At 38.6% G+C, this 144,179-nt stretch overlaps 1 pseudogene; it reads right to left on the minus strand.

Moving 5' to 3' along the window:
- Positions 1-12,384: 12,384 nt before the first annotated feature.
- Positions 12,385-84,540, minus strand: LOC116558582 (annotated as a pseudogene).
- Positions 84,541-144,179: the final 59,639 nt, after the last annotated feature.

Here is a 144,179-nt window from a genome sequence, read left to right on the forward strand (position 1 = left end):
TTCGGCTCACTGCAACCTCTGCGTCCCGTGTTCAAGCTATTCTCCAGACTCAGACTCCTGAGTAGCTGGGATTATAGGCACTCACCACACCTGGCTAATTATTATTATTATTATTTTTTTTTTTTAATGGAGTCTCGCTCTTGGTGCCCAGGCTGGAGTGCAATGGTGCGATCTCGGCTCACTGCAACCTCCGCCTCTCAGGTTCCAGCCATTTTCCTGTCTCAGCCTCCTGAGTAGCTGGGATTACGGGCACCTGCCACCACACCTGGCTAATTTTTCATATTTTTAGTAGAGATGGGGTTTCACCATGTTGGCCAGGCTGGTCTCAAACTCCTGACCTCAGGTAATTCACCTGCCTCGGTCTCCCAAAGGGCTGAGATTACAGGTGTGAGCCACCGCGCCCAGCCTACATGTCTATACTTTGATTGTCTACCCCTAATAAAGATGAATTTTAAAGCAATGCATGAGGAATTTTTCCTTAGGCAACTGAGTGAGGGACTGAATCCTGGGAGGCTAGGATTAAGCGGCTCTAAATCACTATGATAAGAGAATCCTGGTTTAGTCTTTTGAGTTTTTACACATTGTTTATATTTTCCAGCTTACATCTATCTTCCCTCTTGCCCTTTGTAAAGTCTGTAAACAACAATTCCCCTCCTGCAGATGTGTCTTCTTCCAATTTATTTACCACTTGCTGCTTCTGCAATGTGAAGCACTGGAGGCCTGGCTCCAGGTCCAGCTTCCTTTCTCCCCTGCGCTATGCTGGGGTACAGTGCTGGGGATTTGGTCAAATGTTCAGTTGAATTGTCATTTTTTTGATGTTTTAAGTTCAACAGAATCCAGGGACCCAGGAAAGCAGAAAACAGGGCTCCAGGGAGATGGAATACCTGTCAGAATTAAAAAGATATATATTTAACAACTAAAATGAAGAGGACTCAGAGACAAATTTGCAGCAAAAGTGACATTTGAGAGCTATGAAGGACTTTGGGGGAACAGAAAGTTGTGTTCTAGCTGTACAACTCCTTGGAGGGATTAACACAGAAGGAAGTGTAATGAACATTTTGCCAAAAATGAGGGTGTGGCCTGTCAGAGTGGGCACTTGGAATCTGGAGTTGTCCCACATGGTTATAATAATTAAAAAAGTTAATGGTTTGCATATCCTCCCTGCCTTCAAAATATTAAAATCCCTTCAAGCCTTGCACATCCTCCAGATGACTATTGGAAACTGTGTAGAGCTTAATGATAGTAAAGAAAGACCATTCATCGTGAGTGGCTGGGTTTTCTGTCTTTAAGAATTTATCTGCATAGCAGCAGCCACAGTGGGACCAGGACACGGACTTCAGGGAGCGATTTCGGCAGGTCTTTGATGTGAACTGACAGAAACAAAAGAAACCAATGCATCCCTAATTACCTGACCAGATACCTTAAGCAGCAACACTCCAAGCCCGTGTGAATCATAGGGCCACGGAACGCCAATAATAACCGCCAGGATTTCCAGTACAGGGAGCGATTGCAAATTTGACTTATGTGCTGTCGCCAAAATTGCTATGGCCTAATTACTGCTAAAAAACAGATGATGATAAAAGTTAACATGGCCCCAGTGAGTCATTTTGTCAGGACTCACATTTCAGGAACAGCTATTCTGGGGGGAGAACTGAGGATAAGCTTTCAGAGTGGCCACGAACGATTGCAGAGGACAAGCTGGAAAAGACTGTGTCTGGTTCCCAGGAACTTAGCGCAAGATAGCTATTCCATGGTCATAGTGGCTTTTCGTTAGTCTTTTTTTTTAATAAACACATGCAACTGCCATATGGAAATAAGATCTGCTGCCCCAGTTCCTCCTAAATTAGAACATTCCTAATTGGAGTTATTTAACTTCCTTCAGAAATACTCTTCTTAATTATTTGGGTTAGTCCAGCCCAGGGAAGAAAAAGGAATGGAACAGGCAACGGGGAGGATTTCTCTGAAACTTGCTGCATAGTCTTCCTAGGTAAGTGGTAATGGCCTCCTCATAGATTAAAAAAAAAAAATTGGGAATTAGAGCTAGCCCATCAATCAAGTGTGCCTTTGTGCCTGGAGCTACGTGATCAACCGTGATATCCAATGTGACAAGATCATGCTGGTAAAGAGCAGGAAGCTTGGGTTTGAACCTTCACTCTGCTATTCTTAGCTGTGTGACACTGGGCAAGTTATTGAACCATTCTGGGCCTCAGTTTATAACTTGGGGGTGATAACATCCGCCCCCAAGCAATATTACCAGTTACTTTCTGAGTGAAGTAAGGTCTCAGGAAATAATTCCATTTATAGGAAAGGGCTTGAGGGTGTGCTCTGGCTCCAGATGGGAAGTTTGATCCCGGGTACATGTGATCCGGGAACAGGGGCAGGGAAGTGCTGGGTAGAGAAGGGCGGGTTCTTGGCTAGGGCTCTCCCCACCCCTCCTCTGGGCCTGTGCCCAGGGACCTAGGTGAAGATAGCCATTTCTGTTTTCGTGCCCAAATGTTGAGTTTTGCAAGACCACCCTGGCCCACCACACCCCCATCCTATGCCTATGAAAACCCCGAGACCCCAGCAGGCACAGACATAAGTGCTGGACGTCGAGAGGAAAACACCAGCAGAAGGGCACACGCGTGGCTGGACGTGCAGAAGAACCTAGCCTTAGACACCAGCAGACGCCGGCAGACCCGCAGGCCATCTACAGTGGGACGACGTGGAGGTCCACCGAGGGTGGCTGGAGGAGAGCCCGGCCACTGAGCGGTCTGACTCCAGGGGAAGACCACCGCGCTTCCACTCCCAGCCATCCGCAGAGCTACTGCCACCACTCAGTAAAACCTTGCACTCATTCTCCAAGCTCCTGCGTGATCCAATTTTTCCAGTACACTAAGGCAAGAACCCCGGGATACTGAAAGCCCCCTGTCCTTGCCATAAGGCAGAGGGTCCAACTGAGCCGATTAACACAAACCTCCTACCCATGGCAAAACGAAACAAGCACACTGTAACACGCCCACTGGGGCTTCAGGAGCTGTATTCACCCCTAGACATTGCTGTGAGGTCCGAGCCCCACAACCTGCCTGTCTGCATGCTCCGCCTAAAGGTTTGGGCTGCGGAGCACTGAAGAGGCGAGCCACACCCCATCTCATGTCCTGAGAGGGGGTTGAGGGAATTTTTCCTGTTTCACATGGATCATTTTCTGACTAGCATCAGCTGTGTCTGCTGGTTTATGTGCTCCTTATAGACATTCTCTGGAAAGGGGACAATTTGTGAGAGGCCAATTTTGATGAGCCTTATGCTGAAATCATTGCTGTTTTCAAACTTGCAGTTTTACTTCTTTTAGAAATTGATTTGGCTTCCCTCAATTCTCCTTCCTTTCTTGAGAGAGGAGAATTGTGCTCTCAGAACCACAGAGGTTTAAAAACAAAAATATCTTAAATGCCACATTAAAAACCAAAAAAAAAAAAAAACCTCCCACTCAATTGCTAAAGACATAAGTGAAAGAAAGAAATAAAGATGTAATGTAAGAAATATAACATGATATTTTAAAATAATGTAAAACTGGAGTATATAATAATTTATTTGTAATAGCAAGCAATAGTATCTCACAGCCCAATAATAGGAGATCATTTAAACAGTGGAAACTATGCAGCCATTAAAATGTGGTTGTAGAAGAATATTTAATGCCATGAGAAAATGTTAACAACATGTAACTAAATGAGAAATGTGGATTTTAACTGCAACATCAAAATATTAACAGATTTATACATGAATGATGAATTATGGATTCTTTTTTCCTTTTAATTGAGGTAAAAAAATAATGAAATTTATCATCTTAACAATTTTAAGTGCATAGTTCAGTAGTGTTAAGTACATTCACACTGCTGTGCAACAGAGCTCCAGAACGTTTTCATCTTGCAAAACTGAAACTCTGTAACTGTTAAATAACAACTCCCTATTCCCCCTCCTTCCAGCCCATGGCAACCACTGTTTTATTTTCTGTTCCTATGAGTTTGACTACTTTAGACACCCTGTACAAGTGAAGTCATACAATATTTATCTTTTTGTGAGAGGCTTATTTCACTTAGCCTAATGTCCTCAAGGTTCATCCATGTTGGAGGAAGTGACAAGATTTTCTTCCTTTTTTAGGGCTAAATAATATTCCCTCGTATGTACATTCAATTGTATTTATCTTTTCATCTGTTGATAGACACTTGGGCTTCTTTTACCTCTTGGCCATTCACCTCTTGGCTGCTGTGAGCATGGGTATGAAAATATTTCTTCAATATTTTTCTTTTAATTATTTTCCTATAGTCCTAGAAGGAATTCCTAGAAGGGATTGCTGGATCACATGGTATTCTACTTTTTATTTTTTTTAGGGTCCACTTTTCTATTTTTCATAGCAGTTACACCATTTTACATTCTCGCCAACAGTGCCCAAGGATTTCAGTTTCTCTTCATCTTCACTAACACTTTTTTTTTTAAATAAGAGTAGTTATTTTCTTTTTTGTACTTTGGTATAGTCCCCATTTATTTTTTATTCTGGTTAAGCACTGCTTTGTAATTAGAAAAGCCACAGTAAATTTAGTGTAAAAGACATGGTGGAGGAATAAATATATTCTGCGTCTTATTTGTGAAGACTGAATCAACTCTAGTAACATTTCTGGGATGTCATTCACACAAAGGCCTCACCTGTTCTCTACCTAGCTGATATTAGGTATTATGTCTAACTGGGTGACCTGAGAGAAATATTACTGAATGGTGTTGACACACTCGTTTGCATGTTAGGAAGCAAAAGAGATAATTGAGATGGTTTCCGTACTTCCACAAAGAAACTAGTTCAACTTAGAAAGTAAAAAATATCAGTTGTTTTAATGAGAACAATCAGTTAAAGTATCTTGGAATTTTATAAAACAATGGGCTGATTTACTAAAGTTTGAAGAAAATTTATTGAAGTTTGAAATGTTCTCTGTGGCTTCATATAGTGCAGTCCCTATTCTAACAACAGTTGGTCGGAGTTAGCTTCAGAAATTGGAACCTTCTCATGTATTAGTGACAAATCTTTCAATACCACACTGTACCACCAAAACACTGCCATTTTTGAAAAGTCCTATTAAGAGATACGTGCCTTGTGTGTATTAGCTTGTTTAATCCTGTTTATAAAACAGGTTATTTTCTTTGATAGATGAGAAACTGAGGCCCAGAGACACTAAGCAATTTAGCTTTGTGCAGAAATACTAACGGTTTACTGAACCCATGCCTTTCCATGTAGAAGTGAACTTGGATGTTGGAAAGGACTTCTGATTTGTTGATTTTTAAAAAATGTGTTATTTTAATGATGGCCTTAAGGGAGAAACTACCCTTGATTTCACCTCTGTTTAAGATCTTGATTTTAAGTCTTTGGCATTTTTGAACTTAATTGATTTTTCAGTTTGAATATACTGCTTTTAAAAGGAGCAGCTGGGGGATCATTGATGTAAGGTTGATATATTCCAAAAACTTTGAGACGGCTATTTTAACATATGCATATTTTCTCCTTTTTCCAATATTTCATCATCAGAGAATAAAATCTAACCCACAACACCCTATTTACCCAATGACATTGGATAAATCATTTCAAGTTACTTAAAGGAGAAATCAGGATGGGGAGAATTCTACTATACTGCTTCCCTTCTTCATTCTGAAGGGATGAGTATCCTCCAAATATGAGATTAAGAGATGAAAATCTTGAGCTTTTTTTGCTGCTCTTTTAATAGCAGCTCTTTCATTCTATATATTGGTCAAAAAACCAATCTCTATTGGGTCCTAGAGTGGGTGTATATATTGGTGAGGATTAGTAGAGAAGAATATGCAAGAGAACAGATACATTTTACTTTATTTACAATTATTATTATTTTTAATTGTCACAGAGTTATACATATTTATGAGGTACAGTGTGATATTTCAATTCATGTGTATAATGTGTAATGACAAAATAAGGGTAATTCGCAAATCCATAATTTCAAATATTTCTCATTCTTCATGTTGAAAATGTTCAAAATCCTATGTTCTAGCTAATTAAAAATATCCAAGAAATTGATGTTAGCTATAGTCAACCTGCAATGCTTTAGAATACTAGAACTTATTCCTCCTTTCTAGCTGTAATTGTAATAGGTTGGCTGTAATCAACCTCTCCCTATCCTCTATACCCTCTACCATTTTCAGCCTCTGATAACTACTATTCTACTCTCTACTTCTACAAGATTAAACTTTTCAGTTTTCACATATGCATAAGAATATGTGGTATTTATTTTTCTGTGCCTGGCTTATTTCACCTAACATAGTATCCTCCAGGCTCATTAATGTTACTGTGAATGACAGGATTTCAGTCTTTTTTAATGGCTGAACAGTGTTTCATTGTGTATATATACAGCACATTTTCTTTATCCATTCATCTGTTGATGGATATTTAGGTTGATTCCATATCTACCCTATAGTGAATAATGCTACAATAAATGGAGTACAGGTATTTTTTTTGACATGTAGATTTTCTTTCCTTTGGATGCATACTCAGCAGTGGGATTGCTGGATTGTATGGTGGTTCTATTTTTAGTTTTTTGAGGACCCTCCATACTGTTTTTGATAATGGCTGTATAAACTTGCATTTCTACCAAGAGTGTATAAGAGTTCCTCTTTTTCTGTATTATTCTAACTGGGATGAGATGGTATCTCATTGTGGTTTTGATTTGAATTTCCCTAATGACTAGTGATGTAGAGCATTTTTTCATTTACTTGTTGACCATTTATATGTTCTCTTTTGAGTGATGTCCATTCAGATCATCTACCCCTTTTAAAATTGGATGACGATGATTATTATTTGTTGTTGAGTTGTTTGAGTTTCTTGTATATTCTGGATATTAATCCCTTGTCAGATAAATTGTTTGCAATTTTTTCCCATGCTGCAGGTTGTCTCTTCACTCTGTTCATTGTTCCCTTTGCTGTGCAGAATAGTTTTAGTTTGATAATGTCTTTTTTTTTTTAATCTATTTTCACTTTTGTTGACTGTGTATTTGAGGTCTTATCTATAAAATATTTTCACAGACCAATGACCTGAAATATTTTCCCTGTTTTCTTCTAGTAGTTTCATAGTTTCCAATCTTACACTTAATTTTTTAATCCATTTGAGTTGATTTTTGTAATGGTGAGAGATAGGGGACTAGTTTCATTCTTCTGCATAAGAATATCCAATTTTTCCAGCACAATTTGTTAAAAACTGTCCTTTCTCCAGTGAGCTTTTTTGACATCTTTGTTGAGAATCAGTTGGCTGTAAATATGTGGGTTTATATCTGGGTTATTTACAATGTTACACTGGTCTATGTGTCTGTTTTTAAGCCAGTACCATGCTGTTTTGTTTATTATGCTGTTTTGTAAATATACTGTTTTGTAGCATATTTTAAAATCAGATAGTGTGATGTCTCTAGTTCTGTTTTTTGTTCAGAATTTCTTTGACTATTTGAGGTCATCTGTGGTTCTATACAAATTTTAAGATTTTTTTTTTCTGTGAAGAATGCCATTGATATTTTGATAAAGATTACATTGAATCTGTAGATTGCTTTGGGTAGTATGATCATTTTAACAATATCAATTCTTTCAATCTATGGGCATTAGATGTCTGTCCACTTTTTTGTGCTCTCTTCAAATTTTTCATCAGTATTTAGTAGTTTTCCTTGTAGAGATCTTTCACTTCTCTGGCTAAATTTATTTCTAGGTATTTTATTTTTTTTGTGGCTCTTATAAATGGGATTGCTTCTTGATTTTTTGTCAGCTTGTTTGTTCTTGATGTATATAAACGCTACTGACTTTTGCATGTTGATTTTATATCCTGTAATTTTACTGAATTTGTAAATTTGACTATTTGAGGTCATTTGTGGTTCTATACAAATTTTAGGATTTTTTTTTTTCTGTGGAGAATGCCATTGATATGTTGATAAAGATTACATTGAATCTGTAGATTGTAGATTATTGGTATAGGCTTTCAGCTTTTCTCAATATGAGATCATGTTATCTGCAAACAGGGACAGTTTGACATCCTCTTTCTAACTTGAATGCTCTTTTTTTTTTTTTCACTTGCCTAATTGCTCTAGCTAGGACTTTCTGATAGATCCCACTTGATCCTGGTGCCTAATCTTTTTGATGTGCTGCTAGATTTGGTTTGTTAGTATTTTGTTGAGCATTTTTGTATCTATATTCATCAGGGATGTTGGCCTATAGGTTTCTTTTTTTGTTGTTGTGGTGTCCTTTTCTGGTTTTGGTAGCATGGTAATGCTGGTTTCATGTAATGAATTTGAAAGAATTTACTCCTCTTCAATCTTTTGGAACAGTTTGAGAAAAATTGTTATTCGTTTTGCTTTAAAAGTTTGGTAGAATTCAGCAGTGAAGTCATCTGGTCCTGTGGTTTTCTTTGTTGAAAATTTTTATTATTGATCTTATTACTTGTTAATGGTCTGTTCAGCTTTTATATTTCTTCTTTGTTCAAGCTTGGTACATTGTAAGTATCCAGGAATCAATGCATTTCCTCTAGGTTTTCCAATTTGTTGGCATATAGTTGCTCATGATAGACTTTCATGATCCTTTGGGTTTCTGTGGTATCAGTTGTAATGTCTTCTTTCTTCATTTCTTATTGTATTTGAGTATTTTCTCTTTTTTCATAGTCTAGTTAATGACATCAATTTTATGTTTTCCAAAAAACCAATTTTTAATGTTGTTAATCTTTTGTATTTTTTGGTGTCAATTTCATTGATTTTTGCTCTGATCTTTATTATTTCTTTCCTTCTAATTTTGGATTTCGTTTATTCTTGCTTTTCTAGGTCCTTGAAGTGCACTGTTAGGTTGTTTACTTGAAATCTTTCTGCTTTTCTGATGTAGGCATTTATTGCTATAAACTTCTTGTAGGCAGCATATAGTTGGGTCTTTTTTTTTTTTTTTTTTTTTTTTAAATCTCTTCAGCCAGTCTATGTCTTTTAATTGCAGAATTTAATCTTCTTACATTCAAGGCTATTATTGATAGGTGAGGACTTACTCTTGTCATTTTGTTAATTGCTTTCTGGTTGCTTTGTATATTCTTTGTTCCTTTTTTTCTCTATTATTATCTCTGTGGTTTCGTGGTTTTTCACAGCGATAAGGTTGGATTTCTTCAGATATATTTTTAATCAAATTGAAATAGCAGGACATAGAAATATTAGTTTTACTACTGTAAAGATACAAGCAAGAACAGATCATCACAACAGGCAACATCTGTTGAGGGATGCATTGCTTATGCTGTAATCAGGGAATTGAAATGATTGTTTCTTTATTTTATTCTTACTCTCCCCCTTTATTGGGTACTATTATTATCTCCATTTAACTACTGAAGAAACTCAGGCTGAGAGGTCAAGTGACTCATTCAAGGTCACCCAGCTGAGATGTGCCAGAACTGATGAGCCTATGACTGTAAAAATCCTGAACCTGTGTTTTCAACCAGGACATTTTTCTGTCTTAGATGTGACAGTCTCCTATGAGATGAGCTTATGCAGTTCTAAGATGCTGGTGAGATGAGAAGAGACCTTGAATGTGAGGGTTAAGCTCCAATTAGAAGTTTGTGGACCAGAGACCTTGTGATCTGAATTTACCTCAGTGATAAATTCTCTGTTCTCTCTGTCCTCTCTGTTCTCTCAGTGGGAAGAGAAAAGGGTGTGAAAAAGACAATGGGGATGACTTTAGGTTGTTAGGTGAATGAGCCAGTGCAGCCCCAGGGCAGAGAAAACAGAGTGTAAGAGGGAAGGCTAGTTAAGGCAGTAATACTTTATGGCTTACTAATGAATTACATTTTATAGCCCAACTCCCTTAGGTTGTCTCTTCCTGTGATTAATTCTTGTTCTCCTTGTCCCCTTTAAGCTGACGGTTGTTGATAGGGAGCGTTCAGTGTTGAATGAGTAAAATGTACTAATGCATGTTCTCTTCAACCAGAGATAACCTTGCTCTAAACATGATGAATGTAACTTTTACAAGGGAAGATATCATCAGGAAAGAGGGCTTGCGGCTTATGCATCGGACACTCAGGTATAAGCTCATTGTCTAGCAGCATTTCAATCTCAATCTCCCTCTCTCTTTTTCTCCTGACCACTTTGAATCACTTAATCTTTCTGTGAGTGTCCCTAAAATGAAGTGATTCACTGATGTAAATAAGCCAACTGACTGCTTTGTCCTGGATTTAATCAACAACTTTTTTTTCCCAAAAATATTTCACACGTTTTTCTTCCCAAGTTAGCAATGAAACAAAGAAGCAGGATTTTCGGGAAAACTGTAGTGCTTAAAAGTCATTAAGAGTCATTAAATTACACAGGATTAGAAGTGACCTGTGTAATTTTGGGGGATCAGAGGACTTTGGTTCTCCTTATGTGTGCTTGTGTGCAGACTCGCACAGACTTGGAGAGAGAACAGAGAGGTTTTTCTGGTTAGGATTATACACTTAGTAATTCAACCCAAGTTGTCTCAATACCAGACTTCTTAGTTTTGGCCCACGCCATCAAAATATACAAAATAAAACCACCGGTCACTATGATTGTTATTTATAGGGGTGTGTTCAGTATTGAGAAAGTTCTAGATAAGGTGGGAAGGCTGACACCTTGGCTGGGACTCAGAAGAGAGGCACACACTATGTCCATGCCTATTTGAAAATAGAAGAAAAAAAAAGAAAAGCTATTTTTGCATGAAGAAATTATTTGCACATCTAGGTTCTTCCAGCTCTTACAAAGGATCTCTTCCATGCTGGCAGGAAAAGACTTTAGCTTAAAGAGGAAGAAAAAAAAAATCTCTCCCAGAACTGATAACTAAATAAAATACTGTTATATTTTCTGTCTAATAAGCACAAGAAGTTCCATAACTCCCTTGATTAAGCATATTATCCTTCTTCAGAAAGTCAGCATGATTTATGCAAAAAGTGATTTGGACATACTTTCTCCGGCCATGGAGATTTCATAATTCCTGGTGTATGTCTGGAAAATCTCCCCTCGTCATGAGTCCAAACCAAATTAATGTCTTCCAGAGTGACCTGAGGAATTAATGAGGTTTTTGCTGTCAGTTTTACCCATCCAGGGTCAAGTAAATCATTTGCTGGCTCTTGGGCCGCTGTTTGTCTGCTGCCTCTCTGACTCCACGTTCAATGATAACAACGTTGCAGATGCCTTTGAAATACGGCATCACCGACACTCTCCGTCCATCTGCTGGGACATATTTTAGGCTCTGCTTCTCTTTCTGCTGTAAACTCGGCCTTTAATGGAGTCAGTAATTGCTGATAAATGGGGTATCAATGAAGTCAGTGCACTGGAGGTTTCCCCATTCTTTTCTGCTGATGTTTGCTATTTAAATCTCCTCGGACGTTACTTAAAATTATTGTGTGCCCAGCTCTTTAATTCCCCTACTGGTGTTCCTGGCTGAAGACTTGAGTTATTTTTTCCCTTCTTCTTTTTGGACAAACTAAAGCTGGATGGGAAGAGGCTTTCCCGGGGAACCTTTTGTTTTTCCTACCAGAAGCAGCTCTCAAACCTGTCAGATCACGTGCACAGAACTGGTAGGAGTCTTTTGGCATTTTCTGCCCCTCTCCCACCATCCACATGCCCGGACCAGGTTTTTGGTAAACCTAAACTATGAGATCATTTGAAGGTTTCAAAAGTTTGACTGACCTGGTATTTCTTGACTAAAGGTCTAGAGTTTTAGTGTTTGTAGATAATATCATCACTGTTTTTTTTGGCCTTTGTTTCTTTAGCTGTTTACAAATGAAAATTAAAAGTAAAGGCAAAGATCTCCATCCTGTTCTCCTCATTTTATTTAGTTTTCCATTTTGCCTGAATATATGATTGAGCTGCAGATGCTGATGAGGCAGTCCTGACAAGGGCAGATGATGTCTCATGTGCATCCTTAGCTACGTGTATGGAGGAACCAGATCTTGCTGCTTCCCACTTAATGTTTCAAAATAGGAAAACCTGCAAACATTACCCACCAACGCTGGGTTTCTGCTACCAGCCTGCCACAGGGATGTAAACAGGCTCCACGAGTCATAAAAGGTCGAAGTTTAGTCTGAGTCTCCTTGACCTCCCAGAGCCTCGGTTTACTCAGCTATAAAATGGGGATGACCAGAGGTGCCTTACTTACCACATGGGATTTGGAAATGCTGCTATTCTTGCTGCTGACATTTTTGAACACTTATGTGTTAAGTATGAAGCTAAACATCTTTCCTGTTTTATTTCCTTTAACCTTTACAATAATTCTATAAGGTGAGTACTAAATAATCATATTACCAACAAGAAAATATAGGCAGCCATAAAATAATGAGTTTTTTTTACATTTTATAGCTCTTACCATTTCCAAAACAATTTTTTTTTTCAATTTGAGAGCAGGTACTGTTTATTAACTGACCAGCTTAGAAAAATAATCATGGTAGACACCTTAGTTCAGTCTTCTAATAAGTCTGTTGGTCTAATCTTCCCTGTTGCCAGCATCTCTGCCTTCTACAAAATGGGTGGTCTTTTTCTTCATTCCACCTCGTGGAGAAGATACTTTGAAGGGCCACAGGAAGTTATTTGCTTTTTGAAGTGTTTTCCAACAGTATAGACCTCATGAATCGGATCCTCCATGCAGATGATGCCATATTTACCAAGAGATAGGGCAGTCAAAGCGTTATCTGTCAAAGCAATTCGCTTCTTTTTGATTTTGCCACGTTTGTAGATTAGTTCATTTACTGACTTCAGATTTGGGTACCCACATGCCATGTATGGCTCTACGATCCTCAGCATGTTAACTGAAGCCTTGTTGACCTTCACAAAGGTTCCACTGAAGATTTGACGAAGGTGCAACACCTTTCAGGCCTTTGGACTCACATCACTGATACCTCTGATCCTGATGACAAACTCCAATTTGGGTTCTGCCGGTACACAGAAGTTGCCAGCTTTCCTTGCCATCCTTGCCATTCGAATTTCAGTTGTGTACATCTGCCTATATTCCTTGCGATAGTGCTTTGCTTTTTCATAGATAAGCTTCCTCCTTGCCTTTCAAAGCATCTTTTGGACAAACTTCTTTCTCAGGCACTTGATCTTCAGCTCTGTGAAATTCCTTTGCTTTTTCTTAAGGGTTCTGGCACAGCAGGAACCACATTCGTCTCTTCTACACCCTCCATGTTTCCAGCCAGAAAAAGGGGAAGTATCCAAAACATTTTTGCATATGTTATTTCATCTTTCCCCTTCAAAAACATTGTTAGGTCTTCAGTATTTCCTTCTTTCTCCTTTCCCATCCCCTTTTCCTCCCTCTTCCCCTTCCCCTTCCTTGACAAGGTCTCACTCTGTTGCCCATGCTGGAGTGCAAGTGTCATGATTATGGCTCACTGCAACCTCCTAGGCTCAAGAGATCCTCCCACCTCAGCCTCCTGAGCAGCTGGGGACCACAGGCATGTGCCACCACACCCAGCTAATTAGAAAAAAATTTTGGAGTGCAGTGGCGTGAGCCAGGGTCACTGCAACCTCTGCCTCGTGGCTTTAAGTGATTCTCCTGCCTCTGCCTGTTGAGCAGCTGGGATTACAGGCACGTGCCACCATGCCCAGCTAATTTGTGTATTTTTAGTACAGATGAGGTTTTACCATGTTGGCTAGGCTGGTGTCAAACTCCTGGCCTCAAGTGATCCACCTGCCTTGGCCTTCAAAAGTGCTGCGATTACAGGCGTGAGCCATGGTGTCCAGCCTTATGTTCCTTTAATGGGGCTTTAGAAAGAGACTGAGAAGTTTTCTCGAGATCACAAAAACCAGGAAGGGAAGTGTTGCTACTTGAAAGAGACATAATAGCTATAAATATGCTTTAAAAAATAGCCAGGTTAATAATATATTTAGATGCCTGCTTGTCTTTGGTCTGATATGATTTGTTAAAAGACTACTGGAAAACAGCCTTGCCATCCTCAGATATGAAATTCGACCTGTAAATAAACAGATGGAAAACTATAAACTATTACGAGTAAGCAAGTGATACTTAAGTAAGGAAGGAGAAGATGTGGAAGAAAATAGTGACTTCAGTGAGGAACTTTAGGGAAGTTGGTAAAACTTGGGTCAGAAGTTGAGAGGACACTTTGATGAACAATTTTGATAAAACTGAAAATGTCAGTGAGCTAAATCTCTAATATTTCTCATCTATTTTTGATTTTGTTCAGCTGGGAAATAACCTCAGAAGTTTTTCGTCCGTGGTTTGTTTTACATTTGTGGGAAATGGGTATGTGGTATATGTAGCTATTTCAACTTAAAACAAAAAGTACAAGGAAGATGAGAATTAACTCCAGGACACAAAATTGGATGAGGTTCCCCTTTGAACGGTAAAGATTTGCTTCTTTGTTTTTCTAGGTCTGCTCCTCCGTCTTTACCACCCCCAATGCACACTTAAGTCCTGGGTGCTTGCCCATTGCAAAGGGCTAACTGGAAAATGTGTGTGGGCCTGTGGGTGTGGTGGGGAGAAGGCAGGTGGAGGAAAAGAGAATGAGATTATTTGACCAGGAGCAAGTAGAGTAAGAGTGTACAGTTTAAATAGGAGCCTCAGAAATAACCCTCCCAGCCCCTGGCTATTTTCTTTAGTCTCCATAATTTTGCCTTTGAACCATACAGTATGCAGCCTTTTCAGATTAACTTATTTCATTTAATAATGTGGATATAAGCTTCTTTCATGTCTTTTCATGGCTTGCTAACTCTTTTGTTTAGCACTGAGTAATATTCTATTGCTTCACCTACTGAAGGACAACTTAATTCCTTCCAAGTGTTGTTGATTATGAATAAAGCTGCTATAAACACCTGTGTGCAGGTTTTTGTGTAAACATGACTGTAATATTTTAAGGTCATACCTACAGAAGTATAATTAATATACAGTAATAGTCACTCTTTTTAGTGTAGAATTTGCAAAGTTTTGGCGATTTCATCTAATCATGCAGTCAACACCACAATCAAGACAGAGAAGAGTTCCCTCGCTTCTCTACATTTCCTCCTATTACTTTTTCCTCCATCCCTCTCACCACCCCCAGCCCCTGACAATCACAAGCCGGTTTTCTGTCTGTATACTTTTGCTTTTTCCACATGTTGTATAAATGGAGACATACTGTGTGTGTCTGTGTCTATGTATGTATGTGTATGTATCTCTCTCTCAAAAAAAAAAAAAAAAAAAAAAAAAAAGAAAGCCCGCAGGATCACCACACTTGGTGAGACTAGAATAGCTGCTCAGCCAGACTTCTCCATGGTGAAGTCCTGAGTTTGAAACTCTCTTAACTGTTACCTGCTAGTGCAAAACCGTTGGCAAATCAAAGGTTACTTAAGCCTAAGTTTTCTCATCGGGAATATTGGGGGTGGGGGAGGGTAATACCTAGCTCACAGGACCATGGTGAGTATGAGATGGAATTAAGTATGTGAAAGGGTTTAAAGCATTAGGAGCTGCCAGTATTAATTACTAGCGATCCCCTGTCCAACGTTTCTATATGTGACATCTAAGGGAAAATTAGAATCAAGGACCCCCTTGAAACCAAAAGGAGGCAAGCAAAAGTGTGGAAGACATGGGAAGGACAGACTCATTCTTTATCCTGATGGTGGCCGTGGTAGGGGTGGTGACAGCAGGGGGCACGTGGGTTCTGGCCTGATCCAGTGTGTATTTGGAGTTTGGCAAAGTTTCTTTCCTCACTGGAGTCTTTGTCTTTTCTTTCTACTGGCTGCTTTCCTTCACAAATGCCCCCTACCTGCCCACCCCCAAAGCAAGCAGACAACCCCTGAAAATGTAGGGCAGTGGGTAATTTGTTTCCCCAGAATTCAGAGCCAACGTGTTTTACCTTTCAGATCTTAGTGTTTGTCAGCTGAAAGTAAACTGTAGCTTAGCTTTATCTAATTTCCCAACAAGCACTGCAGTATATCATGAAACAGGAATGAAATTAAGTGCTTGGGAATTTCTCATAACCAACTGCAGGCTGCAGCAGGTGCTCCTCCCCTCCCAGCCCACCTCTGGAGAGTTCCCTTGTGGAGATTGCTATGACTTTCCTGTTTGGCAAGGGTCTGTGGTTTTCAAACCATGCAGATTCTGATGGGTGTGGCAGGCCATTAACCTTGTCCTACCTTCAACAATAATCAGTTTTGCCTCCCAAGGTTGTGACAAAGTGGCTAGGAGCTCCAAGGAATGGGATCTCTCAGCTCACCTCACATCAATTAGGGTTTAGTTTGTGAGGCTGCTGGGCAAGAAGACTTTGCATAGCATGGAAAGGAAGAGGCCATGCACTGTGAGAGTAAACTTCTTAGGCTGGCTGAGAGGTGATGGCCACGTACACCATGCCTGGAGAGCTCATCTTTGGGGGCTGTGAGGTATTTAAACAGTCCTCTTTTGCTGTGTCACTGCCGTTATTACTAGACAGAGGGAGTGGCTACTGTGTTGTGATGTGGCTGTGCTTTAAAGAGCAAAATCCACATCCCTGAATGTAAGCATGACAGTAGCCAGCTCATAAAACAGGGCCTGGATCAGGCTTTAGCGGTGCCTACACATTGAATGAGTGAATAAACACATAAATGAATGTGTGAAGTCATCTATGGTCAGTAACCAGGGAGGAAATATGTTTCTGGATTATAAACAGAACCATTGAAAGGGCCCCAGTGGTGAGAAGAGAACCATGATCACCTTGGTTTTAGGTGAGAAGGGTGATGACATTTTGACTTGAAGGATGCTCCTGATGGAAGAAAGGAGACTACATGAGCTTAGCACAGTGATCTGGGGTAGGAGCCAGCAAAGACAGATAGCAGAGGGCCACAGATGCCAAACTAAGTAGTTTGGGCTCTATCCTGAAGGCAAGGAGAGAAGACAGTAAACAGTTTTAAGCCTAAATGTGACATGAATGCAGATGTCTCATCTATCTATCTATCTATCTATCTATCTACCTATCTATCTATCTATCTACCTATCTATCTATCTATTTATCTATCTATCTAGTCTTTCTATGGACTGAAGTGTGTCCTCCAAAATTAATATATTGAAATCCTAACCCCGAAAAGTGATTGTACTTAGAGGTAGGGCTTATAGGAGATAATTAAGATTAAATGAGACCATAAAGCTAGAGTCCTAATCAGATAGGTTTGTAGTCCTGATCAGATAGATCTGCCTTGTGAGAAGAGGAAGAGAGATGGGGAGAGCCCTCTCTTTCTTGGAATGCACACACTGAGGCAAGGCCATGGGAGGACATGGTGAGAAGGCAGCTACAGTGCCCTTATCAGACACCAACGCTGCTGGTATCTTGATCTTGGACAGCTTTGAGAACTGTGAGAAATAAGTTTCTGTTGTTTAAGCCCATGGCCTTTTGTTACTGTAGCCCAAGCTGACTAAGATGCAGAAACAAAATGGGAGCGGCCAACTCTGCAGGTCCAGCGAGGATCTGGCAAGGATGGTCATCTGGAATTGTGCCGGGAAATTTAACAGGGGTTGGGGGCAGTGGATTATCTCTCAAAGATGAGGCAGACAGAGCACCTCCCCACAGAAAGTGCAGATGGCTTCAAGTCTGAAGCCTTGGCCTCAATATGCTCCTAGGGCTCACTAAATCTTTAGGAGGATACATAAAGAAGAGACTCAAATTGTGTGTTGACATGTGCAGGTTGATCCTAGGATTGAGACTCTCCAGATGGGAGTGCCAAGACCCAGGTCAGCACAGGGCATGAATGGCTGCAGTCACAAGTGTGATGAGCAGAGGTGTGGTCAGCCAGCATGGGGCCTGGTGCAGAGGCTGGGCTGGGACTCACCCTGTGTAGGGAAACCCAATATACAGAGGCTATGAACTTGCATTTTCTCTGTATCCTGTCAGCAACCTGTGCAGTGGCAAATACCTAAGAGGTTTACAAGCTATGTAGGAAATGTTTGACAAGAACAGCGATCTGTTGTGACATTGCTTATGCATGTGTAAATTTTTTCCTAATATGTGTAATTTCATTTTGTGGCTATTTAGCCAGTTAGGGATCACAAAGATAGGACGTAAGTGTTACCAGACAGCTCATGAAATAATTGGTTACTAGCAGGCTTCAATTAAGTGTAAGTTTACACTGTTAAAAGTACAATAACTTGCTGATAGGTGTTGGAAGTATACCCCAACTCTGTCCCATCTGTCCTCATTCAAAGCCCCTTCCTCCCTCTTCCTCCCCCTGTCACAAAGAATGACATAATTTCCTTACCGGTTGTCAGTCCTACACGATCCTCATATGACTGGGCAAATAAACAGTGTCTGCCTCATCATAATGGCTAATAATACCAGGTCTCTTCCAGGAAAGTTTCAAAATAAGAGAACTAGATGAGAAAAGCAATTGCCACATATTTATGGCCTTGAATGTGCTTGTCACCGTGCCATGTCCTCTTACGCATTTCCCCTTTTTTTCCCAATCATCATTGTGTTTTTACTCCATTTATTGAGAGAGTCATTTTGAGGAACAAATGGTTTCATGAAGACACAGGCAGGCCCGGCCTGGTTAACTTTAGCAGGATGGGTCTAACCATAAGAGGCGAGGGTATGAACCAATCCTTGTTCACTGGACTGAGAAGGAGATGATTTCAGGAAATTAAATCCAACAGGCAGAAAAGATGATAAACTGGTAGGTACCAGGCATAGGGAGAGCCAACAGAAGGTGACAGAGAGTCTAGCCAGGCCAGTGGGACAAGGTTATGGGGATTAACAGACAGGAATCACCAATAATAAGCAGCATTTATTGAGGCCCCACTGTGCGCTGGGTACTGTTAGATGGTTTCTTTGCAGCATCTGTGACTCTGACATAAAACTGATGCTCTAGCAAATTTAACATCCTTTAATGCACATATTAATCATTCAAAGTAAAGATTTTGATGAATGTGATTGTACAGAACTGAACAAAGCATTGAGGGGTTAAGTCCCAGGCCCACATGGCTACTAAGTGATAAGGCTGTAAGCGAAGTCCAGAGTCTACTCCAAAGGCTGTGCTCTTCCTCAACACAGGCACACACATGCACACACATACACACATACACTTCGGTCAGACAGAAGTTCACTCGTCCAAGTAGCAGCCCAGTTTCCCTGACTCTGTCACTTAACCTCTGGAGGCCTGGAGGGTGATGGTTAGGCTTTGGGACTATTGGAAGCTCAGGCCTTTCCTTAGTGATGTGGAGCAGGAAAAATCTGGTTCTCCAGATATCTTCTACACAAAAACTGTGGAGTAAATGGTGGGCTGAGAAAGGAATAGAGGACTGTGTGGGGCTCAGAAACATGAAGATAATAATATAGGGGATTAGAGGAGAAAGGAAGTAAATCAGGAAAAGAGAAGGGAAAAGAGTGATAGGGTCACAAAGCTAGTGAACAGAAGGAAGGAGGGTTGGAAGTTACGGAGATAATAGGCTACTTAAGTCAGCCTGCAACTTGGTCACAGATGGGACCAACAGCTTCTTGGACTTATGCACCACAAGAAGGCCCTAGGGTCATGTGAGTGTTGGATACCTATCCATCTGTCTGTCTATCTGTCATCTACCTATCTATCATCTATCCATCCATCCATCCATTTGTCCTATCTATCCATCCATTCATTCATCTATCCATTTATCTATCCATCCATTTATCCTATCTATCTATCTATCTATCTATCTATCTATCTATATCTATCTATCTATCATCTATCTATCTATCATCTATCTATCTATCATCTCTGCTATGAACTGAATTGTGTCCACCAAAAATTGATATATTAAAATCTTAACCCTCAATGTATCAGTGTTTGGAGATAAGACTTCTAGGAGAACATTAAGATTAAAGAAAGTCACTCATGTTCTGAATGGATTATAAATTCAGTCTTCCTGTCTGAAAGGTATGTAGTGGTGTAGGCAGTATGTGTTTAACCAAAAGAAGAAATTGAATTTTCCGCTATTAATGGGAAGTACATAAGAGTTTCTATTTGTGTGTTCATTACCTATGTGGTGTTTCAGATTAGTATTTCTGTTGTAAAAACCTACCACCCTCTTAGGCTTCGTCTTGCTTGAGGACCACTTCCTTCATCTTGAAGCTTCTCTGCTCTCTGTGGTTCACACTGCTTGCTGATTCTCTTGCAGCTCTCCGATTTTCTTTTGCAGTTCTTCTAATTCATTTTCATCAGCTCATCCCTTAAAAATTGAGCTCCAGGCCAGGTGCAGTGGCTCAAACCTGTAATCCCAGCATTTTGGGAGGCCAACGCAGGAAGATCTCTTGAGTCCAGGAGTTGAGACCAGCCTGGGCAAAATAATAAAACCCCATCTCTGCAAAAAATACGAAAATTAGCTGGGCATGGTTGTGCGCATCTGTGGTGCCAGCTACTTGGGAGGCTGAAGTGGGAGGATCACTTCCTGAGCCTGGGGAGGTGGAGGTTGCAGTGAGCCAAGATCATGCCCCTGCACTCCAGCCTAGGCAACAGAATAGGACCCTGACTCAAAAAAAAAAAAAAAAAAAAAAAGGAATTGAGCTCCACCTTTTACTAGGTGGCTATTATGCATAATAAGCAACCCCTAAACTTAGTGGCTTTAGATAATGGCCATTTATTTAGCTAACAGTCAGTAAGTCAGCTGATGTCAGCTGGATACCTCCTCTATCTGTTTCTATCTGTGGTCTGCTACCAAATCAGCTGGAGGCTGGCTGGTTTAGGATAGCTTCAGCTGGCATGGCTTGGCTTGACTTGACCCCACATGGTATCTATCCTCCAGGAGGCTAGCCTGATCTTATTTACACAGTGGCAGCATTCTAAGGGAAAGAAAAGGAGTGAACAATGCCCTTGTGACTTGCCCCCCAAAAATTCCAAGGGGAATTTTGTCTAGGCCTGTATTTTCTGATTCCTGATTTAGAACAGAGGATGAGCACATGATCTCCCTGAGAAGTATGTGTATTTCTTACAAAATAATTAGAGGCTTTTCCTATTTGATCATCTATTCTTCCTTGTGCTTTTTTAACCCCCAGTCTTGACCCTGCAGGACCCTCCCTCTAGGGTGCCCTCTCTTTCAATTTTTTTCCTCTTTTTGTCTCTGATTATCTTCCCACACCTCAGGACTTTTGCCATCACCTTAAATAGACAGAAAATTCCCCTTGTGACAAGGTCCCCTTCCAGGGGTCTAGGATTGGACCTTGTGCAAAGTCACTTCTGTTGCATTGTATGGGAACAAAGCAAGTCACAAGGACAGTCCACATTCAAAGGGTAGGGAAAGACTCTCTTGGTGGGAAGAAAGGGAAAATTACCTTGCACAGAGGTAAAGGTATGGAAAGGCATGAAGAATTGTGGCCATTTTCCCAAAAATCTGCCTTGCTAGGATTCTACCCTTGGTTTTCTAATGTTCTCTTTAGATAAATTTGATTAATGTCATAGTGTTCCCCTTATCCCATGTCCCATGATATCACATATTGCCTTCTATAAAATTTAATTTTCTTCTGTCAAATTTTGAAGACTGCCTGTACTTTTGTCATCACCTTAAATAGAAAAGTCTGCAGCAGGGCATGGTATAATTTGTTAAAAGCATTCTGGATTAGAACTAGTGGGAGAGCTGCTACTTTTCTACCAGAACCAGATGCTTCCCTTCTTTAACAGGAGAACTGGTCAGCATTAGCTGGTTATTAGAGTTGCCATGACTTTAACTCTCAACAGGTCTACTTTTTCCCACTTATTAGAGACTACATTTTCCAGCCTCCCTTGTTACATTAATCAGGCCATGTACCTTATTTCTGGCCAATGGGATGTGAGCAGAATAAAAGCCAGCCAAGGAAGGGGTCTTAGCTGCCCTGCCTCTTCTTTTCCCAGGACTTTTCCCCGGAGAAAGGAACCCCATGAAGAATGGCAGAGTCATCCTGTAAGAGCTGGAGTATCTACTTCTCAATTGTGAAATAGGAGAAAAACTATAATCTTATTTAACCTTTGAACGTGGGGTCTTCAAAAAGTTCATGGAAAATGCATATTATGAAAAATTACACGAGTCTCATTTTTTTTTGCACCTAAATAAACTCGTACTAACTTGTTTGATCAGAATCTAGTTTGAGGCACAGAAGATAAAACATCTGTTTGAAAAGAGCCCCAATCAGAGCAACATAATTTCTGCTAAAATTGAAGCAAGAACAAACAACAAATTTATGATGGAGCTTGTGTGGACAAATGATAAAACCGTTGGTGCTTTACAAAAAGTTTATGGGGCCAGTGTCCCGGAAGAAATTGGGATTTCATAAATGGATAGTTCATTTTAAGAAGGGATGAGATGATATTGAAGATGAAGCACACAGTGGCAGGCCATCCACATCAGTCTGTGAGGAAAAAGTTAATCTTATTCACTCCCTGATTGAAGAGGACTGATGATTAACAGCAGAAACAATAGTCAGCTCCATAGACATCTCAACTGGTTCAGCTTTCACAATTGTGACTAAAAAATTAAAAAGTTGAGCAAACTTTCCACTCAATGGTTGTGAAAACTCTTGTGCGCAGATTAGCTGCAGACCAGAGACAAGCGCTTGACAGAAATTTTAAACAAATGGAGTCAAAATACTGAAGCATTTCTTTGAAGAATTGTAACAGAAGATGAAACACGGCTTGATCAGTATGATCCTGAAGACAAAGCACAATCAAAGCAATGTCCACCAAGAAGTGAAAGTGGTCCAGTCACAGCAGAAGTGGACCAGTTGAGAGTAAAAGTCAGGGCAAAGGTTTTTTTGGATGCTCAAGGCATTTTGTCTGTCGACTTTCCGGAGGGCTAAAGAGCATAATATCTGTTTGTTATGAGGGTGTTCTAAGAAAGTTAGCTACTACTTTAGCAGAAACATTTCTGGGAAAACTTCACTAGAAACCCATTGTCCATGATGGCAATGCTCCTGCTCATTCCTCTCATTAAAATGGGCAATTTTGTAAAAGTTTCAGTGGGAAATTATTAGGTATCCACCTCACAGTTCTGAGTTGGCACCTTTTTTTTGTTTCCTAATCTTTGAAAATCTTTAAAGGGCACCCACTTTTTCCTCAGTTAACAATGTGCAAAAAATGTACCGACATGGTTAAATTCCCAGGACTCTCAGTGTTTGTTTTGTTTTTTGAGACTGGGTCTCACTCTGCTGCTCAGGCTGAAGTATAGCCTTGAACTTCTGGGCTCAAGTGATCCTCCTGCCTCAGCTTCCCAAGTAGCTGGGACTATAGGCCACTGTGCCTGAATCCCTCAGTTCTTTAGGGATAGACTGTATGTCCAGTATCACTTACAAAAGTGTCCTGAGCTTGGTGGAGATTATGTTGAGGAATTGATTATATTTTTATCTTATTTATTTATTTATTATATTTTTATCTTTAAATTCCATTTTTCCATGAGCTTTTCGAAGTCCCCTTTTATTTGTGAGGGCTTGTATTACAGAGCTTAGCTTGTGCCCTAACTAATAGGGTGATGGGAGAGGAGCGTGAATGATGGCAAATGACTAATGCCAGGCTGGGGTCCCAGTGGCTTGTTGGACTTTAAGGTGGGAGGTGGTACCACTCTTTCCATTTTTTTCTTTCATTTTCCACATTATTTAGCATTTCTTTGTTTTTTCTATATCCCCTTCTCCAAGGCATTTCTCTTCTGTTCTCTTTTTCATTTCACAACATTTCTATAGTGGTGTGGTGGGAAATCTCTTATAAGCTTGATCTTAAGAGAGAAAATTAGCAACCACAATGGAGGTTAATCATATTATATTAGACATCAAGGAGTATGCTTTATTTTGCAAAAATAAGAGTTAAAAATAATATTGTGGGCGTTTGTATACCCTTCATCAAGCTTCTCCTAATGTTAACATCTTTCATTTGGTATATTTATTAAAATTAAAAGCTTATCAATGTTATAGTACTATTTGCTAAACTATGCACTTTATTCAGTTTCTCCAATAATGTTCTATTTCTATTCCAGGGTCCAGTCCAGTCTACCATGCTGCATTGAGTTGTCATGTGCCCTTAGTCTCTTCCAATCTGTGATAGCCTCTTGGTTTTTCCTTGTCTTTAATGACCTTGATACTTTTGACACTTTTTGGTTAAGTGTTTTGTTGATTGTTCTTAAATTTACATTTGTCTGATCCTATCTCATGGCTAGGCTGAGATTAGAGATGGTGGAGAAGAATACATCAGAAGTGAAATACCCTGCTCAGTATACCATGCCCAGAGATACACACACACACACATATACATATATAAACTTATGTATATACATATACATATATAAACACATATATATGTGTGTGTATGTATATGTGTGTGTATATGTATATATATGTTGTGCCCTAACTAATATGGTGATGGGAGAGGAGTGTGAATGATGGCAAATGAGATTAATGATGGTGGAAAAGAGTGTATATATAGTGTGTATATGTATCTACACACACATACACACACATATATATGTATACACATATGTATGTATTTAGTGGGAGCATTAGCATTAATCACTTGACACCAGAATTCTTTACTGTACAGTTACTATTTTCACCTTTTCATATTGTATTTGGTAGAAGTAAGTCAGTTAACGCCAGCCCGAATTCAAGGGAAGGGGAATTAAACTCTCGGAAGGAAGAGTGTCAAAGAATTTGTGGATGTAAGTTAAGACCACCACAGTAATTAATAAATATTTCATGGAGATATTTTGAGGCTCTACACTATCCTGTTTCAGCTTAAAGCTTCTGTCACTAATTTTAGCTGCAGCAATTATTACTATGTTCTAGTAGTGATTTTCTATTTTTCACATTCCTTCTATTTATCATTGACAATCTGTCGTCAGATTTATCCTTTTTTCCATTTATTTACTTAATCACTTATTTATACCAGTATGGACTTATAGATACTTATTTTATTATTGAGGTTATAATCCAGTACTAGGATTATTTTGCTCCTCAGATTGTTCCAGCTATGTTCATCAGGTGCCTTAAGATAGGCACCTGTGTCTTTTTAAGATATTTGTTTTTATTTTTTATTATTGTGGGTACATAATAGGTGTATATATTTTGGGGGTACATGTGATGTTTTGATATAGGCATAAAATGTATAATAATCAAATAGGGTAGTGGGGGTATCCAGCACCTTAAGCATTTATCATTTTGTGTGTGTGTGTGTGTGTGTTAGGAACATTCCCATTTCACTCTTTTAGTTGTTTTAAAATATACAATAAATTATTGTTAGCTATAGTCACCCTATTGTGGTATCAGACCCTAGATGGTATTTATTCTATCTAACTGTATTTTTGTATCCATTATCCATCCCTGCTTTTCTCCTCCTCCCTGCTACCCTTCCCAGTCTCTGATAACCATCATTCTACTCTCTATCTTCATGAGATCAATGTTTTTTAGCTCTCACATGAGTGACAACATATATTTTTCTTTTTGTACCTGCCTTATTTCACTTAACCCAATGCCTTCCGGTTCCATCCATGTTGTTGCAAATGACAAGGTTTTATTCTTTTTATTGCTGAATAATAGAATAATACATAATTCCATTGTGTATACATATCACATTTTCTTTATCCATTTATCCATTGATGGACACTAAGGTTGATTCCATAGCCTGGTCATTGTGAATAGTGCTGCAGTAAACATGGGAGTGCAGACAGCTCCTTGATATACTAATTCGAGTATATTCTTTTTGATATATACTTGTGTCCTTTTGATAAGCCCCCATTTTTAAATTTTATTTGTTAGCACGTCTTTACTTTTTGACACTATTAGAGATCATCCTGTGTTTTCTATGCTCCTGCTCTAGGACCAACCATTTCTGTAAGGATTACGGGTTTCTCTTAGTGGAGAATGATGTTTAGAAATCAAGGTCTAGACACTAGGTGTGCTCATTGCTACTGGAGTGTCACTGCTTCTGGCACCTCTGAGCAGACACAGCTCCTAACCCGTGAATACACAGATATTTAGATTTATTTCTGTATCAGTTTATCTCTGAACATATTACACATGAGTTCATTCTGGTATCTTTGATTCTAATCATATCACAGGACTTATTGTAGATTTCCCTTTGTTGTTTATTTGTAACTTCTTTCGCTTACAGTAGAACACCTGGATATTTTAGATTTCCTTATTTGTTCCATCCTAGTATATATGTAAAGTCATTTCAAAATTGTTTACCTGTACCCCTGTGAGAAACAACCAGAGTAGAGTGTTTACGTACAGTTATCCTTGCTTGAAGCTTTACCGTATGCAAACAGTTTTCCAATGTTTCACAGATAAATTTCCTTTCCCTCACCTTTTTCAATAATGCTTTGTCATACATTTATAAATAGTTAAATCTATTTGTCATAATTTACATTATATCTGGGCTCTGCTGAATATCTTGGTTGATTTAAAAAAATTGTACGTAGTGAAGTTCACTCTTTGTGTTATACAGTTTTATGGGTTTTGGCAAGTTCATAGAGTCATTTATCTACCACCACAGGACTATAAAGAACAGTTCTAATATCCTAAAATTTCCTTATATGGTTTCTTCGTAGTCAATACCCCCTCTCTACTCCGGTAATCACCGGTCTGTTTTCCACCCCTACCGTTTTGCCTTTTCCAGAATGTCATAAGATGGAATAATATAATATGCAGCATTTTGGGACTAGCTTCTTTTGATAAAAATGCACTTAAGATTCACTTAAGTTGTTGTGTCACTCAATAGTTTGTTCCTTTTAATTGTTGAGTAGTATCTCATTGTGTGGATATACCACTGTTTATTTTATCCATTCACCTGTTGTAGGACATCTGGTCTGTTTACAGTTTTTTAAATTATGAATAAAGCTGAAATAAATATTCACATTCAGGTTTTCATGTGAATGTTTTCAGTTCACCTGAGTAAATACCTAGAATTGGGATTACTATGGGTTGTGTGGTAAGTGTGCATTTAACTATATAAGAAATTGCCAAACTGCTTTCCAAAGTTGCTTTACCATTTTGTATCCTCAGTTAGTAATAAATGACAGTCCCATTTCTCATTGTCTCCAGCATTTGGAATCCTCATTTAAAAATTTTTATTTTTTGCCATTCTTACAGATGTGTAGTGGTATCTCATTTGGTTTGAATTTGCATTTCCCTAATGATAATTGGGTTGTTTATTTTCTTGTTAGATTTTAAGAGCTTTTCTTTTCTTAAAAAAACATTAAGGATACAAGTCTTTTATCAGATATGTGATCTGCAAATATGTTTTTCAGTCTGTGATTTGTCTTTTCATTTTATTTTATTTTATTTTTTCAGTTTGGGCTTCACTGTGTTGCCCAGGCTGTTCTCAAACTCCTGATCCATTGAGGATCCTCCCATCTCAGCCCACTGAGCAGCTGGGACAATAGGCATGTGTTACCAGACCCAGCAGTCCTTTTATTTTCTTAAAAGTGTTTTTGTAGAACAAGTTTCTTATTTTGGTAAAGTCCAATATATCAAGATTTTTCTTTAGGAATTATGTGTTTAGTATGTTATATTGAACTTTTAGAGTGCCACAAAACACCATTTAAGTCATGGTATATTTAATCTTTTTAATGTGCCATGTCATTATGAACTCCACTATTGTAATATTTACATTCATATTTCTGTTCATACCCTAATTCTTCTTGATATATAAACTAGATGTTGCTATCCATTTGTGTCTCTTTAGAAAGTTTTCCATTAATTCAGTGCTTGCATTAAGAGATGGCAAGTTTGAGTGGGTGTGGGGGAAGAAGGCTGACTAGGCCAGATAGGCGTCAACTCTGCCTCAGCCAACTGTGGCAACAGGAGCAGAGGCTCCTCTCTGAGCCTTACCTTTTTCATCTGTCCTACTTGTACTTCTCATAGCTGTTATGAAGAGAAAATGAAACCAAGTAGATGCTCACATGAAGGTATTTTTTACATGTTTCTGATTTTCTATTTATTTCTGCCCCCAGACTCTGCAATGATACCTGAGAGAGCAGAGACCATAGAGGAAATAGAGACTGACAGGAAATTCTTGGATGTGTGGGAATTAAGAGTACCACTGCAAAAGTTGAAGCTGGTGTCTCTAGCATCCAAGCACTTGTGGATCTTGTGGCCTCTGCCCACACTTTGGAAGAGCCCTGCCCCTTTCCTCCTAGGGACTGTGGTTGTCCCTGATTGGAAGAGCATGTGGTAGACAATTTACCAGTGGCCCAGGGTGGTAATCCTGCCTACTGCCACCAATATCACTTTTGCTTATAAAAGAGCAGAGAATACAGACTGTTAAGTTCATGGTTTTCCTTGAGCTGGTTTCTTGGTTTGGTCCCTTAGAATTATAAAAATCATGGAATGTTATTTCTGGAAGGGACTCTGGAGATACTTTTTTTTTAAAGGCCTATATTTTCTGATTCCAGATTTAGAACAGAGGGTGGGCACATGATCTCCCTGAGGGGTATGTGTGTTTCTTACAAAATAATTAGAGGCTTTTCCCACTTGGTCACCCTTTCTTCCTTGTGCTTTTCTAACCCACAGCCTTTACCCTGGGAGGGCCCTCCCTCTAGGGTGCCTACTCTCAATTTGTTCCTCTTTCTGGATTTGTCTTTCAAGATCCAGCTCAAATGTCTTCTCGCCTGTGTAATTTTCTATCTTTGATTCGCTTCCCACCCTTCCTTGACAAAATGAATCACTCTCTCATTTACTTTGACATAGCACTTTAATGCAGCTGTTTTGACATTGTGTTAAAGGCATACTTCTGTGTATGTCTCCCCTGCTCATGCGTCAGTGGCTAGAAGACAAAAAGGGTGCTTATCCCCATCCCAGAGTGGGAGCACAGAGGCTGGCAGGAATTGTTGTTGCCTTGAATCTGACTCCACTCCTTTACTGTAAAGGCAAGGAAACTGATGGTAAGTAACCTGCATCATTCCTTCCCCAGAATTTCCTTTTCCTAACAATTGATTGACCTATGTCCAATGTATCTGGGAGCCAATGGTTGGTGCTAAATTATTTCTTAAAATTATTTTTAGCATGAAGAACCTACAATTCCTCTCTGTGTAAGTGGGAAGAACAAGTGCTTAGGACTTAAATAAGCAGATTTGATAATAAGCATTTTGCAGTTTTAAGAAATGCACGAATGCTTAGGCTTCTGGTAAGCTTAGTTGACAAAAGTACAAGAGGCCACTAGAGAGATTGTCTGGGATTTTCCTTGTGGAGTGAACACAATTAGATCTGCAGAATATCTGATCCTGGAGAAAAAAGACTGACAGTACGATAAATAGGCTGCTATTACATTTTGATCAGTGTTCCTACAAGCAGACAGACACATTCCCTCATTCACCATGTCCAGAAATCCAAAATTTATAGATCTCTTCCTTTGCAAAAAAAGCTCCTAAACCAATTTTATTTCCACAGACTTGACCTTCGGTGTTTAGACTTTCTCCCTATTGGCAAACCGAGGCTCCATTTTTTCCTGCAGACGGCCATTTTGGCAGTTTCCTTAACAGCCTAAGGAAAGAACCAGAAGTCTACATATGGAGACCTCATCCCGGTTGCCTAATGGATTCAAAAGACATCCTGAATATTCATCATTTCTCCTTTTATGAGCACCTTGGCAATTCTCTCTAAAGGCGAAGGCTGCAGTAAATTCAGAAGTGCCATTTAGTGAATACCAATCTATCCTCAATTCAAGTCTAGGTTTTTTTCCTGCTCCTCAGCACACTATGGTAGCTCCTGAGAACTCAGTGAATGTAGGGCATTGTCTCAGCTCGGGGGAGACAGGATTGTGAAAATCCAAAGCCTGAAGTAGTGGTCTGCTCCCCAGCTGGTTTGCCTGAGCTGCTTGTACTTACCTTGCATTCTCTGCAACTCCTTTCCTGGAAGCTGGAAACCTTTGGAGGAAAGAGTTAAAATCATGCTGAAGTCCTTGGCTTGGTGACAGGGCTTTTAATCAATAGTTGTAAATTGGCAAATATTAATGTTTAGCTCTGTGCTTGTAGTCTTTCCCTTAGGTGTGCTTGAGATCCATCACAACGTTCCCCAAGTATGTATTCCTCAGGATATTGATGTGGGTAGTTGTTCAATGGAGATAGCTACAGACAGAGACAGAAGTCCTCTGATTATTTTTGTTCATTTGAACAGTTCAGGCTGGTTGACCCTCAGTGTGACTACAGAAGGTGCAGGGGGAGATGGCTGTGACAGTCTGCTGTGGAGCCACCCTGTTTCCCCACAGGCTCTATGCTGATGAGACTTTTTCCCTACCCAACTTCCATGTCACCCAAATAACTGCACATTGGGCCGGGCGCGATGGCTCACCCCTGTAATCTCAGCACTTTGGGAGGCTGAAGTGGGTGGATCACGAGGTCAGGAGATTGAGACCACCCTGGCGAACATGGTGAAACACCATCTCTACTAAAAATACAAAATATTAGCTGGGTGTGGTAGTATACACCTGTAGTCCCAGCTACTTGGGAGGCTGAGGCAGGAGAATCCCTTGAACCTGGGAGGTGGAGGTTGCAGTGAGCCAAGATCACGCCACTGCACTCCAACTTGGGCAACAGAGCGAGACTCCGTCTCAAAAACAAAAAACAAAACAAAACAAAACACTGCAACATTGTTCATAGATTTCTCATAGCTTTTCTCTTCTTCCTGAAAAAACTGGGACCTGAAATCTCAATCCTCATTAGCTTTTCTACCTTTTTATTCTAGAACAGAAACACATGTACTTATTATTTATCTGTTTATATTGGTGTGTTCTTGAAATCAGACTTTCAATTTCACCTCTTATTCTAAAGAAATTATTTGTTGGACAAAGTCAAATAATTTTCAACCCATAGGCTTGGGCCAACCCATGCTTGGCTGTTTGCCCAAAGGTGTTTCTTTCCCCAGTGACCTGCATTTCCTCCACATAGACTGTTAAACTTCCATCTGAAGCCAGGAGGCTATGCCATTTCTCTTTCTTTCTTTATGCACCCCAACTGTCTTAGTGAATTTAAATAGCTTTTGATTCTATCATAGAGTTTGCATGCCATGGCTCACAGGCCACTTCTGGCCCGTGGACCTGTTTTCTTTGGCCTTTGCATTGTTTTGAAATGTTTTCAATTAGTTGCCAACATTTACAAATTGGGAAATTTTACATTAAAGTATCCAGACTTTGGGAGCCTCATGAAAAATCTAAAAATCTGAAAACCTTGGACCTGCATTTCTACTCAACAGTTGGCTGGAACTGAACAGATAGGGGAAGTGTTAGGAGCTGTACATGTACTCACTAGTTTGCCACAGTCCACACTGCTGCTAGTATTTTATGCTTCCTCTGTTCACTCACTCACTGATCTGCCTGGCCACTGTAGCCATCTGTGTTTGTGAGGTTTTGTCTAATAGAAAACAGAAAATCTGCCTAGGAAGATTATATTTTCTGTTTCGTTGCCCACCTTCCCCAGTTATTCTTATAGGAAAGAAGGAATCAAAGGGATCCAAGAAGATCTCCGACTTTTACCAATTTAGGAGACCTTATGGATGTTCACTAGTATAGGAAGGAAAGATGGAAGCCTCACATTTTGGTTCATTATTATTATTTTTTCTCATACTCAGAGGCAGCTCTTGAACGTAGAATTATGCAATTTTGCTTCGGGAATTGCAGCAGGTACACAAATTAGGAACAGACTCTAAATGCAGTATTGGGGGATACAGTTGAGAAGCAATCAGCATAACAGAATAGGAAATGGTGTAGGTTTCATCTGAGGCTGGGTGTGAGTGAATTCCACCTGACCAACGCATAGTACCCACCAAGGGGAGAGAAAATAGATAACAGTGGCTTATTACACCACAGATAAGATTAAGGATATTAAACTACCTTCTAAACTCAGGGTGTTTTGCGAAATTAAAGGGGCATTCATCTTGTTCTTTTTATTGAGTAAGAAGCAGGAGAGAAGGTTGTTAAAGAGTTTGCTTTCTTGGTTGAATAGTGAGTAGTAAGGAAAGTTGGAATCTCTTATATATCCTACCAAGGGACAGGCTGGTGCAGTGACATGGCATGACTTTGAGAATGGTGCATAAGAGGAAGAATCATAACTGTTCTCAAACAACTTTCTTCAAAAATTTGACTTACTCTTAAATTGTTCTTCTACTGAAGTGACAGTGCATTTATATACTCTATATATGTATCAATAGGAAAGTGGCAGGGAGTAGCTTTGGAAACTTTCCTCTGGATCTGAGATTCTGGCACCCTGTGAAGTAGAAACTTTGAATCTCCTGCTGCCTGAACTCTATGTGGTCTATTTGTGGATTGGAAGAGTTGGAAGGAATACTTTGTACCTCTGTTGGTATCAGATAAGATGACAATTGAGCAGTCCTTCCAAAATTCACTTTGTTTTTTATTTCATGTTATGCGAAATCAAAATCTGTATGCTGCAGTCATATTTTAAGGTCTACTTGTTGCTTTTTGAATCTGGGAACATTCTGATTATCAGAACCACATCCTCTCCAGGCCAGTTAGACTTGTGACGCTATAGCTCCCAATGTTTGGAAGTGAGTCATAATGTCTGCTTGTACTTCTCATTCAATGTCATGGTTAGGTCCCTCTTGACTTTTGATTTTAAGTGCCCGACTTGTAATCTGCTCAGCTTGAGAGAGAACTTAGAAATCGGAAGTATTTTATGTTCCAGGCTGTAGGCCTTATGAGGTGATGACAGTGTTCTATAGGGATATCTGTTCTGTTTTTCCTATTGAAATCAGTGAAGGAACTGGAGCAGAGAGCTTAACAGGGGCAGAGAGCAAATGAAACTGCCTTGTGATAAAGCTGAGAATGTGACGATGGTGTGTATCAGCACAGCTCAAGGAGGCGACTGGCTAAAAAGCAGGTTGGGGAGAGAGGGAGGAAGTGAAGGTTTCTACACATATTCAAGCAAGAGAGAAAGCCAAAGGTGCCAAGAAAACCATATATATATCATATCAATTACTTATATATTACACAGCAATTATACATATTATCAAATATAATATTTTACATATCTATTATATATTTGTAATATATATAACACATCAACTATATATATCATACATATAATTAATTTGAATACCCCAAAGGTGTACGTTTTCAGTAGGAGTGAGTAGGGGCCATTTAAAAATGGGTCAAGTGCAAAATGGCTGGGGCTGGGAGTCACAGGCTGGGACTTCACTGGACTGAGGGGTTGGGGTGAATTCATGACTCTGGCTATTCTCAGTGTGTCTGATTTCTGTTTAAAAACTTTCTATTTGAAAAAAAGCAAAAGACAAAAGCTTGCTTTATTTTTACCTTTGTAAAAGCAATAGCAAAAAGTATCATGGAATATCTTTAAATATCAGTCCTTCTTTTAAACTTAATTTTTTTTTTGAAGAGCCACTTCAAGTTCTTTTATAGAAAACGTTCCTCAATAAATCTCATGAACATATTTAGTTCCCTTATTCCTCTCTTTTTGTAACTATCTTATGTCGCCAGTCATACAGATAACATGTCATTCTGTTTTGAATTCCCCATTATGCCATTAGAATAAACATCCATCCTGCCCATTAACATGTAGTCTTTTTATCTAAAGCTCTGGTCCCTAGAAATATACCCCCAATGATAATAAACACATTGCATTTTGGCTGAAAATCAACATGCCTGCATGAGCAGTAAGCATTAATTGTTATTGGCTTTGACAACAAATAAAGCTACTTCAAGGTTTTTTTAAACAGGCTTTAAATTCCTTGGAGGATGGTGTCATACTTAGGGCATCACAATAAATATTTGTCTGTTAGAAAACTCATTCATAAAGGAATAAATATGCCTTTTGCCAGGAACCGAGGATGGGCCCTGGAGATACAGCAGGGAATTCCTTGTCTTCTAGGAGCTAACACCTATGATTTTGAGACCATAATTTTATCTTGATTTGTGATAAGAAATAATTATGCATTGCATGTTAGTACTCAGCACAGTGTGAGTACCTTAGAGACATTTCTTAGCACGTGTGCAGTGATTGGTTAACCCACCACAACTCAGACAGGTCTACAAAAGCTGGATTGTTTTCTATTCAGTCTCCATAATCATTAGCCTACAAATTGCCACTGAGCAATTATTTATGTTATATTTCCTCATGGGAGTTCTAGATTGAGATCTCTCTATACTAGCTTTATAGTCTTGGAGTTAATATAGAGAACTGGAAGTTTGTGCTTTGAGCTTTATGTTTCTCCATTTGGAGATTCATTTAGAAACTTGAATTTGGAAATATATAGTCCTGTGTATTTAGCAAACCGTGCAATTTATGTCAATTGATATTTCATAGAAAAAAAAAAAAACCTTGTGTCAAGTAGGTTTGGGAAATGTTGATCTTACCTATTAGGTTGATGCAAAAGTAATTGCGATTTTTGCAATTAAAAGTAATTGTAAAACTAAATAGATTTCTTTAGGGTGAGTGTTCTCAAAGTCTTTATGTGCTAATGTATATTGGCAGTCTTTGGGATTGAGTTATAATATGCAAAATTTTCCAAATATTTTTGGCTGTACAATGTTTATAAGGAGGTTTCTCGAAGCATTTTCTGTGGGTCTAGTGTTTTAAGAAATCTGTGTTAGAAAGAAGTGCAATGGCCACATGCTGCAATCCAGAAGCCTTAGACTCTAAAGAGGCTCAGCGAATTGCTGAGGGTCCTGAAGACAGCCAATAGCTGCTGGGACAAGAACTCACCGTTCAGTCAGCCAGGGTAATGCTCTTTCCACCATGACATGGCATTCTTTTTTATTCCTTTCCTTTTCTAGTTCCTTTTCCCCCCTTGATGGCTTAGGCCTACTGGCAGCTTGTTACGCTTTCCATGACATTTAGATCCTTTTGAAATAGTAAGAGCTGGCTCTCTCAGTTCCTTGTGTTCTGTTTGGATCTTTTCCCTTTAATACCTAAAAGTCAAGCACATCAGCTAGTTCTAGGTATCACCTCCACTCCCTCACCCTTAACCTGTTCTGGAGGAGGCTTTGACCTTAGTTCCTGCTGCTGCTTTATTATAAGCATGGATCCCTTGTTACTCCATCCCATCCATGTCTTGTCTTCCCGCTAAACTCAAGGTCAAGATATACTAATTTGAACTCATCATTAGATTTCCATGTTCTTTTGCATCAAATATGTTTGTGTTCACTCTGAGTTCTATTCTCCTAAGCAGATTTTTTGTTTTGTTTTGTTTCGTTTTTGTTTTTGGAGACAGAGGCCCACCCTGTGGTCCAGGCTGGAGTGCAGTGGCATGATCTCAGCTTACTGCAACCTCTGCTTCCTGGATTCAAGTGATTCTTGTGCCTCAGCCTCCTGAGTAGCTGGGATTACAGGCACATGCCACCTTGCTTGACTAATATTTTTTTTCTATTTTCAGTAGAGATGGGGTTTTACCATGTTGGCCAGGCTGGTCTGAAACTCCTGACCTCAAGTGATCCACCTGCCCCCTCAGCCTCCCAAAGTACTGGGATTACAGGCATGAGCCATCACGCCCGGCCTTTCCAAAGCAAATTTTAAGCCTGCTACACATAGGATCTTCCTCTGATCTTATCACTGTCTTCCAGCCCAATTCCATTAGGATCTGCTTCAGTATTCTGAACTCTTCTGGCTGCTGCAATATGTTATTAAGTTGTGTGATATCTGGCTGTAATACTTACCAGTCTGTGACCATTAATGAGAAAAGAAAGTTGATAGTATACGTTTTGTCAATGCCAAAAAAAGCTTTGTATCACTTATTTACCTAGAGGCTGTCAATTTAATTAGAAATACTATGAGGTGCTGACTGAAACACCAAACAGCTGACTGGACAATAATTTTGGTGATTTCACTTTACTTTGGTTATTTACTTTGATTGATTGTTTTGTGACATTTTATAAAAGGAAATACATATTAAATAAATTTCTATTTATTTGCACAGTTTTGCTGACCTTTTCTTTCCTCCATAGTTATATTCTACCCTTCTCAATTCTAAGTTTTAATAAGGTTAGGGTACAAAAGCTATTATGTAAATAGAACTATGAACTATTTTAATGAAACCATTTGCTTAACAAATAAAACTAAACTTACTTTCAGAGTGAGATGAAATTTCTTTTTCAGTGCTCCTGCTGGAGATATTATCTGATGAAGAAAAATGGTCCTGTCTTTATCAGGAGGTGTTGTCCTTCTAAACCCAAGCAAGATTAAAAACTAGGACTTCTATTCCCACAAAAGGATAAAGAAATAAAAAAAAAAATGATTCCCATACGGCCTGGCTTTTTATGTAATCCTTTACTTCCCTTTGGAGGAAGGTCCTGTTCATTGGACCAACAAGAGACATATTTAATTGTTAATTATTTGTCTTTGCCTTGTTTTAGTGCTATATTTATGATTAGGAAAGCTTGTTTAAAGCATTATGGCTAAAAAAAAAATGTAGTCAAATGTACTGGAGCTCTTAAGGAACTTTAATAGGCTATCAAAAACAGTGAAGATTTATTTAATGTCTCCCTTCCAGGAGGATATATTGTTGGTTCAGCTGCAACTTCTTAACTTCATCATATTTTATATACTTTGGCCATCATGGATTGCCACAAGGCCTGTTGCATAGTGTGATTTAAAATGTGTTCTGATTAAGTATACAGAAGTGGTCCTGTTCCCCAATGGAGGAAAGAGAGGAACATCATAAATATACATTGTTTAAGTGTAAATTCTACTTCTCACTCATAGGTTATATTGTACTTGCATGTTTTATGCTCTGTTGGTACTTAAAAAAATCATTTCATTTAGGGACATTTCCAGGAGTCTAACCAAGAGCCAGGCTACAGGGACCTACTTAGAATTCTTTCCTTAGAATTTGTAATAGGGGGCAAAATAAGGCAACTAGAGGAAGTAAGTATATAGAATAAAGCTCTTCTGTTGAATTACATGTAATGGGCATACATCTCAGCCTACGAGCTCATATGGGTAAAATATTTACTTTTTTATTTCCTCAAAGCAAGGCACCCGACTTACCTGACTGGTAGAAATTTTATCTTGGTCACTTGTTGGACCTATTTCTTTTCTCTGAGGGGGTACCAGAATGTGGGAGGCTATGTGAGGTCAAGGAGGTAGGTAAAAGGCCTGCCATCTCCAGGATTCCATGTTCACATTGACATTGACATTCTTATGGTCAAACCAGTGAGTGTTCTTGATATCTGGTTGCTCTCTGCTTTTATGCCGGGCATGGGGACTCAAGTATTTCTATAAGCCTGGGAGAGTCCAGGGGTCTTTTCCCAAGAAGTTCAGCTAAGCTATGCCCTGGCAAGGCCTTGCCACTTCTTCAAGCACCGCTGCAGAGTGCAAAGTGATCCACATTGGTCCCAGACCTTGCAGACCTCTTTTCTTCCAATGCCTGGCAGGATGACTCTAGGACTCAAAAGATTTTCCATCCCCGAACCACTGTGAGCATGTAGAATGACCTCAGCCTTGAGGACGTTTCTGCTCTTAGTTTTGCTCTTCATTTTACTAAAGTCTTTTCAAAGAAGCCCACACTCACTCCCCTGTCACTGAATGAAGGCAGCCCAAAGGGTATATTCACCTTTTGAAATGGGGGCAAGTAGTTGTGATAAGAGCAGAAATACAGGGAGAACAATAACACATTCACAAAAACTTTGCTTTCGATAAGTAGAGATGTAAGATCAAGAGGAAATGGTAACAAAAGTGGCTTAAAGTGGGAAATTCAGGTAAGACCTATTTCTCCCTGTTGATTGGAGAACTCTGTTGACTGGAGAAGTTTGTGTACCTGGTAGAATAGTTCATGTGACATAAGCAGCAAAATAATCAAGGGCTGAACAATAAATAAAAGAGAGGCCCCAAAACTCTCCAGTGAAGAAAAAAAGATATAGAAAGCAGGAAATGAAGATCTCTTTTCTTTTTTTGTGGGCCATAGAGTCTTAATAAGTGCGATTGTCTGATTTATTGGTCCCGTTACAAGAGAATTCAGAGTTTCTTTGGGCACCTAGGTGATATTCAAGTTATAGCCACAGCCCTGATTCTAAAATCTTAGGTACGATATGCATATAGACTTGTTTTAGTTATTACAAATAAATACAGTGTGTATACCTTACATTATAAAATACCCACTTTGTATTTCTTAAGCAAAATGCATATAGAGTTTGATGAAATGAAATAAATACTATAAGGAATGTCATGTTTTTTCAGATCAGGTTTCACTGTCACATTTATTGAAATCAGGTGAGATTTTATGGTCAAACAGCTACAAAAAACTTTCAGCGTTCAGGTCTTTTGCATGTCGGAATTACAGATCAGAGATTGTAGATCTGAAGTGAGAGTCAGAAGTTGTTCATACCTAGGCAAGAGGAGAGACAACGAGATATTCTCTGTGCATAAGCTGCCTATACCTCTTTGGCTGTGTGGTCGTATAAATATTATTTCTCCTTTTTATGCTGTAGTATTAACTGTAATGGAAGATAAGTATGTTTTGGTATTAGTCAGTTAAATGACATTAGAAAACTTTACAACAAACTGGAAAACTTCAGTCTTTCTCAGTTCATTTATTCAACAATGATCGAGCACCTGCTGGTTGTCACAAACTGATCTAAGGGTTGGGGGTGTAAAGTCCAGGAAGGCAGCTTGTGCCTTCATGGCGTTCCTCATATTGTGGGGGAGTAGGTGGAAGAAAGTGTTAACATAGGGGAAGGTGTAAGATGCTTTGGGAAAATAAAAAGAGCAGCCAACTTAGACAAAGGGGAGTGAGTGTGGGCTTCTTTGAAAAAAGAAGATGGCCCCAAGCAGAGTCTTGAGTGATCCCTAGGCATTACACATGAACTAAAACAAAAAGAAGGGTTAGTAGGTGAAGAAATACTCCAGACAGCTAGAGCCGTATGTGAAAAGACAGCATTAGAGTATGCAAATTTGGAAAAGAGGGGGACCAGGGATAAAGGAAGAGAGAGGCCAGATGCCAGAACATGAAGGATGACTTTGTCTGATAATCGAGACTATCTACATCAGTGGATCCTCAATGAAAAGCTTTCCAGCCCAAACAGGGTGATGGGAGCATCTGTCCAGGAACTACTGCCCAGAGCTCATCTGCTAGCTCTAAAGATCTATGATTCATGCCACAAACAAGAGATTAGGCACTGCTCTCTGTAAGCACTGAGGAGGGTAAAGAACCTTGGAACACTGTGGGAAGTAGTTTGAGGCTCACACTGGAAGAATGAGCTGCTGGCAATAGCCCAACCACTGCCACCAATCTTTTCCCAGGGAAAAGAGAAGGCTTTAGAGACACCATTTCAGACAGAGAGATCTAGTTGGGTAACAGGGTTCTCTCATGGTTGTGGAGGCTTCCTCAGGATTAGGAAGCAGGATATGCTGGAAAGGAATTGGCAGTCAAAGCCATGAAAGCTTAAGGGCACAGACGTGTGGCCGGCTCGTAGAACAGGCACAGGGAACTGGAAGCAGAACAGGCTCTGGGCAATTTCAAACTTTGCAACCCACTTTGCTCTCCTCTCCCTGATTCTCTGCCCTTTTCTTTTGGTTGTTGCTGTGTTACTTCCAGCCCTCAGAGATGATGAATTATGGCTGGTGGTTGTTTCTAGCACAGTGTATTCTTCTTTAATTAGAATAGTTCTTAATATTACAGTGCAGACCTGCTGGCAGGACATTTGGCACCAGGGCAGGTATAAATCCCTCAGCAGACTCCCCCCACACCATTCCTAGGATGTAACACATACTTTGCCACCACCCAGAGATTGTCCTCTGGCTGCAAGAACCACCCCCCTCCCCTCTTCACACAGATGCCCTGAGGACTCAGACGTTTGTGGTGCAATTTTTGCTAGTCTCGGTGACAGTTTTAGAGTCTAGAAGAAAAGTGAAAAATAATTTTGCCTCGGTTTTACCCTAGGATGCCAGGTTGTTGAGAAGAAATATCGTGTCTTTTTATGCATTCAAATATGTTTTCAGAGGTTTCCTAAGACAACAAAGGACCTAGTTAACACTCTAACTGCAATTGTAATCAGGAAAACACAGAAAAAAAACACATGTAGCTTGGGGAATTGAAGGCTGTGGTAGGGGCAATTATTTCTTGTAGCTATTCAGGAATCTCTTGGAGGCAGTGTGGTCTTGGGATAAGAGTATTGATTGAAATAGTTTCTCTCCAACCTCTTTAAGGTTGCTCCTTTCTCTTTGGAAGTCCGACTTTTGATATCCAGGGTGGTTGAGCTGCGGGATGGTTTTCCAGCACTTTTCATGATCTTGGCGCCTATTGTAGTTCTTTACCTTCCTTTTCTATCAAAACAGGCCTATGGTGGAAATAAATCCTATGGAGGATTCTCTAACAAAAAACAGTTTTAAGATTATAATTCAAAGCAGTAAATATTAACAAGGGGTAGCCAGGGGTCATGGCAGATGATTAATCGGAAGCTGACATCCACCAATTGGCACTGCAGAGCGTTCATCTGCACCCACCTGCTTTGCCTTCCTGTCACTCACCGGGTTGTCCTCAACATGACTGCGTCTGCACTGGATCTTGTCCCCTCATGCAACCACAATTCTCCCTCTCTACTGTGTCATATTTTCTTCTCTCTCTGGGTCATCTTCATGAGCTTAGTAACATGTCATTATTTGTCTTATTGAACATGTCTTCCTTTTGACCCCGTACTCTACCCTCCAGCTAGCATCCCATTTCTTTGCTATCTTCAGCAGAAAGTTTCCTCAAACTCTTCTGTCTCCTTCTCTTTCCTTTCTCTCATGCACTTTCAAATCCACTCCAATTACACCTTTGCCTCTCCACTGCACCATACCGACTTCTGTCAATGTCCCTAGTGATGTGCATTTTGCTAAATTCAATGACGACTCAGTACTATTTGACACTAGAGTCATTTCCTTCTCTCTAGATGCCACACTTTCTTGGTGTTGTTTCAGACTCATTGGCTGCTCCTTCTCAGACTGCTTTGTTTCTATTCTTCTTTTTGATTTCTGAACACTGCAGTGCCCGGGCCTCAGTTCTTGAATTCATTCTCTTATCTCTCAACAGCCATTCGCTTGGTGATCTCATTCAGGTTCAATGCTTTTAGTACCTCCTATGCTTATGGCTACCAACTTTATATGTCTGGCTCAGTCCCTTCTCCTGAATCTCCAGCCTCCTAAATTCAAACTGCTTACCTTGCATCTCCGCTTACATATCAATCACGTGTTTTAAACTTACACGTCCAAAGTTGAACACCTGATTTTCTCATCAAACCCTCAAATAGTCTTCCCAATCTTGGTTGGTAACATCTTCATTCTTTCAGTGGCTCCAAATCCACACCTTCGTATTTCATGCCCTCCTATTCAATCCATCAGGAAGTCCAGAAGGCTCTATCTTCAAAATAATATCCAGGCTCCAACTACTCTTCACCACTTCCAATGGTGATCTTTTGGTCCAAGCACTGTCATCTCTCATGTCCAATAGATTCCTAACTGGTCTCTCAGCTTCCCACTTTGTTTTCTCAACACAGTGGAGATGTTGTTGTAAAATACAAAGTTAGCTCACATCAGTGCTCTCTGAAAAAGCCTCCCCGTCATACTCAGATGTGAGCCAAAGTCTTTTTGATGGCAAAGGGTCCTTCATGATCTGTGTCCTTCCTCCTCGATACAGCCGTTCTTCCCCGCTGCTCCTTGCCATCCATGCTGTCCTGGCCTCACTGGCTCCCTTGCTGTTTCTCTCCTATGTCAGACATGTCTCCTTCCACTCTAGGCCTCTGTCCTGTCTCTCTTCTCTGTGCCTGGGAACCCTCTTCTTGAACTATCCACCCGATTAACTTCCTCAGTTTTCTCATATCTTTGCTCAGATGGCACTTTCCTGGCGAGGCCCGCCTTGACCTCCCTATTTCATGTTGTAACCCATCCCGTGGCACTCCCAATTCCTCTTTTCTAGCACTCACCACCTTGTAAACTAACACACAATTTACTTATTTATTGTCTTTATTATAATAATCTGTCTAGCCCTCCCCCAAACAATAAGAGCTCTATGAAGGCAGTTATTATTGCTATTTTTTGTTTACTAGTATATTCCAAGCATTTAAGTCAGCACCTAGAACTGAGTAGGCTCTTAATAAATATTAGTTGAATAAGTGAATGAAAAATAGCACACCGGCATTATAGTTTATAAAGTATGTTCATGTTACTGCCTTAAAAAAATTTTTTTTTAGAGAGAGTCTTGCTCTGTCACCAAGGCTAGCGTGCAGTGGTGCAAACATGGCTCAAAGAAGCCCCAGTTTGCTGGGATCAACTGATCCTCCTGCCTCAGCCTCCTGAGTAACTGTGACCACAGGCATGTGCCACTATGCCCAGCTAATTTTTTGATATTTTTGTAGATACAGGGTCTCAGTTTGTTGCCCTGGTTGGTCTCAAGCGATCCACCCACCTTGGCCTCCCAAAGTGCTGGAATTATAGATGTTAGCTACTGCATCTGGTGACATGTTACCACCTTTGATCCTCACAATAGTACTGTGACGTTGGCATTATCATTATTTCTCTGAGAGGTTAAACAAGTTGTCAAAGATTAAGCAGCCAGTAGGTAGCAGACGTATTGCAGAGCTGGCCTCTAAGAACAAATCTGCCCCAACTTATTGGCAGATGTGCTGTGGATGACTTTCCTATGAAATCAATATGCTTGCCCTCTTATGGTTTTATGAATGTCTGCAGACACTCAGACATGTTGCCTTGGAAGCTTCCGCTTTGGTGACAGGCTTTGAGGTACAAAGCCTCATTAAGGGTTGGCCTGGTTGGTCAAACACACAATTGGGAAATGACCACAGTTTCATTCATTGAGAACGGAAAACGTTTCTTGAAATCATTAGTAAACTTCCCCGTGATGAAATTCCCAAGCATGCTCTTACAGACTTTTAATTTCCTTGAGCACTACACATACTTCCCTGAGAATAAGGCAGTGGGGAGGTTGAGTTTCTCTGGAGGATTTAGCAGGACTGACTTTCTCTATATATTGGTTCTTGGTACTCTGTAGATGAGTCTCTCAGGCATGCCTAGGCTTCCTTTTGAAGCAGGAAATGCTTATTTCTTGGGGTAATAAATCTGCATTTGATATTAAAATTAGCTCCTTTTGGGACTTGGTGGAGGTGCTGAGGCGGGTACACAGTTTAGCTGAGTCCTTGGGTTTCTCTGAGCAGTCTCTGGGATGAGGCGGCTGCAATCGCATCAAAAAACCCTTCCTTGATGGAAAAACGGAGTCCCAGGGGAGCTCATTGTGTTGTGAGTCACTGTTTGGGACTAGGCCAGGGGGAAGCTCATCACCTCATCTCTTGGACCTTGGTTTCAGAAGTCTGCTGGACCAAGGCACAGCCAGAGCTTGGGGAACTGTCATCAGAACCCACAGAGCCCAACTGGAGCTCAGGGACCTAGCACTACCTTTGACTTTTTGGAGAAAAAATAAATGTATTTTTCTCCAAACAATAACTTATTGGGGAAAGTTTAGGAGGCCAATGGGGAAAAAATCATGGAGATAAACTCACATGAAGTGACCAGCTTCAGTAAGCTCAGTATTACAGATTTGCAGAATCTGACCCCGCAGAGAGGAGCAGGGAGTTAAAGGAGGAGGCAGACACCGAGGGCAGCCATGTCTTGGCTGGCTGCTCTTGGCAGAGGCTTGTGGGATATAAAAGCTTCATCTGAAGGAATGATTGGTCCTTGGGACAGAGGAAGAGCTTAAAAAATACCCCAAACCTCTAGAGAAAACGTCTTTACCCTGTTTATTTTCAGGGCATGCTTTCTCGAATTCTATAAATCTCTCCTACAAATTTTTTTTTTGAGACAGAGTCTTGTTCTGTCGCCAGGTGCCAGCCTGGAGTATAGTGGTGCGATCTCGACTCACTGCAACCTCTGCCTCCTGGGTTCAAGCAAGTCTCCTGCCTCAGCTTCCCGAGTAGCTGAGACTACAGATGTGAGCCACCACACCCAGCTACTTTTTTTTTTTTATATATTTTAGTAGAGGCAGGGTTTCATTATGGATGGTCTCGATCACTTGACCTCGTGATCCACCCGCTTCGGCTTCCCAAAGTGCTGGGATTACAGGCGTGAGCCACTGCGCCTGGCCAAATCTCTCCTACAAATTTAAGGATTGTCTTATTTCGGTGGATCTTCAAATGATTTTAGAGGTGGAATTGTCTTAGAGATCATCTAGATGATCCTCTTACTTTCCAAGGGGAAAAAGGGATCCTGTTTATGACCTGCTCACCCAATATTCACAACTGTAGTGGCAGCAGCTGCAGCAACAGGACAATGGCAGCTACTACCATGACCACAGCCTCCAACACCATTCACTCAGCACCTACGGCTAGGAGGGCCGCGCGTGGCCTTGTAATTCCCTGCAGTCATTGCTTCATCCCTTCTGCAAACTAAGCTGGGAAGTGTTCGGTTGGTGCAAAAGCCATTGCGGTTTTTGCCATTGCTTTCAATGACGAAAACTGCAATTACTTTCGCACTAACCTCATAGCACGGTGACATTTTAAAGATGAAGCAGCACCACTGCACTCACGCCTGGGCAGCCAAGTGAGACTCTGTCTCAAAAAAGAAAAAAAAAGGGGGGGGGGAGAAATTAGGGCCTGTAAATAATTTGCCCATGGTTACACAGTTGATGCCCGAGTCAGAATCCGGCTGCCTGGCTGCAAGACCTGTGCTCTTTTGCCTGTGATTAGAAGCCACTCCTCCTTCCACTCTTCCCCACTTCAAAGTTCTCATTAGAACAAAACCTTAGCTGTTATGGTGATCCTCTTCAGAGAGGGATTTACTGAGTAATCAGTATTGGAGGGTGGTGGTCAAAGCTGGCTTAGGGGTGTAGAGTAGGAGGTTGCTTGTGTGTTTTGACATGAGGCAGTGGACAACTCCGACTGGCCTGTCATTGTACGGGACGCAGACTTCTCTAGGTATAACATGCGCTCCTGCAGAAGCGGGTGAGACGCCTGTCAGGCAGTTACTCCTAAGTAGGTAGAGGACATGGCCTGACACGAGATATAAGGTCTAGGTGGGTTTGGATCAGGGGAAGTAAGTGGGAGGAGATAGACCTGGGACCCTAAAGAGCAGGAAGTACGGCGGACTGAGGACTTGGAGGAAGAAGTCAGGTCATAGCACTCCTGATAAACATTTCCAAATGCTCTGTACTGTCCTTAGAACAAATTTCAGACATTCTGTCCTGGCTTATCACGTGCTATGGGACTTGTACCCTTTCTGAATTCCCTTGCCCACTCACCTCCTTTTGGTCAAAGCTCATTGTCTTCTCAGGGGCTTTCTACAGCCTTTCCCGTGAATTAGAATGCTGCCTCCTGAATCCCACACAGCTGCCTCCTTCCAGCAAGTCTCATCTCAGCTTCACAATTAGCTCCTTCCCTGCTTCTCCTATCCTAATATGAAATAGCCACCCATCTCTCACACCTTGTTTTACTTCTCCACATAGCAGTTATCGCCATTCGATATTTCTCTTCTTTATTAAGAAGATCAAGATTTGAAGATTGTTTTCTGCCTCTGCCCACCAGAATGTGGAATAGGGCCCCATTGGATCCCCAGTGCCTAACAGTGCCTGGCAAACAGTGTGTGCCCCCAAATTACTTTTTTGATAAATGAATGAAAGGTGTAGTGGAACAGGTAAAGGCTTTGGGTTCATTCATCCATTTATTCACTCATAAATCCATCCAAGTGTTTGATTCTATCTCAGCCCCAGGTTAGCTTTGATACCTTGGGTTGGTTATCTAGCCAACATAAACCTTGGTTTTCTCCTGTGTTAAAGGAACATAAGAAGTCCTACTTCGCATAGTTGCTAGTTGCCATAAGAAGAGAATGAGATGGCACATCTAAGTTCTGGATGAGAGAATGGTGCTTAGCATTACTGGAACATGCAACACATAATACGTTGTCTTACTACTGTACATCCAACTCCTACTATTAATAGGTGAATGAACTAATGTTCATTTTTTAATTTCTTTTGACCAATACCAATTAATATAAAGTGGTTCATTTGCTCATTTCTGTCTGGTTGCTTTACTCAGTCCAGAGAGAGAACACAAAATTTCCCATGGGAAAAGGAAACATGACAGACAGGAATAGTGATCTGATGTTGGGGGAAATGAAGGCCTGGGAGTGTGGGGAGATTCTGCCTTGTTGCATGTTAGTGAATTGTTGCTAGGGTGTATTAAAGTATTTTAGAGGAGAGAATTGTTGAAGCCCCAATTTTGCTAGCTTGGTGATATGGTTTAGATATTTGTTTCTTCCAAATCTCATGTTGAAATTTGATACCCAGTGCTGGGAGTGGGACCTGGTGGGAGGCGTTTGGATTGTGGGGACAGATCTCTCATGAAGGTCTTGGTGCCATTCTTGAGGACGTGAGTGAGTTCTCACTCTTAGTTCTCACCAGAACTGGTTGTTGAAAAGAGTGTGGCACCTCCTCCTCTCTATCTTACTTCCTGCTTCTTGCCACATGATGCCTGCTCCCCTTTGCCTTCCACCATGAGTGGAAGCTTCCTGAGGCCCTCACTGTGCTTTGTGTACAGCCTGCAGATTCATGATACCAAATAAACCTCTTTTCTTTATGAATTACCTGGCCTTGGGTATTCCTTTACAGCAGCACAAAGAGACTGAGACACCTGGGGAACATATCCTTGGCACTTTATGCTGTGGTGGCAGTATTCTGTTGCCAGAAAGCTCCTGGCCTCGTTGCTGGGAGATGGAGTAGAATGGCTGTAGAGAGCAGGCATTGTTGTGCTAGACTGTCTGGGTTTCAGTCGGGCTCTGTCATTAATACTTGTTAGCTGTGTGAACTTGGACAACATATTAACATCTTTGTGCCTCATTGTTCTCACCTGTAAAATAAAAAAAAAAAGGTCTTGACCTTCATAGGGTTATTATGAAGGTGATACATGTGTCAGATGGAAAGGGCGTAGGACAGTGCCCAGAGCACATGAAATGTTATGCTAGTTGGAATGTATATTAGCCATTACACTAGCAGTGTTCTTTTATCCTGGGTTTCTTGGTCTATAAAATAATGCCAATAATGTATGTTGTATAGGATTCTTGTAGAGAGTAGATAACAACTGCAATATTGGTTAGAAAGTGACTGATCCAAAGTAGGCACTATTGTGTCCATATGTGTTAGTATTCATTCTGGTTTTACTTTCCCTTCTCTCTTCCTGTTATTTTAAGAATTAGTGTAAGAAGTGTTAAAAGGTAGTTAGTGCTTAGGGATGGAAACTACAGTCCTGACTCACATTCAAAACTAAATAGGCTGATTCCTTACTATTTATAGAGAGAGACTCTTCAAAGACACCTCCGTTTGTCTTAGCTCAGCTAAGGAAATCAATGTCTTCCCTCCGCGGTAAGTAGCCCATTAACCTACCTGGAGAGTCAAACAACCTGGACTCCAGTCTAGAGCTTTCCACCGAGATATTCCAACCTCTCTGTGACTCTATATTCGCATCTGCTAAGTGGGAGTGATAATGCAGGTGCTACATACCTCATGGGGTTGTCAGTAAATTCGGATATGCCTATCTTGGACTTGGTTAAAGGGCTCTAAAATCGGATGGTGATACCAGACTATGCAGTAATTTGAGACTATATAGCCAATGTCGCAGTAAGGGTGATATGTTCACTGTTTCCCTTCTGCTAGGAATACCATGCATTTTCTCTTATGACTGCTCCCCAAAGTGTACATGCACACACACTTTCCCAGATTATTGTCATTACCACTAATCATTGCAAATGGTGAACAAGACTATTTGGTGGAAGAAGACAGGTGCTTATTGCAGACTCCCTCTACCTAATCGTGTCCAGTTACTCACCCATCCACTGTGGGTGGAGCAGAGGCAGAGGTCTCCCTTCCTGTGTATGAAGTGTAAAGCTGTGGCGGAATAAGCCAGGTAGCCTTTCACTGTGTATAAATACTGTTTTCAACAGCTTGAAATAAGACACTCTTACTTCTGGATGCATGGAAAAGCTTTGCTTTTCAGTATTTTGTTTTGTTGAACTTTGAAGAAAGGGAAGACTAACTTTGGTCTGCTCTTTATGTTCTCTCTGCAAACTTCAGAAACAATTGAAATTTTCTTGGCAACTTCACAGGACAAAACTGGTCACCATTTGTATAGTGGATTCCATCATGAACAAGGTCTAAAAAGTAATCTTGAGGAGGGTATTTTATTTTTGCTAAAGTTAGTTAAAGGGAAGAAAGATGACAGATTTAAAGAACATGAAAAAAAATGTTGAGTAGGGGCATCTATCCTGTGCCATAAAGCCAGAAGGAAGAGCATGCTTTTGGCTTGGATGTACGACATCTACGCTCCATGAGATAGGCAACCCTCCAAACCCCTAAACCCAGGAATGGCCCATTCTTAAAGGACTATGACTGGGTGTACGGGTGTAGGAATGCCTGGACCCTCTCAGCTCTCTCTCTCCTCCTTTTACACACTGTGTATGTGTTTGTTGGCTTGAGATCAGTTCTCCCACTTAACCTTTCCTTGCCCCACAGCCATGGTAGTTTTTACATGGGAACATGCACCCTCTGCTTCTCTGCAGAATCTTGTATCCTCTCAGGGAAAGTCGTGTGGTGGGCTAGTGGTGAAGTGAGAGGGAGCTATGTACACACAGGGCCCAGCTGAAAATGACTTTAGCACAGAGTTTATTTAATACATCCTCCAAATTGTATTTTGAAGCCTCTGTTAACAAGAAAGCACTCTCTTTTTGAGCAGCAGGAGTGTTTTATAAATGGAATTTGCAGACCGGCAATGCTCCCATTAATTTTCCCTGTCTACAATTACTATCATTACATTCTTAAAGCACTTTTAAAATAAACTACACCATGATGTAATGTGCACACTGAGCTCCTCTGAGCGGGACAACAGGGCAGCAGCATCTGGACTCTGGGCTTCTATCTTCTAGGGAACATCTTGATGGCTATAATTACTGTCGTGTTATGGGAACTTAAAAAAAAAAGGCGCCAGAGTTCCAAATAAAACATAAAATGGCTTTGATATAATAAATGTTACTATCATTGTTTAAAAATGTTGTGACCCGTCTGCTACAGTTTCTGAGAAAGATATTTTCCAGCACTCGATATTTTCTCCTCTCTCTCTCTCTTTCATATTCTATTAATGCAGATAAGGATGAAGAAAATCCTTAGGACAGACTTGTTTTAAATCAATGTAATACAATGCCAGCATTGTCTCTCTTCAAGTTGAACTTTCAAATTAAATTTGGCATGAGCTTTACCAGAACTCCAAACAGCTTTGCTCTAGAGACACTGTATCTACCCTATTAGGGAGAATTAATAATTCAAATGTTATGACTGTGGTTAATTACACTCATTAGGAGAAGGCAAGGACTGAGACATTTTTCTCTAGGACATACTTATATCCACTGCACCCCTGGCTAAGGCATTCAGAACAGTTTGAGCCTTTCCAAAGGAATTGTAGTGACACAAAACGCACACATAGTGTAAATGTTGTCATCCTATGGGATCCAGTTTTGGAAGGGCCTGTAATGAATTTGGACCCAGGTATTGGACCAATTTCTGTATAAAGTTATGAAGAATCACTTACATATGGAAAAAGTCATCCATTGTGGGTACTGACCCTGATTGTATTCACTCACTTTCCTAAGAAAGTTTTATTATATGGAATTCATTCAACCTTGTGAAATCTAAGTTATTGTTTTATAAGGGGTATTGGCAACTTAAGAAAGACAGTGCATCTTATTTTGACAATTGCAGATGTACAGAACCCAAATGGAGTAATCTTTTCTGTTGATCTTTTTTTTTCTGCTACTTTGCTGATAATATATTTCATCTTGAAATATGGATGGACCTTTTGATATAAGAGTTGAGATTTAACCAGGGAAAAATGTATTTGACCTGATCTAGATTTCATAATATTCAGTGAGTTTGTAGAATTACCTTTTTTTTTTTTTTTTTTTTTTTTTTACATGTATCACATCAATTGACTATCTCTCCAAGCTCTCCTGGGTAGTGATTTCTTTTTATTTCATTTGGTATCATGGTTTCCTTTTTCTGTATGTCCTCTCTATGGCTGATGAGCAGTAAGTTAGGCCACAGAGTTTAGGAGAACAATGATTCAGTCTCCAGGCAAGTTTCTTCAGTCTCACTCTACACAGTCAGCACTGGCCAGCTCCCTTGACAAAGTGTATGAGATCATCTCAAGCCAAACCACGGGGTGGAGGACTGTGGTTGACCCTGTTAAGTCATCCCACTTCTGCAAAAACTAGTCCAAGCAGAGGTTGTACTGATAACAAATATGCTACACCTTCTTTGGGTATAGACCAGACTGCATTTTTAATGTCTGTGTTTCTAAGCCTGCTGTCCAGAAGATCTTCTATTCATGAGACACTTTCCAATATCTGTTCTTTCTCAGAAGTTGGATTTAGTTATTGCACTCCACAATAATGGTAGGCTGGAGAAAAATTGTAGATTTGTTTGCAAGGGATGTGGTGTCAATCGATTGAGGGCAATTTGCATGCAACCCTAAAGTTCAAGTCAGGTTTTAATTTTGATTTGGTGATACTTCTTTGAAAATGCTCAATTTTTACTTCATCTGATAAGTATGCTTCTGCCCTTTGAAAAGTAGCTCCATCTTTGTACGACCCATTCCACCCTTTTACTGTTTTCAGGGCGGCTTCTAAGTACTGGATACTCAATAAGAACTTATTGATGGTTGTAACGTTTCAAAGAATATTTGCATAAATGATCTTTAGAGAAAACAAATGAATATTGTTTTCCATTAGAAACAATATTATGCTATATTAGCATCATGTGGTACTTCATAAAAAAAATTCAGTTAACACTGAGTATCCAATCTAGTTTCTGTTTGTTGAAGCGTTTATGGTTCCTACTCGAGACGAGAGAAATAACAAGGAAGGAAATAACTCTGAATACAGAACATTTTATTACACAAATAAAAAAATGAGAGCATATCTGTTAGCTCTTGCCAACTTTTGAAATATGGATTCTATTTGTCTTTATTACAGTGTATTCCCATGGTGACTTTTCCCTATTTATTAATTTTTGAATGTTACTATTAAACAGAGGTATGTGCCTACTGGAAATAGTCAAAGCTATTTCAAGAAACTTCACAAATGAGAAAAATCTACCAATGCATCTTTTAACCATTCTGTTGATAAATTAGGAGATGTGCAATTATGTTATATCTCCTTATAGTCCTTTTTGAAAAAAGTCATATGTATTATCACGATAAAATGTCCTGTTAAAGCTATAATAATTGTGATGACTCATAGATACGTGATTCTTCTTATTAAGAAAAAAAAGACAGGAAATCCAATATAAATGAGCTGTTTTCCTCAGTAGTGTAATAAAACTTGGATACTGGTGTATGAGCTTTTGATTGTATCATCCACTGATAATCTCTGGCTCATTTCCTCCCAGTGAAGAATCAGTCTCCTTCCTCCCTGCACCAGCCCCCTTTGGCCACTGACATTTTAGCAACCCTACTCCCTCAGCTGGGGAGGAGGCCTCCCAGTCGCAGCCACCAAGTATAGTATATTTTAAGGGCTGTAAATTTTCACCGTCAGATTTGAGCCAAGGGTGTTAAGCTCCAGAAGATACACATCTGCTTCCTACTCAGATGGTCTTTGTTGTGCTTCTTGGTGGAGAGAGAGTTGTAATGCCACAAGAATAAATCCCAATTGGGATGTGTGTGTGTAGGGGGGTGGTAAATTATGGTGTTTTCAAAAGAAATGCTCATGACTGCAAATATATCTAGCCTCAATTCTGCTCTTAAATTCTCTGTTTCTTTTCAGAGTTACATGATAATATTTTATTGCTCTTTAATGAACAGAGTGAGTCACTATGAAATTTCAAAAGTGAAAAATTATTTTGTAACCTGAGTCACAATGCCTGAATGTATCTAGTTTCTAAGTTTGGATTTCCAAATGTCAGGTTTTTCTAAATAGGATCACAGGGCCAGAATATAAAAGAAATGTCTAAGCAATTACTTGGGAAGGGTGCCTATAGTCCATGCCAATATATCCAGCCCGTGAGTGTTTATTAAACACCACAAGTTTGATCAAAGATTACTTAGTGTTAGATAAACATAAAAATATATCTTTATGTTCTCTTTATTCTCAGACCTTATTAACCAAGAGGGAAAAGATGATAGGCCAATTTCAAACCTAGCAGAAATGTGAACAGATAAATATAGTAAATCTTCAATTTACAAATGAGTTTTGTTCAAAATTGTTTTTTACTCGTTCATCTGGAGCTGTCATTGCATTTTCCCATAGAAACACAATTATAAATGTTAGTTAGGTCTCCTAGTCAGCCCAGAGAATACACCTAACCCCTTATGCAGCTGAAAGAAAACTAGTATGAGAGAACTTGATCACCAAGTTTCTATGGAAATACGCATTTATTTATTTACTTAAATATGTCTTGAGTGCTCACCTGATTGGAATACAGAGACACCCTAAGCCTCTGATGTTAGGGTATCATGGTTGAATCAGGCTATAATTGCCCATTCCTTAGTGTCTGGGTGGAAGATAGCACAGTGTGTTACTTGAATACACGGGACAGTAAGCTGGAGGTGGAGGGGTCAGGCAGGACTCTCAGAGGATGTCTGAGTTGATTTTGTTTTGCTGGGAGAGAAGGATGGAGTCAAGAATGGGAGTTGCTTTGGGTTTGGAAGGGGCAGGAGCATGAAGGCTTAAAAGATCTTAGCCCATTAAGGGCAAGTGGGGAGGTTGACTATCAGGTAAGTGAGGGCTAGACCAATATGGATTGTCAAATATGGGTTTGTATGTCTCATGTGTAGATGGGATTTCAAGTAGAGGACTGACACAATCATATTTGCACTTCAAAGCTTCACTTGGTCTCTGTATTAATACTGGATGGAGGAAGACACTAGCACTAGATAGAAGAAAGCCTCAGAGCCTGCTTGAGCTATCTGAGAGAAAATTGATGAGGTAGTAGGACAGCATAGATCGGGAAGGAGAAGAGGAGATAGATTAAGGATAGTAAGGTGTTCAATTTGACAATACCTGAAAACAGATTGGATTTTGGTGATGAAGAACACTGGATAAACAGAAAGAGATAGAAATGCACACATGCACACACACCACACACACACACACACACACACACACACACACACACGCACACACACACACAGAGGGAGTGATAGGAGACACAGATCTGGGAGGAGGAGGAGCTCAGTTACTATTGTGTACTTGGTTCATTGCTCTACTCAGAGGGTTGCAGATGAGAGCTGGCACTCAGTAGTGCGTAGAAGGGAGATCCAGCAGGTGTAAAGCAAGACTATAAGAGTGGATAAGAAGGGTCTAAAGGGGCAGTTAGGGATGTTGGACCATAGCCAGAATACAGCAGTAGTACCCAGAAATCGAGATGGTAAGAAATTTCAGAGAAGACAAGAGAGTAAGTGGTGCAGAGATCAAGATTGAGAAATTAACATTGGAGTTAGCAGTTGGAAAGACACTGCTGTCCCAGATTCCAGTTTGGTGGAGAGGTGTAGCCCTGAAAGGAGGCAAGCTTGAAGAAGGTATATGGGTGTGTGTGAGGGGGGGTGGGGGGGTCGGGGGCATGCGTGTATGTGAGAGCACTATTCCAGTGGAGGAGAGACCCAGTGGAAGTGTCCTCATGATTATCTGTGGAAGATGGGCAGGGCTGCAGACAGAGGTTTTCAATAAGCTGATAAGAAACTTAGTCACAGTGTTACTATTTTAACAAAATGTGAGGATAACATCCTCAGCAGAGCACACAAGTTGGATCTCCCTAGCCTCATCTCTTATCAACTTTCCACCATGTCCCTCTATATTAGAATTCTGTCTCCATCCTTCCAAAGACCCTCAACACTGTGTTCTTTCAGTCCTCCATGCCCTGCACACACGATTTCATCTGTCAGGAATGTCCTATGCCTCTATGCCCAGCTGTCTTTCTAAACCACCCAGCCTAAATGCTGCCTCCTCAGGAAAGCCTCTGGGAATGCCCCTGACAAAGTAGTTTCTCCTGTCTCTGCTCCCTCAGTGCTTTGCTCATACCGTTGGTAAATAATAGAATGCAGCTTAAAATTGCATTGCTCTCCCTTCCTAGATGGTGAATTTCAAAAACATGTTGATTCAGCTGTTCTGTGTGCCTAGTCCAGTGCTCAGCCCATGATGAAAGCTCAGGGCTTGTTTAGTAACAAGCATTTGCCAAACCCAAAGTTTAGTTGTAAAAACTATTGGTCAGGAATGATGGACCCAAGCCTAACTGACTTGAAGCTATTGTGAGAATGGTAAAAACCAAAACCTCATCTGCTTTGGGCAGGTATATTAAGGGACGGGGCCAAAATGCTGTCAAAGCTTTTAAGAAGTTGCACAGATTCCTAGAGTTGTGTCTTCAGTGACACTGGGCAGCCGGGATGACTCATGACCCTTGATTTAAGCATCTGGAAGAGTCAGTTTTATTTTGGGAGAAACTCTGTGTCACCTTTAGTAAAAAAAGAAATGTACACGAGGCCTTGGCAAGAAGATCTATTTCATAAATCTGTAAAATAAATGAAGCTCTTTGGGGACATTAACTCTTCTTTAACCTCTCTCAATGAGATTGGAAAGTATTTATTATGAGAGGAGCCAATTCCAAAGTGAAGCTCAGAGAATTTTCTTTCCTGAACTCCTCCTGGAACAGTTATGTTTAGTGATGTTAATCTATGATGATGACTCAGTGGCAGGAAGTGGCATTGGTCATGCCTTGGGCCCATACAATACTTGAGGGGATGGAGGAGGCCATAGGACCAAAATCCTGTGTGTTTTTCTCAGTGTCTTTACCTAGATGATTGTCATCCTTCCTTCTGAGTCTAGTCCAGAAACCGTCAGTGAAATGAAAAATCTGTTAAATATCATTTGGGTTTTTGGTACCAGGAATGTTTGCTTCATTTTGGGGTTATATTAAATACAATTAAAATGTACTAATAATATTATAAAAGTTTTGATTTTAAACAGTGAACTAGGAAATCATGGCGAAAAGAGTGTTATGCATGACTGTAGAAGATGAGGTTTCACTTTTGGATTTTTGACTTTCAGTAAGTGCATTTAACTTCTTCAAGTCTCAAGACCTTACTAATGAAATAGGTAATAATACCACATCTCAGCAGCTTTCATGGAGAGCTTACTATGTGCTTGGCACTGCCTTACATGGGTTAGTTTTCCTCAATCCCTTTGATGCAGGTGTGATTGTTATCCATTGTACAGATGAGGAAATTTAAGTTTGCAGAAAACATATACCATCCTGGGATTCAAATTTAAGACTTTCTGATTCTATTACTAAGTTCCTAACTGCACTTTTATCTTTAAAAAACTTTAGGAGTACATTTGCAGGTTTATTATATAAGTAAACTCATGTCATGGGGGTGTGATATACAGATTATTTCATCACCCAAATACTAAACCTAATATCCATTAGTTACTTTTTCTGCTCCTCTCCCTCCTCCTGCCCTCCACCCTCTGATAGGCCCCAGTGTCTGTTGCTCCCCTCTTTGTGTCCATGTGTTCTCATCATTTAGCTCCCACTTATAAGTGAGAATAGTGGTATTTGATTTTCTGTTCTTGCAGTAGTTTGCTAAAGATAATGGTCTCTAGCTCTATCTATGTTCCTCAGAGGACACGATAGCCTCCTTTTTATAGCTGCATAGTATTCCATGGTATATATGTACCACATTTTTTATCCAATCTTTCATTGATGGGGATTTAGGTTGATTCCATGTCTTTGCTATTGTGAATAATGATGCAATGAAGATACACACACATGTGTTTTTATGATAGACTAATTTATATTCCTTTGGGTAAATACCCAGTAATGGGATATTGAGATTAAATGGTATTTCCATTGTTAGATCCTTGAGGAGTCACCACACCGTCTTCAACAGTGGTTGAACTAATTTAGACTTCTGCCAACAGCATATAAGCCTTTCATTTTCTCTACAACATCATCAGCCTGTTATTTTTTGACTTCTTAATAATAGTAATTCTGATTGATGTGAGATGGTATCTTATTGTGGTTTTGATTTGCATTTCTCTAATGATCAGTGATGTTGAGCTTTTTTTCATGTGTTTGTGGGCTGCATGTATGTCTTCTTTTGAAAAGTATCTGTTCATATTCTTTGCCCAGTTTTTAATTTTTTTTTTCTTGTCAATTTGGTTAAGTGGCTTATAGATGCTGGATATTAGACCTTTGTCAGATGCGGGGTTTGCAAAATTTTTCTCCCACTCTGTCAGTTGTCTGTTTCTCTGTTAATAGTTTCTTTTGCTGTGCAGAAGCTCTTTAGTTTAATTAGATTCCATTTTCCAGTTTTTGTTTTTGTTGCAATTGCTTTTGTTGTCTTTGTCATGAAATCTTTGCCCTTTCCTATGCCCAGAATGTTATTGCATAGGTTGTCTTCCAGAGCTTTTTATAGTTTTGGGCTTTACAGGTCTTTAATCCATTTTGAGTTGATTTTTGTATATGGTGTAAGAAAAAGGTCCAGTTTCAGTCTTCTGCATACGGATAGCCAGTTATCCCAGCACTATTTATTGAATGAGTCTTTTCCTTATTGCTTGTTTTTATCAGCTTTTTTGAGGATCAGATGGTTGCAGGTCTATTTCTGTGTTCTCTATTTTATTCTATTGGTCTCTGTGTTTGTTTTTGTACCAGTACCATGCTGTTTCAGCTACTGTAGTCCTGTAGTATAGTTTGAAGTCGTGTAGCATGATGCTTCCTGCTTTGTTCTTTTTGCTTAGGATTGTCTTGGCTATTTGGGGTCTTTTTTGGTTCCATATGAATTTTAAAATATAATGTTTTTTTTTTCTAGTTCTGTGAAAAATGTCATTGGCAGTTTGATAGCAATAGCACTGAATCTATAAATTGCTTTAGGCAGTATGGCCATTTTAATGATACGAATTCTTCCTATCCATGTATATGGAATGGTTTTTCATTTATTTGTGTCATCTCTATTTCTTTGAACATGTTTTGTAGTTCTCACTGTAGAGATCTTTCACCTTCCTTGTTAGCTGTATTCCTAGATGTTTTCTTCTTTTCATGGCAATCGTTTACGGGATTGTGTTCCTGATTTGGCTCTTGGCTTGGCTGTTGTTGGTGTATAAAAATGCTAGTAATTTTTGTACATTGATTTTGTATCCTGAAACTTTGCTGAAGTTTATTAGTTTGAGGAGCTTTTGGGCTGATACTATTGGATTTTCTAGATATAGAATCATGTTAGCTGCAAACAGGGATGGTTTGATTTCCTCTCTTTCTATTTGGATGACCTTTATTTCTTTCTCTTGCTTGATTGCCTTTGCCAGGACTTCCAGTACTATATTGAATAGGAGTGGTGAGAGAGGGCATCCTTGTCTTGTGCCAATTTTCAAGGGGAATGCTCCCTACTTTTGCCCATTCAGTATGATGTTGGCTGTGGGTGTGTCATAAGATGTCTCTTTTTATTTTGAGGTATGCTCCATCAATACCTAGTTTCTAACTACTGTTTTTAATGTTGCACATAATAAACTAAAAATCTTGATGTAAACCTAAGGCATTATCAAGTACTAAGTTGTTTGTGATTGAAAGTCATTCCCGAGTGTCACTTATCTCAGCCTCCTTCCTTCTCCCACTAAGTCTGGGAAATCTCTCCCTCTCAAATGGGGTGGAAATTGCATGGGCTGCTGCTTCCCCCTCTGCTTTTCCAAGTATCAAAGGGTTGCTGAGACTGACCAGTATATGAAACATGACATCCCCAGGTGGACCTAGAGGAAGGAGATGCAAGGAGAGCATCTCCTTTACCTATATGTATATAAAATAATAGCATCAACTTAGAATGGAAAATTTAGAAAATGGAACAAGCAAAAAAATCAAAATCATTTATGTTACCCCAACTTAAAATAACCCCAGCTAACATTTTGCTAAATATCATTATTTCTTAAACAAAATTGAATCATGAATATAGTTTAGCTGACATATTATTCACATTTGGGGCAGGCATGTCATGTCATGGGAGAACAGTGGAGGGAAGGGACAACACAGTGGGCATGGTTAAACACATTTTGTTTTCTACTGAATTTCAACTTTTTCATTTTTTTTCTTCTTTACATATCATCTTTCCCACTTATCCATTTTCTCCTTCCATCAATCCATGATTTTATCAATATTCTTTTTAAAATAAAAGGAACATAGTTTATTAATAGAGAACAACAAAACAACATGATCCACTAGACAGAAGAAAGTAGACATTAGCTCATTAGTCAATTCATGTGGGCTAAGTGGCAGCCAGTTAAATCCAGTTGTTAGATCTCAGAAGCAGACCTTTCACATGAGTATTTGTAACATTCACACAAAGACAATTGTTTTAGATCCAGCTTGCAGTCCCACAGTTGTATGTCATTGGTCACGGGGAGACCCAGCAAGAGAGTGGGGATGACTCATTGTAATGCACCAGCACTCTTTGCAGATGCTTTCCAAAATGAGCTGGAAGAATGATCATACCATGAGTGATAATAAAGCACATTTCAGCCAGATTCTGGCCAGTGCAAGTCTTACACATCTGTTTGATAACTGAATGATCTAAATAAACTCTTTGTAGACATTAAATAAACCCAATAATTGCCAATTACTTCTTCCTAGCAGTGTTCCCTAGAACTAGAGTTTTATTTTTTAATACAATGTCATATCTAAATAAATGCTTGCCAATGTTTTGATAAGAAATGGTATATAAATTAGCTGGCTTTCTTGTCATCATGTAACATAAGCAGGGCAAACTTCTTGTATCCCTGATGGAACATTGCTCAGGGTGGAAACTTTTCTCATTGTCAGATGCAGTGTCAGTAGCAATTGGTGAATTTAGACTGCATTTCCTATCACTATCTCAGCGAAATAAGACATGTTTCTGAGAGATTAGGAAGAATGGAGCTGTTGCTAATGCTTGAGTGGGTCTAAGACATTTGTGAATAAATAATTTTAATATAGAGAATAAGGGCATGCTGAGAATAGGAAAAAGAGGGTAATCAGTTCCCTTCTGGAATGGATTGCCAGATTTAGCAAATAAAAATATAGAACTCATGCAATATTTAAGACATACTTATACTAAAATGATCACTTACCATTTATCTGAAATATACATTTAACTGGGTGTCCTATATTGTATCTGGTAACTTTATTTCTAGGAGATGAATTGGATCAGCACCCTAGTAGGGACATGAAGTAATTTGCAGTTCTCTGGGGTTTTCAAGTTCAAGTAAGCAAAACTCTTCCCCAGCTTCCTCAGCTGTTCTTTATAAATCAGCATATTTTTTCCTCAAGTGTATACTTCATTTTTCTTTCTGGATTTTTCTGATTTCAGGGCAGAAGGGATGCTGGGGAGCTATATGCTGGAGAAAGTTTTTTCGGAGGAAAAATGAAATCACCACCTAAATCTCCTGAGTGGAGTGATTCTGGAAAGAGGGAGTAAAGGGAACGAGGTAGAGGTTGAGACAGTTCAGGGATGGCCAGAGGCAGTTTTGGATTGGGATTCTGGTGCAAACCACATTTTCTGGACTTAAAAGGTCATATCTGGAAGTCATACTGTTCCTAGGTTTTCAGCAACATTGGAGTTTACTGGAGACTACACACACAATCTGAGCCAAGAAACAAAGGTTACCCAAGAATGCCAGTGGTGATGTTTCCTTCACACTCTTGGCTAGGTGTGGACCTTGTTCAAATTCCAGGGGAGTGTTGAGTGAATGTGATGATCAGGATGTGACCTCTCATGCTATGACATGTTACTGTGCCTCCTGTTACTCAGGGTGAATGAGGCTGGCTAAATCTTGGCTGATGGGAATTTTTCTTCCTAACAAACAAACAGGTCTGTAATAGGGCTTACTTATCCCAGTAGAAGGAAACTACAGCACGGAACTAGGTTTAAACATTTTGTGGTGAATGAGGAAACCTATTTGTTTTCTTTGCAATTGATTTTGCTATCTTTTCCTATATTAATTTTAAAAATTAATAAGTGATTTTTACTTATTTAATGGGTTAAGGCAAAGAGGTAAAACGTTTTATTATTTTTCTGTGCTATTTCCTACTTAGAACCTGTTTTTCTAAAGTCCTAATGTTACCAGCTTCTTAAACAGATGCTCTTTGACTTATAACAGTAGGGCTACAGCTTGATAAACTCACTGTAAACGGAAAATACCCAAGGTCAAAAATGCACTTAATACACCTGACCCGTCAAACATCATTGCTTAGCCTAGCCTACCTTAAATGTGCTCAGAACACCTGTGCTAGCCTCTAGTTGGGCAAAATCATTTAGTACAAAGACTATAATAAAGCATTAAATAGCTCATGTAATTTATCAAATACTGTATGGAAAGTGAAAAACAGATTTTGTACCATCCTAAAGTAAAAAAATTATTGCTGAACTACTGTAAGTTTGAGACTGTCTGTATATCCTTCTCCATTTTTCTCCACACTCATGCAAACATAAAAACATGTATGCATGTTTGTACATGTAAATGTGTATGTTTCTATATGTGCATATATTAATATATACATACAGACACATATATAATATATATGTAAGGTTTTTGGAGAAAGTATACATTTGACAGAAAGTGAAATTATTAATTACATACTACTCTGTAACTTTTTTTCTCACATAATATCATAGATGGTCCTCTAGTCACTGCAGATTCAACTTATTGTTTTTAATATCTTTAAAATATTTCATTATGTGGATATATATAATTTATTCAAATGATCCTCTATTAATAAAACTTTGCATTTTTCCCACTTCTGCTGTTAAAAACTAGGTTGTATTAATATTTTAAAAATTCCATGCATGTGTTTTTTTTAATTCTATAGGAAGGAGTTCAAACAATAAAATTGCTGGGTCAAAGGACATGTGCATTTTAATATTTTTTTTAAATGTAGAGACAGGAGTCTCACCATTTTGCCCAGACTGGTCTTAAACTCCTGACCTCAAATGATCCTCTTACCTTGGCCTTCCAAAGCTAAAGGGCATAAGCCACCATGGCCAGCCTTAAATTTTAACAGAAAACATACAATTGCTCTTCACAAAGTTTGTAGCAATTCATACTTCTCTTCTCCATCCCCTCCCTTAGCAATACACGAGTAAGTCATTTCCTTGCATCCTTATCAGTATTGTTTATTTTTAACTTTGTCAATCTGTTGGACAGAAAAATGGTTCTATCTTAATTTGCACTTTTGAATCATCTTTGAAATCATATGTTTTTGCCGATTTATTGGCCTTAAAATTTATTTTTCTGAATTGCCTGTTCATATTCTTTACCTATTTTTCTGTTGACTTATCTTTTTCTCAATCAATTTTTAGGTTTCCCTTGTGTATTGGGAATTCTATTATTTTGTTGCTGTGTTGAAATTATTCTTCCTTGTAATCTATTGCCTTTTGACTTTATTATATTTTTTGCCATGTGAAATTTTAAATATTTACATAGTCAAACATTTAACCTTATTTCCATTTTTTAATATCTTTATTATAAAATAAATGCATCTCCATGATAAAAAGTCAAATGATTCACAAAGTTATAGAATTAAAAATAAAAGCTCTCCTTCCAATTTTTGGACTTCTTAGGTCAATACCCCAGAAGTAAACATTGGCAATAGTTTCTTGCTTACCAGTTTAGAATTTTCTATGTGTGTGTAAACATTCTCCACTCCCCCTCTCCCCAGTTTGCTAATATTTACTGAGCATCTACTATATGCTAAGAACTGTTTTGGGGCCTAGATAGTCATGAACTTAATGAAGTTTCTACTTTTGAAGTTCATACCTCAATAGTGAAAAAAAGTAGTAAATTAGCCAATGGACAAATAAAATAATTTTGGATAATGTTAAGTTCTCTTAAGAAAATAAAGTAGTTTTATAGTACAGAAAGTAATAGGGAAGGGGATGTTATTTTAGGTAGAGTGGTTTGGGAAGGCTTCTCTAAGGAGATAGAATTTATTGGGTTTGGGCCATAATCTCAAAAGACACAATTCTGAAGGCCATAATCTCAAATGTTGAAGCCCTGAACATCAAAATCCTGAAAATGTAATTGTGAAGAAAATTTAAAAATTATTTAAAAGACATTTATTTACATTTTAGAAGAAGATTTATTTGGGAAACATGACACAACACTATAGGCCACTTTACACAAAATATATATATAAATAATAGCATACATATTTTTGCAAGCATCAGCACTCAGGTATACTAGTTGACAGTTGCACAGGTATAACATTTATAAGCAGATAAACTGTATTCATAAAAAATAGTTTAACTGTGGTCATCTGAAATGCTGTGATAGACAATTAGATCTTTTGACAAGAGCAACCAAAAAATGCTATCGCTCACCTCCTCAGATACAGTTGCCCAAAGGACGAAAATCTTGAGAAATTTTATCTTTCACAAATTGCAGATGTACAAAAAGGACATCTTTTCATTTGTTGAGGAAGTTTCAACATCTTTACATACACTCACAATGCTTATACACAAAGTCAATATGCTGATAGTGCACTTCTATGGAGTCAAATTTGCCAGAAATGTGTAAAATGAGTTAGAGCTCTGTGAAGGTCTTTACACAATTTACCCCTTCAGTATTGGAAAGGATGTGAAGATGAAATGCATAGCATAGTGAATTTTAAAAAATAACCCTGACAACTTAAAATAGTGGGAGAAACCTATACAAAACAAAAAATCCCAAACTCATTTCATCCACTCCCCCCCCAAAAAAAAATCCTGAAAAGAAAATCTCATACATAGAAAAAGTGTATTACAGGAATAGAATATGGCATGGAGGTAGTTCATAAGAGCTGGCTGACTTTCATGATCATTAACTGTATTTTGAAGTCTTGCATCATGATGGTTAGCTGCTTTTCTCTGTTTCTTTTAGGGCATGACTCTCTTCAAGAATACATTCACATCTATTTTCCATGTGGCACTGCTCTTTTTGAAATTCTTCTATGATTCTACATACGCCAACATAAGCATTCCCTATTAAATGTTTCCATCTTCTGTGTCAGGTTTCTTTATTGTTTTGGATACAAAATGGTGCATTCTGCATGCACTAATTTCCAAACCACAGATTTAGTGGAAACGATACTGGTGATTGAACAGGAACGCTATTATGTCTTCTTATCCTACTGTGCGTATAATTATTTTCAAACCAGTCAGTAACTTTGCTGGCTTCTTCAGGCAAATGATGCTTTAATTTTGAAAAGCTCATGGAATGAATTCATCAGCTACAAGAAATGCCAATGCAGACAAATAACATAGTTTTGAACTAAAGCTATTGTCATCAACATATTGCAAGGTCCATTCACTCGTCTGAATTTTCCAACAAATGCATTGGGCTGAATAGAAAAAACAAACTTTATTGGTAACGCCTTGAAATTTACTTTTAGAAGCCTTGACTGCACCTAATTCCAAAGCTGTTGTTATGGTTTGGGTATTCAGTTAAATAGGAATTTTATACTTTAGAAATTCAAACTTTAGGAATTGTGATTTTTCAGAATTTCAACATTCAGGTACGGCATTCAGGAGTGTGTCTTTCAGGATTATGATCAACACCACAATTTATTAGATATCTGATATATGTGAATACTGCACAGTGCTTTTTGAAAAATTTCCGATTTTCATTTTCACTTAATAAAATAGAACATATTTACTTATCAGTGCATATACATTTACATGTATGAAAAACTTTTGTTTTGCTAAAATGATTAACCTCAATTTCATGTAGACAGACAATGTTAATGCATGTCTATCTTCCTGTCTCTTGAAATCACAATACATAGAAAGTCCATTCACTTGATCAATCGGAGGGGGTTAATACACATTATTGATTGTCTTCATTGACCAAACAGGAAGTGGTGAGGTTGTCTGGATAAGGGGCCTCACCAAAGAAGGGCGGAACTGGATTTCCTGTAAGTCACGTTACACGTTAGTCATGGGGCACATGTTGAAGGTACTGGCTAATGTGTGGTTGGGGCGCTACGGTGATTCTTCCAGATTATTTCTAGCTCTTATAAACATGCATAGCTAACAAGGTGATATAGTCAGGCTGAAAACAGGCAGTTTAAAATGTCCTCTTTCCCTCAGGTGTAGTATAGTTATTTTGAATATACCATTTTGAAAATACAGAAGCTCTTGTGGTGATAAAGGGGGTCAGTTTGCTAAAGGGCATCTCTTTGTTGTGGCTTAAGAGATCTAATCCTATTTTCTGGGAAACTGGGCAATGTGGAAGTGAAAGAGATTCTGTGCCCAACATGCTTAGCCACCGCTGAGCTGTCAAACATAAACAAAGCACATTGCCTACTTAAAAGAGAAAGGAGAAGTCTGAGACAGAAGTCAGTTGGGCAGTTATCTGTGGATTCCTGTTGCTGCTTCTCTTCTTATCCACTCTTCAGTGGGTTGTTGAGAGCTAGTTTGTTGGCATAAACAAACAAACAAATGATTTATGGAAGCTACTGAGTCATGCCTTGTCCCATAGCTGCCTTTCCCCTGCTCTGGGAAGGCTCATCTACACAGCAAATTCCTCCAGGGAGAAGTAGCCATGCTGTGGAAATGTTTTATTATAGGGAGATTTTTCTGCTGCTCGGGTAAACCCAGATGAACCCAGGGATAACTGAGTAGCCAAGGTTCTCATGTACTTTCTTACTTACTGTACTGAAGTGAGCAAAATGACAAACGATTTAGGGCCTTTGGAGAAATGCTTTGCAAATCTATACAATGACTTTATTATTATTATTTTTATTATTATTTTAAGATGGAGTCTTGCTCTGTTGCCCAGGCTGGAGTGCAATGCTGTGGTCTCGGCTCACTGCAGCCTCCATCCCCAGGTTCCGGCAATTCTCCTGCCTCAGCCTCCTGGGTAAATGGGATTACAGTCACACCACATAATGCTTGGCTAATTTTTGTATTTTTAGTAAAGACAGGGTTTCACCATGTTGGCCAGGCTGGTCTCAAACTCCTGACCTCAGGTGATCCACCCGCCTTGGCCTCCCATGTTTAGACTATAAGAAATCCTGGGGTGGATGGCAAGATGCTTCAGTCTGCAGCTCCCAGCAAGATCAACACAGAAGGCAGGTGACTTTTGCGTTTCCAACTGAGGTATCCAGCTCATCTCATTGGTACTTGTTAGACAGTGGGTGCAGCCCATGGAGGACCAGCAGTAGCAGGTGAGGTGTCACCTCACCCAGAAAGCACAAGGGGTTGGGGAATTCCCTCCCCTAGCCAAGGTCAGCCGTAAGGGACTTGCCATGAGAAATGGTGCATTCCAGCCCAGATACTACACTTTTCCCATGATCTTTGCAACCCATAGACCAGGAGATTCCATTGGGTGCCTATACCACCAGGGCCCTGAGTTTCAAGCACAAGTACCGGGTGGTCAGTTGGGCAGACACTGAACTAGCAGCTGGAGTTTGTTTTTTTCCCTCATATCCCAGTGGTGACTGGAATGCCAAAAAAACAGAACTGTTCACTCCCCTGGAAAGGAAGCTGAAGCCAGGGAGCCACGTTATCTTGTTCAGTGGATCCCACCTCCATGGAGCCCAACAAGCTAAGATCCACTGGCTTCAAATTCTCACTGCCAGCACAGCAGTCTGAAGTCGACCTGAGACACTCAAGCTTGATGGGGGAAGGGGCGTCCGCCATTACTGAGACTTGAGTAAACGGGTTTCCCCTTGCAGTGTAAACAAAGTTGCCAGGAAGTTTGAACTGGGCGGAGCCCACCTCAGTTCTGCAAAGCCACTGTAGCCAGACTGCCTTTCTAGATTCTTCTGCTCTGGCCAGGGCATCTCTGAAAGAAAGGCAGCAGTCCCAGTTAGGGGCTTGAGGTTAAAACTCCCATCTCCAGGGGACAGAGCACCTCAGGGAAAAGGTGGCTGTGGGGACAGCTTCAGCAGACTTAAACACTCCTGCCTGCCAGCTCTGAAGAGAGCAACAGATCTTCCAGCACAGCACTTGAGCTCTGCTAAGGGATAGACTGCCTCCTCAAGTGGGTCCCTGATGCCTGTGCCTCCTGCCTGAGAGACACCTCCTAGCAGGGGTCAACAGACACCTCATACAGGAGAGCTCCAGCTGGCATCTGGTGGGTGCCTCTCTGGGACAAAGTTTCCCAAGGAAGAAACAGGCAGCAATTCTTGCTGTTCTGCAGCCTCCACTGGTGATACCTAGGCAAACAAGGTCTGGAGTGGACCCCTGGCAAACTCCAGCAGATTTGCAGCAGAGGAACGTGACTGTTAGAAGGAAAACTAACAAAGAGAAAGGAATAGCATCAATATCAACAAAAAAGAGGTTCACTCAAAAATCCCATCCAAACATCACCAACATCAAAGACCAAAGGTAGATAAGTCCACGAAGATGAGGAAGAACCAATGCAAAAGGCTGAAATTCCAAAAACCACACCACCTCTTCTCCTCCAAATGATCACAACTTCTCTCCAGTAAGGGAACAAAACTGGACAAAGAATGAGTTTGATGAATTGACAGAAGTAGGCTTCAGAAGGTAGGTAATAACAAACTCCTCTGAGTTCAAGGAGCATGTTCTAACCTAATGCAAGGAAGTTAAGAACCTCAAAATAAGGTTAGAGGAACTGCTAACTAGAATAACCAGTTTAGAAAAGAACATAAATGATGGGATGGAGCTGAAAAACAGCATGAGAACTTCGTGAAGAATACACAAGTATCAATAGCTGAATCGATCAAGCAGAAGAAAGGATATCAGAGATTGAAGATCAACTTAATAAAGTGTGAAGACAAAATTCGAGGGAAAAAAATGAAAAGGAGTGAACAAAGTCTCCAAGAAATATGGGACTATGTGAAAAGACCAAACCTACATTAGATTGGTGTACCTGAAGGTGATGGGAAGAATGGAACCAAGTTGATAAACAATCTTCAGTATATTATGCAGGAGAACTTCCCCAACCTAGCAAGGCAGGCCAACATTCAAATTCAGGAAATACAGAGAACACCACAAAGATATTCCTTGAGAAGAGCAATCCCAAGTCACATAATCATCAGATTCACCAAGTTTGAAATGAAGGCAAAAAATGTTAAGGGCAGCCAGAGAGAAAGGTTGGGTTACCCACAAAGGGGAGCCCATTAGACTAATAGTGGATCTCTCTGCAGAAATCCTACAAGCCAGAAGAGAGTGGGGGCAAATATTCAACATTCTTAAAGAAAATAATTTTGAAGCCAGAATTTTATATTCAGCCAAACTAAGCTTTACAAATGAAGGAGAAATAAAATCATTTACAGACAAGCAAATGCTGAGAGATTTGGTCACCACCAGGCCTGCCTTACAAGAGCTCCTAAAGGAAGCACTAAACATGGAAAGGAACAACTGGTACCAGTCACTGCAAAAACATACCAAATTGTAAAGATCATCGACCCCATGAAGCAACTGCATCAACTCATGGGGAAAATAACTAGGTAGCATCATAATGACAGGATCAAATTCACACATAACAATATTAGCCTTAAATGTAAATGGACTAAATCCCCAGTTAAAAGACACAGACTGGCAAATTGGTTAAAAAGTCAAGACCTATCAGTGTGCTCTATTCAGGAGATCCATCTCATGTGCAAAGACACACATAGGCTCAAAATAAACGGATGGAGGAAGATTTACCAAGCAAATGGAAAGAGAAAAAAAAGCAGAGGTTGCAATCCTAGTCTCTGATAAAACAGACTTTAAACCAACAAAGATCAAAAAAGACAAAAAGGGCATTACATAATGGTAAAGGGATTAACATAAGAAGAAGAACTAACTATCTTAAATATATATGCACCCAATATGGGAGCACCCAGATTCATAAAGCAAGTTCCTAGAGACCTACAAAGAGACTTAGATTCCCACCCAATAACAGTGGGACACTTTAACACCCCACTGTCAACATGAAAGCAATGAGGCAGAAAATGAATAAAGATATTCAGGACTTGAACTCAGCTCTGGACCAAGTGGGCCTAATAGACATCTACGGAACTCTCCACCCCAAATAAACAGAATATACATTCTTCTCAGCACCACATAGCACTTATTCTAAAATTGATTATATAATTGGAATTAAAACACTCCTCGACAAATGCAAAAGAATGGAAATCATAGCAAACAGTCTCTCACACTACAGTGCAATCAAATTAGAACTCAGGATTAAGAAACTCACTAAAAACCACACAACTACATGGAAACTGGACAACCTACTCCTGAATGACTCCTGGGTAAATAGCAAAATTATGACAGAAATAAATAAGTTCTTTGAAACCAGTGAGAACAAAGACACAATGTACCAGAATCTTTGGGACACAGCTGAATCAGCGTTTAGAGGAAAATTTATAGCATGAAATGCCCACAAGAGAAAGCAGGAAAGATCTAAAAGTCTAGCATGTCACTGGGAGGGAAGAAGAAGACTATTTATGAATGGCTTTAATAACTACAAGGAACTTAGGCGCAAAGAAGGAAGGTGACTTGACTAAGATTTGACAGCTAATGTGGTTCTATGGCCCTTTTCTCTACCAAACCTACATTTTGATTTATATACAAACTATCTGGTGAGGAGTCAGAGGGCATGGCTGGGGCGGGGGAAAGACTGTGATTAGGGATGAGATTCACTCTTTAACTTCTTGGTCTCTGTCTAGATTGCAGTGACTGGAATAGAATCTTTGAGAAAATCATTTCATAGTATCTCTTTGGCCACATGGGTAAGGAGAGGAGAAAGAAATGAAAAGTGTAGAATAATGTTGAAACTGTATCCCAACTGACTCAACATAGTTGTCAGAAATGCTGAGTATTTGTTGTCCTTTTAGGGGAGAGTTACGAGTGTTGGTAAACAGCCATTTAAAAACAACAGTGAATTTAGACACAGTTGGCCTCCCTCGATCCCTTAAGATGTTGGAAGTATTGGGAAGACTATTCTGCTTGTTTACTGTTGTCATCTTGATGCCATAAAGTGATTTGGGCAATTGCTGGGTGTAAGATGGACAAAACCATTTATGGGAGTGAAGAGAGTCAGCAAGGAAGGCTCTGGGGGCAGTGGAGGGAGAGCAGGACTCCCAGAGAGAAGCAAAAGCTTGGAGAAAAAGTCTTGAGCCTATGAAACAAGGGTGTATGTGTGTGTGTCGGGGGGGGGGGGGGGGGGGTGGAAGGGATATGAAACAAGTAGACCCACCCACACTCAAATACTCAAATTTTCTATTCCAAGAAAATCAAATTTCTGGGTTATAGGATAAAAAATAAAAACATCCTCTATAAAGAGGCTGTTAAATCAGCTGGCTCAGCCAAGAATTCCAGGCCTTCTGTGATCTTCACCACCTTGTTGGGGTTGGCAGATCCTTTTTCTAGAGCACATGGTGTCAGTTGGGCTTCAGCTGTGTAACTGAAGCTCAGGGCCCAGGGGAAGTCAATTTGGAGAATTTCATCCCTGCCTTGACTTACTGAGTGAGGCTGGGGTGGTTTCTATGGGCTGAAACCCCTGGATGCCCTGGCATCCAACATAACATAGACCTTGCTTTTTAATTGTCAAGGGTGAGGACTATTCTCTGCTCCAAGAATTGATAACTTGTTATAATTAGAAATAAAGAGTTGGATTTTTTTCAAATATGATATTAAAAAATTTGGCAAGTAAAATGAAAATAAAGAACTGTTTGTTATACTACAGTCAGATTTTATCCATTTAATTTTTTATTTCTTGATATTATATGAATATGATTGGAACAATTACATTTCCACATATTTTTAAATAATAAAATTTTTAATTTTTATTTTTTTATATTATTATACTTTAACTTCTGGGGTACAGGTACAGAACGTGCAGGGTTGTTACATAGGTATACATGTACCATGGTGGTTTCCTGCATCTATCACCCCATCATCTACATTATGTATTTCTCCTAATGCTATCCCTCCCCTAGCTCCTTACCCCCGTGTGTGATGGCCCCGGTGTGTGATGTTCCCCTTCCTGTGTCCATGTGTACTCATTGTCCAATACCCACTTATGAGAAGAATATGTGGTATTTGGTTTTCTGTTCTTGTGTCAGTTTTCTGTGAATGATGGTTTCCAGCTGCAACCATGTCCCTGCAAATGACATGAACTCATCCTTTTTTTAAGGCTGCATAGTATTCCATGGTGTATATGTGTGTGCCACAGTTTCTTTATCCGGTCTATTCTTGATGGGCATTTGGGTTGGTTCCAAGTCTTTGCCATTGTGAACAGTGCCGCAGTCAACATATATGTGCCTATGTCTTTATAATAGAATAATTTATAATCCTTTGGGTATATACCTGGTAACGGGATTGCTGGGTCAAATGGTATTTCTATTTCTAAATCCTTGAGGAGTTCCCACACTGTCTTCCGCAATGGTTGAACTAATTTACACTCCCACTAACAGTATAAAAGCATTCCTATTTCTCCACATCCTCTCCAGCATCTGTTGTCTCCTGACTTTTTAATGATAGCCATTCCAGCTGGCTTGAGATGGTATCTCAATGTGGTTTTGATCTGCATTTTTCTAATGACTGGTGACGATGAACTTTTTTTCATATGTTTGTTGGCTGCATAAATGTCTTCTTTTGAAAAGTGTCTGTTCATATCCTTTGCCAACTTTTTGATGGGATTGTTTGCTTTTTTCTTGTAAATTAGTTTATGTTCCTTGTAGATTCTGGATATTAGCCCTTTGTCAGATAGGTGGATTGCAAATTTTTTTTCCCATTCTGTTGGTTGCCAGTTCACTCTAATTATAGTTTCTCTTGCTGTGCAGAAGCACTTCAGTTTAATTAGATCCCATTTGTCTATTATGGCTTTTGTTGCCATTGCTTTTGGTGTTTTAGTCATGAAGTCCTTGCCCACACCTATGTCCTGAATGGTATTGCGAAGGTTTTCTTCTAGGGTTTTTATAGTGTTAGGTCTTATGTTTAAATCTTTAATCCATCTGGAGATAAATTTTGTATAAGGTATAAGAAAGAGATCCAGTTTCACCTTCCTGAATATGGCTAGCCAGTTTTCCCAACACCATTTATTGAATATGGAATCCTTTCTCCATTGCTTGTTTTTGTCAGGTTTGTCAAAGATAAGATAATTGTAGATGTGTGGCATTATTTCTGTGGTCTCTGTTCTGTTCCATTGGTCTATATCTCTGGTACCAGTACCATGCTGTTTTGATCACTGTAGCCTTGTAGTATAGTTTCAAGTGAGGTAGTGTGATGCCTCCAGCTTTGTTCTTTTTGCTTAGGATTGTCTTTGCTATGTGGGCTCTTTTGTTGTTCCATATGAAATTTAAGGTTGTTTTTTCCAATTCTGTGAAGAAAGTCAATGGTAGCTTGATGGGGATGCTATTGAATCTATAAATTACTTAATTTGCATTTCTCTGATGATTAGTGATGTTGAGAATTTCTTCATATGTTTGTTGGATGTTTTTATGTTTTCTTTTGAAAAATGTTTATTTATGTCCTCTTCCCACTTTTTAATGGAGTTATTTATTTCTTTCCTGTTGAGTTATTCGAGTTCCTTGTAGATTCTGGATATTAGCCCTTTGTTGGATACATAGTTTGCAAATAGTTTCTCTCATTTTGTAGGTTGTTTGTTTACTCTGTTGATTGCTTCTTTTGCTGTGCAGAGCTTTTTAGTTTAATTAAGTCCCATTTGTCTATTTTTGTTTTTGTTGTATTTGTTTTTGAGGACAAGGTCATAAATTCTTTGCCTAGGCCAATATCCAGAAGAGTTTTTCCTAGGGTTTCTTCTAGAATTTTTATAGTTTTGTGTCTTATGTTTAAGTCTTTAATCCATCTAGGGTTAATTTTTATTTTTGTGTAGTGAAAGATATGGATCCAGTTTCATTCTTCTGCATATGGATATCCAATTTTCTCTGCATCATTTATTAAATAGGATGTTCTTTGTCCAGTGTAAATTTTTTTATATCATTGAAAATCAGTTGGTTACAGGTATATGACTTTATTAGACTGCATTTTGGATTAGGAATACATTTTCAGTAGCCCCTTTGGCTACATTTTGCCATGGAAATGGTAGTTACCTGCAAAATCACGTAAACGGTTGTCACATCTTTCCAGAGAAGATGATCTTGTTCACTGGGAGATGGAATTATTTCTTTCTATCTCTCAGGAATATGAGGAGCATTGTAGGATGTAAGAAAAAAAGTATATTGCCAGTATTTATTATTTTTTTTCAGAAGAACTGAAGAAGAAATATAATAGCTATCTTCCTATAAAAATGTTTTATATTTTTTGTTGGAGTTATATATAGAATTTATCTATTAATATGGGAAAAAATTGGCATACTAATCTGTCATCAATAGCAGCATAGTATGTCTCTCCATTAACTTAGGTCTTTTACATTTACTTCTCTAATGTTTTATGGTTTTCTTTATATTTCTAGGTCTTATACATATTTCTTGTTAATTTAGTTTTTAAGAATTTTACAGGTTTTGTTGATACATAAATCATATTTTTCATTAATTCTTTTAATTGGTTATTATTAATGTAAAAAAAATCTTTGTATTGAATCTTGAGTCTGTCCATGTTTCTATTTTAAATTCATAAAGGATTTTAACAGAAGAGGAATTCCAAGAATGTCATAAATGGATGTTTTTCTATGGATGAAGGAACTATTTTATTCACTGGCTAATAATTCAGCCTAAGCCAGTTTGGCATCATATAGATAAATAGCTGAATTATGGATTTAAAATACATATTATTTTCTAACTACAAAGGTAATACTTATTAATTTAGGCTGTTTTGAAAATATAGAAAGGCACACATTTAAAAAAAATTTGTTGTTCTCTACCACCACTCAATCTATCATCTATCTCTCCATTCATTTATTTATTTGTTTATATATGTTAATCTTTGTATATGTTCATGTATAGCTCTTACATGATTGAAATTATAATGCATATTCCATTTTGAAGTCTGCTTTTTTTTTTTTTACACAAAAATGTGTTGTGAATATGTTTCTGTATTATTAAGTATAATTAGCTGAACTTTTAGAATTGACTGCATGTTTTGGTACCATTTAGACATAGTTTAAGATATTCAGGAGTTATCTGGCTTTGCCACTATGGATGAGTCTTCTTCTTTTTTTATTTTTTGACTCTGCTTCTGCAGAAGGATGAATCTTCTTTACTCAATATTAATTAATTAAAAATAGCCTCTCCTAAATACTGCTCAGCCATAAAAAAGAATGCATTACTGATATTCACAGCAACCTGGAGACTATTATTTGAAGGGAAGTAACTCAGGAATGGAAAACCAAACACTGTATGTTCTCATTCATAAGTGGGAGATAAGCTATGAAGATACAAAGGCATAAGAAGGATACAATGGACTTTGGGGACTCAGGGAAAAGGATGGGAAGGGGATGAGGAATAAAAGAATACAAATTGGGTTCAGTGTATACTGTTCAGGTGATGGGTGCACCAAAATCTCACAAATCACCACTGAAGTACTTACTCATGTAACCAAATACCACCTGTTCCCCAAAAATCTATGGAAATAAAAAATTGAAAAAAAAATAACATTACCTAATATGGACTTCTGTTTTGGGGAAGATGAAATAGATATGCTCTTCCCTATTCCTCCTATTAAGTGCAGAACTAGAGAACTTGGAGCCCAAGAAATAACACTGTGGAAAGTTCCCTGGGTTTTCTTTTGGCCTCACGTATCTGAGACTTGAAACTATCAAAGCCAGCAACCTGGAAATGCCAATAGGAACACACAAAAATGCCCCCTCCAAAACTTACTTTCTCTAGCCAAAGGCCAGCCAACAAGCAGCCTAGCAAGACAGAAGACTTTGACAATAACTACTGTGCTCCAGCCAATGCTACAGAAAAATACAGTGGCTCCAACCTTACCTCCACTAGCAAAGGCCAAGTGGAGAGCATAGACTTGCCCCCTTCAGAGGTGCAATGAAGTGTTATATCCCATCTCTACTGGGTTGATGCCAGAGAAATCTGAGCAGAGAACTGGGACTTTCATCTATACTGGGTGATAATTATTACTCCCTCTGCCTCTTTTTTCCTCTACTTTTGATGTTGGTGGAAACTACATGGGGATTCTAGACTTCCACCCACAGCCACTGGTGCAGTAGTGTCAGAAAAAACTTGATGGAGAGTCAGGACTTTTACCACCACATGTGGACACCCTGCTCCCTTGGAATTAGAGGAGATCAGATGGGGAGAAGTAACTCCTAACTCTGTCCAGCAGTAACAAGTAGCATCCCCCACCCCAGTGTGGCAATAGAAGCTAAGCGGGAAGGAACCTGGACCTTTACCTCTATTTGGTAGAAATGAGGTAGCACCCTACTTTTTTCCCTGCTTGGACTGTGTCAGAAGAAAACAGCTAAAGCAAAAGCTTTAAATAATATCTTGGGTCTTGTAATACCCAAACTGTCCATGTTTCAGTGAAAATCATTTCTTAAGAACCAGGAAGGTCTGAAACTGAATAATTAATAGCTTTCAACACTAAGCTAAAGGAGTTATCAGAATGATCAAGAATTTTATAGCAGCTGCTCTAAAAATGTTTCAACAAGCAATTAAAAATGTTACAGAATATACTAAAATTACAAATTGAAAAAAACAGAAAACTTTAATAAATAGTCTCAAGAAAGAAAGAGAAAATACAAAGAATAATTCTATAGGAAATTTTGGAACTGAAAAATGTGATAATATAAGAAACTCAATAGGCAGGCTAAAGAGCAGTATGGAGGGAACAGAGAAAAGAATCAGGTAGGGGGTATCCAAGATGACCAAATAGGAACAGCTCTGGAGTGCGGTTCCCAGGGAGAACAATGCAGAGGGTGAGTGAATACCACATTTCCAAACAAGTTATTACTGCCTATAGACCAGGAGATTCCTGGGCTGAAAAATGCCACAAGCTTCCAGCATGGCTGTTTTAGCCAGTGCAGTGGGTCTCTGCACAAAAACTCACACAAATCTGGGTGGCCGTTTCAACTGGTACCTGGAATGCCTGAGAGACAGAGCTACCATCCAACCGAAAAATAAGGGGCTGAAACAGGGAGCCAGGTGATCTGGCTTGACAGGTCCCATCCCCACAAAGACCAGCAATCTGAAACACTCTGGATTGAGAGTTTAGCGGCAAGCACAGCTGGACCCAGGATGGTCCAGCTCTGTTGGGGGAAGGGTGTCTGCCATTACTGAGCTAGTCCACCACTACTGAGGCAATCTTCCATTACCGAGGCAGTCTGCCATTACTGAAGCAGTCTGCCATTACCAAGGCAGTTCGCCATTACTGAGGCAGTCTGCCATTACAGAGGCAGGCCACCATTACTGAGGCAGACTGCCATTACCTAAGGCAATTCTAACTATATCTTTATAAACAAAACCACAAGGAAGTTCACACAGCAGCTTGGCAGAGCCCAAGGCAGCTCAGCAACACCTCTGCTGGCAGACTGTGACTAGGCTACCTCCTTGCTGGGAAAGGACTCTCTGAAAAAAGGCAGCAGCATGTCAGGAACTTATAAATAAAGTCCCACCTTCCCAGGACTGAGCACCTGGAAAAAAAGTTGGTTATGAGTTCCACTGCAGCAGACTTAAACATACCTACCCAGCAGCTCTGAACAGACCAATGGAGCTTACAGCTCAGCTCTTGAGCTCCTATAAGGGACAGACTCTCTCCTCAAGCAGCTCCCTGACCCCCATATATCCAAAGAGTCACCTCATAAAGGAGAGCTCAGGCTGACATCTGGCGAGTATCCTTCTGGAACAAAGATAAGAAAGAAGAAACTGGCAGCAACCCTTACTGTCCTGCAGCAACTGTAGGTGATCCCCAGACAAGCAGAGTCTGGAGTGGACCTCCAGCAGTGCTACAGCAGAGGGGCCTGACTGTTAGGAGGAAAATTAAAAAACAGAAAGAAATAACTTCATCATCAACAAAAAGGATGTCCACTCAGAGGCCCCATCTGAAAATCACCAACTACAAAGATCACAGGTAGATAAATCCACAAAGATGGGAAGAAACAGCACAAAAAGGATGAAAACACCCAAAACCAGAACGCCTCTTCTCCTCTCAGGGATCACAACTCATCACCAGCAAAAGAACAAAGCTGGATGGAGATAAGTCTGATGAATTGACAGAAACAGGCTTTAGAAGGTGGGTAATAACAAACTTCTCTGAGTTAAAAGAATATGCTCTAACCCAATGCAAAGAACTAAGAACCTTGAAAAAATGTTTGACAAAATGCTAACAAGAATAAACAGCTTAGAGAAGAATGTAAATGACTTAATGGAGCTGAAACACAACACGAGAACTTTGCAAAGTATATACACAAGTTTCAATAGCCAAATCGACCAAGCAGAAGAAAGAATATCAGAGATTGAAGATCAACTCAATGAAATAAAATGAGAAGGCAAGATTAGAGAAAAAAGAGTGAAAAGAAATGAAGAAAGCCTCCAAGAAATATGGGATTATGTGAAAAGACCCAATCTACATTTGATAGGTGTACCTGAATGTGACGGAGAGAATGAATCCAAGCTGGAAAACACTTCAGGATATTATCACGGAGAACTTCCCCAACCTAGCAAGGCAGGCCAATATTCAAGTCCAGGAAATACAGAGAATACCACAGAGATATTTCTCAAGAAGAGCAACCCCAAGGCACATAATTATCAGATTCTTCAGGGTTTCAATGAAGGAAAAAACGCTAAGGGCAGCCAGAGAGAAAGGTCAGGTTACCGACAAAGGGAAGCCCATCAGACTCACAGCGTATCTCTTGGCAGAAACCTTACAAACCAGAAGAGAGTAGGGACCAATATTCAACATCCTTAAAGAAAAGAACTTTCAACCTAGAATTTCATATCGAGCCAAACTAAGCTTCATAAGTGAAGAAAAGATAAAATCCTTTATGAACAAGCAATTACTCAGATTTCATCACCACCAGGCCTGCTTTACAAGAGCTCCTGAAAAAAGCACTAAATATAGAAAGGAACAACCAGTACCAGCCACTCCAGAAACATACCAAATGGTAAGAAGCATTGACACAATAAAGAAACTGCATCAACTAATGGACAATACAACCAGCTAGCATCAAAATGGCAGGAGCAAATTCATACATGACAATATTAACCTTAAATGTAAATGGGCTAAATGCCCCAATCAAAAGACACAGACTGGCAAATTGGATAAAAAGTCAAAAACCATCAGTGTGCTGTATCCAGGAAACCCATCTCACATGCAAGGACACACATAGGCTCAAAATAAAGGGATGGAGGAAGATTTACCAAGCAAATGGAGGGGGGAAAAAAAAGGCAGGAGTTGCAATCCTGGACTCTCATAAAACAGACTTTAAACCAACAAAGATCAAAAGAGACAAAGAAGGGCATTACATAATGGTAACGGATCAATGCAACAAGAAGAGCTAATGATCCTAAATATATATGCACCCAATACTGGAGCACCCAGATACATAAAGCAAGCTCTTAATGACCTACAAAGAGATTTAGACTCCCACACAATAATAGTGGGAGACTTTAACACTCCACTGTCAATATTAGATCAACAAGACAGAAAATTAACAAGAATATCCAGGACTTGAACTCAGATCTGGACCAAGCACACCTAGTATATATCTACAGAACTCTCCACCCCAAATCCACAGAATATACAATCTTCTCAGCACCACAGCACATCTACTCTATTGACAACGTAATTGGAAGTAAATCACTCCTCGGCAAATGTAAAAGAATGGAAATCATAACAAACAGTCTCTCAGACCACAGTGCAATCAAATTAGAACTCAGGATTAAGAAACTAACTCAGAACTGCACAACTTCATGGAAACTGAACAACTGGCTCTTGAATGTTGACTGGATAAGCAATGAAATGAAGGCAGACATAAAGATGTTCTTTGAAACCAATGAGATTGAAGACATTCATACCAGAATCTCTGGGACATATTTAAAGCAGTGTCTAGAGGAAAATTTATAGCAATAAATGCCCACATTAGAAGCAAGGAGAGATCTAAAATCGAAACCCTATCATCAAAATTGAAAGAGCTAGAGGAGCAAGATCAAAAAAACTCAAAAGCTAACAGAAGACAAGACATAAATAAGATCAGAGCAGAACTGAAGGAGATAGAGACACAAAAATCCCTTCAAAAAATGAATAAATCCAGGAGTTGGTTTTTTAAAAAGATCAACAAAATAGGCCACTAGCCAGATTAAAGAAAAAAGGGAAGAATCAAATAGATGCAATAAAAAAAGATAAATGAGATATCACCACAGATTCCACAGAAATACAAACTACCATCAGAGATTACTACAAACAACGTTATGCATGCAAACCAGAAAAGCTGGAAGAAATGGATAAATTCCTGGACACTTGCACCCTCCCAGGCCTAAACCAGGAAGAAGTCAAAAGCTTGAATAGACCAATAAAAAGAGCTGAAGTTGAGGCAACAATTAATTGCCTACCAACCAAAAAAAGCCCAGGTCCAGATGGATTCACAGCCGAATTCCACCTGACATACAAAGAGGAGTGGTACCACTCCTTCTGCAACTATCCCAAACAATACAAAAAGAGGGAATCCTTCCCAAATCATTTTATGAGACCAACATCATCTTGATATCAAAACCTGGCAGAGACTCAACAAAAAAAGAAAACTTCAGGCCAATATACATGTAAACAGATGTAAAATTTTTCAATAAAATACTGGCAAACCGAATCCAACAGCCCATCAAAAAGCTTATCCATCACTATCAAGTAGGCTTCATCCTGGGGATGCAAGGCTGGTTTAACATACGCAAGCCTATAAACATAATCCACCACATAAACAGAACCAAAGACAATAACCACATGATTATCTCAATTGATGCAGAGAAGGCCTTCGACAAAACTCAGCAGGCTTTTATGCTAAAAACCCTCAATAAACTAGGTATCGACAGAATGTATCTCAAAATAATAAAAGCTATTTATGACAAACCCACAGCCAATATCATACTGAATGGGCAAAAACTGGAAGCATTCCCTTTGAAATCTGGCACTAGACAAGGATGCCCTCTCTCACCATTCCTATTCAACATGGTATTGGAAGTTTTAGCCAGAGCAATCAGGCAAGAAAAGAAATAAAGGGTATTCAATTAGGAAAGAAGGAAGTCAAATTGTCTCTATTTGTAGATGACAGGATTATTTATTTAGAAGACCCCATCGTCTCAGCCTAAAACTGATAAGCAATTTCAGCAAAGTCTCAGGATACAAAATCAATGTGCAGAAATCACAAGCATTCCTACATACTAACAGACTAAAAGAGAGCCAAATGAATAATGAACAACCATTCACAATTGCTACAAAGAGAATAAAGGAATAAAGTTCCTAGGAACACACCTAATAAAGGATTTAAAGGACCTCTTCAAGGAGAACTACAAACTGTTATTCAAGGAAATAAGAGATGACACAAACAAATGAAAAAACATTCCATGCTCATGGTTAGGAAGAATCAATATTGTGAAAATGGCCATACTATCCAAACTAACTTACAGATTCAATGTTATCCCCATCAAGCTACCTATGACCCTCTTCACAGAACTGGAAAAAACCACCTTAAACTTCATATGGAACCAAAAGAGAGCCTGCATAGCCAAGATAATACTAAGCAAAAAGAACAAAGCTGGAGACATCATACTACCTGACTTCAAACTATGCTATAAGGCTACTGTAATCAAAACAGCATGGTACTGGTACCAAAACAGAGACATAGACCAATGAAACAGAACAGAATCCTCAGAGGCAATGCCACACATCTACAACCATATGATTTTTGACAAACCTGACAAAAACAAGCAATGGGGAAAGGATTCCCCATTTAATCAATGGTTTTGGGAAAACTGGCTAGCCATGTGCAGAAAGCAGAAACTGGACCCCTTTCTGACACTTTACACTAAAATTAACTCCAGATGGATTAAAGACTTAAACATAAGGCCAAACACCATAAAAACCCTGGAAGAAAACATAGGCAAAACTATTCAGGACATAGGCATAGGCAAGGACTTCATGACTAAGACACCAAAAGCATTGGCAACAAAACCCAAAATGGACAAATGGGATCTAATCAAACTCCAGAGCTTCTGTACATTAGAGTGAACTGGCAACCAACAGAATGGAAAAAATTTTTTTGCAATTTACTCATCTGACAAAGGGCTAATATTCAGAATCTACAAAGAACTAAAGCAGATTTACAAGAAAAAAACAAACCCATTCAAAAGTGGGCGAAGAATATGAGCAGACACTTTTCAAAAGAAGACATTTACGAGGCCAACAAACATATGCAAAAATACTGATCATCATTGGTCATTAGAGAAATGCAAATCAAGACCACATTGAGATACCATCTCACTCCAGTTAGAATGGCGATCATTAAAAACTCTGGAGACAACAGATGCTGGAGAGGATGTGGAAAAATAGGAACACTTACACTGTTGGTGGGAGTGTAAATTAGTTCAACCATTGTGGAAGACAGTGTGGCAATTCCTGAAGGACCTAGAAATAGAAATTCCATTTGACCCAGCAATCCCAGTACTGGGTATATATCCAAAGGATTATAAATGATTGTATTATAACAACACATGCACACATATGTTCATTGTGGCACTGTTTACAATAGCAAAGTCCTGGAACCAACCCAAATGTCCATCGATGATAGACTAGACAAGGAAAATGTGGTGCATATACACCATGGAATACTATGCAGCCATACAAAATGATGAGTATGTGTCCTTTGTAGAGACACGGACGAATCTGGAAACCATCATTCTCAGCAAACTGACACAAGAACAGAAAAATAAACGCCACATGTTCTCACTCATAGGTGGGTGTTGAACAATAACACATGGACACAGGGACAGGAGCATCACACACTGGGGTCTGTTGGGGGGAACAGGGGAGGAACAGTGGGAGTAGGGAGGTTGGGGAGGGATAACATGGGGAGAAATGCCAGATATAGGTGATGGGGTGATGGAGGTAGCAAACCACATTGCCATGTATGTGCCTATGCAACAATCCTGCATGTTTTGCACATGTACCCCAGAACCTAAAATGCAATGAAATTTAAAAAAAAATCAGGTAACTGGAAGACAGAACAATAGATAGTACTCAATCAGAACAATGTAGAGAAAATAATAACTGAATAAAAAGAACAGAGGCTTAGGGATCTGGGGGAATATAATAGTATAATCGAAGACCTAGAAGGAGAGAAGAAAGAGATAATACTGAAAAAGTACTTCAAGAAATAATGACTGCAAATGTTCCCAATTTGGCAAAAGATGTAAACCTACAAATTTGAGAAGTTGAGTAAACTCCTAAGAAGATATTTCCAAAGACATCCAGATCAAGACACAACAGAGTCAAACTTGAAATCTGAAGACAGTAAAAAAAAAAAAGAAGCTTCAAAGTGCTTAGTGACGGAGAAATAACACCTTACAGGGTAAAAACCAATTTGAATGACAACAAATTTCTCACCAGAAACTATAGATCCCAAAAGGAAGTGGTGCAACATTTTTTAAGTGCCAAAAGAAAATAACTATTAACCCAGAATCCCTATATTTAGTGAAAGTATCCTTCAGGGATCAATGGGAAATCAAAACTTTCTCAGATGAAGAAAAACTAAGAATTTGTCACCAGCAAATCTGCTTTAAAAGAGCAGCTGAAGGAAGCTCTTTACATGGAAAAGAAATGCCAAAAGAAGAAACCTTGGAACATCAGGAAGGAAGAACATGGTCAGTAAAAATATGGATAACATATAACCGACTTCCCTTCTCTTAAGTTTAGTTTAAAAAAAACCACATGAAAGAAACCAATGGCACTTAACATGGAACAATGTTTTGAAGCAAGTATCATATAGAGATAAATGTGGAGAGGTTTTTTCTCCATTAAAAATACATAGTGCAATGTGTACTTACCATGTTACTCAAAATGGGGATTTTGCCTTCAAAATAACTATTAGAAATGAAATTAATCCTTAAAAGATATGATTAGGAACTATTCTGAAATTTTGCCAAAAGTCTCTTCCTTTCTTGTCTGCTTACTTGCATAATGTATGATGAAGGGATTGGATTGGATTGTCTCAAAGATCTGTTCAATTGAGCTCATGACACTCTCAAATTTTGTTGGATAAATTTTTAAAAGATCCACAAAATTCCAAAACCTTTAAAAATACTCTATTGTACATAAAATCATATCTTTGATGAAGGAGGTGGCTTACTTTATGAAAGAATTATAAAGACTTTAAGACATGATATTTTCCTATACTTTCTGTGCTGGCTTTTCTTCCTCCTTCCTCTTTAAGAGTGAGAATGAAGAAATTTAATTTAGATTAAGCATCAAAGCAAATAAAAGGCATTGGAGCAAATAAGAAACTAGTCAATATTATAGAAACATTTATTATCTTTTATTTTCCTTGTTCTTTTCTTTAACTTCTCCTTACCCTCTTTATTCCCTTTCCTTTTGGAAGCATTTGAAAGTAAGTTACAATCGCTATTACCCTTCTCCATAATTACTTCATTATGCATACCCAAAGAACAAGGGTAGTCTCCTAAATAACCATAATGTAGTGACCAGATTCAGGAAGATTAACATTGATGCAATACTATCTAAAAAATCCAAATTCAAAGTTATTTTCTTTAAAAAAATAAAATGTCTATTTTAACAGAATAGATTAAAAGGAAGGGAGGTCCCATAGCATTTTAATCACCCTTATTTCTTTGCCTCTTTCTTTTAGATATCCCTCTCAGGGACTGGCATTTGAATAATTTCCCACCCCTACTGGCCCATCCTCTTTCTTGTCAACACTCATGAGTCTTTCCCATGTTCCTTCAGGACTCAGCTAGGTACTGGCAGTCAGTCTTCCTGGCCTGATGTCCATAGATGATGACAATGGCTTCCTGTGATCTCACTTCCTCTGGGGCATCAGGAGTTTTTTCAACAATTTTCAGAAATGTGAGCAGTTTATAGAGAGCTTCAGAAGCCAGAGAAATATTTTGAAGAAAGGGGATAATTGGTATCTCCTTACTTTATTGTAGCAAATTTCTACCTATCCATAAGCAAATACAAACAATTAAAATTCATGAGCAAAATAAACATTAAAGGTTAGGGGTGGTAAATGATTTAGTTTCTGAGAAGGATATCTAAAAGAAAGAGGTAAAGAAATGAGTGTTAAACATTCTATGGGACCTCCCTTCCTTTAAACTTATTTGGTTAAAATAGACATTTTATTTTTTTAAAGAAAGTAAATTTGAATCTGGGTATTTTAGATAGTATTACAATTGGTATTTTCTTATCTTAATTGTAGGTTTCTGCCTGTCCGTAAGCAAATATGAACAATTTAAAGTTTTCTGGAATTCAGTGCTTTTGCCATATCTGGGAAGCTAGTGTTTTCAATGGGTCCATAATATTCTGCTATGGGAAAAAGCAAAGAAAAGCAGATACTGAGTAATGTCTCTAGAATGAGCTCATTACCAAGCATAAAGACAGTTTTTCTCTATATCAACATATGCTTGTATGAGTATGAGGGAAAGAATTGAATACACTCCAAATTACTAACACAGGCTACCTTAGGAAGGTGGGCTTAGCTTTTTCTTTGTGCATTGCTGTGTTGTTTTACTTACACAAAACATGTATCCTTTTTGTAATTAAAACATAAAAATAATACAGTTTTTGAGAAGCAAAATACTCAGAAAGCATATAAAACTTCTGATTTAACACAAAACTCCCACTACCAAGAAGAGAAAGAGGGCCTTTGATGGTATCATGGAACATATATGGTACATAGGGATTAATTGCTCAATGATGAAATGAACAATACAGGATTATCCATGCTGAAATGCAAAGATTATCTTTTATATAAATCTGTTTCTCCTGGAAAATTTTCTTGATACTTTTTATACTATGATAAGTTTTGCTGAGCTCAAGAGACAAGCAAATTGGGAAGGAAGTAAGATTTCATTTTGGAGAAATAAAACTTGAAAAGGTTATATTCAAGAAGGGAAATGAGGCTTTCTAGTTGGATCCTAGGAAAGGCATTAGCACGTGCTTTCTGACTTTTAAAATTCCTTGCCTCAATTGTCCTCTGGGTCTTATGATTTCTGGACTTGGTTCATTCACCTCCTAGGAGCATTCTTTTTTCTCTTAAGACACTCTGAATGCCAGACTGTATCTAATGACATATCCTAAGTAGTTGAAAGACAAAATATTCAAATTGCTGTACAGTTTTTCTGCCCCTTCATAGAACTGACGCAAATCGGTTTCATATTTCCAGTGAATTGTCTCTCATGGTCTCACATGGGGCCTATGAAAGATACAGCTTTTCCCCAAAGAAGGCCTTCATCACTTGAATTTTATTAGCCTCCCCAAAGGGCTAGTTTCTGTCTAGTGTCCAGTCTTGGAAGCATCTGCCTCAAATTTCCTTTAAACCCCTAATATATGGAAATGACTTCCTTTCTCCTCTCTGCATTCCTCATCCAAAAATGAGCTGCCCTTCTATTTCTCACTGTAACATTTATTTGAAGTCAGCTTACCTGTGGACCTCAAACACAGGAGTGGGACAGGTCGCCAGCTCAGAAGTCTCAGGACCAGTGACATCAAGAGCAGGAAATGGCCAGTGCCTCAATCCATTCCCCTCTCCCTCCTGAAACAGGCCCTCCATCACTTTAGATAATTCATGTCACTGAAAGGAACATGTAAGCCATCCTACTTCTTTTTGTCTTCACAAATGCTTTAAGCACAGGCTTGGAAAATCTGTGAGTTTCTTACAGGTTCTCAGATATATTCCTTTGCGCCTGACTGGGGTGAAATGATACAGTGCTCAGTGGAAGGAATTTAGCTGCGACAGCAGAGGGTTGGGGCCATGGAAGCATGTAACTGGAAGCGAGCAGTGAACTCCTGTTCATCTTGGAAACTCCTTCCACCCTGTGCCTCAGTGCTGCCAGGCTCAGCAGCATCAGCCTAACGTTCTGTGTGGGATTCTAACACATTTGTGGTTGCAGCCTGGTAATTAGATTGTGAGCAGGAGTCACAATCCCAGCAATCGGGAGGCATGGACAAGGCTTGGTGTCAGAAGGTATGGTGTGTTGAGGTTTAATAATGTCAGCTCTATTTTTGTCTATCACCCCTTTGATACATGTTAAAAAAAATACCACCCACTAGTTCTCCTTCTCCTCTCCCCATCAAGGTCAAGCACCAAGGATGAATCAAATAATAATAATAATGGAACAGGAAAATAATATGCTGAAGATCAGATATCAAAATGAAATGCAGACCCTTAGAACAACTTTGCTTTGTGTACTTTTAATACATTTGATATACCACACAGCAATTTACTGGGAAGTGGATTTTAACATGCTACATATGCTATTGGCAAGATAAGAATTACTGAGATGAATGTTGGTTCACTAAATATGCTGGGACCCTTTTATAGTGCAGACTCTGAGGAACAGAGCTAACACTCTCTTTATGGGCACATTGAAAGGAATTGTGCTTTTACTGTCTGTCATTGTTATGTTTCAAGGGACATGATTTCACCAGTAGCTTTGCCAAATTTTTGCAATAACAGGATTCTACTGTATTTCTATTTTAGTACCACGATCTCATGCCTTGAAGTTTATTTGAAAAAAGAAAACGACATAAAAAAATAGTGAAGTCCAGCCAAATCCAGGTTATCCAGGATTAAATTTATAATCCAGCCTGAAGATTATCTAAACTTTTGCTTCTCTTTCTCATCGTTGGCGTTTTTCATCTTAGGTGGATATTCCTGCTTAGTAGCACATTTCCCAGAAGGTGTCAATGAGATTTAATTAATTTCTTGTGTGAAATACTGCAGAGATACTGTGTGTGTGTGTGTGTGTGTGTGTGTGTGTGTGTGTTTGTGTGTGTGTATGGAGAGAGCAAGAGTAATGGTTGAAAGCTTTTGGCAATATTTTCTGATATGTGTAAACTTAAATTACCTAGACTTCATGAGAACTTCTGCTTTTTATCCATGCAGAACAGATCATTAAGAGATTGTTTTATTTTTTCCATAATATACTTTCCTCATCTAAACTATTAGGGATAGGAATACCCCATCTGCGTGCCATGAATAACACCATGTGTGGAGAACCTGCACAGATCCTGAGGTAATTGTAGGGATGAAGCTCTATGGAGCAATCCTGGCCTTGGGAGGGTGTGAACTTTGTGGAAAGATTAACAAAAGGGGAAGAGTCCTATTTTGAATCAAGAAAATCTTAACTCATGAGAATAAAATTAGTGTGAGGAGCCAAACCCTGAACCATCTTTAGCTTCCTTATTTTCTCTTTGATGACACTGTAACTTTCTAACTACAAAGGAGAAAATCAAGTTAAAGAGCAAAGTATTTGGTTAATCTATTTGTCTACATTATTTTACACATCAGCATACTTGTTTGAATTTTCCACTTGTCTTTGGAATATCTACCTGGAGAGAAGTCGATATTTAAACAGAAGAGATGGAAACCACTGGGCTAATACAAAAAATTGAAAAATTCAACCAATGAAACATTGGTCTTTATTTCATCAGCAATTTTGGTTTCCTTTTTTAAAACCAAATTAGGCTAAAAAAATGAAATCAAAATTGCTGATGAAGCTATTTTGTACAAATGTCACTGCATTCTCAAAAAGGAGAGATTCCACAGAATATTCTTGTACAAATACCATAGTTTGGGACCATGTAGAATCTCTCTTTTTGAGGACACAAAGTGGTATTTGTACAAGAATATTCTGAGTCTGGATCCACTAGCTGCAAAAAGACCTGATTGAGCCAGTGCCTCCCACTGTGGGTGAAAATCAGCCTGGCCTCTCATGGGGCACAGAGGAGACCAAACTGTAAGTCATTAGCATGATTTATTCTCACTTTCCAGTTGGCTGATCTGGTGCTGTTGTTGATGCTGCCACGGCCATCGTAGTGTAGGGTAGGTAACAGACTAGCCTTCCAAGAACCTGGCTTCCCATCTCCTTGCTGAGACTTTGGCTTGGTCTCCTAGAAATGGCTCATTTTAGCCCAATAAACAGGGAAGTGGATGAGGGGATAGCTGTTTAATAAAAGTACATTTTAATGGAAAAATGAGGTATTTTCCACTGCGGTAATGTGTCTTTTTTTGTTTCCAATCATAAAATTGCTCAAAAGAGGAAGCAAAAAGAGGAACATGTATTCATTTGTTTTAACTCTAGTTTGTGAAATGAGTTCTTGAGAAAGCGAAAAGGCATCTATTTCGAAGAATTATGACTTCTTTTTGACATCTAAATATCGTATCATTTCCAGAGTATTAGTTACCTCTGTCATGATAATCTAAATTTATAAATATGACTGTAGATCCCAAACTTGCAGTTATTGTGGAGTTTCAGCATGACCACATAGGAGAAAGAAAGAGAGAGAATATCTGCATGTGTCACTATTCAAATGACACCATCAGAGACTGTTGAGAGTAAGACAAGACCTCTCCTTTTGTGACCAGTTAACTGATACTAGACAAGTATTGTTCTAGCAGGTAAAATGACTCCAAGATATCTTCAAACACTACACTTTTTAATAACCCCCATAATATAGAATTGCCTATGGATGTACATGTTGGAGTATATTCACTTAAAAGTATAGAAGCAGACATTATTCAGACCTTCCCTGTTCCAAATACTCCTTAATTGAGGAACTACCTGTACTACTAATTTTAAATCACGACTGTTCCATGCAGAAGGGAGAGCTAAGTTTTGGGTTACAAAATTTTGAAAACCACCATATAGAAGCCACCTACAACATCCAACCGCCAACTTGCCGCTTAGCTGAGAAAGCAGAAGGGAGGCAGACGTGGTGGCTGCCCAGTTGGAAATTATGGTACTAATAAGACTTTAAGTGAAGTAAGCAGTAGAAGTTTGGGGCATTTGTTATGTTTTCCTTGAAGTTCTGTTCTGAGTCTTCCCAGACCTGGCTGGAGACTGATTTTCCTTTTGTGCTAGCTATCCTACATGACAATAACCATGGCAATATTAATAACAACACTGCAGCAGATATTTGAAAAGTGAGCACCTTCCATCCCTTAATTTCTATTTTGCCTGGTAGGCTGCACTCTTTTCCTTTTCACTAGCAGATAGTTCTGTGAGTATGAGTCTAAAGAGAGGAGAGCCAATGTTATCTATGTTGCCTATGATAAGAAAGCATAGTGAGGCATTTCTTTAAAAATCTGGGAATGACTGCAAATGGCATTGGGAATACACTCATGAGCTGGTTGCTCCTGATGATAGTTCTCCAGGTTCATGCATAGGAAGCTCCAAGGGAAGGTTGATTCATTAGATGCATCAAGGTTTGGCTTACTCTAAAAATGAACTTGTCGTGAGCATGCTCACAGGGTTAATAACATATATTGAGCTTTTTCATGGGCTAGATTCTTTTTCACCTTCTTATCAAATCCAAACAACATCCCAATGAAGACGTTGTTATCAACATGAATGTAAGCAGAACGAGTAGCAACTTGTGCTCAATTGTATACAATAAACACGTGGCAAATTTGCTTTTTAAATGATGTAATAAGTATTATTCTTATGGATGAAGAAACAGAGTTTTGCAGAGATTGAATACTCTGCCGGATTCCCACAGCCAGATAATGCCAGAACGGGGAAACATGCCTGGTATCCTGGGTAGATTTTGTTCCCTGCCGGAGGTTCAGTGTGCCCAAATCCTGTCCCTTGTGTGGACCCTGGTTGGAGTTGAGCATCACTCCAGCCTGGGTAACAAGAGTGAAACTCAATCAAAAAAAAAAAAAAATTTGCATGAGATATGGAAGGTAGATGTGAAGCAGCAGCTGTTATGCTCAGAGGATGGACATAAGGGTGCCAGGCACCATGACAGTGACAGCTTACATATCATCACTGATCTGCTGGTTCACCTAGTTGGTGTGGGGCAATGGCTGGGTCCACAGATTCCCTAGTTTTCAGCAGATCTCCTCCTTTCAGATCTTTGAGTCCTCAGCCATGGCAGGAACCTTGTTCAGCTTTCTGGCAAAGGACACCACTCTCTTCTGCAAGTTTTCTACATTGCTGAGGTTGGAGGCTATGAGATACAGACATAGGTTTTAGCTTGTCTGTTGTCTCTCTGTTCATGTTCAGCTTGTGTTCCTGATTGCCAGCCTTCTCAACCTCTAGTGACTTCAAGGTTACTGCCAGATGCAGAGCCAACAGCCTCCCATAGGCTTCTTTATAAGTTCCCACAATGATGTCGAGCCTAACCTCTGCGATATACCCTTTATGTCCTATCACTTACGGTGGCTGTGCTTCCACCATCAAACTTTAGCTGTAATGGTCTGTCGGACTCCAGATCTCCAGGATACTGCACTCACTGGGAGAGTATGAGGGTGAAGGCATGAGCTGGTTTTAGTGGGACAGGAATCCTCTGACTCTAGGAAACCGAGGACTTCCTCAGTCAGATGCTCAGAGAACAAAGCAAGGGGATATCCTTGAGCAAAACAGAAAATTGAAAAGTCACATCAATGTTTCATTTAACTTATGAGATTACAGAGCTGGTAATTTCACGGCCAATTATATGTTTAAGATAGACCAAAAATAAGTTGAAAAAATATTTTAGTGTCCATTGTGGACAATATAAAAATGACATTTTTCTGATTTCTCAATCAATCCTTTTCAATACCTTAGTTACAGTCTACATTTACATGTCAAACATCTGCGTGGAAAGTGAAAGTATGCTCTGTTATAACCTAGATGAAACATCTGGAAGATGATATTTTTCCACTTTTTATTCATTTGGTGTCACATAGATCTAGGCATCAACACATATCTCTTTTCCCTTAACTTTAAAAAATATGATTTTATTTTTTAGTCCACTTTTTCTGGAAAACAATTTTGCAAGGTGCAAGGTATTCAGATGAAGTGCTGAAACCTTGGCTGTAGGAAAAGTTAGGCGTAACCAAGCAACACTTACTTCAACCCCAAGTGCAACACTTCTGCGGCTTAGCCTTTGCCATTTAGCACGTTCCTTTTGCTGTCTGCTTGCACACTATGTACGCTGGGACTTTCCTGGGTTTCTCTGCCTTCTGCTTTTGGGGTAATATTGGCTTAACCAATATTAAACCAAGAAGAACAACATTAGAAAGACCCAATTTTCTTACATGAGAGCAAGAAGTTTATTCAACTCACTGCTTCACTTTATTTCTAGGGGCCTTTTTTAGCTCCAGAAAGAAGTTGTCTTTAGCCCTAGACTTTGTGTACCTCTACCCACCCTCCCTTCAATATTCTCTTGAGTGAGATAATATGCCCTTTTTGGGCTCTTCTTTGTTCTCTAAGCATTAGGATTGCTGATACACAACAATTTTTTTTCTTGGTAGAATTATGTTCCATGCAATATTTGGGACATATTTATACTCACAATTACTTGCTGTTTAGCTAAAATTCAAATTTAACTCTACATCCTGTATTTTATTTGCAAAATCTGGCAACCTTAGTGTAGATACTTCCTGCATCCCCAATCTCCCAAAGCTCCCATTTTCTAAATTCTGCATGCTGACAGGGCCTTCAATAGTAAGTTAACATCTGGACAGCTTGCCAGCCTCTCCTTGAGGAAGGGGTTTGCCTGCTAGCATTTGAATGGATAATTTAGTTCTGCCACCAAAACAAAACATTAATGGGCATTTGATGTAAACCTTATTTTCCTCCCTGCTTTGGCTGAAGAGCTGAAGAGTTAGAGAGGTCTTACCAACAGTTAGAAATCCACCTTTCTGAAATGCATTGCTTGCTCACAGACTTAACAAGCAGCTTCAGCTATTTCTGGGTTACACGGTTTTTCTTCTATTTCCCTTTTTTCTTCTTCAAAATTTCTAGTCTCTTTTCTTACAAAAGTATGGCCTTCTCTCTTCAAGTCTCAACCCAGACCAATATTCGTGCATCCAGATTTTTCTACTCAGAAATGGCCATCTGACCAGTCCATGGAAGGCCTTCCTAGTCTGGAATGTGGATTCTTATAACCTAGATCACACAACACTGACAGAAAGGGATTTGGCAGTAACATGGGTCATAATGGTACAGAAGGGGATATAGACTACGCTTTATAAATGCTTTTTGAAATTAGCTTAAGAATAACACTTATTGGGATTTCCCACATTTTAAAACTCACACATGCTTATTGTAGAAAAACATGCAAAACACGCAAAAGCAAAATCAAACAGAACAAAATAATCATAAATTCACATCTTGAGATAATCACTGTTGTTATTTTTGGTGTATATTTATAATATTTTTCTATAAACTTATTTATTGTTTGAACAAAAGTACCACATAACATGGAAATACTCTACAACTACTTTTTATTATTTAACAATGAATTTTGAACTTTTTTTTTCAGTGCAGAGTACATGTGTAGGTCAGTAATTCTCAATCTTTTTTAGGCTGCAGATCTTATTTAAGAAACTGAAGTTTCTTCTACCAGGAAAACCACTATACAGGTACCTAGAGAATTTGGGTACAATTTCAGATCATTAAAATACCTCTGTAGATCCTACAGATAAAGAAGTCCTGTTCTAAAACATCACAACTAATTTGAATGACTGACATGGGACACTTTGAAGCTTCCAGTAAGAATTTATTTTATATAAGCTAAAGAGACAATTCGACATTTGCTACATTGGGATCTCATATTATAAGTTTTTGCTTTTTTTGTTTTCTTAGAATCTAGGTTTAGGGCAGGGTGCCCCCCACCAACCTTTTTGGCACCAGGGACTGTTTCATGGAAGACAACTGGTTTCAGGATGAAACTATTTCGCTTCAGATCATCAGGCATTAGATTCTCATAAGGAGCACGCAACCTAGATCCTTTGCATATGCAATTCTCAATGGCGTTTCTGCTTCTTTGAGAATTTAATGCTGCTGCTGATTGACAAGAGTTGGAGCTGAGGTGGTAATGCTCACTCCCCCACCACTCACCTCCTTCTGTGTGGCCGTTTCTAATAGGCCACAGACAAGTACAGGTCCACAGCCCAGGGACATGGCAAAAGGAAACATTAGCAAATTTGCAGATTGTCCTGTTTACATGTCAGCTCTGAAGACTGTTGAGTTGATGAGTCTTCCCTTGGTTGCAAGCAAACAGCAGTCATAAGCGAGAAACCTACTTTGGATTTCACAAGAACTTTGTCACAAGTCTCATGTTTCCTGTAGGAAAGCTGAATTTGCCAGCACACTCACTGTGAGTAAAACTGTAATTCTGCTTTGAGCAGAAGGCTTGTGCTGAAGATAAAAACGAATTTTCAGTGGAAATACAAAATTAATCTATGAATCCCTGGATGCTAAAGACATTGATTTTTCTCCTGTCTAGTAGCTACTTTTCTTCTGTATGTAACTTTCAGTTTATTTCCATCAGTAGGAAAGGGATCAAGCAAGTTGAGAAAGCATAGGAAGGTGTAGTCCCCTGAAATCTAAATGAAGCTTCTTTGGTCTTACAGTTTCCTAGGCAGGTCGGGCCTGGGACAGGACTATATGGGCATCTGCAGCCCACACAATGTAGGAAGAGGGCTGCTAGAATATTATAATTAACTAAAGTAACTACAGATGTTCGTTATTGGGCACTCATTGTACAATAGCCATTGGGGTAGGTGCTCTACCTAAATTACATTCTCACCACTCTGAAAAGTCTGTATCATTTTTCTCTTACGTGGAAGAGGCTGTGCCACTGAGTGGGTAAGAGCCCAGACTCTGGCTTTCTGTAATCTCAGTTTATACTTGCTGGCCTTGTGATCTTGAAAAAGATACTTAATCTCCCTGTGCCGCATTTCTTTCATCTGTAAAATGAGGGTAAAACACAAATTTGAATCCAGGTCAAAGTTTCTTTTTTAAACATAGTTTTTAAAATAAAACACTCTAATGAGATATAATTCACCTATTAAAATTTGCCCATTTAAAGTGTACAATACTGTGTTTTTATTTTTCATTTTAATTTTTTTCGTCCAATTTTTTTTTTCCCCAGACAGGGTCTCACTCCGCCACCCAGGCTGGAGTGCACTGAAGTGATCTCAGCTCACTGCAACCTCTGTCTCCTGGATTTAAGTGACTCTCGTGCTTCAGCCTCCTGAGTAGCTGGGAATTTAAGTAGGCACCACCACACCTGGCTGTTTTTGCATTTTTAGTAGAGGCGAAGTTTTGCAATGTTGTCCAGGCTGGTCTTGAACTCCTGGCCTCAAGTGATCTGGCCACCTCGGCCTCCCAAAGTGCTGGGATTACAGGCATGAGCCACTGTGCCCAGCCTTTCCCACCTTCCACCCTCAAGTGGGCCCCAGTGTCTATTATTCCCCTCTATGAGTCCATGTATATCAATGTTTAGCTCCCACCTACGTAGTCAGTGTATTGCTCCCACTTTAGAACATGCGGTATTTGGTTTTCTGTTCCCGAATCAATTTGTTTAGGATAATGTCGGCCAGAGTTTCTATCCAGGAAAGCTGCTGCCCGATTCAGTCCTTAGCTAAATTGTCAGGATCCCTTTGATTCCTCCCTCCAGCCCTCCTTTCCTGCTACAGCACCCTCTCTCCCCATCTCCACTAACAAGATCTCTCCATCCCTCCCCTTCTTTTCTTCATGACTTCACTTGCAACCCAGTTTCCAGGCTACAGAATGCCTGCTTTCACGAGCGTGAGGGGTGCTGTGAAAGAGAGGCACATGGTGTGCTGGGAACATCATAGCAAGGCATTCTTAGACCTCCCAAGCCTCAGGAACACAGGGAGTAATTATCTAATAAATGATGTCTACATTTGTAACTGGTCGAAGGAAATATTTGGTGGCAAATTCCTATCTCGTGCTCCCCACGACACACGATAATGGAAAGTGGTCCCCTAATTTCTAAATTAATTGGGCTTTGATGTGGGTCTGGAAGAAACTCATGAGCTACAGCCTTTCATTCAGGAACTGAAAAACTTTTGGCCATATTTGGATGGACTTGTTATGTTTAGGTCCTGCCAATAGGGAACACAGGTCACATCTTTCCCTGCGTAAGCCCACAGCCACCCGTGCATAGGGGTAACTGGCCCTTTCCTTTCCCTCATAAAGTGGATAGGAGGAGAATAAGGCTGAATAGTAATTATAAACATCTGGTAGTTACTTCATGATTAGGTCATGTTAAATATTTTGGGAAGCCTTCCATCAGTCTCAGTTAATATCTTTCCAATTATGTTTACATTGACATTTACCCTGGGCCCTGTAACTTCTCATTATGCCTTCTGGAGTTATCCCATACACTCCGGTCGTGGTGAGAAGTTCACCAGGGAGGCAAGGATTACTGCTGCTACTGCTTGATCAAGAGGAAAGGCAGCCAGCAGTTCTAAGGAGACAGGAAGGGACTGCCCAGACACGAAGAAAGAGAATGTGGTTATTATTTTGTCCTATACTTTGGCTTTATTTTACCTGAGAGTTCACTGACCAAGATACTAGAAAAACTCTTCATAGCACTGAGGGGCTGCTTCGGAAGTAGAGACACACTGATAATCGGATGCCTGTTGTTTGTGAGAAAGAATTATTTCTAGCAAATCAACTAGCCTATCTGCATTAACCTCCCAATGAACTTCAGAGCAGATATTGGAAGTCTAGACCTGAAATGAAGGAAAAATGTATGAACTAAGTACGCTCGTTGCTTTCATTCAGCAGGTGTTTTGTTGTTGTTTGAGCAACTTCTATATATTTAGCTCATAGCACAAGGGGGTGCAGATAGAGTGGTATGTAAGACACTGTCAGCCAGGCATGGTGGCTCACACCTGTAATCCCAGCATTTTGGGAGGCTTAGGTGGGTGGATCACTTGAAGTCAGGAGTTCTAGACCAGCCTGACCGACACGGTAAGACCCTATCTCTACTAAAAATACAAAAAAAAGAAAAAAAAGTAGCCAGTCATGGTGGCACTTGCCTATAATCCCAGCTCTGTGGGAGGCTGAGGCGGGAGCGTTGTTTGAACCCGAGAGGCAGAGGTTCCAGTGAGCTGAGATCGTGCCACTGCATTCCAGTCTGGGCAACAGAGAGAGACGACGTCTCAAAAAAAAAAAAAAAAAAAGACATTGTCTCCTTTCTCTAAAGATATCTGGTTTATTTGGGTGGTGAAATATATAATAAAATATTTACATAAAATTATACAAACAGAAAATGAAGCATATACTGTAAATAATTTTCAAAGATGTCTCCTGATGAAGCCTTTTATTTTGTGTTTGGTATAATTTTTTAAAGTGACATGTTTTTGAATAAGTTTTACTTACTTACTTGTGTTTTTAAATACTTTCCAGTGGAAAATCATTAAAAATGTGTACTCAGCAAATCAAAAAATTTAAAAATAAATGATAATATTAGCAGCATTCCATCTAGTGCAAAATAGGTCTTTCAAACACGTGGCTGATGACCCTGGAGAAGTCAGTCTCCCAGGATGGTTCTGGAACAGGTTCTCAAAAGAAGGGCAGCCAAGAACGTCAGTGATTGAAAGGGGGTTGAGGAGAGGAAACTGATGGACAAAGGCAGGTTTCAGAGCTAAGTGCTGCTCTCAAATGACCACCAGCAACAGCCATGGCTTTTTGTTCATTTGTTTTCTTTACTCCTTTTGTTTTTTCTGTGATTGTACTCAAAACTGTCCTTTTCTTAAGGGAAGAAGTGGGAGAAGGAAAATCTTGAGGTTGGAGGATAAATAAACCCACATTCTTGTGGATGAAGAAGGTTACAAAAAACTCATTTTCCTGGAAGGAGTGATTTTTGAAATCCGCACATCGAGGTAAATCTTGTGAAAGTAGACCTGCCCTGGTAGAAAAGCTGTCCTCTGAGGAGTAAGGGTCGCCATCGTGTTCAGGTTTGCCAGGGCTCTTCCTCTGTGCTTCTGTCTAAATTTGGTGTTCTTGAGTTTTTATGATAAACATCAAATCTTTGGAGTTTGAATAATAATTTTTCCTTCCAGGATTGGGTACATAGGATTGTACCAATGGAAGAGGTCAGATGTCTCTTCCAGAAGTTGACGTTAGCATAATGCCAGGTGCATTAATCAGAGTTTTCCAGAGAAACAAAACCAATATTTTATACACACACACACACACATACACACGCACAATATGTGTATTTGTGCATATATTGATATAGATATAATGAGATAGATTGATTTATGTTTATTTACATACACATACATTTATGTCACATATGCAAAACATATAAACATATGCAAACATATATTTGCATATTTACATAGAGAGAGGAGAGAGAGACATTGATTTATTATAAAATTTTAAGGATTTGGGTCATACCAACAATTGTTAGGGTTGTCAGGTCTTAAATCTGTAGGGCAGGCCAGTAGGCTGAAGAGCCCAGGAAGAGTTGATGTTGTAATCTCAAGTCTAGGGGCAGTCTGGAGTGAGAATTCCTTTTTTTTTAAGAGGACCTCAGTCTTTTTCTTTAAAGCCTTCAACTGATTGCCTGAAGCTGACCTGCATTGTAACGGGCAATCTGCTTTACTGAAAGTCTACTTATTTAAATGTTAATCATCTTTAAAAAATACCTTTACTTTGGGAGACCAAGGTGGGTAGATAGTGAGGTCAGGAGTTCAAGAGCAGCCTGGCCAACAGTGTGAAACCCATCTCTACTAAAAATACAAAAATTAGCTGGGCGTGGTGGCAGGTGCCTGTAATCCCAACTGCCTGGGAAGCTGAGGTGGGAGAATCTCTTGAATCCAGGAGGTTAAAGTTGTAGTGAGCCAAGATCGCACCACTGCACTCCAGCCTGGGCAAAGAGCGAAACTCTGTCTCAAAAAACAAAACAAAACAAAACAAAAACCTTTACAGGGACATCTAGACAAATGTTTGACTGAACAACCTGGCATTATAGCCTAGCCAAGCGGCATAAAAAATTAACCATCTTACCAGGAGAGGATAGATTGCTGCCCCTTCCTGAAGGAGCTGTCCTTTTCACATAGGCTTTTGGAATACAAACATCACTCTTCCTGATAGTGGTGGGTGTGGGGAGGGTGGAAGTTTCCTTGCTTCATATTTACAGCTTCATCTGTGGTAGTGATGGAGGCACTGCCCCATTCTCCTGCCTTTTGTCTTGTCCTCTCATGTCTGGCAGTGAAGTTAGGTAGCTCTCTTTCTTTAAGAAAGCTTGGGTGAGGTCATGTCTGTCCATATTTGCCACAGATCATGGGAAGAGTCCAAAGACTAATGACATGGATGCATTGGATTCTATCCCCTGTGGCCCAATTAGCTTAGTTCTGGCCCACAGCCATCAAGGTTGGCAGGGTACAGAGAAACTTTGGCAAAATTTGCTCCTCCTATCCTTCTTTTTTCTCTCTCTGTCTTTTGCCTGTTTAGGGCACCTTCATGGCCGCCAGATTAAAGATTAATGGACCACAATTCCAAAGGGTGCCAACAGGAAGCAACCGTACCCCTGTCATGTCACCCCACTGCCTATTTCAACCTGTCCTGGAGCTAGTTTAACTTTGCAGCTCCCATGGTTTTTCCAGTCATCCTGTGACAGAAGGAGGGAGTGAAGTAGGCTTTTTCTCAGTTTCTCCATTTTGCACATCTTCTCCTTATCCTTTCCTGTTGTGTCAGACTCCTCCCAGGTTTGTGGCTTCAGGTGGCTAAGAGACAGGAAAGGGCTTACTTGTGGGGACTGTGTGGATTTGGCTTTGGTGGCCTCGGGGCTTGGCACATAAGCCAAGCTGAGTCAATTTTAAACATTAATTATTTTCTTGCTACTAATGCAGTTGAGGATTTAATGTTCATGTATTACTACCAACTCTCCTTCCCCCATTTCTCATAGTTACATTCAATTTTTGATTAAATCAATAGTCATGTTTATGTAATATTGTTTATGCTGAGTCAAGTAGTTTACTATAATTTTTTATTGTTTTTTTTTCTTCTTTTTTAAAAATCCTCCTTCACTCCCAGCCACACCTTGAGTTAAAAAGTACCTGTTCTAAAATTTTCTATCATTATCTATTATCAATCACATTTTTTTTCTTAAATGTTCCAGCAGACCTATCAAATTCTATCAGTAATTTTTACAGACATTCAAATTCATTTATAAATCAATGTTTCAGTTTTTAATTTTTCCCCTAGGGACCTTCCTCTCATAGCCCTCCGTCTCCTATTTCACTTGCAATTAGCTTTCCTCTGTGCCCGCTACACAGTTGACATCATGGGACTCCTTTCACCATCATCCCAACAATTTCTCTCATTTCCTGCTTCTTAGAGTATAAGATATCTCCCTCCTGATTTCCTCCCTTATTTCATTAGAAAACAGCCTCCAACGGAGTGCTTAAGAGTTACCCTATAAACATCAATTCTACATCAACCTTTTCTTTGTTTTTAATTATTTGCCTGGACATAGCATTGTGGGCTGAAGTTCCTCAAATTCTGAAAGCATTTCACTCTGTTTTGTCTTGTGGCATTCAGAGTTGCTACTGAGAAGTCAGATGCCAAGCTAATTTCCAATCCAATAGTTCCCAACAATTATTGTCTGGAAACTTTTAGGATCTCCCTTATTTGCTTGATGTTCTTAAATTTCACGATGATGTTCTTGGGTGGTGATTTTTTCATTCATTTATTGAGCTCTTTGTGAGCTTTTTAATCTGGATACTCCACGCTACAGTCTTAGGATATTTTCCTCATATTATTTCTTTGGCCAATTTGGTCCATTATATTCTCTTTGCTCTCTTTGAACTCCTACTAGTTGTACGTTTAATGTTCTGAATTAATCTTCTAGTTGTCCTATTTTTTATCCCTTGTTTTCTCTTTATCTCTTGGTTTTACTTCTGAAAGTTTATTTTCTCTATTGGATAATAAGTATTCACTCTTCTATTGAATATTATCTTTCTGTTTTGATATATATATATTTATTTTCAAGAGCTCTTGTTCTCTGAATGTTCCTTTTCAAATACAATATTCTGCTTTTTAAATGAGCACATTTTTCTTATTTCTCTGAAATATGTATATTTTTTCTTTGAGATGGAGTCTCTCTCTGTCATGCAGGCTGGAGTGCAGTGGCATGATCTCGGCTCCTTGCAACCTTTGCCTCCCAGCTTCAAGCAATTCTCCTCCCTCAGCCTTCTGAGTAGCTGGGATTACAGGCGCCTGCCACCATGCCCGGCTAATATTTTTGTGTTTTTAGTAGAGACAGGGTTTCATCATGTTGCCCAGGCTGGTCTGGAACTCCTGACCTCAAACGAGATTCACTGACCTTGGCGTCCCAAAGTGCTGGGATTACAGGCATGCACCACCACGCCTGGCCTCTCTGAGATATTAATAATAGTTTGAGGCATTTTTCTGCTCCTTGCTTCAGGTATATATTTTGTATTTCAGTCTGCAGATTGAGTGAAAGTCTTCTCCATGTGTATTTGTCTTGGGTCTGGGATAAATGTGTAATGATTACCCAAAGTATGTTCTGTTCATGAAAGATTACTGGAACACAAATGACCAAACTCACAGCACATTCAAGACATCTGCTCATATTCTACTGTCCAAAGAAAGTGATGTGGCCCAGCCTAAAGTCACATAGGCAGAGAAGTAATATCTTCCTTAAGGCAGCTGAACAAATGATAACACACACACATGCATATACATGCACACACACATATGTATAATTCATAAAGCATATACATCTATGAGCTTCAGCTTTAAGAACTGAACATGTTTTGTTTGGCAGATTTGGGCCATAAGTATTGCTCATATGGTTTGTAAAAGGACCATAGAGAATAACAGTTTCTGCATTTTAATTTTCATGGTGACAACAGTAAAGATTATTCTTTATCAAAGTTTGAGAAATGGTGCAATTAGACCCCCCTTCTCATTGTTTGTCAAGAATCCTATGACTTATTTTACCTTCAGAAAACAATTTCTTTTATGTTGGATTCTGATCTACTGTTACATCTTTGTGTTCATTGAATTTACGAAAGAATCATTTCCATGACTTGAGCAGTATGATTTTCCTTCAACAAACATGAAGTGAAGCCAATGAACACACTCGTTTATGGGAAGAAACCCTACAAGTGCTATTGTAGGTGGCATGGTGGGTGAATACCAAGCCAGATGCCTGCCTCTGGAGGTCTCATTGGAACGCCTGGCTCTGCTTACTAGTGGAAATATGTCTAGTGGTCTCATCCTTTTCTCAGATGTCTGTTCACTTCACTAAACCACTGCATGTTTTGGCATAGTGAGTTAGCTTCCAGGGAGAGGCCCCCAGAATGGTATAGGATATATTTTGTAGGTTGGGGGTGAAGTGTGTGTGGCAGCATTCATAGTATCGATCTACAACAATTTTTAGAAAACAGAATAGTTAATCGCATGCCTTTTAATTTTATAAACTCTTGATTAAAACAGGGCATCATTTCTCACCTTGGAATAAAGATACCAAAATTAGATGACATGCATTTTGGACTCTAACTAAGAGGCACAAACCTTACAAAAAGACATCTTCAATACATCTCAGGTGACAGAGACTGTTTTATATTCATGTGGTATATGTCTGTTTGTATAGTAATTAGGATTTGATCTTTTGGGGTGAAGCTCCAGGCATACAAGCACACATAGATAGATGCACACACAGACTCACACTGTGGGATAAAGGAACATACCAGAGTTTATGAGCATCGGGATTTAATTCTGGGAAACCTTGTCTTTTGGCATCTGCCAGTATATCCTCTGGAATTTATTATGTGCCCACAATGTCTCTCCAACCAACCATTCTTCCCTATTTCCACAGTCACTAACTTACTATCAGCCCTTGTCATCTCACACCTGTATTATAAAAATAGCTTAGGCCCTTGTCTCTCTGGCTCCAATTGTCCCTAATTTCAACCCACATCTTGGATGATGGAATTAGGCTCCAAGGCATTATTCTTATCATGTCACCTCCTTCCCCACTTCTGCTAAATAACTCAATCATTTATTCATGGAAAAGAAGTTGTTGTCCATGTATCATTTTTCCAGGTCCTTGGGGGCAGGGGAAGGTGATCCGAGCATGTCTAATCTCTCTCTCTCTCAATCTCTCTCTCTCTCTCTCTCTCACACACACACACACACACACACACACACACACACACACACACCCTTATGAAAGGAACTTGAAAAGAACTTTAAGATTGTAAGGTATTCTTTGTTAACTTTCCTAGAATAGTTGCTTCAAAACCTAGCAAATAAGCTAGGAAGCTTTAAAGAAATATATAGATTCCTGTTAGAAGTCAGGATAGTGGCTATCTTTCCTGCTATTAGTGTTCTATGGCTCTATATTTTGATCTGGATGCTAGATGCATGGGAATATTCCTCTTTCATTTATTTTACATTCATTCCATTACTTTTCCTGAAACTTATGACTTCAAAATGTTCTTATTTCTGTTAACTTATTTGAGATGTACTTAATGTGGTTGTTGTGAATTGCTTCCAAATACACCATTTGTACCTCCATTCTTATGCATAGTGGACCCTAGATTCATTTTTAACAAATCAAATTATTTTGTCTTTTTTCTCCACATCTTAGTGAATGGATGAGGAAAGGAAGGCATGGAAAGTGGACTGGGATGGCTGTGAGTTAGAAGCAGTGTTTAGCTCAGGAACCTCTGAATTCAGGGCTATGGCTCTTGGCACCAGTTTTCCCCCAACATCAGTAAGCTGTGGAAACTTTTTAAAAAGTGGAAGAAAAAGTGATACCTAATACAGTGCCGTCCATATGATATGCAACCAATACACATTCAGTGAATGAGTAAATATGAGAGAACGAATTTAAATGATGTCAACACATTATCTCTAGTAGTTAAGAACCCTACTCTCAGTTCCCTGCATAAAGTTTCCTGCATAGTCTTCAGTTTTGTTAACTAAAAGGTGTAACCTGATAATAGTATTGGTTCAAGTGATAACTGCTTTTTACCAGCCAACTGGTTTTTCAACGGATTTGTTATTGCTGTGCACTAGTGATGAAAACAATTTGTTAATAGGTGCCTGTTTTTTTCTGGAGTCTTAGGAAAGTGGCTGGTTTTACTTTGAAACATTGTAACTTTGCAATCAGGAACCAGGTACAAAATGAATAACTGTTAGCCAAAACAATCAGAAGCCACATTTTTAGCTATCTCTGTCATGTAGCCACAAATAAGAAACACCATTCCACAAACTTTGTGTCAGGTGCCTTTTTATATAATATGAAGAGCACTGTTTAAGTTTGGGGAAGAGCTGAATACTATGCCATACACTAGGATGTGGTCCCTGTTATAAAGGAACTTAAGAAGCCTTGATGAATGTGATGAGTGACAGGTTGGTGTAAGGAAGCCAGAGAAAGGAAAGATCGTCTCTGTCTGGAGAGGGGAGGGCAGCTTCATGGGGAAGATGATACTTGAAATGGATCTTGAAGGATGGTGATGCACTTGATGGGGTGATTGTGGCAAAAACAAAGGCCAGGATGTGAAAAAATGTAGGATGCTTTTGGCGGAGAATTTTGCTGGAGAAAAGCTTTCAAATGGGGTTGTCAAGGTAGATAAATCTGACAAGGGAGTTAGGTTGCAGATTGTTGAGGGCGTGAAGTGCTAGGCCAAAAAGTTAGGAAGCTCTCGAAGTGTGTCTAGGTGTGAAGCAATGAGAGTCTGAATTAAAATGTAGCCGTGAAAATCAAAAGAAGTTTATTCATTTTAGAGGCATTGATTTCAGCAAATTTTCATTGAATTAGTAATTCCAATGTAGGGGGCCAGGGAGATAAACTGTGAAAGATGACTAGGTGTTGAGGCTGGGTGACCAGTGTAATCAAGATGCCATGAACAAAAAGCCCTTGTTTTTTCTTTTACAGGTACAATTCTAGGAATAGTAATCTATTTTTACTGTTTTCTCTTTCATCTCAAATAACTTTTGATCCATTGGCATCTTTCCTCTCTCTATCTCATTGACACTTATCCAAGCCACCAGTGACTTCCAACATGCCAAGTTTAATGGCGGTGTTTCAGTTTCTAAGCATTGACCTCTTTGCTGTATGAACACTATTCGCCATTCCCTCTAGAAAGCCCTCTGTCCCACTGGTTTTTATAATTCTTTTTTCAGCGTGAAAAACGTTTTAAAAAGAGCAGAAAATTTGCACAGGAATCAGAGGTCTTTAGCACAATAAAAACAGAGCCAAGCATAGAGCACAATACCCATGATGTGAATTGTTTTTTGCCTAAGGCATTACTGCAAAGAAGTCTTTGCTCTTTTGTTTCTTTATATGAAAAATGAGGATGGCAAGTATAATCCTGATTTCACAGATATGACAATGTCTAATTAATGAATTGCCCTAAAGAGGGAACAGAATGTATGAGGTGCTAAATAATATTGTGCAAGTAGAGATTAAATTTGACCAAGTGATTTATTAGACAAGTCTAACAAGTGATATCATTGGCTCAAGGGAGCAGAATTGGATTGCTTTATAAGATCACTGGAACTTTGAGTGATTGAGTTGTGGATATTTGTTGTTGTTTTAACTGCAGGGATCCAGAGTAACTTTTAGGCTTCCAAACTTTGGAATGTGACATTTATTAGGCCTGTAACTCCATCAAAAGTATTCGAAGCTATTAAATTGTTGTGGTTAAAAGAGTGAAAATAAATAGATGTTCCCCTCTGTTGGTTTCATTAGGCTGCAATTTTGTACACAGATTTGATGCTTAGGCACCACCCCTGTTTATTGCTATATCATATTTTCTCATTTTGCAAGTTAAAACACAACTTCTTCTGCAGTCGCATTAAACTCCACTTGGGACTTCAGGCCCAGCTGTAGTCTTTCTTTCTGTTTTCTGTTGCCGTCAAAAGCAATAAAAATTCTGCAGTCAGGGCAAATTTGGGGATGCCTGTGTCGCACCCAAACTGGCAGAAAGTCCAGCTCTTGCACTTATACTTTCTCTCTCTCTCTCTCTCTCTCTGAAGTAACATGGATGGAACCAAAGGTCATTGTCCTAGGTGAAGTAACTGAGAAACAGAAAGTCAAAACCCACATGTCCTCATTTATAAGTGCGAGTTAAACAATGAGTGCATCTGGACAGAGAGTGGGCTGATAGACATTGGAGACTCCAAGAGGAGAATGGGAGGAGGAAGAGAGATGAAATACCACCTATTTGGTATGGTGTACACTACTCGGGTGATGGATACACTAAAAGCCCAGATTTCACCACTATGCAATATATCCCAGTAACACAATTGCATTTGTACTCCTACATATATATATATATATATATTTTTTTTTTTAAAGAAACAAAGTAAAGAAAGACATGCTAGTCAGAAGAGATACACTTGTATTTGGTCACTCTAATAAATAAGCAACCACAGGAGCCACTGAGCACTGGGAAGGCCAAACAGGGAGTCAATTATAGGAGCTATTTGAGAAATATCCTTCCTCTAACAAATAAACTGACTTCAATCTTCAGGATTGGATGTAGGCGTTTCCAATTATATTAAGGTAGGCATTATAACCTCAGGACAAAATATATCTGCAAATTTTCCAATTTATTCAAATAAATGTAAACCTAATGGAAAGTTTTGTTGTTCTTTATTTTGTTCTGGTATATGCGAAAAAAAAGAAAAAGAGTCATATAAAATGCACCCAAAATCAGCACACGGGGCAGAGGTGGGGGATTGCTGGTGGAGAAAACCTCTGCAGTCAGCTGAGAACTGAGGCATGGCAGTGCAACGTGGGCCTGTGTCTTATTGAAATTTGTTCTGTCGGTCACAGTATTTTTCAGCTTTTTCTTTCATTTCAGCTGATTAGTCATCATTTTAGTACACCTGTGGCTCCTACTCTTGTTGTGACATACCAGAATGCTTCAATTTCAACACCTATCCATACTTATTTAATCATGTTGATATTTCAGGGTTGTTAGGATTGGTCAAAATATATGTTAAACCAGGCATGGTGGCTCATGCCTGTAATCCCAGAACTTTTGGAGGCTGAGACGGGCTGATCACCAGAAGTCAGGAGTTTGAGACCAGCTTGGTCTTTTAGTAGACCCCCATTTCTACTAGAAATACAAAAAAAAAAAAATTAGTTGGGTGTAGTAGTGTGCGCCTGTAGTCCTGACTGCTCGGGAGGCTGAGGAAGAAGAGTTACTTGAACCTGGGAGGTGGAGGTTGCAGTGAGCTGAGATTGTGCCACTGCACTCCAGCCTGGCAACAGAGCAAGTCTCCGTCTAAAAAAAAAAAAAAAAGTTAAATTCATAATACCGTGAATGGCACTCAGAAGGTGCTTAATTAATGGTAGCTTTTGGTCTACCATCTTCAAGATTTCTCAAAATAAAACATTTAATATAAGGCTTTTAGGGAAAATTGCAATACTTTCCTTAAATAAAATAGTTGTTGTACTACTTTTAGAATTTTTAAAAAGTCACAGTTTAAAAAAAAATCCTATTAGAATGTATATGTCTCCTGGGGAGCATGAGCCACATGGACTCAAATTAATCCCGCGTGCAAGTCTGTTTGACTAGAGCTGGGTCTTCTGATGGAAAAAACAATGCAGCAATCACTCTTTGGAATACAGTAAATACTTATAAATGCTTATTAAACACATAACAGACCCTACTGGGCATTGGGATTGACATTAAAGTTTATTAGTTGATTGTGTTTGAGATCAGGAAAAGCTAAAATTCTGCTAGTTATTTTTTATTCAGGGAAGAAAGTAACTGGTGACTGGCGCTGATTGACTAGAATGGAGCAACCAACTGGATATTAGTTGCACAGCAAATACTCAGCCTTTTTCTGAGTAATTAACGAGGATTACTTTATGGTTGAAAACAGTTATGGAGCAACTTATAATTTTCTGAGTGTTTTCCCAATCCTGACCTTATTGATTCTTTACAACAATTCTATAAGTTGTAGGTTATATTGTCTCGTCTGTAAATTGTGGGTTATTCTGTCTTGTGAAGATAACCTAGGCTTTAGTGTCAGATAGTACTAGGGAAGGACCAGAGCTTCAACCACTATTGGTTATGTGACCTGGAACAGATGATTAAACTGAAGCTTTAGCTATTTCCATATAAATTGATAGTACTATTTACCCTATATGACAATTACAGAAATTAGTTTATGATAAACTTAGCATTATGTTGGCCACACTGCAGGTGTTTGAATTATTGGGAACAATTATTAGTGTTGCTGTTATTGTCCTTGACATAAATTGGAGAGGGGTCAATAATCCTGGGTTGTTAAAGTAAGGCCAAAGAGTTTAAGTGACTTACCCGTGATCTCACTTGGGCCACAGTCAGGACCAAAGCTCTGAGCTCCTTTTGGCTGCTCCATCTGAGGTGCACACAGCTGCCCCATGTACTTCAGGAGGTCCTGAGCTGAAGAGGAAAGAAGCTGGTCCCAACCAACTTCACTGGCCACTGGGACCACGGCATAGTTGACTTATTTTATAGGTGCTGCCTAATTGTGATACTAAAACCTTAAAAGAGCTTGAAATTCTTATTTTTGTTTTGCCTTCTAGAAGTATTACAGAATCACTTGATATAATCACTTTGAATTTTCTTATTATTTCAGAAGCAATATCCAATAGTTTAGTATTAGATTATTAGGTAATGATAGATAATTCCTGGTTTATAATTGCTTATATTAAACTATTGCCTGCTGTACAATTATGACTGTCAAAACCTCATCACACAGCAGGGGTTGAAACTAGTTAGATATTACCCTCAAATTAGCCATCAAATCATCTGGAAATTGAGTAACCATCACATGGCAGTGAACTATTTATTTTTTTTGCAAAAATAAAATTTTATGTCACTCTGGCATTCTCTGAGATAACATTTTGGGACTCTTAAGAATCTAGAAAAGGTGATAAATGTCTGCAGTTCTTGTCTTGTTCCCTATGAGGAGAAATTTATGCAATCACAAGTATATATGTAGAGAATATCATGTAAGCCATTGGTTTGGATCCATAAACATTTTAGGCTTGCTTTCCTGGATGCCTAAATTTGGAGGGAGCATAGTTTCATTCACTTATTTCGATGAAAACATGAAGAAATTAGATTCTGATACTTTCTGAAATTTGCCTCAGAAAACTCACATATTTACTTTAGAGCCTCATTCCTTGGAAGTTTTAGTAAGTGAGATAATCTTCCTCCAATGTTTGCTATGATTAATGACAATAAAAATATGTTGAATTTCTTAATTCACTTGTTCATGTAAAAAATATGTTAAAAATGTCTATTATGCTCTTCTGTACTGGTAAGGTGACGCTGGAATTTTAAAAGCCTGATTTGTAGTATTTGGTGACTGCTGGGTATATACACTCCCCTGTGGCTGATTTCAAGCTCCCAGTGCAATGTCACTGAACACAGACTGGGAAGGAGATAAGCAGAATCGTCTCTGCCATGCTGGTGTGAGCCAGCGCCAGCCCACCTCTGACCCTATCTGTTTTTTATATACTTTTTTTGTGTGTTTATAAATACATGGTATATATACATGTGTTACGTATTATATATGTGTGTTATGTGTTATATATGTGTGTGATATATATAAATATATTTGTGATATCAGTGCTAGATGAAAATAGAAAAATTCATCTAAATCATCAAAAAAAGTTAAGATACTCTGATTCATTTCTTATTCAGGTGATAACTAGGAGTTCAAATTGAAGAGAGTAGTGAAAAAATACTGGATGTTTTATTAGTTTTATACATAGGTTTTATTTCTGTGATTGAAACATAACTGTGGTTGAAACTTCATCAGAAGAACATGTAATTAGTTCATAATTTCAATCATTTAATTGGATACTTGAAAATAATATTGAAATAAAATTGTACATTTTCATTCCTTGGACACAAACCATTGACTAGTGTACACCTACTGTTTTAGTTCATTTAGAACCATATGGTGGTGGAATTAGTGTCATTTCATTAATATAAGCACATTCTTCACATCAACTGGTCAGAGTAGTCTACTAAATGTTAAAGTTTGAGGTTTACTATTCTATGTTCTGTTGCATGGCTAGAGTACATCTACAGGCATGCCAGTAATCTTGTAGTGTCACAAGGGAATTTGATGATAGGAAATTGAATGATTAGTATAATCTATCCTCACTATTGAAAAAAAGTCAAAGATAAGACCTATGGATGGATGACAGGTCAACAGGATTTCCATATACTTGTGTATGTAGAGTGTGTGTGTGTGTGTGTGTGTGTGTACATTTTGTCTTTCCTTCCAAAAATTGTAATGAATGTTCATTTTAGAAAATATGGTTAGAATGGAAAAATATAAAGAAGAATAAATGAATCAATTATAATCTCACATGCAGAAATAGTTTCCACATTTTTGGCTTGTTCCTTTTTGTATTCTTTTAGGCATTTAAACAAGTTGTTAAACTTGTATTGTTACAGATTTTGTGGCTTAAATTTTTTTTCAGTGAATATCATGTCAAAAGTATTTCTTTATGTAATACAAATTATTTGTTTCTCCTTCAATTAGGTACATAATATACATCTTCTTTTCAAAGCATCATTTTGCTAAACATCCTACAATTTTAGACCTCTAAGTGCTTTTTCATATTTGTTTTATTATACTACAGGAGATATCTTTGTCTACAAATATTTGCTTATATGCTTGATTATTTCTTTTGGAGAAATTCCTGATGTCACAGGTATGAATGGTTGAAGGACTGTAGAAACACAAAGTCAAATTGTTTCATAGTGAGATGCTCCAAGCTTGCCCTTTAGCAGTGGGGTGGAAACTCACGTCAACTTTTCAATCCTCAAGGATGATAATGTTTCAGACTCTACTCATCTGATAGGCACAAAAAAATTTTCTTTATAACACTAATTTGCCTTTAGAGCACTAGTGATGTTAAACATTTTGTACATTCATTAGTCATTTGCATCTCTATGGATTATCTGCTACATTTGTTGCCTAGTTTTCTACTAAATTCTTAGGGTTTTAAAATTGATCTGATTGAGTTCTGTATATAGTGAGAGTATATAACTTTGTCTCTCATATGTGATACAACTATTTTTCCCAGCTTACTATCTGTTTATATTGGTTGACATGTCTTGTGATATACAGAAATTAAAATATTTATTAAAAATCATCTTTATATTTTTCCTTTGTAATTTCTTCCACTGAATTTAGGTTTAGTAAGTTCTTCTACATTCAGATTATATAAATATTGACCTCTTTTGGTTTTTGTGACTTTCATTTTAAAAACTATTTTAACTCTTTATTCTATATGATCTTTATTTAAGTGTATAAATATAATTTAAGGCTATGAATTATTTTCATTAATATAGAAAAAAATTATCCTACGACCCATTGTAGAAAAATGCTTCTATTCCCCATTTATTTGTGATGCTCCAATTTATAAATAATATTCAGTTACACTAAGATCTGTCCCTGAAACTTTGATTTTCTTCCATCTATTTGTGTAGTCTTGGGTCAGTAACATGCTTATTTAACCATTATAGGCTTATTTTAATAGCTCCTATTGCTATTTGCTCCATTATTACTCCCATTTAAAAATTAGTTGGTCTACCCTTTGAATTTTTCCAAATGACTTTAAAAACAATTAAAAAAATAAATCAGCAAAAAACTTTCCATTGGGATTTTATCACTTTTTGATTTTGATTATAAGCTTATATATTAATTTAGGAAGAATTATCATAGTAAATAACTTTAAAATAAATGACAGCAAAGTGTACCTTACAAATCAATACAAAATGCAAATCAGAAGTTGAGGTGTTGCAGGAGCACAGAGTATTGTAAAAGGGCATCAGCAAACTGAAATCGGGTCAAGTTCACTTACATAGACATAGTTATTAGCAGGGAAGTCTTGGGGAAGTATCAAGATTTGTGGATATATTCCCTCATCTGTAAAATAATAATAATTCCTTTCTGACTTACCTTATAAACTTATCAAAAGGATCAAAGCAAAGTGAATTATCAGTGTTTTTTAAAACATTAAGACATGTATTTTTAAGAGTTAGATTATTTTGATTCCTGTAAAGATAAAAATCTCCCATATGTGGACATACCAATATCTGAAAACTACTACTGATTTTCATTTCCTTCATCTGGGAAACTTATAAACTGTGTTCACTATCCATCTAGTTCTTTAAAAAATCGAATGGCTTATTTTTTAAATATTTTCCACTGCAGTATAGTTCATTTACAAAGACCAAAATTTTTAATACAGAAAATAATGCCTTAGTATTTTATAAGCAGGAGGCTTGTCAAGCAAATTGCTCATGGCAGGAAAACAGATCATATATCTTGAGCTTATCTACCTCCTTTAGACTACATCCATCCCTGATCACCCCACGGTACACACAGAACTTTGGCAGACCATGCTGCACTGTCTGGGTTGGGGTTGCCTTGCCCAAGGCATTTGAAGAGAGCTCACGGTCCCCAGTCTGTGGTTTAGGAAGCTTAGCTTCTTCCCCTGGAGTGATGACTCTCTGCTGTCATTTTTAAACTACCTACTACTGTTTATTTGGAATCAAAACATCTGGGAAGCTTAAAAGACCCAATTTGTTGAGGGTACAGTCTGCACTCCCATTTTATGTGCACTAGACACATAACAAGTAGACATGTTGATAGTAAGATTTATTAAAATGTGACTTTTGCAATGTGGTCTGAGGCCAGGAAAACTTAATTCAATCTCCAATGGCATTGTTTATGAGGGAATTTTAGATCTGAGAGAGACTGAACTATCACTAGTTAAACACTTGTTTTGCAAATGAGCAGCCAGATTCAGAGAGGTGGTAACCTTTCCACGCCACATGGCCGGTCAGTGGCAGAGCTGGGATCCAAGAGAGTCTAGCTTCCTAAGTTCTCTCCCGTTCGGACACTGCGCACTCCTGAAGGTTATATTAATGCAGTGCAAAGTTTGAGTGAGCTGGGATCCCCAGGAAAAGTTACAGCCGTGACCAAATAGCCTAGAAATACCTGGCTCATGAGGTCATCAAACTCAGCTCTCTAGATATCTGAAAGGAGTGGAAACAAAAAAATCATATCTGCATCTTGAATATTCTCTTTTGGGGTTTTAGATATCTATTTAACTTATAGGAAAATATTTCATAGGAATAAATGCTTTTACTCAGGCTTATGATGGAAAATACCAGATCTGATCATAATCTAGGTTTCAAAAATATGAATTTGATCATCTCTGTAACCTGCCTAATCAGTTCTACAGATTGGCTATTATCAAAATTGAAAATAGAAGATTTACTTGCCAAAATCTCTTTATCTGACTTTCTGGAATCTTCTCAATCTGCCCCTATTTGACTTAGCAACTTCAAATGTCCACTCATCCCTAACAGGAACTCTGCTTTAGTAGACTTAATTCAAACTTTTAAAAGTCTTCTGAATTTTGTTAAGTTTGATTTCCACATCTTTTTGTTCATATTCTTCCTACCCCTGGAATATTTACCACTTTCTCACAGTTGTCTTAACTTGCTGTGGTCTTTCCTGGCTCTTAACTCCCAAGGCCCTCACGCCCACATCCATGTCACCCTAATTCTTGCACCATCTGGCCTTGTCTCCCCAACTAAGCCTGGAAGGGTAGAGAATGCAAGATTTTGCCCATAAGTGTCCTCAAAACTACTAGGCTATGGTAAAGGACATAAATACATTGAAAAGAAAAAATTCACTTGAGTGTGGGGAAGGGAGAGAATCAAACTGAGAAGCTGCTTATATTTCTTATTCCAGACCCTGTCTAGTTGACATGACTCACTGTATTGATTCTTGAATTCTCATTACCTCCAGTGAAATGACAGCCCCTGGGGTGTTCTCCTTTCCCCAGCTTCTCTGGCTTTATTTCATGGCCTTTTTCCTCTGAATAACCTTGTTTCTCTTTGAGTTATAGCAATAATTATTTTGCTTCTCATATATGTATTTTCCCCTTAAATTGTCTTAGGTATTTATTTTCAAGATCTGTAAGGCCTATTGTAAGAATAAAAAAATTAGGCAGACAGGCTAACTTGAGTAAAAAAATTTGCAAGAAGCAAACTAAAAGTACCTCTTTTCTGAGCTTATGATTTCCAATGACATATCTCTATCGTAATCAGTCATCTTGTATTATCGTGGTGAGCTGTGCCTGTGTTTCTTTCTTCTATTGATCTGTGAACTTGGCTTTATCTATTTTTATGTGCTGAGTACCTAACATAGTCTCTGGTGTCCAAGAAGGCCACAGTGAATGTGTGTAGAACATTAAAAAAATATAAAAGATTTCTTTAAATAACAGTTTGGTAATAAGTGAGAAGACTCTTTTTTTCCTTTAATTTTTCTTTGATTTTTTTTTCTCTTCAGTAACAGAAAAAATGTTGACCTAGGCATCTCATGCAACAAAGTGATGTCCTCTTCCCACCTCACAACCACCAAGCATCCCTTCAATATTACCTCAATTTATTGGCTTTGTCTGTGTGGTTGTGAGCATTTGTCCTTTCTATTTAAGGTTATGTGTGATGATTTTCTTCTATGAAAAAAAAAGACTTTTTGCAAGCAATGTTCGCAGAAGCTGGTGAAATGGATTGGTTTCGTTGACAAATAGTCTTGGTCTGAAATGCTGACATTTCTCAGCCTTTTGCTGGGTTGCACAATGTTGTGCAACTTTATGTGGAAATAAATGAGTTTATTAGCGATGAGTTGTGTGCTTGTGGCTGTGTCTGTGTGTGATAATAAACATCTTTTGTGGGTACTTACAGCAATAATGACACCGCTCTTTTTCAGTTCACCATTTACCATAAACTATGCCATTATTCACTTCAGTGGGGCATGTAACCTCAAAGAATGTTATGAGGGTAGCCTGTTGAAACAGGGGAATAGACAGTAGGCTCTGGGTAATACTCTACTGGCAGGGCTGTGTGAGCTGAGCAGATGGCTTCTTCTGTGTTGGTGGTCTGTCCTATTTCTACTTTAAACCATTCACTTTGAACACAGCTTTACCACCGTAGGCCTGTAATGTTTCAGTGACTAAAACCAGTGGAATGTTTTCTGAGTTGGCTCTGGTCTCTTGCAAGTTCAGCTATGCCTCGGGGATGTGCTTCTTGAGAGAGTTGAGCTGCCCTCACAGAGCACACACTCTAAGATAACCAGACAAGCCCCAGAGATGCTCAACTCCACAGATAGCAGGGACCCAGAAACAAGCTTGTATCCAAATAGCGTTGGGCTTAAGGACGGCCAGAATGATTGGGCTATGTGGAATTAGGGTTAGCATGGAAATCCTTGAGGGAGATAAGCCCTGAACTAGTGAATGGAAGGATTAGAGGTTATGGTAAACAGAAAGGAGTAGACAGGGTATTCTCCTTGGCCTGGGGAGGGTCATATGGGAAGTTAAGGAGGAAGGAGAAATGAGTTGTGGGAAATGGAAGGGAAATGAAACCATGAGATAAGCAGCCAAGCTAAAATTCCCTCAGGGAAAACAGTATTACAAGTTATCTGAATCATCAAAGAGCTTTAAGTAAGACACTAAGAGCAAAACAGAATCCACGCTCAGTGCAACAGACATTGATTGAGCATCTGCCATAGGCAAGGCACTGGGTTATGTGTTGACTAACAAGGGTGAGTAAAAACTGGTCCTTTTGGGAAGTCTCAATCTAGTCAGAGACAACTGTGGATGGATCATTTCAACGCACTGTGATAAGTGCTAGATTAGAGGTGTCCACAGGGCCCTATGGAAGCACAGAGCTCAGGGCTCAACTTGGCCTTGAGGAGGGTGGCAGGTTTGGGGGACCATGGGGACCTCAGGTGAGACACAGTTTTATTTATTTTAAAATGAAAACTTCAGCAGCATTAAATTTAAAGAAGTTTAATTGAGCAATGAACAATTTGCAAGTCTAGCAGCCCCCAGAATCACAGCAGATTCAGAGAGACTCCAGCGCAGCCACGTGGTGGAAGATTTATAGACAGAAAAAGGGAAGTGACATACAGAATCAGAAGTGAGGTACAGAAACAACTGGATTGCTTACAGCTCAGCGTTTGCCTTATTTGAACACAGTTCGAACACAGTATATGAGTGGTTGACATGGCTGCTGAGATTGGCCAGGACCCAGCCACTGTTACAGGCACACGCTCCCGAGTTAGGTTCTCAGTCTTGTCTACCTAATAACTGTTGGTGTGTCTGAACTGTAATTCATCAGGTTTGAGCTAAGGTGGGTGAACGGTGGGAAATGTGACCAGATGACAGTCAGGAGCTGTGTTTTCACCATGGGAGCTTATCCTGTGTGTAATGAGAACCTGTGAGAAGTCCCAAGAAGGGGATCAGCTTGATGGAATTTTGGAAGAATCCATCCTAGTGTGAGAAAAATCTGTAATAGTGTGAGAAAAAGTAGGGTGAGAGCTGTGGCCGTTAACAGTTGAGAAATGTTCAAGTTCAAGGTTCTGAGGATTTGACTGGGGCAGAGGAGGGGTGGATCCTGAAGGCATTTTTTATTGAGATGAAAGAGAGAGGAAGGAGGCTGGCTGAACCATAATACCCTTGGCTTTGATGGCTGAGTGAATGGCACTGCCTCTGACTCACCTGGGGTCGGATAGGATGGGTTTGAGGGGCCTCTGGGGAATCTCTTCTGCAGAGGACTGGATGGGAATCTGCTTCCTTCCACTCACCAGTGGTTCGATTTGTCAGAAGACTGGAGTGGAAGCCTCAGCTCTGGTCCTGGCTCTATCCTTTCCTGGTAATCCCACTGCCACAGGTGGGTGTTCCACTCACAACTCCTTCCTCACCTGCAGGTGACGAAAGTGATGGCTGCCCTAGAGGATGCTGGGAGGACTGATGTGGAGGTGGCTATGAAGGACCACAGAATACTCGGGTCCTGATGAGCAGCATTGCTTTTGTGATGGCTGGCTGTCATTTTCTCTGTTCAGCCGTTTTCAAGAGTGTTAAGAATAGCGGTTGTTAAGAAATAGCGGGAATCCCAAGATTCCCCTTTATCTGCAAATCCTAAGAAAGCAGATGCTCCGAATAAGCAGAGACAACTCAGCATTTCTGAGAGTTTGTGGGTTTAAGTTTGAGTCAACATTATTCTAACGTCTTTTAGTGCACTTAATATTTAAGCTTACAGTAGGTGGCAGACAACGGCATCGAGCTAGGTGTGGCTTCAGAGCCAGCAGAGTCCTTTCTTGAAGCTCTACAAAACCCGTTATGATATTTTTCCCCTTCTTTGAAATTTTAAATAGTTTAAACATTTAAGCAGATTTTAATGTTTTCTATTTTAAAAAATGAAAGGAGTAAGAAGGCCATAGTAGAACCTTAAGGAAAGACAGTGGTTGCAGTTCTGTACATGTGAAAGTCAAAAAGAGGCTAAGAAAAAGTTGCTCCCCCTGCCACCACCAAAAAGAAAAAAAATATTTGCCAAAAGCCACCATGACTCAGAGTTCACAGATGGGAAGAAACAGATAAATTAGAGAAAAGTTCCTCAAAGTGTTCTGTGACTGATACTGCTTCCTATAAGCGACGGGAAAGAGCTGCTGCTGATTTGAGTAGACACTGGTTCTTCCAGAAGAGCCAGAAGTTTCATGTGGACTTTTTAATGTTGGAAAAACCAGGCAGGAGGAAAAAAAAAAGGAGAAAAATTCCTTCCCCCCTTCTTTTAATATCGTTTTCAGTAGCACAATGCATTTAAAGTAAGGCAGTTTCCTCAGAGTAATATGGCCTCAGGACATGATTTAGATGGAAAATTTAAGTAAGATTAATGCAATTTATTATCCGACAGGATATCCCTACAAGCCACACTATTTGGCTGAATTTTAGATTCCCAATCTAATATTTCAGATGAGATTTCCAGATGGGTGTCTTATTCCTCTATTAGTTTAGTCAGGGTGATATAGAGTTTGTAAAACAGGAGAGGTTAAACTAGTTTTAACACTTGATTAATCATTGAAATTACTTTGTTACTGTTTGAATTCACTGGCTTTTGTTTATTAAGTAACTCCCTAAGACCCAAAGCCAACACAAACTAGAGGCACCTTTCCAGCTTTGCTAATTTATTTGATGACTTCTTCAAAGGAAATTTTTTTAAAAAGTAGTAAATTTATGGTTACATTGAAAGGCTGGTCAATGCTTGCCCTTTGCCTTGCAAAAAAGTAAACTGTGGGTTTATAACACTGGTAGAAACATGCATATGCATGTATAGATACACACACACACACACACACACACACATACACACACACGCACATGCGCACACACACACGTATACACACCCAAAAGCCATATTCCAATTTCCTGGAACGTTATGGGGCAGATAAATCTTTAAAACAAATTGGATGAATAATTATCAGAACCTTTCCCATTTCTATTAAGAAAAAGACAGATAATATAGAAACTGTCTGAGGTGACAAACCACACATATATTCTGCCATTTTATAATCTGCTAGTGGGTCTATTAAGTGAGGTAGATTCCAGCGCACCTGGCAAGGCTGTTTGGGATGATGGGATGAGCTGAGTAAAAAGGTCATAGACAGCGAGACTCAGCGCTTAGTGAAGGAGGAGGGGGGCTGATTCCAAAATGGGACAGAGCTCTAAACCAGAACTTTTTTGGGGGATATGAAAATTTCCTGAAGTCTGGGTTTGTTAAATTGATTACAAACTCTTTTCAGAGACCTATCAGGAGCAACCTAGTGAGTTGCAGACATAAATTTGAATTCCAGAGTCTCCTACTAACCCAACTCATAAATGAATTCCTAAATGCTGACTGAGCCAGAAGACCCAGCATTGGAAAACCACTTGGCAGGAATCATTAGTTTCAAAATGAGATGAACTGCTCTATTTAGCCCTCATTCAAAACTTTACAGAAATGCCAGATTTCCATAAACACAGGTTTCCTTGAATTTCCAGGGCTTTGATTAACTGGTGGATGAGGGTGCCTCACAAATACAGATTTGTAGGCAATATTCAACTTGGAGGAGTTTGGAGGTTGGAAACCAACACAAAGTATTCCCTCTCCTTTTTAATGTTAACTCTTCCTTGTTTTTCAGAAGACTTTTTTTGTTATAAGGAGTCTCGACAATTAAGAATTAGTCTATGGTTTCAAAATGTAGTTATAGATCATATTCTTGTCATTTATGTCATCATCTGTTAAGCTTTTTATGACTGATTGACAGCCCACTGCTTTATAGTGTGGCTTTAATGCCCCAAAGGAATCAGAGAATTAAAAAATACACTTCTGTCTCTGCTGAAAAAGTCATAAAGTTGTGGGTTCTGCTAAGTAAAGAGATTGCTTGCGAAGAGATATTTTCTTTTTTTAATGTGTTTTCATTTTTCTTCTTTCTGCCATTTTTCTTCATTGATACTGGCACATTAGGCAGAGTACCTAACCTTGGTACAACATAGATCTACAGAGTTAAAAGTTTTGGTGGTTGTACATTTTTGGCTTCCATGTTCGAGTCAATAAAGCAAAATAAATTTGAAGGTTAAATAGCCAGTTTCTGTATTCTGAAAAGCTATTTCCTTCCAATGGAGTGAGTTTGAAGCCCAGGACTTAGTTGAGTTATGACATGGATTCCGTTGCCTCTGTGGGCTTTTCCTATATTTTGTTCAATGCCTGTCATTTGTCCCATGGGGATTTTAACCACAAGACATCATGCAAGAAGAAAATACTAGTTCAGTTAGTTAAAATGCTTAACAGAGTTGAATCTTTTGTTTTTCATGGAAAGACTAAAAAGTATTCAGACAGTAGGTACATTAGTTCTAGGGTGAAGCTTAACTTACAACAGGGTTAAAAAGTTCCCGTAGTTTTCAACATGTTTGATTTCAATTTTGACCTATTTTTGGGTGGTAGAAATTCATATGCTTGACACAATGAATTGAATCTTACAGGAGGTTCTCCAAAATTTAAGCTTCCAGTTATAGAATGAAGTGATATATAACTTATTTTTACACCAGGCATGGTGGCTCACGCCTGTAATCCCAGCACTTTGGGAAGCCAAGGCAGTCGGATCATGAGGTCAGGAGTTTGAGACCTGCTTAGCCAACATAGTGAAACCCTGTCTCTACTAAAAATACAAAAAAAAAAAAAAAAAAAAAAGGATAGGCATGGTGGCACACGCCTGTAATCTCAGCTACTCTGGAGGCTGAGGCAGGAGAATTGCTTAAACTAGGGAGGCGGAGGCTGCAGTGAGCCAAGATCATGCCACTGCACTCCAGTCTGGGTGACAGAGCAAGACTCTGTCTCGAAAAAAAAAAAAAAGTCATATTTAGAATGGGCAAGACACAGATTTTCTTTTGGGCCACAGGATAGCATGAGCATTCCTGAAGTCAGAAAGATATGGATTTAGCCCAAGAATGACTGAGCAGCATTTTTTTTAGTTATTTATTCAAGCAGGACAGTTTAAAGACGTTCATTCCTGATTTGTTATGATAGTAATTCTGCTTACCCAGTGTTTGACCAAGGCTTTGTCTGCAGTACCTGGTAAGGAGCTTAAAACTAGATCTGCCGCCGGGTGCGGTGGCTCAAGCCTGTAATCCCAGCACTTTGGGAGGCCGAGGCGGGTGGATCACGAGGTCAAGAGATCGAGACCATCCTGGTCAACATGGTGAAACCCCGTCTCTACTAAAAATACAAAAAATTAGCTGGGCATGGTGGCACGTGCCTGTAATCCCAGCTACTCAGGAGGCTGAGGCAGGAGAATTGCCTGAACCCAGGAGGCGGAGGCTGCGGTGAGCCGAGATCGCGTCATTGCACTCCAGCCTGGGTAACAAGAGCGAAACTCCGTCTCAAAATAAAAAAAAAAAAAAAAAAACTAGATCTGCCTCCTCCCCCTTTTCCCCTTTTCTTCTTCATCATAATTATCATCATGATCATTACAATCATTTCAGTCATTGGTGATTAACTTAGAGATTAACCAAGGCAAAAAATAATTTAGGCTACTTAGCTGTTTTCTTCCTCTCTTCCTTCTCTTTTCTTTTCTTCCTCTTTTCTTTCTCTTTCTTCTTCTCCTTCTTCTTATTCCCCTTTTGTGAGTTCGTTCTATGAGATTTATTCCAAGGGCCAAAAACCAAGGTAAGATTTCAGAAACAGGCCTTCTAGAAGCCCACACAAATGTGTACTTGTGAGGGGCTTGGCTCCAGTGGGATAAGCAGATGCAAATCCAGTTGGTAAGCTGTCTTGGATCTGGCTACCTTATGAAATTTCTGATATTAGTTCTTTGAGACTCCTACCACCTTGCAAAAATCCTGGGAAATCCCATTCCTCAGCTGGACAGAATGAGGTGCTTTAGAATTTCCTTTCCTTGCTTTGACAGAATGAGATGCCCCAGGTGTCAATTACTATCATGACAAATCTGGAATGAAAGTTTTGAAACTGTCCTGCTTAAAAAATGATGACAAAAATGGCTGCTCAGTCATTAGTGGGTGGAGTCCATATCTTTCTGACTTCAGGAATGCCCATGCTCTCCTGTGCCCTAAATGAAAACCTGTATCTTACCCTTCTAAAGACGACCTCTATGTCATTCCCTTCTATAACCGGAAGCTGAAAGTTTGGAGAACCTCCTGTAAGAATTGAATTTACTTAGTCAAGCATACCAGTTTCTACTACCCAGAAATAGGTTAAAACTCAGTAGAAGAAAACTGAAGATTTTGTGTAAGGACCGAGAAAATATAGATGATACTGGGTGAAAAAGGGACAAGAAGTAAAAATGATAAGAAGACAGCAGAATTCACTCAATGATTAAGCCTGAATTTCTCATTTCACACTATGGCCAAGATTCATTTGTATACAGGAAAAGGAGCAGGAGGCTTTGCCCACTGAGATCTTTGATCATGAGTGTTGTGAATGTAAACAGGGTGAGTTGCTATATGAATGCACTTTTTGTGACTTGGTAATTTTTCTATGGAGTCTAGCATGCCTTGGATGTTCAAACCTCTTCTTTCCCTTGGAGTGTGGTGTCAGATGCTGCCTGCCAGCAACTCACAGATGACAGTCCATCACTGTCTCTATACCTGGGATGTTGCAAGAAGGAATTGCTTCGCTACACTGTGGGTCAAGAATAATAGTTCTTTACCATGACTCACTCATTAAATATTTATTTGCTTGCAGGTTTTTCATACTCTAGGCACTGTGCTAGGTACCAGGATACAATGGAACATGTGATCTGTAGAGGAGTCAGACGTTTATCAAGGCATCCCAAAGAAATGTCAATTGCAAGTAAGCAAATTCAGTGAAAGCAAAATACAGAGCACACAACACATCACCATGGATTTAGCCTGGTCAGGAAGGTCTGGAATATGGTGACAGCTGTCTGGAGTTTGGGTAGGAATTAACTAGTTGAAGAGAGGAATTCAGTGGTTCTGGTTAGACACCCGGGTTGTACAAAAAGCATGTGTGCTCTCTCAGCCAAGACCATACTGGGTTTTATCTGTGGAGGTATAGAGGGGGTGAGGAAAGTGTCCCTTTCATGGCTTCTGGACTGAAATCTATCACTGGGGTCTTGGAACCAGTTTGGTCACCTGTGCCCCAGGTCTCACATGGCCCCTCAGGTAAAGATTGCATTACCTTCTGAATCTAATCTTTCAATATGCTGCTGCTTCTCCCTGTCCCTGCCCCCAATCAGTGTAAGGTGTGTTACAGCAGAAACATAAAAAGCCAGCAAACTTTGTCTTTCTTCTTTGTCTTTGTCTTTCTTCTTTCATGTCCCAAGGGAATAAATCTCTCTCTTCCTCCAAACACCACACAACAGGCCTCACGTATAACATTTTAAGCTGCAGAGATATGGAATATTGAGTGAAATTTACCTTTGGGGCCACTCCCACCTTAACCTGGTGTGGCCACTTTAAGAAGTCATCACTTCCCCATTATAGAACCTACCAGGCTCAACTTCCTTGTTTTTATTCCTTGACTTTTAGATTTGATCTCTTCTGTTGTTTATTTCATTGTAGCTTCAGTTCCTCTAAAATTCTGACTCCCTACCCCAGAACCCACCTCATGTAGCCTTGAGGAACATTCTCCTCTCTTCGATCCACAGACCTGGATCCCTTTTTCCCTGGAGGCTGTTCTGAAGATGGCACCCTATCTGCTCATCTTTCAGTGGACCTGGGCACCCATGCCTCCATATGGTAACCTCAATTCACACTGTATGAAGAGCAGCTGTTTTGTCAACTATTTTTTAATGAGGTTTTGTTTTGTTTTAAAGAATAGCATATATTTGCTTTAGAAGATTAGAAACACAGAAGAAACAGAATATAAAAGAATTACCTATAACATGCAAAAATGGCCAGTACAAATGTTTTTGTTTTTTTTACAGTATGTGAACATATTATTTATATTTATATGCATAGTATTTATTTTTGCCTGCATGTTTTACTTAACATATGTAGTTAGCATTTCCCACATTAGTCAAATTACTTGCAGACATTATTTTCAATGACTATTAATGTTATGACTCCACAGCTTACCTAGTAGGTCTCCTATTATATGTCATTTTGGGTCCTAGCAACATTTTTGTGTTTAAATCTTTGTAGCAGTTTTGATTGATTTCCTTAATATAGAGTCCAAGAAGAGAAATTGTTTGTTTGTTTATTTAATACTTTCTTTTATGTTAGTGTTCTTGGGGCTGATGATTCAGAACCATGAGTAAATATGATTCTTGTCTTTGAGGAGATTTTAGCCTTGTGCTAGGTTAAGGAACGGGCACATTTTAAAGTTCTTGATACACATTTCAAATTGTTTTTCAAAAATTTGTATCAATTCATCCTCCTACTGTAAGGGAAAACCTGTTCTGGGTTGTTTTTCTGGTACACCTTCCTATTAAGAACTCAGTCTCTCTCCTGCTTTATGACTCACGTGGAGTTGCCACTGCATGCCATCATCTTGATCACTCAGAGTAACCTATTAGAAAACTTACTCTCTGGCTTCCTGAAAGAGAAACAGCAAAAACTCAGCAATTGATCTGGGGTCAGCATGTTATCCAGGCTGGGCCATTGGAGATTTTTTTAAAGGGGAGTTTCTCCCCTTTAAAAAATTCTGAGCTGTGAAGAGGACCATTGGATTGGAAAGCTCAATCTTTTTATGGGTTTATATATTTTTAATTGTTATTGTATATATTTAAGGCATATGTCATGTTTCCACACACATATACATAGTGAAATGATCGCTACAGTCAAGCTAATTAGAATATCCATCATCTTACAGAGTCATCTTTGTGTGTGAAAAGGGTTCAGCCCTTCCCTATCCACTCTTCATCTCCTTTTTTAAAAAAAAACAGAGATAAATGGAGAGGGAATGGCTGGACCCTGGTTACATTGTAGGACCGTTGGGATTCACCTGCAAGTTAAAACCAGCTAGTTCTACCCCTATGTTTTTCACTTAGATAAGCCAACAGTAATTTTTCTCTATTCTTCTTGTCTTCCTTCCTGCCTCCTTACCTGCCTCCCTCCTCCCTCCCTGCCCACTCTCTATCTTTATTTCCTTATTCAAATTGGTTTGAATTGAGTTTCTGACACCAATGGAGTCCTTATTGTGCCTTCAGAGTGATTTTTCTCAGACCAGAAAATGTTAATGACATAAAACAATTACTGTCTGGACAAGGAAAATTGTGTATCTTTGCTTGAAATTTGTACACACACATTTGCGTTTGTTAGTGAGGCTGAGCATTTTTCCCCTTATTTGTGAATTGTATATTCAATGTTTTGATCTGTTTATCAAATAAGTTCCTTAGTTTACAAAATATCTGCAGGTGCAGTTATTATGGAAAGCAGTATGAAGCTTCCTCAAAATATTAAAAATAGAATCACCACATGACTCAGCAATCCCTCCTCTGGGTATATACTTAAAGGAAATGAAATCAGCACTTCATAGAAACATCTCCACTCCCATATTCATTGCAGCATGATTAATAATAACCAAGATATGAAATCAATGTAAGAGTACACTAATAGATGAGTGGATAAAGAAAATGTTACATACGCACACTGGAATTTCATGTAGCCTTAACAAAGAAGATGATTTTGTCATTTATAATATGGATGAATGTGGATGTAATTTCATGTAGCCTTAATAAAGAAGATGATTTTGTCATTTATAATATGCATGAATGTGGAGGACATTAGGTTAAGTGAAATAAGCCAGAAGAAAAATACTGCTGATTTTTTTTTTTTTTTTTTGAGACGCAGTCTTACCCTGTTGCCCAGGCTGGAGTACAGTGGCGTGATCTCGGCTCACAGCAACCTCTGCCTCCTGGTTTCAAGCAATTCTCTGCCTCAGCCTCCCGAATAGCTGGGATTACAGGCTCGCACCACCAAGCTTGGCTAATTTTTAGTAGAAATGGGGTTTCACCATCTTGGCCAGGCTGGTCTTGAACTCCTGACCTCATGATCCACCCACCTCAGCCGCCCAAAGTGCTGGGATTATAGGCGTGAGCCACACAGCCCCTGGCCTGCATGGTCTTATGTCAAATACAAAAAAGCGAAGAGTAAAATAGTGGTTTCTGGGATCTGGGGCTGAGAGTGGGATGGGAAAATGGGAAGAAATTGACTGCAGAGTTTCAATTAGGATCAATAAGTCTAGAGAGCAAATATACAGCATGAAGTCTATAGTTAATATTGTATTGTATATTGGAAATTTCCTAAGATAATAGGTTGTAGGCACTCTTACTATATACACACATAGGTAACTATGTGAGATGATAGATATTCTAATTAGCTTGACTATAGTAATCATTTCACCATGTATGTGTATGAAAACATGACATACACCTTAAACATATACAATAACAATGAAAAGAAAAAAAAAAAACAAAATCATGAAAAGATGATTGAGCTTTCCAATGGCCAAAAAAAGGAAGAAGAAAAAAAAAGAAACTGCCACAGCTTGCTTATTTTAAAAATGAAAGTGGGCTCTATTTCTAAAATGTTAGTTTTGTAATACCTTCTCTAGTACCCAAAATATTTTTAAATATTCTGATGCTATTATACTATAATAATTCTTAAATAACTTTGTAGATTTTACTTCACTGAGCAAAGCCCTAAGCAAAAAACATTGAATATAACAAAAATTTGCATAAGTTTATTTCATACTGAAGACATATATGCTATAGATTTGTGGAAATACTTCCCAGTTGGTTACTTGCTTGTGTTATGAGCTTTTACCTACAGAAATTTGCTTTTCTGTTTGTAAAACTTAAAATAATTTCTTTTATATGTTTTCTTACTGCTTTAAAGCTTCAGAACTCCTTTCTTCATAGAACTTTTCTTTGTATTTTCACTTAGAAACATTCAGAACTTATGTTAGTGTGTAATTTGAGGTGATTTGATTTTTTTTTTTTTTTGAGACGGAGTTTTGCTCTTGTTACCCAGGCTGGAGTGCAATGGCGCATTCTCAGCTCACCCCAACCTCCGCCTCCTGATTTCAAGCGATTCTCCTGTCTCAGCCTCTCAAGTGGCTGGGATTACAGGCATGTGCCTCCACGTCCAGCTAATTTTTTGTGTTTTTAGTAGAGACGAGGTTTCACCATGTTGTCCAGGATGGTCTCAATCTCTTGACCTCATGATCCACCCGCCTCAGACTCCCAAAGTGCTGGGATTACAGGCGTGAGCCACCACACCCGGCCAATTTCAGGTGATTTTAATGTTAATTTTGTTTCCTACCTTGTTAGCTATTTTTTTCTATGCCATTGTGGAATAATCTGTTTATTTTCAGCGGATTCATAATGCCTTTTAAAAATCATCTTGTGTTCTCAGAGGTGATAAATTTTATTTATTTATGATGTTCCATCTATGTTTAAGGCTATTTCTAAGTCTATGTGTATGGTAGGATTTTAGTTCCACACTGTATCTTACACAGGTTACTAAAATACAGCACATTTGTTAAATATTTAGAGTGTAGGATTATGTATTGATAACTACACGCTATTGAGCTTTCCAATGTCCTAGCACTTTGCCGAATTTTAATCCTTATCACACCTCTATGGGGTAGATACTGTTATCATCTTTTGCAGACATGGGTTCATTATTATTGTTTTAAAATAAATTAGCAAATTCAAGTTTTTAAAATTCTATTTTAATTTCTAATATGGTAAATGCTGATGAATGAAATTTATATAAACAAAATGTTTTGATGTTCTCAATAACCCATAAGAGTATACAAGAGTCCTGAGATAAAAAAGTTTGAGAACTGCTTATTTAGCACATAATAAGCTCGATTTAATTATTAGGTATTAATATCATTAATTTTTTAATCTTTATTTGAGTATAGTAATTATAAAATGAACTTCATATACATAAGTTATACTTTGATGCATTTCTACATATGACTATTACCATGAAACCATCATTGTAATTAAGATAATAAACATATCCATCACTCTCATAGCTTTTTAATGCCTCTTTTAATTCATCTCTCTCTCCAGTTCCCCATATTGAGGTAATCAGTGATCTGCTTTATGTCAATATAGAGCAGATGGCACTTTCTAGAATTTGATATAAATGGAATCTACATTTGTTTGTGACTGTATTTATTCAACTCAGCATAATTATTTTAGGAATTATCTATTTTGCTATTCGTATCAGGAGTTTGTTCCCTTTTATTGCTGAGTAGTATTCCATTCTATGGATAGGCCGTAATATATTTATCCATTCACCTGTTGGTGAACATTTCAGTTATTTCCAGTTTTTGGCTATTACGAATCTACTATGAACATTTATATACAAGTTTTTTGCGGACATATGTTTTTATTTTTCTTGGATAAATACTGAAGAATGTAATGGTTGAATATTATAAGTGAATGTGTAGCTATTTAAGAAACTGCTAAGATATTCTCCAACATGGTCATAAAATTTTACACTCCCTAAATTCCCAGTAGTAGTGTATGAAAGTTTCTCTTGCTAATGTTTGCTATGGTGAATTTTAAACATTTTAGCTATTTTAGTAAATGTGTAGTGTGATTTTGTGACGTTAATTTGCATTTCCTGTATTTATTTGCCATCCATATACGTTTTTTGGTAACATATCTGTTCAAATCTTTTCCCCATTTAAAAAATTGTGGGTTTTTTCCCCCCATTTTTATTAAGCTGTAAGAGTTCTTTACATCTAGATACCACCCCTTTTGTAGACACAGATCTGCAAATCTTGTCTTTAGCCTAAGGTTTGCTTTATATTTTATTAATAGTGTCCTTTAAAAAATTATTTTTTTGTAGATACAGAGTCTAGTTTTGTTGCCCAGGCTGGTTTGAAACACCTGGCTTCAAGTGATCCTCTTGACTTTGCCTCCAAAAGTGTTGGATTACAGGCATGAATCATCATACCCAGGCATTAATAATGTCTTTTGAAGAAAAATATTTTTAAATTTTGATTAAGTCCAATATTATAGATATTATAAATTATGAAGTATAGATACCTATGATTATAAAAGGTGTCTTTCATGCTCTGTTTAAGAACTCTTTACCAAATTCAAGATCACTAAGATAGTCTCATTTGTTTTCTTTTAGGATTTTTATAGTTTAAAGTCTTACATTTAAGTCTTTGACAATTTTGAGTTAATTTTTATATATTGGGTAATGATTGACATTTCTATATATTCTTGACTATTTGTTCTGTTTGTCTATCTTGATGCCAATGCCATACTGTTTTGATTACTGTACATCTATAGTAAGTCTTGCAATAAGGTAGTGTAGTGCTCTGTCTTTATTCTTTTTGTTTCAAAGCTTTTGGATTATGCCAGGGCCTTCAAATTTCCATACAAATTTGAGAATACGCTTGCCAATTTGCACAAAATAGCCTGTTGGAATTTTGATTGTGAGTGCATTGTATCTAGTCATAAATGTAGAGAGAATCTATATCATAGATTATATCGTTTGCTAGAATTTGCCAGCAAACATTCTATTATTAGCTTTTTAATATGTGTAGGAGCTGTAGTGATATCCTGTTTTTGATTCTTAATGTTGGTAACTTACATTTTCTCACTTCTCCCTCTAGATCTTTATAAAATTTGTGGATACTCTCAAAGTTCTAGCTTGTAATTTAATTGATTTTCTACATTATTTTTCTGTTTTCTGTCTCATTGGTTTAGGTTCTTATTTTTATTTTCTGTCTTCTTTTATTTTGTATTTATTATTTTTTTCTTGTTCCTTAAAGTGAAAGTTAGAGTAGTTGATTTGAGATTTCTTTTCTAACAAAAATATTTAAAATTATACATTTCCCTTTAAAAGTACTAATTTAGCAGTATCCCACAAATTTTGGTATATCTTGTTTTCCTTTTTATTTCATTCAAAATACTTTCCAATTTTTAATTGATTCCGTCTTTTGATGCATGAGTTTTTTAGAAATGTCTTACTAAATTTCCAAATATCAGAGAATTTTGTAAAGATTTTTATGTTACTGATTTATAATTTAATTCCATTGTGACCAAATAACATATTTTATGTAATTGGAATCTTTTTAAAGATTAGAACATGGTTTATCTTGGTAAATGTTCTTGGTGCACTTGGAAAGAAATTGTATTTTGCTCTTGTTGGGTAGAGTGTTCTGTGAATGTTAATTAGGTAAAGTTGTTTGAAAAAGTGTCCATTTTCATATTCTAGCAACTTTTTATCTACTTGTTCTATCATTATTGAAATAGAGATATTGAAATATATGACATATATGTGGATTTATGTATCCTTTTACTACTCTGAGTTTTCTCTTTACATATTTAGAATTTCTATTACTAGCTGCATGAACATTTAGGATTTCTATTTCCCCCTGCTAATTTAAGTACTGTTTTTTTTATGAAATGACCCCTTTTATCTTTTATCATATTTATTACTTTAAAATCTACCTTGTCTGATGTTGATATAGCCACTTCTATTTTCTTTAATTAGTACAAGAATTATATATATATATTTAAAATCTTCTTATTTAAATCTATTTTATTTCTTCTAATAGGTTGTCTTTGTTTTCTTTGTTTTGCGTTCGTTTGATTTCCAATCTGACAATCTCAGCTTTTTCCTTGATGTGTTTGTTATTTACATTTAATATAATTATTAACATAATTGATATTTGTTTTATTTGTCCTGTTTGCTTTTCAACCCTTTTACCCCTTTCTGCCTTGTTTTAGATTAGTTGCATATTGTTTAGATTCTATCTTTTGTTGTCTTATTAGTTATACCTTTTTGTTTTGTATTTTTAGTGGCTGCTTTATGGTTTACCATGTATATCTTCAACTTTGTACAGGCTGCCTTTAATATATAGTATACATTTTATATAAACTATAAGTACTTTACAAGGGTATGCCCATTTTTCCCTTCCTCCTCTTGTTACTACTGTCATACAGTTTACTTCTGCCTATGCAGTAATACTTAAATAGCCAATTAAAAAAAAAAGGTAAGTTCTTTATGTTTAAACCTACATCATGTATTTCTTGTGTTCTTTGTTTCTTTATACATTCACGTTTCTAGCTTCTATCCTTTTATTGCTTCCTGAAAGGCTTTCTCCCCACACATTTCTTGTAGTGTAATTTTTAGGCCAATAATTCCTTTAGATTTTGTGTGACTAAGAAAATCTTTATTTAATATTTGTTTTTGAAAGATATCTTTTCTAGGTATAGAATTTTAAGTTGATTGTTCCCCTGCCTTCCCTTCCTTCCCTACCACTCAGATTTTTAAAGATGTCATCTCACTGTCTTCTGGTTTGCATTGCTTCTGACAAGAAATCTGCAGTTCTTATCATTTTCCTCTGTATGTAATATGTCTTTTTTCTGATGGTTACTTTTTCTAAGATTTTCACTTTGCTATACATTTTAAACAATCTGATATGATACATGTTGCTGTAATTTTTATTTATTTTCCATTTGACATTTTCTGAACTCTTTGGGTCTGTATGTTTATAATTTTCATCAAATTTGAAAATGTTTTAGTGATTATTTCTTAAAATAGTTTGTTCTTTGTTTCTTTCTCCTCCTTCTCTAGATGTCTAATTATGTACCTCTTAGGTCACTCCACGTTGTGCTACCACTCACTAATAATTTGCTCATTTTCTTCTGCAGTGTTTAATCTGTTTTCAATTTCATTCAGTTTTTTTTTTTTTTTAAATTCAGGCATTATGTTTTTTCATCCTAGAACTTCAATTTAGGTCTTTTATACTATTTTCCATAACTATCTTTTCATAACCACCTTCTGAAATCTTTAAAAATATCTTCAGTAAGTATACCTATTATACTCTTGACTTCTCCTGTCACTTTAAACATACGGAGTTTAGTTGTAATAGCTATTTTATGTTTGTATATAGTGATTTTATTATCTGTGCCCTTTCTTGATCTGTTTCTATTGATTGATTTTATTCCTCTTTATGGATTTTATTTTCCTATTTCTCTGCATACCTGGTAATTTTTTAATGGGATGCTAGACTTGTGAATTTTACATTACTGGATGCTGGATTTCATATTTTAAATATTCCTTTAAGTATTTTGAGTTTTGAACTGGTATATACATAAGTTACTTGAAAATGGTTTGATTCTTTTATGGCTTGCTTTCAACTTTGTTAGATGGATCTACAACAAACGTCCATCTATGGCTAACTTGGGCCCAATTCTGGGTCAATACTCTTTTGGGAACTCTATCTAATGCCTCATACGTTATGAGGTCTTTCCTCCTTGGCTAGCAGGACTACTGACTATTTTGAGACTGTGTGAGCTCTGGGAATTGTTCTGCTTGCTTTTTCTACTTGTTCTTTCCCTGGCCTTGATAGTTTCTTCATACGTTTTTACTTATCAATCATTAGCTGAAGACTCAAAGGGAACTTGCATATCTCCAGGACTCTCTCTCCCTGGACACTCTGCTTTCTTTGGTACTCTTCTTTGTGAACACTAGCTACCATGCACTCTTTGAACTTTGAACCCTGTCTTCTCAACTCAAGGAAATCACCAGTCACCAGGTTCTATTTAGCTCTCCCTTCCTGGATTACACCCTGTACACTCTTCATGGCAGTAATCTGGAGCACCCACAGGGTTCACTTTGTTTGGTTTCCATGTTTCAGGGATCACTGTCCTATACTACGTGTTGTCTGAAAACTGCTGTTTTATATATTTTCCAAGTTATTTCATTAAGTAAAGAGGATCAGTCTAGTCTCTGTTTCTCTGGTCACTACTTTCTCATGCCAGGAGTGGAAGCCAGCAATGTTAGTTTCATTATTACTCTATTAGTATGCTACTTGGAATACTATATTTGCTTATAATTTGTTCCTTCATTTGCGTATTTACAGACCTTTATTGAGATGCGACTCTGTTCTAGATTCTATATTAATTACTGCAAACAGTTCAGGGGTCACTTTACTTGCCCTAAATGGATTGACAGTGTAGTGACAAGGAACATTTATATACAAATAATGACAAAACTAAGCTCTGGTAAATTTTTTAATAGTCACCAATTCTTATTCCAAAATGCATGCCACTTTACAATGTGACTTTGTCACTCCACTCATCATCCTTAAATCTGGACTAGGCTTCTGAAGTGGAAATAGTATCATGCTAGTTTTACAGCCCAAGCCTCATGAGACCTTGAAGCTTCCACTTGCACCCTCTTGTAATGCTAAACTGAGACCTCCACATAAGGACATCAGGGTGGCTTAACGGAGGACATAAGGTCACACAGAAGAGAACCAAGGTCCCCTTGTCAGCAGCCATCAGCAACTGCTAGACCAGCAGGCCCTCCAGTTGAGTGCAACTTCAGAAGTGAGCCAAGAGAAAACCAGCAGAAGGGCGTCATAGCCAATCCACATGATCACACAAAAATAAATAATCATTTTTCTTAAACCACTGAGTTTTAGAGTAAACAGAAACAAAAACACTGTTGTGTCTTCCCAGAAAATTTCTACAATAGCTCCACCCGCAGGAATAGCTACCGTCTGTGATACTGGAGGCATTTGTTTTTCAGGCCATTCATTTGATGCTTAGTGCACATTATTTTTATTATTTTTTCCCATGGGCCACATAATATATCAGATATATCTCTTTGACGAAGTCAGGAACTTTTTAAGGCTTTTTTCTTAATTGCATTCCCCATGCTTTGGCAGGAGTGGTAGTTCAAAAAAAATTGATGATACCGATAAAAAATTTTTTTAAATTATATTTCAATCAGCTTATGAACTATCCTGGGCAGTTTGGTATAATAGATCCTATAAATACTTATGGGGAGGCTATGAAGTGTTATGCACTGTGCTTTTAGAAACAGTACTGTTGTAGTTAGTATAATCATCATAATTATTATCTAAATGATCACAATAACTTTATGAGGAAGTTAGCTTTATTTTATAGTTATAGTATTTGAGACTCGGAGAAGTGAAATGTTTGTTTCAAATACACACAATTCATAAGTGGCAGAGCTGAGATGAAAGCCCAGGATCTTGCCTCTTTGTAACAGCTTCTAGCAAATAGGCAGGCAGGTAAGAAGACTGTCAGATGATCTCTGCTGGGGAGGTCAGTTGGAATAAAGGCACTGTAGGGCCCCTTCCTTCTGGACCTTGGAGGGAAGGGTGTCGCAGGAAACATGAGTTAGCAAAGGACAGCTGAGGAGTGGGGTGTAAGGTCATATTGGATTCACACAACAGCCCTCCTCAGTCATTACAGTCTGCTTTCCCTGGGAGGAGCAGTGTTGGACTAACATGACCCTTATTTCTGACCATTTGACATCTTACTGAGTCCCATGGCCTACTCTCAGGCAGCAACACTAGGTCATCCAGCGGCATGCTTTCCAGCCAATACAGGGAGATCATTTGGGTTACTAAAGAGGATCACTGAGTGGAAAAAGTGTGCTATTTTGACACAATGTTTCAGGTCCTCTTGATGCAATTGCACTATGAATATGAGGTTGCTGAGACCTTCTGGGAGAAAGCCATTTGGATTGTCTCCATGAGGGCAATGCGATATTAAAATGGCAGAAATATATATATATATTTTTATTATGGCTTTCCAATTAGAAAAGATCCAGGATCTTTTATGACACATGTGGAAATAAATATAAAAGAAAAATAGAAAGAAATGGAGGAGAGGGAAGTGGTCACAATTTTCAAAAGCATGAAGAAGTTAGTTGAGTGGCTGTAGAAAAATTTATTTATTCAAATAATGATAATAATAATTTTAATTATAACTAATGTATATTGAGAATTAACTTTGTACCAGGTGCTATGTGAAACCTCTGGTGTAACAGTGGTAAAATTTTAAAAAGAACCAGATATGTCTTTGCTCACGGAGTTTGCATTGTAATGGAAGGAGATATACTTTAAGCAATAAAATATATAATTACAAGTTATGATAGAGCTATGAAGAAAGAATAGGATGCTATGATTAAAATATAATGGGGAACATGTAAATTAGATTGGGGGTCAGAAAAAGCTTTTCTGAGGAAGTTAAGATTTGACATGAGCCCTAAAGCCTTGGAGACCAGAAAAAATAGATCTAATGGAAACAGCCTGGATTTGTGGTAGACATAAGAAAAAGACATTAAAGTGCTAGGAGATAAAGCTCTGGCATGGCTTTCAAATGATTTGGTTAAGAAGCTTCCAGCCCTGCAAGTAATTGCAAACAGTGAGAAGTCTTATCTGAAATCAAGCAACCAGAAAAGGTGACTTCTCCATGTTGCCTGTAGAGATGGGATTCCACAGCCCTGACTGATCTCCATTCAGGACAAATGGAATGGATGGACAGGTAACAAGCCATTGATTATGAGGGGCTGCCAGGGTCATCCTATCACCTCCTCAAGGTGGCTTTATACAAGACTATGCTTTATACAACTCTAGTGGCAGTATTTATATTTTCCGTAAAACAAGTCTCAATTTCCAGACATTTAAAAATCTGTCCTCCAGGAAACATTTTAAGAACCACCAAAGAGAACTAGGCAAGCTGTGCTGACCAGCCCAGATAGACCACAAATTGGGCTGATTCTGCAGTGAGTCACTAACCTCTAGCACTCAACGTTCCCCTTGGAGAAAAGAGAACAGCCATTGCAAACTGTTGTCTGAGAACTTAAGAATTAACAGTTTTGCAAAAAGTGTCGCTCTGTTTCTGGCAGAGCTCTGCTCTCTTTGGCATTGGAGTGGAAGATCAGTGGGGGGCAGGTCAGTGACAGTCTGGAGTGATTCTCAGTGGGAACTGGCTGAGCATATAATTATATCATGAGTCAAGCTCTCTCCAGGGATGTAAAATGACCAGAGGAAAATGAAATAACATTATATCCCACATGAATAGAGGCACTGGTGGAGTAAGCTGACTCCTGAGAAAGAAAACTCAGGCTAAGAAGTTTCCCAGCACTTAAATGTCTTATGACTTGTCCCTGTGCCCCTTCTCTTAAAATGAAGAGATTACATGGGCACAATTTATGCCTTTGCCTTCAACCCAGAGGAGCAAGTGACCAGAGACAACAATCCACATGGATAGATAACCTTGATAAACAAAAGGCCATTTAGCTGAAAAATGCCTTGTGCCATTTGGCTCCAACAGAGAACTGTTTACTCAAGAAGAAATTAGACTGACAAATGTTGTGGTGGGAGTTAAAGAATATTTTTTCCTCACTAAACCACTTCCAAAGGTATATTTTTATGTGTCCAGGAATAGCAGTCTGTTTGTCTTGCTTGTGCTTGTTCCCCCTCTCGTTTCTTTTTGGTCAACATCCAAAGAAGAATTAGTCTCTTTGGAGAGTGGCAATGTAGTAGCTGAAGCCAAATTAGTATGAATGGCACTGGCTGCCCCTCCCAACACCCACTGCCTCTGCTTCCCAGATGATATAATTAGCCACAGGACTTTTGATCAGTTCAGCAAAGACAAACAGTTATAGGGCAGCCCCAGCATGGGTTATGGGGTAAGAAACATCAAAATAGGAGTGACAAGCTTTTATGATGATTTTCAAAAAGGGTTATTTTAGACAGAAAGTGCAGAAACAAGAAAATGCTCTGAGAGGGGAAGAATAAATAGAATTTGATGTTTACCCCTCCTTAGTCATTAGCAATATTTCTGAAGAAAAGCAAGCTTGTGACAAAAGTTTGGGAGACAAGGGACAGTGTCTCCAGGAGAAAGCACAGTGCAGGGCAGAGTATGCCATATACTCTTGGGGAAGTCACTCAAGATAAGTATCTAAAATTCAGTTTCTATTTGTTCAATGTCCAATGTGAACATTAAGGTTCTTTACTTGGGGATGAGGAATAAAGCACTGAAGCAGAAAGAGGAGGCGTATTTGAAGGAGGCTGGGGATTTTGATTTCATATCCACCCCTGGGAAATGGATGTTCATGAAGGGTAATTTTCCTTTCAGATAGAAGTAAGTGGTGGGTGGACAAAAGGATTCGAAAGGAACAGATCTACACCTTCTCACCCTCAAAATAAAGATGAAGGCCACTTGGAATTACTAGTGGTCTCATGTGAGTGTCTCTGCAATGACGATGGTACTAATTCAGTCAGCATTGACTAGCTGCCTGCTTGGTACTTACGCAGTTCCTATAAAAAAGAACTAGAGCATCGGAGGGATTTGAAAACAAGGACCTTGTAAGGAAAAGACTGTGGCTAATAGCATGGTCAGTGTGCAGGGTACTACTTCCTAATGAAAGAACTGGAAGAATCTGAGCAAGCCTCCTTGCTTCTGCCTTTGCACCCTTTGCTCCAGTCCACACTGAAAATATCCTCAATGATGTTACAAGATTGGAGAGTGTGAAGCTAAGTGATCTAAATGGATCACTCAGCAGAGAGCCATCTACTTATGACTTTTTCATGGGCCATAATTTCAACTATTAGAGCTTCAGTTCTTTAAATCTTGCAGAAACTTTTAGGCTTTCAAAGTCATTTACTATCATATTTCTTAAAAGACAAGTTTTTTTTCCCTTACAAATCACATGTCCAAAATTAGGGTGCACCTTGAAATAAACTGACATGTATATTTAACCTGGAAGAAGGATTTTTATTCCATCTTGTACAATGATGAAGCCAATGAAATTGGTTTAACATCAAGGAAGTACGGTGAAAGATAACCTCTGAGGCAAGGACCTTAAGTTTAAGTTCTATACCCCAGTACTTGAATATAGGGGCTTTAAGAAGTAAAATGTGGCCATTAGGATGGGCCCTAGTTCAATGTGACTAGTGTCATTATAAGAAAATAAACTTAGGAAGGACACAGACATGTACAGTGTAAAAATCTGAAGACACAGGGAGAAGATGGCCATGTACACGCCAAGGACAGAGGTTCTGGGAAGAAACCAAACTTGTATCTGTCAGCTTGTGCTGTTGTTACAAAATACCATGGACTGGGAGGCTTATCCAGCAGGAATTTATTTCTCACAATTCTGGAGACTGGGAAGACCAAGATCAAGGGACTACCAAATTCAGTTCCCCAGTGAGGTCTCTCTTCCTGGCTTGCAGATGACCATGTTCTTCCCGTGTCCTCATGTGATGGAGACAAAGCCCTAGTGTCTCTCCCTCTTCATATAAGGGCACTTATCCCAACATGAAGGCTCCACCTTTATAACCTCATACAAAACTAATGATCTCCCATAGGCCCCAATGCCATCACATTGGAGATTAGGGCTTCAACATATGAATTTTGGAGAGGGAGCACAATTCAGTCCATAGCATACCTTGATTTGGTCTTCTACCTCCAAAACTGTGAGAAAATAAATTTCTGTTGAACCCACCTAGTCTGTGGCATTTTGTCATGGCAGCCCTAGCAAGCTGTTATAAGGTATTGGTTGCATGCTAGAGCAGAGTGAACTTGACAGGCAATGGGGAGAGACCGCTGGGGCCAAGAAAGGACACAGAAGACTGTTGTAATCTGCTTGTGCTACTATTACAAAATATCTGAGACTGGATAATTTATAAAGAAGAGAAATTTATTTTCTCACAGTTCTGGGGACCAGGAAGTTGAAGATTGAGGTGCAGATTCAGTGTCTCTGAGGGCTGCTCTGTGGTTCCAAGATGATGCCTTGATTGTTCACATGACAGGAAGGAAAAAGCTGAAAAAGGCATATATGAAGACTTTTTTATAAAAGCCTCCATTCCATTCATTTGGGCTCTGCCCTCATAATTTAATCACCTCTTAAACACCCCGTCTCTTAATACTATCACATTGTGATAGTGTTTCAGCACAGGAATATGGGAGGGAAATAAGCATTCAAACCTTAGTAGGGACAGTAAAAAGGAAGTTTAAAATTTATTCAAGTGCAAATGAATTTTTCACAGATGTCAGATCTCTCTGCAAAGAAGAATATAAGCTCCTTCTCTAACTTCATTGAAGGATGTTGGAATATTGTACTTAGATAACTGTTTTTAGTTTTGTCATTTTGCTTTGTCATAAAATATCAGCCCTTTCAGGATGCCTACTCTATTTCCATAACTTTGTTCTGACTGGTCAGTTTTTCCTTCTCATTTTACCTCATTATGATTTTTTTTTCTCTGTAAAGCCAAGATAATGGGTCAATTCTGTCAAGTAAGTTGGAAAAACAGATCACTCAGATTGGTTGATAATACCCAGGTACAATCTTAGACACTATTCTGAAAAGAGTCTTTTTTCCATGCCCCCTTCCTTTTAGAGCTAAAGATTTTTTCTTCTGAATATTACCTTTTAAGTATTGTCAAAAGATTATTTACAGGATCTCTGAAAAATAGCTTTGGATGCTCTTGGTAGAGGAGATGTGGTAGGGAATCAAATTAGATTGGGTCACAAGGGAAAGTGTCTGTAAGAAATATGAATGGGACCCAGGGGAAATAAAAATTGAAGAGAAACCAGACTCGAGCCGCACTTTCTCTATTTTGCCAAGTTGCACTTGGATTATGTCATCATATGTAATTTCAAGGAATGGGCAAACCAGTTTGGGTAAAAGAAATGTGATCTGATTTGTTTCCCAAAATGTGAGTTGTACCATAGAGAGAGAAAATTTTCTTGGATGCAAAATAAATGTCCCTGATATCTTTTCCTCCATTATTAATTCTTATGAGCCTTATTAATTTTCATCCTAAATGGGATACAAAATGCTGGAATTACATAATATTTCCAGATTATGTGTAATTTTCTCACTCTTTGGTATCAATATTATACTTCATGAAACTAACGGTACAATTTTTCTCCTGACTTTTAGTGCAGGATATATCCTATATGGTATGTCTTGTTTTCTCACCTACAATTCTATTTCTTCTGTATTTCCTAAAGGGAAGTCATGAGTACTTTATAGATGTATCAGTTTGCTATTGCTGTGTAACAAACCAGTCTGAAACTTAATAGCTTAAAACAATAAAAATGTATTTAGCTCATGTTTCTGTGAGTCAACAATTTAGGCTGGGGTAGCTGGGTAGTACTGTTTATCTGGGCCAATGTTGGCTGATCTTGCTGGGGGTTCACTTATGCTTCTGTAGTCAATTGGCACAATAGCTGAGGGCTGCTCGATTGCTAGCTGGGTGTCTCAGCTCTCCTCTAGCAGAATAGCCTGTGCTTTTTCTCATGGTAGTTGATTCCATAAGTGGCAAGCAGGCAAGCTTCAATGCACAAGTGCTTCTAATGCCTCTGCTTGCATCACAACTGCTAGTGTCCTATGAGCCAAAATGAGTCATATGTCTAAAGCTAGAATCAGTGTGAGTGGACACCGTCAAAGGATATACAGAAGAGTGAATAAATTTGAGCTGTTACTGCAATCTACAGTGTAGGTATTTAAAAGGTTTGTTTGATAATGAGAGTCAAAAGGTACCTAATTTTCCTACTCTTATAATTAATTGTGTGGATAAATATACTAAGTCTTGCACTGCCGAGGGGCAAACATGCCATCATTCAAGTAGCATTTCTTCTTCTTCTGTGAGCAATCAGTTGCCAAAAACCTGTTATGGACTGAATGTATGTGTTCCCCCAAAATTCATGTTGATGTCCTAATGCCCAGTGTGGCTGTATTTGGAAATGGGGCCTCTAACAAAGTAATTAAGATTAAATGAGGTCACAAGGGTAGGACGCTGAGCCAATTAATGTCCTTACAAGAAGAGACACCAGGGAACTCCCCATTCTGTCTCCATGCATGTTTACCAACAAAAGGCTCTGTGAAAACATAGTGAGAAGGTGGCCATCTGCAAACCAGGAAGAGAGCCCTCATCAGAAACGGAAACTGCTAGCACCTCGATCATAGACTTCTAGCCTCCAGGACTGTGAGAAAATAAATTTTTGTTATTTAAGCCACCCAGTCTATAGTATTTTGTTGTGACAAAACTATTGAAGAACAAATTGGCTTTCCTTAGATTTTGAACTAAACATTGAAAATTTGAGAACATTTTATTTTTTTGTGACAAAGGCAATCAACCAACCAAACAAGCAACCACTGAATAACACTAAAACCACCTGCATTCTGAAAAAGTTAATGGCTAAGGAGGATTAAGCACTTAATTATGTACTTAGTACTTTACACAAATTACTACTTTTAATCTTCTTAAAAACACTGAGATAATTATTATTATCACCCTTTTACAGATGAAGAATTTTAGCATCAGTAAATTATTTGTTCCAAGTAATAGAGCCAGTAAGTGGCAGAGTAGATACTCAAATTGTGGTCTGTCTCCAATGTCACTCAAAATTTACCACTCCTTATGAATACTGCCACTTATCAGAGCTACTTGGACCATCCCTGGTTCTGCATCCTCTAGGAAAGCAACATGGGAGCCTGTTCAGAAAGTGGCATTTCTCCTTGAGTGCTTCCTGCTTTTCTTGTCAGCACTTCTTCTTTTTTCTATTTCAACTTCTGAGACCCAAATTCGTTACATTTTTACTTCCAGACCCAACGTTTAGACTTACGGACGAATTTTGTCTGCGCAGCATCTTTGGTGAGTTAGAAGTTGAATGTTCTTTTTTATCAGAGTTAAATATGTTCCTTATAAACTAATCCAGCCAAAAATGACAGGCAATGCTGAAGAAACTCCTCCCCACATCTAAGAGTTTTTTGTCAAATACAGAAGGAACGTAGAAGGGCCAGTGCCCTGGAAGCAGACTTTAACTCAGGATGTATACAGTGAGCCAAATGGCATTTCTGGGAGCAGGTGGTCATTGGTTAGCAAGGACATTTAGGTTTAAAGGCAGGAGGTTGGATTTTAGGGCTTTTAAATATTTTACCTATGATATTATCAGTTGCCTGAGACATTTCAAGTAGGTCCTTTGCCCTCTTCTATGAATCTAAGCCAAGGTGAACTCTCTGCTCTGTTGAGTAAAGGATAGATCATGGGAAGAAATTTAGATTATTAAAACAAATGAACCACAAAGGTACTTGACACCATGTGGAAAAGAACTCTTTATTATGCAAATGACAAGGGTATTTATTTCCTTCCATGAGAGTGTGAACTGAGAGGATGTGGGAAATCTAAAAGGACACATCATTGTTTACTCTTTTGTGGAAAGAGTCCAGAGCAATTACCAAAGCCACCAGGGCAATTAGAGACCCTGAGGGAACCCTGGTCACATTTTTGGCTTTAGTAGAAAGTGACTGGAAGAAATGAGTCCACCATGGTTAGGCCAGGAAATCTCAGATCACTTTACCTTTGGGTATTCCACACCCGTATACCAAACTATGCATGGGGTCTTAGAGTCTGTGTCTGGCAGTGAGTCTATCTCATTGTTTTCTCCATTTTCTGGTGTGGTGTGGGAACTAACTGTGCTATATCTGTTATTTAGGAGGGGCTTCCCTTGGATGGAACACCAGCTTCAAAGATAGGTGGCAGGAAAAGAAAGGCTCACTGACTTTCGGCAGCGTAAATCCTGAGTTGTCATCTACAACTTGACGTAGTGGTGGTAACAGGGAGTCTGGCATAGGAAGATCATTAGAACCTGAAGATAATGGACCCAGTGGCTTTGGCTAGGGGCCTGTTAAATTCATTTTCCTTCACACTGGGAAACATTCTCTTCAGGGGCCCAAAACAGCCATCTTGGTCTTGCAAGTTTGTGTCTCAGTCCCTGGGTGAGAGTGGGAATGGGTTAGCACCAGCCAGAGCCATCACTGGCAGGCTGTCTCAGGGGAGACAGATACCTCTCTCAGGGATGATGTATCTCAGGGATGAATGATGGGCCACACCACTGAATAGTCATTCCCAAGAGGACTGGAAGCAAAGGAAGCAGAGTTATGTCTTGATGAATTCAATGATTGTGGATAATCAGGTCATTTGGATCAGACTTTCTTCTTCACTAGTTTATCCTTCACATGAATAACTTAGATAATGACCTTCCTTGACCCTTAATTTTTTCTTCTCTAAGTACAGTTTAAGTCTGAAGGTCTCAAGTCAAGATCCAGATAATTAATTTGACACTTGAATTTGATTCCCATAGGCAAGTAGTTTCAATACACCTAAATACAAAACCCTTTCATCACATTATTTATTCGTGCTACTTAATTTTTTTAAATACGTTTTATATTTTGTAACAGTTATACATTTATATAAAAAGGCTCCCACGTGCCACACGTAATTTTTTCCTGTATTGACGTCTTACATTAATATAGTTCATTTGTTACAATTAATGAATCAATATTGATGACTATTAATTAAAATCCATAGTTTATTCAGATTTCCTGATTGTACTTAATGTTACTTTTTTGTTCTAGGATCCTGTTCAGAATACCACTTTATGTTTAGTCTCCTTAGGCACCTCTTGGCTGTGAGAGTTTCTAAGACTTTCTTTGTTTTTGATGGCCTCAACAGTATTGAGGAGTACTGGTCAGGAATTCTGTAAAATATCCTTATGCTGTAATTTGTCTGATGTCTTTCTCATGATTAGACTGGGTTATGAGTTCTTGAGAGGAAGACCACAGAGGAAAAGTGCCATCTGCATTGTATGCTAATAATGTGCTGCATGCAGGGTACGTTATCAGTAGGAATGATTATCACTGTTGATGTTGACCTTGATCACTTGGCTCTGGTAATGTTGGCCAGGTTTCTCCATTGTTTAGTCATTCTTTTCTTGTTCCATTCTGTACTCTTTGGAAGGAAATCACCATGTCCAGCCCACAGTTGAGGAGCGGGAGTTGCATTCTTCCTCCTTGAGGAAAGAATATCTACAATTCTATATGGGAGATTTGTCGCTTCTCCCTTATTTATTTATTCGTTAAATAAATAAAATGAATAAGTAACAAATTAAATGAATAAATAAATTCGTTAAATTATTTACTTATATCAGTATGGACTCATAGGTATTTATTTTCTACTCTTAGTGATAATCCAACACTATATTCTGTTCCTTAAATTGTTTCAGGTTTGGCCATTAGGAGTCCTTTCAGGTGGCTACTATGCTTCTTTAACATACCCCCATTAATATGTGTGTGTATGTATATATGTATGTATGTGTTTATTTATTTGAGCACTTCTTACTTTCTGATATTACAAATTACTTCAAGATCGTCTTGTGTATTTTCTGCACCAGTCCTAGAATCAGCCATTTCTTCAAGAAGCCCAGGTTCCTTTTATTGCAGAATGGTATTAGAAAGCAAGATCTTGATGCATAGAGTACTTGTTGCTACTGGAGTGTCTTTGATTCTAGGCCCTCTCAGCTAACAGAGTTAGGAAATAAATGTGTGTATACTAACCTGTGTACACATATCTATACATCTTTCTTTTATAACTATTTGTATCTTTTAAGCTAAGTATGGGTTCATACTGATGTCTTTAATGCTAAGCATTACCACATGAGTTATTCTAGCTGTTCCCCTTACTTATCTGTACAATCCCACTTCAACAATAAGAAATCTGGTCCTCACCATCTCCATTTAAGTTTACACTATGTGCTAAAGTTCAGTTTATTAATTGCTAAGTTCCAGTGTACATAGATACGAGCATCAGAATTTTTAACCCACACCCACCTGGGAAATAGCTTCATCTTTCAGAGTATAGTGATTATACTATACTTTTACAATTTCTTTTGTCTCTAGTCGTACTCAAATCATTTCTAGAATTACTTGAGTCAGTACCATTTTCCTCATTCTTTTCAGTGAGGTTTCATTGATACATAATAGGTTATGTTATTGCTGCCTGCATTCCTTTCTGAGTTCTTCCAATATTATTAATGATTTTTTAAAAAATGCCTACATGTAGATTACCTTTTCTGCTATGAAGTTCAGTGGGTTTTGAAATATTCATAATGTCATGTATCCATCATTACGCTATCATAGAGAATAATTTCACTGTCCTAAAAACAGTCCCTGAGTCCTATCTATTCAACCCTCCTATTTTCCACTTAAACCCCGGCAACCACTGATGTTCTTATTGTCTCTAAGTTTGCCTTTTCAAAAGTGTTATATAATTGCAATCGCAATATAAAGCCTTTCAGGTTGGCTTCTTTTACTTAGAAATATAAATTTAAAGTTTATTCATATCTTTTCATAGCTTAATACATTTTTTGTTAAGAATGAACATTCCATCTAATGGATATTCTACTGTTGGTTTATCCATTTATTAATATTTATTGAAGGACATTTTTGTTGCTTGTAATTTTGAGTAACTATAAATAAAGCTTCTGAAAATATTCATCTGTAGGTTTTTGTGTGGACATAATTTGGCAGATCAGTTGGGCTAATACCTTGGAACTTGACTGTGGAATCAAAGGACACTATGGTCTGAATGTGTCCCCCAAAATTTGCATGTTGGAAACAATTCCCAATACAATTGGGATATGAGACCTGATGGGAGGTATTTGGGTCATGAAGACTCCATCTTCAGGAATGGATTAATGCTATTATAAAAACAGCTTGTGGGAGTGAGTTTCTTCTCTTTTGTACTTCAGCCTTCTGCCATGTGAGGCCACAAGAAGCCCATATCTGATGTTGGTGCCTTGATTTTGAACTTCCCAGACTTAGAACTGTGAGAAATAAATATCTGTTCTTCTTAAACTATCTAGTCGGCAGCATTCTGTTATAATATCACAAATGCACAGACATATGGCATGATTATGTTTAGCTTTGCGAAAAAACACCAAACTGTTTCCCAAAGTAACTGGGCCCTCTTAGTAATGAATGAGCATTCCTATTGGTTTGCTAGTAATTTACATTGTTCCTTTTTTAAAAATATTTTAGTTACTCTAACCTGTATATTACGGTATCTCGTTTTCATTTGCAATTCTCTGATGACAAATGATGTTGAGCTGTTTTTTCTTCTGGTATGCTTTTTTTTTTAAAAAAAATCTGTACATCTTCCTTGGTGAGATATCAAATCTATGCTTATTTTTAAATAAGGTTTTTGTTTTCTTTTTTTTTCTTTTTTAGTTTTAAGAGTATTTTTTATATATTTTAAATACAAGTCTTATCAGATATGTGTGTTGCAGATATTTTCTTCAAGTTTTTGGTGTGTCTTTTAATTCTCTTCACAGTGTCTTTTGCAGGGCAGAAGTTTTGATTTTAATAAAGTCCAATTTATCATTTTTTTAAATTTCATGGAGCATTCTTTCAGTGTTGTAGCCAGGTGTCCCAACCCATGATCACTTAGAATTCTTTTTCTGTTATCTTCTAGAAGAGCTGGTACTAATTCTACTAAAACTATTACAAAAAATCGAGGAGGGACTCATTCACTTACTCTATAAACCCCACATCACCCTGATACCAAAATTTGGCAAAGACACAATGAAAAGAGAAAGCCACAGGCCAACATGCCTGATGAACATAGACACAAAAATTCTCAACAAAATACTAGCAAACTGAATCCAGAAGCACATCAAAAGTTAATTTACTATGACCAAGTAGGCCTTTTCCTGGGATGCAACATTGGTTCAGCATATACAAATAAATAAATGTGATTCACCACATAAACAGAATTGAAAACAAAAACCATATGATTATCTTAATAGAGGTAAAAAAGCTTTTAATAGAATTCAATATTTATTCATAAAAAAGCATCAACAAACTAGGCATTGAACATGTTTCAAAATAATAACCATCTACGACAAACCCACAACCAACATTATCCTAAATGTGCAAAAACTTAAAGCAATTCCCTTAAGAACAGGAACAAGACAAGGATACCCTGTATCACCACTCCTATTCAACATAGTACTGAAAGTCCTAGCCACAGCAATGAGTCAAGAGAAAGAAATGGGAGGCATCCAAATATGAAAAGAAGATGTCAAGTTATCCCTCATTGCTGACATGATTCTATATCTAGGAAACCCCAAAGATACCACCGAAAGGACCCTAGAGCTGATAAATGACTTCAGTAAAGTGTCAGGATACAAAATCAATGTACAAAAATCAGTAGCATTTCTATCCACCAACAATGTTGAAACTGAGAGCCAAATCAAGAATGCAATCTCATCTACAATAGCCACAAAAAATAAAATACCTAGGAATACATCTAATCAAGTAGGTAAAAGATCTCTACAAGGAGAACTGCTATATAGTAGTGAAAAAAATCATAGATAACACAAACAAATCATACATAACACAAAACCCATGGATTGGAAGAATCAACATTGTTAAAAATGGGAATAATGC

Source organism: Sapajus apella, unplaced genomic scaffold (genome assembly GCF_009761245.1).
Source record: "Sapajus apella isolate SASKATOON/1434 unplaced genomic scaffold, GSC_monkey_1.0 scaffold22, whole genome shotgun sequence".
Lineage (NCBI taxonomy): Eukaryota > Metazoa > Chordata > Mammalia > Primates > Cebidae > Sapajus > Sapajus apella.